The 144,179-nt window shown below is 38.8% G+C and overlaps 5 protein-coding genes across 12 annotated transcripts in view; 2 read left to right on the top strand and 3 right to left on the bottom strand.

Moving 5' to 3' along the window:
* The window catches only part of eys (EGF-like photoreceptor maintenance factor), a 196,468-nt gene extending 175,442 nt beyond the window's left edge, over nucleotides 1-21,026 (top strand). For both annotated transcript variants that reach the window (XM_086259752.1, XM_086259751.1), the window contains 8 exons: nucleotides 2,931-3,103; nucleotides 9,140-9,322; nucleotides 11,713-11,879; nucleotides 12,826-12,970; nucleotides 14,947-15,121; nucleotides 15,374-15,546; nucleotides 15,667-15,828; nucleotides 17,732-21,026. In XM_086259752.1, coding sequence (XP_086115878.1) covers nucleotides 2,931-3,103; nucleotides 9,140-9,322; nucleotides 11,713-11,879; nucleotides 12,826-12,970; nucleotides 14,947-15,121; nucleotides 15,374-15,546; nucleotides 15,667-15,828; nucleotides 17,732-18,924 — 2,371 coding nt within the window. In that variant the 3' untranslated portion in view covers nucleotides 18,925-21,026. The remainder of the gene's footprint in view (nucleotides 1-2,930; nucleotides 3,104-9,139; nucleotides 9,323-11,712; nucleotides 11,880-12,825; nucleotides 12,971-14,946; nucleotides 15,122-15,373; nucleotides 15,547-15,666; nucleotides 15,829-17,731) is intronic.
* On the bottom strand, nucleotides 20,484-32,585 carry phf3 (PHD finger protein 3). Of its 3 annotated transcripts, none has more exons than XM_086259754.1 (16): nucleotides 32,452-32,585; nucleotides 31,090-31,340; nucleotides 30,403-30,519; nucleotides 27,918-29,235; nucleotides 27,489-27,765; nucleotides 27,052-27,103; nucleotides 26,001-26,121; nucleotides 25,749-25,905; nucleotides 25,535-25,651; nucleotides 25,222-25,344; nucleotides 24,785-24,929; nucleotides 24,500-24,674; nucleotides 24,265-24,412; nucleotides 23,339-23,428; nucleotides 22,978-23,173; nucleotides 20,484-22,886 (listed from the first exon to the last, which is right to left on the bottom strand). In XM_086259754.1, the coding sequence occupies exons 2-16, from the start codon at nucleotides 31,322-31,324 to the stop codon at nucleotides 21,100-21,102; spliced, it is 5,058 nt and encodes a 1,685-aa protein (XP_086115880.1). In that variant the 5' UTR covers nucleotides 31,325-31,340; nucleotides 32,452-32,585; the 3' UTR covers nucleotides 20,484-21,099. The 3 variants fall into 3 exon arrangements, with proteins under 3 accessions (XP_086115880.1, XP_086115879.1, XP_086115881.1); XM_086259753.1 differs by lacking the exon at nucleotides 32,452-32,585 and adding an exon at nucleotides 31,672-32,398; XM_086259755.1 differs by lacking the exon at nucleotides 31,090-31,340 and having other exon boundaries at nucleotides 32,452-32,570.
* Nucleotides 32,586-34,075: 1,490 nt separating this feature from the next.
* LOC147316336 (isoaspartyl peptidase/L-asparaginase) lies at nucleotides 34,076-42,126 on the bottom strand. Of its 2 annotated transcripts, none has more exons than XM_086258126.1 (7): nucleotides 42,046-42,126; nucleotides 41,204-41,400; nucleotides 40,364-40,506; nucleotides 36,255-36,418; nucleotides 35,492-35,610; nucleotides 35,186-35,296; nucleotides 34,076-34,904 (listed from the first exon to the last, which is right to left on the bottom strand). In XM_086258126.1, the coding sequence occupies exons 2-7, from the start codon at nucleotides 41,388-41,390 to the stop codon at nucleotides 34,696-34,698; spliced, it is 933 nt and encodes a 310-aa protein (XP_086114252.1). In that variant the 5' UTR covers nucleotides 41,391-41,400; nucleotides 42,046-42,126; the 3' UTR covers nucleotides 34,076-34,695. The 2 variants fall into 2 exon arrangements, with proteins under 2 accessions (XP_086114252.1, XP_086114253.1); XM_086258127.1 differs by lacking the exon at nucleotides 42,046-42,126 and adding an exon at nucleotides 41,969-42,041.
* Nucleotides 42,127-46,568: 4,442 nt separating this feature from the next.
* On the top strand, nucleotides 46,569-126,073 carry khdrbs2 (KH domain containing, RNA binding, signal transduction associated 2). 3 transcript variants are annotated; one of them, XM_086259750.1, is made up of 11 exons: nucleotides 46,569-46,983; nucleotides 59,527-59,654; nucleotides 72,162-72,278; nucleotides 77,341-77,487; nucleotides 87,051-87,178; nucleotides 89,493-89,679; nucleotides 112,715-112,797; nucleotides 113,468-113,526; nucleotides 121,041-121,137; nucleotides 123,600-123,652; nucleotides 125,985-126,073. In XM_086259750.1, exons 1-9 carry the CDS (start codon nucleotides 46,893-46,895, stop codon nucleotides 121,133-121,135), a joined length of 1,035 nt encoding a protein of 344 aa, XP_086115876.1. In that variant the 5' UTR covers nucleotides 46,569-46,892; the 3' UTR covers nucleotides 121,136-121,137; nucleotides 123,600-123,652; nucleotides 125,985-126,073. The 3 variants fall into 3 exon arrangements, with proteins under 3 accessions (XP_086115876.1, XP_086115873.1, XP_086115874.1); XM_086259747.1 differs by having other exon boundaries at nucleotides 125,980-126,073; XM_086259748.1 differs by having other exon boundaries at nucleotides 121,041-123,207; nucleotides 125,980-126,073.
* A 17,717-nt stretch (nucleotides 126,074-143,790) lies between these two features.
* prim2 (DNA primase subunit 2) overlaps nucleotides 143,791-144,179 on the bottom strand; it is a 30,540-nt gene continuing 30,151 nt past the window's right edge. For both annotated transcript variants that reach the window (XM_086259743.1, XM_086259744.1), the window contains exon 14: nucleotides 143,791-144,179. This exon is cut by the window's right edge and continues 1,842 nt beyond it. The gene's annotated coding sequence lies outside the window, so the exon portion shown is untranslated.

Below are 144,179 nucleotides of genomic sequence, written 5' to 3'. Positions count from 1 at the left end.
AAATTTCTTGCTGGTTAAGGAGTTGGTAAGTTTGCAAAAATGCAGCGATGTCAAGAATAGCTAATTCATGAGACATCACGGCAGTGCGTTCGGTTTTATTAGAGGACAATGTTCCACAAAAATTCTAAGGCTAAAGAGTTTTGCAGTATAAAATAAGACTTGAATAGATATGCTGGCATATTTCAAAAGTGAGAAGTTTGAATGTGAACATACTTCCAAAAGTGTTACTGAAAAGCACAGTTTTCTGCAGAGTGCAATGTGTTCTAGGTTGGACCATACAAATATTGTCTGATCCCTTGAGAAAAGTTCCTTCATGCTTTATACTGCCTTTCTATATGGATTTATTTCAAGTCTCATCTTTGTATGCATTTCTATGGCAGTATGTTTCAAAAGGCTCTGTGATGGAGACTTAACAAACATCACCCTTCTCCACCGGCAAGGAAAAGTTTGCAAGGTTGCCTGGAAGAGGTCAGAAAAATATCGAACAGCCTCCCGCTCGCTCAGAAGTCTGAGAATGTCAGGTCAAAGCCGTGTGTAAATTCCACTTCATCACTTGGCGTATAATGGAATTCAAGTTACAGATTAATTGAGTGAGGGAACAGACACTTTCAGATAATTTTCCCACCCACCAACAAACAGAGCATGTGTAGTATACGTCCATCCAACTGGCTCTTTACATTCTGGAAAGCAAATGGTCTTTTAATCTATAAATGCTTTCATCCAGAGAGCTGAGGACTTCAGCCTTACTGTAGAAGTGTATTTGCATACAAACAAGCACTTAAAAACAAGCCCTCTGTAAATAACTTACTGAAATCTGAGAAATACATGTGGCTGCACATCTTATTGTTCTAGCTGACAGGAATATCATAAGCTAACCGGTCAATTATTCATCATTTTATCTGGTACTCATTAGATTAAAAATGTATGTCTTCTTTAATTATTTATCCAGCGTGTGTGCTGCAGCGGTAAGGATTCGATTGGCTGGAGATATGGCGTTATGCATTTGTGATTAACATATTCAAATTTATCTGCAAACATTACTACAATTTAGTAATCAGGGTGATTGCCTGTGGCAAATTAGAATAACCTTTTGTCACCCCACACATCAAGTTTTTGATTAGGCCAATTAAAACTCGAGTGTTGCTGCTCTATCTACACTTTACTTTTTTGGAGACAGAAATATCTGCAGCCTGTTTTTGCACAAGTCATTTAACCATTCAAGCTTAATGATGTATCTTCCCTCCATTTACATGGAGTTTGGTAGGTTAAGTCTTTTTTCCTTTACTGCTTTTGAGGATCAAAATTGATCGATAATGAAGGTAAACTTAGGTCAGGCAGAATTTCGCGCGCAACTGATCCTTCTGTTAATTGTAAGCCGCGTTCAGTGATGGAGAATCGCTGCTTGCCTACAGATGGCAGCTAATTGTTTTGTGGTCTGTGTTTTATGAGAAAAGAGAAAGTTAAATATTAAATGTATTCTCGGCTAAGCCGCAAAACCCATGTTTGGAAAAAAGGTTAAAATATATTTTGGCAGTAAATGAAGCAATTGTAATATTATTATATTTAATAGTATATTTTCTATGTGGTAAATCATACATTCTTTCAAAGAAAAATATGTTTAATATATGCATCAAATAGCTGTAGGCCAATATTTATCATTTGTGCAGATATGATTGACATGTAGAAGTACATTTAATAATGAATATTTCAATAATTATTTAAAAAAAAACAACATTTTTATAAGTCCAGCTCAAAAAAATAGTAGTTAACAGTTCTACGAGTATATGCATAGCCACCTGTGGTGTGGCCCCTGGCTCCGCCCCTATTGTTCAACTGTCCAATTATCCTTTTTCTGTCCTCACTTTTCCTGTGCAGAGGTCTGGATTGTTGAATCGGTGTCTTTCCCTGCGAAAGCATCACGACAAACATGTCCACATATAGTCTCACTTACGTGTAATTTAGTCTCAGATTTTCTGTGGGAGAAATCTGGCGCTTCTGGAGGAAAACCCACACAATTTGTCTGCCACCAACATTTAAACACTGACACTAAGTGACGATGCAAGGGACAAATTAGCAGGATTCAAAGCATTGAATCAAAACAGCTGCAGCAGGAGGTGCAGTAGCATTTAATATTTAATTTTTCCTCTTGCAGGTTGTCAAAGCCTATAAAAAATAACACCGCCTGTTCTGTTCACTACATGACATTTTTCCATCTTTCAGTATTGCTTTAAAACCATTTTTCACAGTTGTCAGTGACACTGGACAGCTGTGCATCACGATACCTTAAACTAGCTTGGAATCAAGCAGCCTGCTAATAACCATCAGTTCAAGCATGATCCGTTTGTGTTTCAATATAGTCATATCAAACAGTTCTCAACTTTGATGACAGAACGTAAATATTTCATTTCTAGAAGCCATTTTCTCAAGGAGCAAAATATATTCTGCAGCACTGCTCAAAACACATTATTAATTTATAGATTTGAAACCCCACCAATGCTTCCTCTGTCTGATTTTATACCTTTCAGTTGTGCACATCTTCGAGCATCCTATAAAGTCCCTGTCTGGATATCACTTTGCATGCTAGGTCACCCTCTGCTTCTTGCCAAGAGAGAAAGTACACAATTTAATGGTGGAAATTAGACAGAAAAATCTGGTTTTAGGTTTTTTGACATGCCAAAAAATTCTGTTTTGTTTTGTTTTTGGTTAGCGTACATGTGATGTTGTACGCTAATGATGCTGGCTTCCTGCAGCTACTTCTATGATTCACACATCCAAACCTTTGGGATTTATATTTTTCTCCACCACCGTCACTAAGTGTATAGCCGACATCTCATGGATTGCATGCTCTTTTGAAATTATGCATTTCAGTGTGCGTAGTTTCAGCTTCACTCCACTTCTTATATGTTGTACGTGCTTGTCTGTACATTTAGTGATGCTGAGGATTGGTTCTGCGAGTGCCCCCCATTATACACCGGACGGCTGTGCCAGCTCACCTCCTGTGAGCGCAACCCCTGCAGTCACGGAGCCACATGCATCCCGAAGTCACCATTAGAGGCCGTTTGTCTGTGTCCCTATGGAAGACAGGGTCTGCTGTGTGACCAAAGTAAGTGATTCACAGAGCAGCTACACACGGAACAATGCAGGGCAGATGTAGCAGCTTCATTAAGAGAGTGATCTGCAGACATGTAGTGAATTAGAGCCTTGAGCATTTGGTAGAATCAGCGTCTATAGTTAAATAAAACGATTAATGAAATCAAATTTTGCTGAAAAAGCAAAAAAATCTTCCTCCATCCATGGAGTCAGATAATCAGGACAAAAGTTGTGGCTACTTGTTTGAATATTTTAGCCTATTTCAAGTTTATAAGATCTTATTTCCCAACAGCTGTCGTTTCAGCACTGTCTCACATATATATTTTTTTCTTATGTCAGGCTGCTCCTCTGCATTAGTAGTGTTTTAAATGTAAGGGTTATAAGCAGTTTACTACAATAACTTTTGTGTTTGGTACTATTTGCAAATGTTGCTGACACTTAAATGAGAACTATCATGCAAATTTCTAACTTCCTATTTTTATTCTCAGACTATACTAGAGTAGCTTTGTATGATTCAGCGATCAAAACAATCCTTATAGCGACACAAATATATAAAATGTTTACTTAAATCTTTTAACAAGAGGTGCTGAAGGTTCTGCAGTGTCTTTTAAATTGACAAGGCAGGTTTATTAACTTCTCGTTAGTGATCATGATTGACTACAGGTCAGATTTGTTTGAGAGCACTCACTCAAATACTCAAAATAATGTGAAAATTCAAGAACTTACTGAAGATCTAAGGAGAATTGTAGATTTACAAAAGCTGGGAAGGTCTCTTGGAGCCATTTCTGGAATGCAAATTCAAATATCATCACTTCAAACAATTGTACAAGTTATTCAGATGTGTTGATGCTTTGCCAATGTTTGGAAGAAGAGCCAGATTGTCACCTTAAAATGAAAGAAATTTGATTAGGATGTTCAGGAACAACTCAGGAATCAACTGGAAACTCCTGGAACACCAGTGTCACTGTCCACAGTGAACTAAGTTTTACATCACCATTGACTCAAAGCAAGAAAGAAGCTGCTGCTCCAAAATCGAAAAGCCACATGCTTTCTGGACAAAGGTTTTATGATCTGATGAGACAAAGATTGTTTGGAGAAGTAAAGGTGATGCATTCAAACCTAAGAATACTGTACCGGCTGTCAAGCATGGTTGTGGTAGCATCATGCGCCGGGGCTATTTTGCTGCCTATGGTTCTGGGACATTGCACAAATTCTTCAACTTCACCTCAGATCAACAAATAGACAGTTGACAAAGTTGGATGTTCCAACAGAACAATGATCACAAACACACATCAAAACTGTTTTTTTGAATAGATAAATCAGGCTAACATTAACCTCACACAAGTGAAAATTTCTGGACAACCCTTAAAAAGCCAGGTCTGTGCCAGGAAACCAAACTATTTAAATGAACTCCACCAATTCTGCCAAGAAGAGTGGTTAAATATCCAGGCAGTCTTGTGCCAGAAGCTATCAAATGTTTCTGGTCAAGATGCAGCTTGCTGAGGAACATTGAACCACATATTAGTGGTGTTGTATGTATATATTTAAGTTTAATCTTGTATGTTTTAGAGAAAATCCTACATAAATTCAAACTTGTGCACCCAATTCTTTCTTTTTTACATTCATTAAAGATGTAAACTCTACCCACAATCCTAAATTGAAAGAGCAACGTCTCTGATTGGTGGCGGTCGCTGTTATGTTGGAGGTGTTTAAATCCACAAAGGTTACTTAGTGTAGGTCACGTAGCATTGTGCCATATCAATAACTAAGTTATTCTTTACTACAGATGTGCAACACAAACTACAAATTATATTCAGTTATCACTGGCTACCAAGTTGTGATTCACGAGTCTTTAGCCAATGAGCATGCAGTGACATACCACTAAATCCTTAATTTTGAAATATAGCATGATGGATTTACAAATGATACTTAACATATCCCAAAATGAATGACTAAACCTATAAACTGAGTAAACTGCATCCTTGTCTTTCACTGTCCATGACAGCTAACGTGGTTTAAAAATGTTTTTGATTTCAGTCAAATGTTTTAGAAAAATGAGATACCTAGAAAAGATTAAATAGATTTTTTTTTTCATACAATTATCTTTCTATTCTATGATGGTTTCTGTATTATTTTATGTGACTGTTTTCCAAAAAGTAATGCCATAAAGAAGAGGGCTTCACAGGTCATGGTTCTCAGAAACAAAAGGTTTTGCTTGACTAAACTGGCTGTGGTGGCAGCAGGGTGCTTGGCATATAAGTCGCTCAGCCATGCCACAGCCCCTGTCAGAATCTCAGCACCCACATGCCAAACACAGAAATTTAACCTTCCAGTTTCACACTGGAAGTTTGAATTTTAATCCTGATAACATCAGACAAGATCAGAGACAAACTGATCACTCCTAAGGTCTCCTGCCTTCCAGGACTACTTGCTACTTTGGAGCTTGTTTCCTAACGTGGTGCCCTTAGCAAAATACTAGCCGTGATAGCACGGCAGCAGGGCCGTCTTTTATTTATTTTTGTCCTTCTATTGTGACAGATGAAACAGTAACAATATGGTTTGTATTTGTTTTCTTAATGTCATATTTTCAGTTCTTTGGTTCAGTTCCCATCAGGTGGTCTGAACAACCAGGAAATGGAGGAAAGGCAAGACTAGGAAGCAAAGCTGAAATGCCTCCAGAATCAAGTTCATGAAACATTCATGCGTATTGAAGATGCCTTCACTCAGAAATATTAATGTTGTACCTTTGTACACAAGTTGGAATACCTCCTGTTAAAGATTCATGATTGGAATTGATAGAATTAAAACATGGAAAATGATGTACCGCATTTTCAGTATATGATACTGTCAGTATAGCACATGTTCTTACAGATACAGATTTATATATTTTACTCCACACTTAGCTATAGTGTGTGTCTTACACTAGTCTTGTCTGGTAATTATACAGCTAAATGCTGTTTCATCTTTATAATTTTATGTGTCAAATTGGTGAAATGACATATTTTGTTATGTTTGAACTGTGCCAAAAAAGGGGGAAAAAACGATTTCATGAAATTTTAGTGTTACTTTCGTCTTCTTGACTCTTTCTGGAAGTTCACTTCTAGTTCACGGACACTTCCTGGGGTTTTTTTTGCACACGCAGCTCTGACTACAGATGTTCAGGGCATGTGCAGGTCATGGACCTTTCAGATTTAGTCCGTGTTTCTTATTTCAGCTTGGATTATCAGCCTTTTGGGGGATCATTATCCTGTTGTCAGGTTTTTGGGGGGTTTTTTAAGTTGTTGTTTTTTTCTCTTTTTTTTTGCTTTCATGCAATACTTGAAATGATTTTTTTCTATCCATTTAAAATTTGGGTGCCACACAACCCTAAAGCAGTGCATTTCCAGTGCGACGTCTTATCAAATTGGGTTCAGTTTTCTTCAACCATACAATACTATTGGTATTATATGGTTTTAGGAGCCAGGTTTTAACTTTAGCTTTTGACAGTTTCCAGCAAACCTTAGTTGAATACTTTTTGGGATGGTGACACAGGTAAGGTTGTTCCATGCATACCCTGTTTATCAACACACTGCACGCCATCAGCTAACCCATCCCATGGATCTGCTTTGTCTTTCAGCATAGCAAATTGCACAACTTTATCAGAAAGTTTTCTTGCTCTTCCAAATCTTGTCTTGACTTCCACATCTTCCATCCTCTGCCACTTCTTAATGACATTTCATAGAGTAGAAATTGCAAGCTTGAAGCGCCGTGATATCTTTTTATAGCCTTTCCCTCCTTTGTAGGCATCAATTAGCTTCATTTTCAGATCTCAGTACTTGCTTAGAGGAGCTCATGGTTTTTGAGTGCTACCATCAGCTCTAGCAGTCATCAGCTGACAATTATAAATTCTTCACCTGCCATGCAAGTCTTAATGAATCAAATAAGGCCAAATAAATTCAAAAAGTTCTAAGACTTTACATGTTGCAGAGTTCAACAACTTTGTTTAACCTTCACGAGTTATTTTAATGTCTTTTTTGCATTTGCATATAATCAATCTTAAAGAGCTTCACTCTTTGAACAAAGTGCAACATTATTGTCGATTAGCAATTTAGTTTAGCAGTGGTGTAAGTTTTTCTAAGCCTTTCATTCTATAGAAACTGAGAAGGTGTTGTTTGCCCAGCATTTATTTATCAATATTTTTTTTTCAGCTGAGCTGCATACTGTATACATGCAGTTTTATGTCTGAATTCATTTCACGATCCAGAGCTGCACGTCACTCTGTTTTTCCTCTGCAGCTCCTGTGCACAGTATTACACAAACACACAGCAAAGTTGAAATGCTATGTAATATTATTCGACAGGATGTGGTGTTATAATCCACAGATGGATGCACTTCGTGAAGGCAGTCCATAAGCTTCTTTGTTAATAATATGTTCCATAACCACCAGTTCCACTCAACAGTAGGTACAAGAGTTAGCTAAAGGAAACTATAAATGGGAACTGTATGCCAATATACTATTAATGTAGTAGTAACTGCTTAGTGAAATTAATGAGTAACAGGAAAACATAAGATGTACAGTAATGTGCAAAGGTCTCTAACAACCAGCTCTTATTTCTTTATATTTTGCTATGAAAATGGGAAGTTATGTCCACTGTTCTTCTAACACAACCTGAGCTCTCTTAGAGAAGCTTTCTTGTCATTTTTTAAGTAGTCTTCAGGAATAATCCCCCAGGCTTCGTGAAGACCAATCAGAGCTCTTCTCTGGGTGTTGGATGCCTTTTTGTTTCATCTAATTTAAGGTGATTGCACACTGCTTTAATAATGCTGAGATCTAGGCTCTGGACCTTCATAACATATCAAATATGTGGCGTTCTTTAAATTAGCTCTGTTTTATGTCTCTTGGATGACACAAAATTAACAACATATGCAAAATAAAAGAAACTTTGGTGCATTAGATCTATACAGTAAGGAACTTTTAGTCTCGAAAGATAAGATGCTCAGTAATTAAAAAGGAGCTGTTTAATTAAAGATATACAACATCATGAAATATTCACCACTTACACAAAGAACAATTTTCATAAGCAATGGCACAAATGTTAAGTCAGTCAAAGTATGGAAATACATTTTCATGATAAATTTTGGTCAAATTATGTATTTACAGGGATAAACTATTTCACATAGAAACACAGCAGTTCATTTAAAACATATATATTTTAAGGGTGCCGATGTGGAAAGAAAAAGAGAGTTTAGTTGTTATTATAGGGGAAAAGCATCATGTTTAATATCAAATCAACAACAGCACAGTTTAAAAATAGGTGTTGGCTCTATAACATGGTGGCCACTACACTACAAGAAGCAATAGACAAACACAACCAGCTCTAGCAGACTGGAGATGATAACAGAAGCATTTGCGGGTTTATTAATAATTTAGCAGCCAAACAGAGCTGAGGGCAGTCGCGGAGGGGTGCTCTGAAGCCCTCTAAGCCATCTCCTGGGGCTGAAGAAGAATATGCAAGGTGTTTGAGTGAAGAAGAGCAGTTTTGTGTTTGAATCCACACTGCAACAACAACCACGTAGCGGCATGTAGTTTTCAATAAGCATGGGCAAATTCACATTGAATCCCCTGTGTAAAATCAAGTGGATGGGTATGCTGAAATGGAGTACAAGCAGGATCATTACTGAATCAACGATGCGTTCAGAATAAGTAAACTTGAGACTGTTATTGATTATCGTTGGGGTTATTGCAATACCCTTGTGAACAAAGGGTACGATGCTAAGCTTGCTTGGCAGAATCCTTCCTAAACAGAATAGGATGAGAAAAGGTGGTAGTATTTGAAAACAGGTCATCATGCTTGAGCAACGGATGAGGAAACGTTTCACCAACTCCTGGTCTGTATTGTGTGGCAATAGTGCCATCTTTTGGTAGGCTCTGAGGTGAATGATGAATCAGACTTCTTACTTTGAACAAAATGAACACACATGCACCGCAGAGCCTGCAGCAGCTAATCCATAAGCATGTACAGTACAAATGTGAGCTTTCGAGCGTGTTCTGAATGTGTTTGATTTGCAGCCGTCAATATCACTCGTCCCAGATTCAGTGGAAGTGATGAGTTTGGTTACACCTCCTTCGTGGCTTATTCCTCCATCCCGAGCCTCAGTTTCTTCTACGAATTCAAGCTGAAGTTTACGCTTGCAGACAGTTCCTCTGCCGTCAAAGACAACCTTATGCTGTTTGCTGGACGTAAAGGACAAGGTGAGCACAATCCTGACACTTGGATAGCAGTTTACATTATCTATGAGCTCCAGTGAAAAAACAATTTGAGAAGTTTGCTTTGTTGGTTTTAGTTTCCAAACTGATTTGAGGATTTTGAAAGAAACACTAGTGCAATTTAGTGTCACCTGCTGTGTATGATAATGGCTGTCTAATGGAGTTCCACAAGTCTTTGAGATCCTCCGTTCCCTAAGGATTTTTCTTTCTTATGAGATTTTCAGGAATTAATGAGTTCAACACTTTGTTGATTTCTAAACGCTTGTTGTTTTTTACTTTCAAAAGAAGCATTCCTCGGCTAAAATCAACACGTGAACCGAGCTTCTTAAAATAATTAAACAGCTAATTAAATTAGATGGACTATTAGGTGTAAATGTGCACTGTTTTGGGGTCAGCAGGGTCTCCTTTCTGTGGAGCCAGATTTGGAAGCTATGCCTTTGTTCTCAGCATATTTCATTAAAGTAATAATAAAAAAATAATGATGGTAATGAAATAGAAACACTAGATCATGGGTCTTGTGCACTTGTTTCTTTTAAGAGCCATCAAGGTGGAGGCACAAAAAATAAGAGTAATATGAATGATGAAAGACTCAAACAACTGAAGAGCATTCTTGAAATGTTACAAATTCAAAGGTGCAATATATTTTTGAGGCCAAGCAGTAAAACTGCGTAGCCATCAAACACCATCATCTTCTCCTGCCCTTCTTACTTCTTCTTCCAGAACCTTCGGCAGCAGGTTTCATGTCTGCAGCTTGAGCACTTCGTTTGTCACCAGGCAGTTAGAAGTAAATTTATATGCATACGTCTCCAAACATTTCCCCACTTGTCAAAAACTTGCTGCCATTTTGAGGAAGAACAAATCAACTGTGTCAATGAAGAATAGGGGTACTGCAATCATTAAAAATGTGTTTGCCTGTGTCCCTAAATTCTCTGAGAGATCATACCAAAGTTGAAGTCGACCTAAGCTGCGTTGATTAATTGACTTGGCATATGAAATTTTAACAAAATGTTAAACGAGAGTATTTGAAAAGCCAGGCCATCCTTTTTCATATCTTATGAATACACATCTGCATCTGTAACCACCAACAAATGGCCGTCTAGATCATTTTATATAAGGAGTAGTATTAAATAAGTTTGCTTTTTTTTTTGTAGAACTGCTTCCCTGAGCCATTAAACAGAATGAAAGATGAAAGCAATATTGGATATAACAAATGTATCATCCTTTGTCAGTCCACTATCTGATTAACAGCTTTGGCCGTGCTTCTTTCACACAGCCATTAAAGTCCATTAAAAATCTCAAAATCCAAGTTTTAACAAGCCCGGTTTATATTTTCAAACTTACTACTAAATATCATTAAACAAGATCTGGTTGGCTTGATTAAACTCATCTGTCTTTTATATCATTTCCAACATCAAAGTTTAAATTTTCCTGAAAATATAACGTTTGCAATGATCCCTATTACTGCACCGCTGGGCCTGTTGTTCATTATAGTCAACACTGGAGAAACTACTCCAGCTCTGCCGGACTTCATATTGAAAATACTCTTTTTAAAAATCATTCGACATATTTTATTCATAGATAAATCAGTTAAGACCCACAGCTACTTTAAATTTCTCACCATAAATATCATCCTCACTGCCTGGTGGAAAGCAGAAACGACACACTTGACCTCAGACTATCTCCGTCTTCTCGTGCAACTATCTGTCATAACCTTACGTTTAAAATCAATGACGAATTTCGCTGCATTGAGAGACGTAAAAAAGCCCGGAGCATCTTTTTATTTGCAGTTCTCTCATGAACCGAGACCCTCTTAGAAAAACTTTTAACTTACCCTATAAATCTAATCGCCAGGACAAACAGTGGAATGAGACCACTAAAAAAAAATTATTTTCAAGACTTCCACAACTTCATCCTTTTATGTTTACTGAAACTGTGTTCATTTTGACTCCAAGAATTACTTTCCAGACATCTGACTTGAATATAGATCAATCAGAGATAGATTGGCTAACTTTCTGCAACATCCTCCTTATCATACAACTCAAACGTTCAGCTAATCCATTATAGGTCTCACACAGACAACAGATCATCACTCACAAGTTGTACTGAAAGAGCTTCACAGACAACAAAGCCTTTACACATCGTCCCACCTCAATAGAAAACTACTTTATGACTCCACAGCAGCTGGACTCTTTTGTTTGGAGGTCATGGAATAGCTGTTCTTCAGTTCTCGCTCTATTAAGATAAAATTATCCATTTAGGAAAACCATTGTGTTTAGTCAAAGTATGTAAATGTATTAATGAAAGTGGAGCACTTTATTTTGCCTGTGTATTTTGAGTGTACTGTGTTGGAGGGTAACTTTCTTCATATTTTGTAGGCAATGATGGGGACGACTTCCTTGTTTTGGGATTAAAAAGCGGAAGACTTGTACACAGATTCAACCTCGGATCGGGGATAGCAACCATCGTTAGTGATCGACTGAACCATCAGATCAACATCCACACCGTCACGTTTGGAAGGTCTAAGAAAACAGGATGGCTGAAGGTGATTTGAAGATGACTGTGTCCCTTTTGGTAACTGTATATGTCTAGTGTGCTTACTGTATAGAGACATTCAAATTAAATCATGTAACCATTTCAATAAAATAGAGCGTCCCAGCCTAGAGGCACATGATCATTTAGTCCCAGGGTAAGTTTGAGGAGCTCACAAGATATTTAAAGAATCAAAACAACACCAAGATACACAAAGTTCTAAATATTTTTCTTTTGAAATACTGATTGCTTCATTCGGTCTTTTGGTCCTTCCAATTAAGAAATTAGAAAAATAAATCGCTTAATGGGACTCTGCTAAAGTCAATTCTATTTCATTCATTTTTAATTTTGTAGATCAGACTTATCTTTATCTGCCGTTTGTACACATTAGGTTTCTCGAACATCTGAATAGATAATGCAAAGAGTATTAAAAGTGGATGCAAAGATTAACTGAGGGATTGAATGTATAATAGATTTACTGGAAGAAGGGATTTACAGTAACTGTGATAAACCACTCAGTGAGCCCTGTTTTTACTGTGCACGTAAGTTTTTATCTTGCCTTGTTTTCATAGTGAGGGCTGATAAATGTTGCCATACAGACGTGAAAAACATCAGGTTTTTTTGTACCGACAGATAATTTTAGTCCAATGATCAGGGTAAGAGTGATTTTTATATATATTTTTGCACCTATCTGAATGCTTTGGGAAAATCCGCATGCTGCAGGATAGATACTATCGAGACAGCGAGGGCTGAGATCCCTGGCGACTTGCCTCAAAGGAGGCGGTTTCAGGGATGTATAGTAGCTGCTCCCTAATAAGTAGACATACGCTGAATCAGTCAGTTACGAATCCCAGGTCACAGATTTTTATTGCAGAGTTAGCAGATTATTATAGAAAGTGTGCTCCCTCACTGACAGTGAGCCATCTTGAATATTGACATTTCTACTACGTGTGTTTCAGGTTGACGGCCAACGTAACAGGACAGGATTGTCTCCAGGACCTCTGGTGGGCCTCAATGTTTTCAACCAGCTCTTTGTAGGTGGATATAATGAGTACACCCCTGAACTACTGCCACTTGGCTCCAGGTTCCGTCATGGCTTTCAGGGTAAGACTGCTACGGCTTTATTAGAACGCAGCGTTGCTATCTGGAATAAGAGCACTGTGGCTTGGAGTTTCTCCCAGGATCTCTGTCTTTTTGTAAGCAGAGGGGAAGGTGTGTAATGAAAAGGGAGTTACAGGCTCAGACTGTGTATGAGGCCGGAACAAAGCTTTGAGGTTGATTGTATCTGCGCCCTGTAATTGCTTTGCACCCAATACAGTGTGTTGTGTGTAAATCCATTCCTCTGCTGATAAGTCACTTGAACAAGGGTGCTATCCAAATAATCTTTGTCATCATCAACATCATTTATGCTTTCTCTCAGGTGACCTCATGTAGGAATGCTTTTTGCAGAGCATTCATATTGCCTGCTAATGTGCAGAGCTGTGACGCAAAATTGCCATGACCATAACGATGACAACAGCTATGAATATCATCACAACCATATTCAGCAGTCTCTGCACTACAGCAGTGAACCTTGTTATTATAAAATATCATAGCAGATCCATTTGGGGTGAACAAAAGCTTTTTATTTTTAAGGACTTGAGCGATTTTTTGTGTTTGCCTATTCATCATCATCTGATTCATTTTTCTACTCTGCAAATAAGCCTTCAAAAATCAAATCAGCTGCGATAAAGCATCAGTTTGCCCATGCGGTATTAGGCTATCACAGTTCCCTGTAATGGCAAGCACTACCGGAGACAGGCAACACTGGTGGAACCATAACCTTTCTACTCAGGATGTAATGAGAACTCATGAGAGCCTAATCAGATCTGTGTGACCTTCATCGAGCCCTAATCATGATGGCTGGCAGTGAACACACTGATAATGCACTTCACTCCCAGTTATCAAAAGATCCACACTCCCCTGTGGAAAGAAGGAAGAAGAGGCTGTGTGGGTAAAAAAATAAATAAAAAATCAGTCATTTTAAGCTGTTGATCAAATATACAGAAATGGGGATGTTTATCGAGCCTGGCGTTTGAAAACTCTGATTTCATACCGCTTTGATGCTGAAATGTTTTTTATTAGATTTCCTAAAAGATTTTGAGCTTAATTACCTTTCATTCTTGGACTTGCAAAGATCAGGGACATTAGAAAATGTTGTTTTAAAATCATTTTCCGGTTTTGTAAATCAAATGATTCCCGAAAAAAGAACTTTGCCGCACACACGGGAAGGCTCGCTCGACTTCAGACCTCAGCTTTCGAGGTTCTTTTACAAGAAGCGATGCGCGCACAGCTGAAACAAAAATAATTATCTCGCATAATCTTCCTTATGAATCTGCTTCGCTTTTTGATGGTCTGTGTTTGCGGCACCACAACCATCACTCGAGTCTGCCAAGCAGACAGCATCATGCCATGAATATTCATGAATGAGCATGACATTTCCCCTGCATCCTGTTTATGCCAGTGACTAATGCAGCAGAGAGAAGGGAGTCTGCATGTGCAGATGACTACGAGGGCTGTGTTCAGGCCTTATATTTATAGAAGGCCTTGTGCTTTGCAGGTGCAGGCCAAAACAAATATTGTCTTGATAAAACTGAATTATGAAACCAATAAGCAAATATGACGAGAGAGAGAGGCGTGATGGCGTGATTTCATGGTGGGAAAACATTGGACTCGAGTCCTTCCAACTCGGGCATCTTGGATGCGAACTAGACGAACTGCAATCTGAGAGTTAACATCTAATAAAGTTTTGTGGGTTTAAGTGTATGTCTCCCAGCGTGAAACCTTCACATGATGAAATAAACACCCATCAAAGAAACTCATTTCAAACCGTGCACACATTGTCAGACGTGTTTTCGTTTGTGTTGGGCAGATTTTAGTATGCATACCTTTTGATCTCCGTACAAAGACAGTAAAGCGTGTTGCGTTTCATCTTATAATTTCCTATTAGGGAAAGACCGGAGAAGGAAACTGAAGATGAAATGAAATGCACCTCTGACTTGTGCGCAGGTTATCTCACGATGCGTTTGTTCTTTTCAAAGGGTGCATTTTTGATGTGCACTTTCGCACAAGGAGAGACGGAAAGTTCCAAGCGCTGGGACAACCTGCGGGTCATCCAGCCTTTGGGCGCAGCGTGGGTCAGTGTGGCGTCACCCCTTGCGTTCACGTTAAGTGCAGGAACGGCGGGACGTGCGTGGATTCCGGCTCATCTGTGTAGTAAGTGCAAATTAAACTCTACGTGGGCTCATTTTCCAATTGTTTCTAATGAGTCTCCTCATGAATAACGCATGTAGGTGTTATTAATTAGCACAATACAGTAAACAACGCTGTGCTTTATGTATATTTCCATATGCATTGTGACTATGCTTTAGTAACAAACAGAAAACCGGTTTCGCTGTGTGAATGCTGCAGAAGGGGAAGACGGTGTTCACAAGCTTTAACACAGTGTTTGACTGTGCCCGTCTGCAGTTGCCAGTGCCCATTTGGATGGAAGGGAGCGCTCTGTTCCGAGACCGTGTCAGTGTGTGATGTCGAGCACAGCCCCCCTCCTTTGTGCGCCCACGGCTCCACCTGCATCCCTCTGCCGAATGGATATACCTGCCAGTGCCCCCTGGGAACAGCAGGAGTCTACTGTGAGAAAGGTTGCCTCACTGAAGCTGTGACCCTCACCTGCATCTGTTATATTTTTATTAAATTCATATTTTTAAATAAGGCCTTTGCTATTAAATTCTTTAACTGCTAAATTGTTTTTTTCTGTTCAGCTGTGACCATCAGTGATCCATTCTTCAGTGCTAACCTCTCCTCCTGGATGTCATTCCCACCTATGAGTATAAGACACAGGACTGATTTGCAAGTGCAGTTCCAGCCGTTATCACCTGATGGCATCCTCGTCTACATTGCGCAACATCTCAGTGCCAGAGCTGGTGAGGACAATTAATATTTAGGGAAGCTTTGCTTTTATTAACACTGTGTTAATTAATATGATTGCTGTAACATATTAGGCCATTTGCTCTTTTACCCCTCTATGCCCTGCCTCCACAGCACTCATTACACATACCAATTGCTATGTGTAGCTAGTAGTTCATGCCCAATAAAATTAGCATTCAAATTTAAATATGGTGAATATAATTTCAGTGTTAAGTATACTTATTACACATTCTTATTTGTTTTCCTTAAGCCTGACATTAAAAATGTAGAACACGGTGCTTTGGTCCTATTTCTTAAATTATAATGTCAAATCCTCTCGTTGTCGACTGTGTATATCAGTATTCTGCTGAGTGTCATATGATTGACAACAAAATTCAGGCCAACTTAGGTCAAAGTGAAACTTTTTATCTAAATATTGGAGTTATTAATCATGACATAAATGGTATTTTTAAATTCATCAATGAGTTTATTTATGGCAATCAATCCATGCTGCTCTGACAAGTTGGGAGAGAATAAAATAAATATGTCTTTAGTTCAACCACTTACAACCCACAGACATATTCACCTGTGAGAGGGCCTTGAAATATTGAGACACAAAGAGAATGCATCCTTTATTTTTTATATACAGTTAGGTCTATAGGTTTTTTCATCTAATTTCATCATTGTACAGCACCACAGGTGACTTTAAATCATTGACAATGTTATTGAAGTCTCTCTGCCTTCATTTTTGTCTGCAGTAACTGAAAAGCATGCTTTATTGGACTGAGATCAGGTGAAGAATATTCCATTTCTTTGGCTTCAGAAACTCTTTGGTTGCTTTTGCTGCGCGATTTGGCTCATTATCCATTTGTGAAGCAGATCAGTTTCCAGCATCTGACTGAATCTGAGCAGAGAGCGTAGCCTTGTGCACTCCAGAATTCATCCCGCTACTTCTATCAGCAGTCACGTCATTAATAAACACTAGTGACGCCCGCAGCCATACGTGCCCATGCCATCGTGTTTGACAGATAATGTGGTGTGCTTCAGATCATGAGGTGCGCCTTTTCCTCTCCATGGTTTTCTGTTGCCTATCATGTTGGTACAAGTTAATCTTGGTTTCATCTGCCCAAAGAATTTTTGGGGGGGCTGTGCAGGCTCTTGTAGATGTTTTCTGGCAAAGTCTTATCTGGCTTTCCAGTTCTGGCTTTCACTGGTTTGCACTTTGTTCTAAATTCTCTGCATTTCGATTCGTGAAGGCGTCTCTTGATTGCAGATCTTGATCATTTTAAGCCTGCTTTCTCAAGAGTGTTCTCGACTTGGTTCGATATTGTGAAGGTATTTTTCTCAACCATTCACTTTAGTGCATTTGCTCTTTTAGTAATATAGTAATAATACATCAAAATTTGATGAATTTGAGATTTGATTTGGCCACAAGCTTTTGCTGTTTCTCTGGTGGGTTTATTTCTCCTTCTCCTTCCATTAACATCTCTTGGGATCTTCTGTTCAGTTCCAAAGAAAAGCCACCAAATAAAGTTTCAAAATCTTGAATCAACTCCAGATCTTTTATGTATTTGTCACAGAACAATAATTTTGTCCAATTACTTTTCAAAATAAAACTGAAATTCTGAAAATAGAGGGCACCTTTGAATTAAAGCTGAACCTTTGTATTTCAATTTAGAATACACTGCGGTGTAGAGAAAAAAATACTACAAAAATAAAATTTTAAAAAGTCACTGGTCAAAAAATTGTGGGCCTAACTGCATCTGTGTCTAATTTTTAGTTTTGAAAAAATCAATAATAATGCCCTTAGTTAAAAGACAGTACTGTGCACATCTAATATTAATACTAATCTTTACCACGGTAAAAGTAGAAGAAATTACTTTTTTCAAACAAGTTACTCATAAATTGTTTTTTCCACAGGAGACTTCTTCTGCCTCTCACTGGCATCTGGGTTTGTCCAGCTGCGATACAATCTTGGGGACGGCACCCACATCCTGCAGTCCTCTGAACAAGTGGACTTAAGCGGCAGGACCTGGCTCACGGTTAAGGCTGGCCGAACTGGTAACCGAGGCTTCCTCAGTCTGGATAACAAGGAAGTTAGAGAAAATGTGACTGAAGGCATGGCCACACTCGATGTTGCTACTGACGTCTTCGTCGGAGGCGTGTCGACTCTGAGCTTTGTCTCCACGGATGCAACTGAAGGGGATCCTGTGAGCTTCACTGGTGGCCTGCGAGAGATAACACTCAATGATCGAGAGTTTGAGTTAACAGAGAGGGGAGCTTTAAGTGGGGCCAACATAGGTGACTGGGATGGGACAGCCTGCGGGTACAAGGTGTGCCAGAATGGAGGTCACTGCAGGGCAACAAGTAGTGACTCGTTCACTTGTGTATGTCCACCATTATGGACCGGTTCTGTGTGTAACCAGTCTGTGAGCTGTGTAAACAACGTCTGCAAACATGGTTCCTTATGCGTGGCATCTAGTGTCACCTCGTATCACTGCATTTGCCCCTTAGGGTGGACCGGGAGGTACTGTGACAAGGAAATGTCTACAGGCACTCTGAAGTTTGTTGGAAACTCTTTTGTTAAATACTGGGACTCTAAATACAACACAAGAAACTTAAAATACACACAGGTTTCTTTCAGCTTTCTCACAGTCTCCAATGACAGTCTGATCATGTGGATGGGAAAGGCTGAACACGAAGATGATGACCACCTTGCAGTTGGACTTGAAGGGGGCTATCTTAAAATAACAGTCAATCTTGGAGAAAGACTTTCCTTCCCATTGGTTTTCAGAAATCTCACTCTCTGCTGTAACAAATGGCACAATGTCTCTATATCTCTAAATAGCACTGTTATTCAAGTGTTACTGAACAGCCAGGAGATCCTCTCTGAAAATGTAGATCCATTTGAGCGATATGTAGCCTTAAACTACGGGGGGCAGTTTTACTTTGGAGGGTTTGAACTGTACAGAAACATATCAGTTGTGACCTTGGGAATGTTTTCAAATGGCTTTGCGGGGAATCTTAGAAATGTCTGTTTGTTTGGAGATACCAAGCAAGGGCTGTTTCTTAAAAAAAGTGAAGGTTTTAATATCTTTGATGGAAACGAGTAAGTGAAACTGCAAGTTCTGGTCTTTACAACAGTAGGAAATGTACCTTTTAAGGTAGTTGATATTGTGTTTTCTAGTATTTAGTCATGTGAAAATCCAAGTGCACTTTTACCGTCTTCATGTTCTTCATACAGACCAAGGTGGAGATTTTTGGCTGTAATGCACAGTAGCACATTTGCTGAAAACCAAACAGCATATCAACACAGATGACTCCAACCGTCAAGCACAGTGGTGGAGGGGTGACGACTGGGACTTGGACATCTAATCAGAGTCGTTCATGAACTCCTCTGTACACTTAACTAAAGATTGTCCAAAATTGTGTCATGCAACAGGACAATGATCCCAAGTGCAGCAGCAAATCTACAACAGAATCAATCACCTCAACCTGACTGAAATGTTGTGGTGGAAACTTAAGAGCTGTGCAAAAACAAATACCCTCAAAACTCAAAGAGATGAAGGAATGCTGTAAAGGATGGGCCATAATTCTTTCATACTGATGTGAGATACTGATAGTCATACAGAGTAGTTATTTAAAGTTACTTAAAGACTGCCGCTAACGGTAGTCCTCCAAGTACTGAATCGTGGAGTGCACTTAGTTTTTCACAGGACTGCATATAGTCCTGTTTTTTAAAGCAATTGAATTGTACTACTTGTTTCTTCAACACTTTACATACCAGTTCTGAGTTGCACTTAAAATTCAGTTTGATGAAACATATACATTTAAAGTGTTAAAGGACAAATTAAACTCTGATTCCTTGGCTGACTTTTCTGATTTACATCACTTTCCAAACAAAAGGTAAAACTTAACATGACACCCATCTACCCATCTTGTTAATCCATTTTCTTTTGCTTAAGAGCTAACAAAAAGAAACATCGATGCACTAACCCCGCAAACTGCATGTCTTTGGACTGTGGGAGGAAGCTGAAGTACTCAGAGAGAACCCACTCACACAATGGGAGAACATGCAAACTCTACATGGGGGTTCCCCGTCAAGATGATGGATTCAAACCAAGGACCTTCTTGCTGCAAGGTCGCAATGCTAACATCTAGTTCCATCACATACAGACCACTTTGATTTTGAAGGGACCAGATGAGTGAATCTCTCCTTTCTGTCAGAGTAAAGATGTTTACCTACACATTAAACCCCTGAGATATCTTAATATAAAAAGTACAATTTCAACAGCACGTCTCACTTTTTCTATATGTTAACATGAAAATATGGAAACCATTCTGGTAGCTCAATGTTTTTGTTAATTCACAGAAAATATTAGTTTACCAAAATTTCTATAGATTGGTGAAAAAGAGGCACATTCCTATCATTTGTTTCTTTATTACTTCGTTCCTTTAACAAGAATGGCCACGGGGGAGGTCTTTATCAATAGGAAAAGCTGTAAAACTTAGTTATAAAAATACACTTTACTCAAAAACACATGCCCTCCTTCACTTTTCCCAATCATCCAGTGGGCCAGATCGGAGTCTTTGCTGGGCCGATTCTCCCCCCCAGGCCTCATTTTTAACACCTCTGACCTAGTTGGTTTTAATACATTTTTTAGACAAAGAATTTCTTTAAATAATTAATAAAAAAAAGGTTCAGCTTTATTACGAACTGTACAATAACACAGTGCAAAGGCACACTTCATCTCTAATGTATATTACAAGCCAACATTGTACATGCTTTCTCAATAGAAAGCAGGTTTATAAAATATTTAAGCAATTTAAAAGAAATGTTAAAAAAAACAAACTCAAGCTGCTGTTTTCAGTTAAATACCTTCTATTACATTCAGGCCAAATGAACTCAGCATAAATTATCCAAGTAGTCCACTTGTTTGTTGTTATGTTGCCTTGAGACCGAAACCAATCAGTACAGCAGCTCAATATGAACAACATATTTACAGTAAAAAGTTTAAAAGTTAAAAATGTTCCAATATTGACTTTTTTTTTTTTCTCTTGGTCTTAACTGAACTGATCCATAATATCATAATTCCATTGAAATTATATTATTTTGGCTTGTACGCTGAGTAACATAAAACGTAACTTTAGTGAAAGACACGGCATACAGATGCAGACTGGTGCGTAAAACAACTCCACCAGCACCAACCAAAGTGGTTTGTACCAGCTGTGTGACCAACAACAACCGAACAGTCCTCCTGAGAGCCCCAAACGCTCTCTGAACAAAACTATGAGTAACTGTCTTTTGAACTTCTCCGTCCATTCTCGTAATCAGAGTCCCGTCTATGTCTGTGCCTGTCCTTGTGACGGCTGCTGTAGTCGTCGCTGTGATGCCTCTCTTTCCTCTTCTCAGCATAGCGGTCATCCGAATGTCCGTGGTGCCTGCCCCTCTCCTTGTACTTATCATCGTAGCTGCGATCGTGCTTTTTCTCCCGCTCGTGGTGCCTGCTCTTTTTACCGTGATAGGAGTCCCTGTGGTAGCTGTGCCTTCCGTGGTCTTTGTCTTCTGTGTGTCGCGGCCTCTCCCACGGGTCACTGTATCGCTCCTCTAAACGCTTGTAGTCTTTGTCCACGGATGAGGGTTGGCCAGATGGTTCAGAGCAACTCTCGGGGTACTGTGACTGAGGTCCAGGGGGAGCCTGTGAAGTGCTGTCTTGAGCCCACTGCATGCTATGGTTCTGGTTCTGGATGTGAGGGGTGGGTACAGTATTAGAAGTAGGGGCAGATGGAGAATCATAGCTGCCAGATTCCTGAGGCTGTTGCTGCTGCAACGGGGACGGTCTTGTGCTGTTGTTTACTGGGAGAGCTGGTGCCATTGCTGGGTTATACTGGGACTGAGAGGCTCCTGTTTGACACTCTGCTGGAGTTCCTTGGACCGTAGGAGGATTCACTGTCTGAGTCAATACAGCACCAGCCTGCGCTACACCAGGCTCATTCTTTTTACAAGGAAACGACTGAACGGCTGTTTGACTTTGTTCTTCAGCTTTGTGCTTGGCCTGAGAGAGCTGTAAATATCCTTGGTGAAATGGGACGATTAGATCATTCCTAGTGCTGCTCAACACAGGAACAGGTTTAGGGCTGGAAGGATCTGGGAGGCTGGCTTTATCCTTCTGTGGCACCATTGTTTTATCTTCATTCACAGTGGAATATGCTGAAGATTTTTTCAATATTCCACTTAAAGGAGGCTTTGAGCTACTTGCGTGATCTGCAGCAGACTGGGATTTTGGCTGCAACAAAGAATTCCCTTCAGTTGTTTCTTTTTCACTTTCAGACAAAAGGCCAGTGTCGCCTTTGTTTGCCGACGTAGCACTGCTAGTTTCAGTCCCGCTTGGAGCTGCTGACAGGCCTGCCAGGAAGTCTTCAGTCGATACATCTGGAGGCTTATCTTTGAGTGAGACAGATGTACCCTGGCTCCCTACTGCAGCTTTCTTTTCCAGCGAGTTGGTAGCAGCTGATGTATCAGATGGGCTTGATAGCTCCGGTTCAGTTTTAGCAGGTTTAGCTTCTTTCTTCTTGATGACAAAGCGCTCTCGTGGGGCAGCAGCTGTTGGACTTTTTGAGCTCCCAACTGATGTCTCTGGTTTTGGAGCAGGCTGAGTCTTCAAGGCATCCTGTGCTGTACTTGAGGGTTTAAACCCAACATCAGGCAGAGGTGGTAATTCTCCACCCCAGCCTACTAGCACACCTGGAAGAAAGCGAAGGGGTTTCTGAGGCTCCTGATTGTTGGTCTCCTCTGATGCAGATGTTTCTTCAAAAGACTGTGCAATAGGCTCATCGACATCTTCAGTAGTGTTAAGTGGTTTTTCCTTCTCCTTTTGAAGTGCACTAGTCAAGGAAGAGAGAAAAAATTTCTCATCCTCCTCTTTTGCCCTGGTTTCTTTTGTGGAAATGGCCACAGGTTTTATTTCAGGAATAATCCTTGCAGATTCGTTCACATCCACAGTAAGAAAATCCCTTTTCGGTCTCTGGCGAATAATAAGTCCAAGGAGGAGGTTTCCACGGTTGTTTTCTAAACCTGAGAAATTAAAAGATTAAGTTTGAACATTTAAAAAAAAAAGAAGATTTTTTTTAATTTAATGAGAGAAAAATAATTGTGTTCCGGTTACCTGGCCCATCAAAGGGAACAAGCTGATGTGGAACTTTTTCTGTGGCACCTAAAGGGATGAGGTACATGTCCTTCACTTGTTTCAAATTATTGGACACCACCCCAAAACGCCTACGACTGCTGAAGTAGGCATACAAAAGAGTATAAGAGATCTCATCTTCCTCTGTCTCAGGGGAGAAGCGAATCAGGCACACTTCCTTTAATAAAACAAAAAGCATGTGTCAGTAAAATCTGTAACTCTGTTAAAAATCAGAACTTTTAAAGAGTGGTATTCAGTTCGACTTACTCAATATCAGGAATAATTAAAGCCAATTTATTTCTGTCAAATCATAAGCAAATCTCGGAAAACAAGAGAAACTTACTTTTGTTCCAGTTGCCCGAATTTTCTCCAAGTAGTCCCACACCGTCTGAGGACTAATCCTCCCACCAACCTGTATGCTATCTGGAAGGTCCTATTGGAGAAAAAACATGTTTTTAAATGAATAAATAAAAAGAGCACACCTTATGGAGTGTTAGAGATACAAAGTAGTTGGCAGTATTTGATCACTTGTGTCCTAATAAACTGTTCTACAACAACAAGTGTCAGCACATTTCTGCAATGTTTTGTTTTAGTTTTTTAGTACATAAATACTCATGTCTGACTGCCATTTTCTCCCTGTATCTGTGCTAAAAGCAATCTTTATCCCACTGCCATTCATCAGAACTGGCTCTTGCCTGGCTGTTGCTTAAACAACTGTGTCAAAGAATACTAATATTCAGGGTTCATACGCATTTTTCAGGGTCAAATTCAAGCACTTTTTAAGCACTTTCAAGGTCAGTTTTCAAGCTTTTTCAGCACATTACCAAAAAAAAAAAAAGAATGCATGTTTCACTTAGCATCACCTCAGTAAGGCCATGTAAAAATTAAAACAAATTGAAACAGACTGACATGCAAAGATGCTCGGCAGCCCAGGCAGAGAAATTTTGCTTTTAGACTTTGCGACTCATTTTATTTTTCTATCTGATAAGAAAACTATTTGGTTAGATAGTTATTTGTGTTGAATGAAATACAGTTTCAAGCACTTTTAAACACCACATCTGAATATCGGGCACTTTTCAAACCTTGAAAAGACAATATTACAATTCAAGCATTCTCAAGGATTTCAAGCACCCATACGAACCGTGAATATTTGTATTTATTGTCTTTCATCTTCCTCAATTTGTCTCTTTTCTGAAACACTTTTCATTGTCAACCATAGTTTACAACAGCTGTTTAAAACCCAAGTACAGTCTGATGTGTCAACTTTACCTCTGTCAAGTTGTCCAAAACACCTGAGACGGGAAAAGCTTTTGTCACCAACTTTGCCACAGCGTGCATATGAATGAATCCTTGCCACAGACACTTCAGGTTGGAAAGGAAAGTAGCTTCTTCCTCTCTTCCAGCTGCATGATCAGACCTGTGACAATGAAGGAGAAATGAATTAAGCACTGAAAGAAAACATTATCCAGATCCAGACAAAATGTCTAAAACAACTGCTTCGTACCCTATCTGAGCATTTTGGAAGCTCTCCTCTAAGACAGTGAGGTGCAGGTCATCGTCGATTGCGGGCGGCGTGGTGCCCTTTGTCTCCTCTGTTTTGGTAGACTGCCTCCTAACCACTGTAGTTGCAACTTTAACCACTTTGGTTGGTGCCTCCTCAACAGGGGGTGCCATTCGACCTTCAGAAAATATAACACCAGAGATCAATGGTGACAATACTGAATGAAATGTTTTATTAAAGACACAGGTTAATCTCTAGTCTTTTTTTTGTTCTCATGTTATCATTTACCTGTGCAGATTTTACAGTGTAGGTCAAATAAGTGAGACTTGTGTTGGCTTGTAGTGTCTTTAGCTGTGTTAGCATTCTCTTCCTTCTTCTCTGGAGTTTTTGGAGGTTCTGCTGAGACTTCAGTCACTCTGGGAGGAGGTTCAAGCTGGAAAAAAATAGGAAATAAGTTTAAGCAAACACGTCACTAAGTCTGTTGCATGTAAACAGAAGCAATCTGTCGCTATATTCAGCTTAAATGGATTACATGGGAGGAGAATTGTAGGAGCTTTTTACATGAGGCACAAAGATATGAATGCAGCACATTTCACAAAGTAATCAGACAGATGAACAGAACTGATGATGGTATATGAAGCGATGTAACTAATGTAAGGATACACATCTCATCACATTTCACTTACTATGCATGTTAAGCATAAACAGCACAATGATACCCTCACCTCTACAGGCTCCGGTGCTTTTACTGGTTCTTGACTTTCAATTTCAATTTCCCCTTTGTGTGTGATCTTAGTAATCGGCCGTCTCTCTGCCTCCCTTTGCTCTTTTTCAATCATCTCAATAGTCTGTAAAGCAAAGAATTAATTTGGTTTTTTTTCTATTCTAAAATACAACCATCTTTAAAAATACACTGTTAAACTATTACCTTAATAATATTTACTCAGTTTAAATCGGACATCACAACTGTAAACTACTGTAATTTGTTTGGTAAATTTATGCAATACTACTGGGGGAAAAAAGACAAGCATTACTTACATGTCGGTTTTCTCTTTGTCGCCAAGCAGCCAGTTCTTTTGAGGCCAGTTCCTCGGGACTCATTCGAATTAAGTTAGCAGGAGAAATTTCACCTTTGAGAACCCTCTTACAAAGGATCTAAAAAGATCAATAAAGACAAAGCAAATGAAACTATTCTTATAGTAAAAGTGGAAACATTACATTTAGACCATGCCTGACATAAAATGATACTTACATTATTTTTAGTATCTTTAAGGTTAAACATTAAGCTTCTGTATTTGTTCTTGTACTTGTTGTCAGTGTCTTTATACAAGTGAAAAAGTTCTCGCTCTATCTTCTTTGCAAGTTCGGAAGCCCTTTCCACCGAGATGTTCAAATCAGAGTCCTTCAATCTGAAATGCAGAAAGTGCACATAGGCGATTATAAAGTGCCCTGATTTTAAAAAATGTAACATCCACACATCTTTCGAAAGTGTTGAAAAACTGACCTCTGTACGAGGATTTCTTTCAGAGAATCACGCACACTTCTCCTGATTGCCTCCAGAGACACGGGTTTCTTTGAAGCCAAGGATGGAGCCTTATGTTTTGACTCTTGTTTCACTGAGACACCTGTGAAGACAGAGTGACAAAATCCACTGAGTGAGTGGGGAAAAAATCTGTCGTCATAAAGAAACATTTATTCCACACAGACTTTGCTTACAAAAACTAATCCCAAAAAAGGACATCCTGAAATCCTAACATTAACAAAAACTACGTACAATATGACACAGACATGTTTATACTTTATAATACACAATATCATTTTGTTAAATGTTACAAAATGGACTTATTTCCAAGATGGCATGTAGAGTATTTTCTCATACGAACAATTAAAAATAAATACTTTTTAAAAGCCTGCTGTGAAAACTCAAACCAGAACGTGTAATTACATCTGACAACATCTGAGCAGATTACCATCCAAAGCACATTTCTAAAACACAAACAGAGTAAATTAAGAGCTGTCCAAAAACACTGCCTGACTGAAATCTGGCAGACTAACTTTGATCACATTTTAAAGAGAACGAGTAATACAACTCGTCCGCGTAAACGCAGCCGAGAACAAAATTATTAAATCACAGATTATAAACACAAATTTATGCAACTGTTATCTTCCATGCTGAGGGGGAGTGTGTCTGAAATTAAAAAAAAAAAAAAAAAAAAGACTGTTGTATTTTAGTATTAAAAGGCTCACTGACTTGTGCTGCATTATGTTCCTACTTTAGTAGCTGTATGTTTAATAGAGTAAACTGATAAGTAAATACCCTGATGTCAACTACAGAAGTAATGCTATTACTTAAGGTGATGCAATTTTAAGCTCTCTCATATATAAATGAGACCTCAAAGGACTGTACTAACTGTCATTAATATACTGCTCATGTGCTGTGAAGGTCCTAAGTTAATTTTGTTTACACACCCAGTGAATGCAGCCTGGCCTTGAACCCAATGTGATATTAAAACAGGACAAAGTTAATTATACATTCAAAGCTAATGAAAAATTACCTGTTTTATGAGTTGCTTCTCGGGCATCTGTGGACTGCCTTCTCTCTGCATCCTATTGTAAGAATTAAGTCCCCGTTACATTTATTTTATATATCATAAGGCTGAAAACATACATATGACAACAACAACAACACACTTTACATTATACCCCTTAGCTAAAGTAAAAAAAAAAGTGAGCTTTTGGTGTGTAAAATCATACTAAAATATGGTGAGTGCACTGTGTTGATTACACACCCATGTGCACACCTCTTGTGCTGGCAAAGTTAAATCAAAGAGACAAACCATTGCATAATGGTAACAGTGGCTATGATTAGTATCAGTGGATAAATTAGCTGGGGAAAGATATAAATATTTGCTGTGTGTGAATAGTTTAAATCTATTAGATATAAATAAATATTTCTATTATGAGTTAGAGTTAACTGAGAGATACTGCTTACCTTTTTTACTGGTCTGACTCCCCCTGATGTGAGGGGTTGAGAGGACCCAGGACGAGGTTTAGGAGGCAGCTTCTGGTCGGGTGTCTCGCTCTTTGCTGGAGCTTCTGGTTTGGGTGCACTCGCTGGCTCAGGCCCCACCTTCTTGGTTTCTTCCTCGCAGCACTTCAAGCACACGTACATCTGGTCCTCCTCCTCCATTTCTCGCACTTTCGCCAGGTCAAGACCAACACAGTCACCATGGAACCAGTCATCACAGCGACCGCAACCTACCATAAACCTAAAAAAAACAACCAAAAAAACCGAAGTACGATTATTAGAGGCGTGTTTGCAGCTTAGCACTGGGACAGAAACAGAATGCGGACAGAGGCAGAAATTCTTTTACAGCTGATTAAACTTGATTTTATATTTAGGTTAAGGAGCAACACTTACATGTTATTGTGGTGCTTTTTGCAGAGGCCACAACAGTTGTTTCCATCCCACACAGTCTCACTATTAGCGACTTGCTCGTCCACAGCGTCCTTCTTCACAACGGGCGCATTATCTGGAATAAACAGCTGCGGCTCGTCCACAGAGATGCTTCTTGCATTTTTACTCTTTTGTCTCTGAAGAATCTTCTCTAGCTTTTTCATTTTGGACTTTTCCTGCCCTCCTTCTTCAGGTGTTTTTAAAGAATTTCCTAGATGACTGTGCGGGGGAGGAGTCTCACTTTTTGAGCTGTTTTGGGGCGTACTACGTTTGGCTGGTCCCTGCTGATCACCAACGCGGTTGCCAGATGATGGAATTTTCTTTCCCACAGAAGTAGGAGAACTTGGTAATTTTGGCTTCACTTTAGCATCTACTGCACCCTGTAGCTTTTGTACTTTAGTAGCATGCTCACTTTGAATGTTTTCTGCAGGCCTTTTCAAAGGTACAACATCTTGCTTTTCCTTTCCAGATTTAGTTTTGTGCAGCTCTCCTCTTGGCGTGATTTTGGATGGCATATTTTGGGTAACTTTATGCTCCTTAATTGTATTGCTTGTTTTATGTAAAACGAATTCCTTATTCTTTACTGATGTCGGTCCTTGTTTAGGCTTTGGCAGCATTTTAGACACATTCAGTTGTTTTTCATTACCATCTGTCTTGTTACTAACAGTAGCTGTGTTGTTCTCTTTGCTCTGTGGCTGTTTAATAACATCATTTCCTTTACTGACTGGCTTTTGCTTCTCTGGAACACTCTGATTGTCAAGTTTTGCCTCTTTCGTGCCAGTATTTAACGTCCCGTTTGTCGTCTGTACATCATTTGGATTTACATATGGGCCCAGCCCATGACTTGCATCATCAGCTGAGCTCTTCTGACTTACATCCATCTCTTCCACACTCTCTGCTGCGGGATTCTGTACACTGGCTGCTTCATCTGGCAAAACTGTGAAACCAACTTCCCCACCGTAAGAAAAACCATCGTCCGAGCATGCAGACTGGTTTGCATCGACACCCTGTGTGTACGAGGGTCCTGGTAGCAATTCAATCTTGAAACCTCCAATTGTGACTGTCAGTCGTCTCAATACAACAGTTGGATTCAGCCAGACCCCACCATCAATCTCATTAATGTTGACACGTCCTCCGAGAGTTAATTCTCTCTTTAGATCAGGACCTGTGACTCCTTTCTCAATAAGAAATGACTTGCATAGCCTGTTGGCTGGTTTTCTTGCCGGCCGCCCTCGGGTCATGGTATTGGTGGGTGTGTTAGGCTCCTGGTCACCACTGTGTTCTGTTTAAATAAACAAAAGTAAAACTTAAAAGCTGCTGATGTTCTTGGTGACTATTGGTGACTTGGTGACTCAGGGGAACAACTAAGCTGTAGTGCCTCTTCACCTCACTGTACAATACCTTGTGCAATACTTTTTTGTAAATAGTCAATGGTGCAATAGACCTCAATACTTGAAATGTGCAATTCACTTGTATTTTTATTTTTTATTCCTATTTATTCTATTTATCCCCTTCGTATATTTTATTTATATTTGTCTCTGTATTTATATATGTGTGTGTGTGTGTGTGTGTGTGTGTGTGTGTGTGTGTGTGTGTGTGTGTGTATATATATATATATATATAATATACTGTAACTGTAACTTCTGTCGGTGCTGTGCTTTTTGGAAATTGAATTTCCCAGAGGAACCCACCCGAGGGATTAATAAAGTTCTATCTTATCTTATCTTATCTTATTATGCTATCTTGGCCAGGTCTCCCTTGAAAAAGAGGTTTTAATCTCAATGGGATTTTCCTGGTTAAATAAAGGTTAAACTAGTCGACTACTCTAAAAGACAGGGGGGAAAAAACATAGAAAACATTAACTGAGTGCACTTTAAATGGAAAAAGTTCTACATTAGCCAAATAAATACTTCCTGTGTATTTTAGAGGACCTTCCCCAGTGAAATGTGCAACATGTTCCAGTGTGAATAGTTTTGCAAACACACACAATATCAGATTATTTTGCAGAGCTAGGGTAACCTTAGCAGTACTAGCACCGGTATCCTTTATATATTTGGTTCTGTCTGTCCACATCTGGCTAAAGAATATGGTTACATCTGGCTTAGGTTGGTATTCTACTTTTTATTCTAAAAATAAATTGACACACTGCTGCTCTTTTATTCCTTTTCTTTTTTTTCCACATTAGTTAGTACGGCTGTCATCTATTTGCTTTGCCCCTTGCTTGTTTACAAAAAAAAAAACAGAGAGAGAAGAAGAGAAAAACAGTCTGTTGGGACTGGAGCCCTGTGGTGTCGTAACACCTTTGAACCAGTAACTGCAACTGTACATTAATAAAAATACTAAATGTAACCAAATCGCAAGGGCAGCAATGTTTAAACATCTAGTTGTGTACATCCCTAAAAGTCTCACAGGGTGGAAAGAGAAAGAAAATAAACTTGCATCGACTTACCGTTCTCTAAACTGCGTGAACGTTTCTTCTGCCTGACATCAAGTTGCTTAACTTGTGCACTCTCTGAAACAGCTGGTTCACCAGGGAGGCCTGTGGGTGCCGAACCACTATCGAGACCTGCAAAAGCAAAAATAAATAAATGTAATGTCCTTAATAAATATACAATTTGAAAAAAATGTAAAAACTGCAGTCCAAATTCAATGGCAGTCTAACACTGCTACATTTACAATAATACTGAATCCTTTTATATTGTTTCTTTAAAAAATTTTTGTATTTTTCTCCATCATTACTGAAACAACACTACTTTAATTTACCTTCAGTTACCCTAACGCTGATATTTACGTGCTGACAAGCAAAGAAGCACGGTGAAAATGTTCCCTGCATATCTCAGTACAAGACGACCCTCTACAGTGTTTGTTTTTTGAAGCACCTGAAGAGTTAAAGTCTAACTGAGCAAAAATCAGCACAGATAAAATAGTCTGTAGGTGAAGAATCAGAGTTATACATTGAGTTATACATTAACAACTTAATATTTAAAACTTTCACCATCAACTTTTCAAGTAAAGTGTGGATGACTTTTTTTTCCCAGGCAGCCACACATGCATTTGTTAGTTAACTTTCACTCAAAGTTTGAATCTACACTGATTTATCTACATTTTGGCCACTTTTTTGTGCCTTCAAACATACTTGTGGAGCCAGCAATCTGAAAAGCAGGGTCTTCATTATCCAGCAGACTGAACTGAGTGCTTGCACATCCAAACATGGGATCTTTGTCACTGAGCATGTTCTTCAGTGAATCTTCCAGCCTGAGTCCTGTCCCAAACTCATTACTGGCTTCACACTCCAAATTCTGACCTATTACCAGGGAGTCATCCAACTGGTCACTGGGTATTAAATGGTTAAAGGTGTCCACAATATCCATGAATGCTGCTGCCTTCCTGCACCAAAAACAACACAGAAAAGATGCAGGAATAGCAGACAACTGATAAACTGTTAATATATGTTTCTCTGTTTGTTTTTCAAAGACAGCAACGTCTTATGTTTCTCCCTGCACCACAGAATGCATCCAATTATGGGGACAAGTGTAGTACAAACTAAGCAAACCCAACAAAAACACAAAATATTCCCTGATTTCGAGGGACAGCAAAAACTTTGTGACTGATAACAAACAAAAAACAAAGTTACAGCGAGCGATCGGTGCACTTTCTGAAGACTTTGCCATCAGTTCAGTGTATACATGTTGTATCTGATGAGCAAAGTGGTATATACCTTAAATCTCCACATATGGGAAGCCTCATCCAGCTACTCTGCAGTCCTAATACGTTAACCCAACGCTCCTTAGCCACTGCTATTTTTGTTTCTGTGCATTTTCAAAGACTTTTATCGGGTGAGTAATGTAAATACAAGAAAAGCATGTCTAAAACCACCGACTTGCAATAGTAAATGCTACTATTTTCACATCAAGCAACACCACGACTTCACAGCCTGGAGAAGGCCACAATCAGTGTGCAAACCAATAACGCTACATGAATGTTAGCAAACTAAAGCGCATCTCTGGACGCTTTTATTTAAGTTCAGCCAAAAATATCTTTCTGTCCACGAGAAGCACGGCGTTCCTGACGCCAGGTTTTGCCAATGAGTTGTTAGCTAGTTAACATGCTAACGTTTATGTCAGCTTATGACAATCGCGTATGTTAGCAAGCTAACGGTAACTTACGGAGGAAGTTACCACCCAAGCTAACTCACTTTTTGAAACCCATTCAGCCTTACAGGCAGCACATTTGTATCAATAAACAGCCGCGCCCGAAAATTTCAAAAGCGCCAAACAAAATGTGCAAACATATGGTTAGACAGCTCGACGATAAATATGCACGACGGCGAGCTAGCTAGGCGGCTATAGCACAGGCCCTAGCTGCCAAGTTTGTTTGTAGCCTGAGTGCAGCTAGCGGACGTTACTTGATGACCCCCCACATGCATCTGTTCCAACGCTTGCAGCTCAAATATTTACAAGTAGTTATTTTTACATATACATATTTATAGCACTCCCACCTCTCTTGTCGCGATGCTGTTGCCAACTCATGTACGGTTACATACTAGCAAAGCAGCTCCCAGTAACTTCCTCCAACTCAGCCGTCATTCGCCCCGATGCTGCAAAGTCCCTGACAGGCAGCGCGGCGTTGTCACGTGGCTTGTGTTTACAGGTAGCTTAGCAGCCGATTGTACAGAGAGAGCACATCTGGATGGTTTGTTTTTGTTGTGTCTGCTTTGTCAGTGTCCGGATGGTTAATTTTCACTAAGAGCAAGCGGTTTGTTTTTATCAAACTGTCGACCATCGCACTTAGAGAACACGAGAAGCTGGACAGGCTCGAAGAAAACTTCGCTTTATAAAACTGGCAAAGTTACATATTTAACACAGCCTGGTATTGAAAACAGTCGGTTACTTAGTAAAGTAGATTTGCCATTCTTTTCTGAGTGCATGTCCTGTAATAGAAACATTTTTATATAAGAAAAAGGCAAGCAAAAGCTCCTTAAAGTTTAAGTTTAACTCTTTGAGGGCTCATACCATTCATGATGTTTGAGTTCATTTGAGTTAAAATATATAAAATCATGATCATCAAGGATTGTTATTTCTTAAGTCGTTTGCATATCTCTCATACTTCCATGTTTCAGATCATCAAATATATTTAAATGTTAGACAAAGAACGTAAGTAAACACAAGAAGAATTTTTAAATGGCAATTTCATATATTAAGGGGAAAAAAGCTATCCAAACCTACTTGACCCTATGTGAAAAAGTAATTGCACCTCTTTGGAAATCATGAATTAAACGTGAACCACATTTTTTGGAAAGCTGCGTTCAATGTTTTCTAGACACACCTGGGGTTGATTTCTGCCAGACCCGGGTATTAAGAAATCACTTTACTAGAACCTGCCTGACAAAGTAAAGTAGACTAAAAGATAAAACAAACAAAAAAACCCAAAAAAAACCAGCATATCATGCCAAGGTCTAAAGAAACACAAGAGCAGCTGAGAGACAAATGTCACTGATATCTATCAGTGCGAAAAGGGTTACAGAGTCATATCTAAGACTATGGGAATTCAGCGAACATGTCTTCATGAGTAAATGACAAGAAAGATACTTTGCAAAAATGACATCGATGCAGTTCCAAGGTGAAAACCACTGCTGACCAAAGAGAGTGCAAAGGCTTGTGTCTTATTTGCCAAAAACATCTTGATGATCCTTTGGTTAGAGAAAATAAATGAAGCTTTCTCCTTTGCTCAGCAGATTTGAATCTTGTAGTAAATAACTTCTTCAGATTGGCAGTTAATGTTGCATTTATTTCTTTGAACATAATGAATGACATTTTTGAGTCAACCTTATCGTGAAGTTTTACTAACTGAGATTTCAGAAAACAATTTGCTGGTGTAATCTCTTGAACCCATCTTGTGTGTTATCCAAATATCTCTTTTCTATAGTGTTGGGTTTGAAACTGATGTCATATAATTTACACCCCAGACCAGCACAATAACCGAGATATGAAGATTAAAAAAGAATACAAAAATGTAAGAGTCTTGCAGTCCAGTTGTTTCAAAATATTAAGTAAGGTCAACAATGTTGTTTAAATGATGAACGAGATGCTCATGAATGATACAGTCTGCTTTAATAGGGATGCTTAATTAAATTAATTAAATAAAAGGATGGATGTGTTTCAGTTATTTAAGATTCAAGAGATCAACAATAAAAGAAATAACACATTTGCACATACTATATATATCCTTTATTGCATTCATCCATTAGTCATCACTCAGTGCAACTCTACCTACCACAATAGGATCTAACATTACTTCAATATAGTCTTTCAAACAGTGTAACTTTGAAGTAATTTTTCATTACAAAATTTAGGAAAAACGTTTAAGAAGTCAGACATCCTTTACTTGGAAATGTGATCCAGGATTCAAAGATTAAAGAGCAAAGATTTTCTTATCAAAAAAAAAAAAACCAAATGAATGCACTGAGTCATGCATTTCTATGTTTAACACTTACTAAACTTCAATCTCTAAAAAATTTTTTTTTACCACATTTTCACAGTATATGTATATAATGCTTATTTTAATATTCAACCTTTAAAATAAAATAAATGCATTTTATTTATATTGAAGCAAATGTGTTTAATAAAAGTTAGAAAAAGTGAGTTAAAAATTATAAAATTTAATTATATAAGAAAAATTATAACGCAGTCTCACATTGCACAGTGATTAATAAGAAGAAATAAGTGTTATTTTTTTATTGCTTTTATTGGGGCAACTGCTCTTTTAATCTCTCATGCGGGTCTAATCCATACCACAGTACATCCTGTTCCACAGCAGCCCAAGCCATTCGCTCAGTGGTAAATGTGGCAGCCCAGTGGCCTGAAGGAGAAACAACAATTGCACCTCCGGCTCCTTTGACACGGTCTCCCATGTGCTGCAGAGACATCTGCGAAGCCTCTGTTACTGATTTACCTGTAAAGTGGAGAAGAAATAGGAACACAGGCGGCTAATGAAAAATGGAAAATTAACTTCAGCTTGTGTTATTTCACAGCACATTCTCCTTTAATAATTGCTTCTAAGATCTTCTTAATCTGCTCAGAAACACAATTTACTAAATAACTGTGAGAGGCAATATTGCAAAACTGGAATTACTCACATGAGTTGCATGAGTTGCACTGTTCAGGATAATGGACTAAAACATGAAGAACTGATAAATTCCCATAAACAAAGTGTTTGCGTTTGTGATACTTTACCTTGTTCAATTTTTGAAAGAATGAGTCTGGCCAGTGTGACTTTAAGAATAGATTCTCCATGGCCGGTACAGGATACTGCACCACTCAAGTTGTCTGCATATCCTCCACAGCCTTATTTACATGAGACAACGTGAACAACAGAAGCAAACATTAAAACACCTTTTTGCAGATTGCAGTGAATATGCTAAAGTAACCTGTAGTAAAGTGAAGAGTATGATTAAATGAAATGTTTGGACAATGTAAGGTCTTTGGTTTGACTTTATCATTTTACTGTCAGTGTTAAAACAGCAGTTTTAGAAGTCATACCAATGACTGGGGAGTCTCCTACTCTTCCAACCATTTTATTCCTAATCCCTCCCGTTGATGTTGCACATGCGACATTACCAGCAGAGTCGAGAGCTACCGCCCCAACGGTATCATGAGCCCTGGGATGAAGAAATGTTACATTATTCAAAAAAATCAGCTGCAAAAGAAAATGCAAATTAGATCTGAAATGTTTTCAGACATAGCATCACAAGGAGGAAGCTCATTTGATTCATTAAAACACACAGTGCTTAGACAACTGATCAATGTAAGGTTGATGCCAAAACTGGCCCAAATTTCAAAATGTGACCTTTATTTGCCTAATAAATATCAATATCATTTTTAGTTTTTGGAAATTCATAAACCTAGGTCTAGGCTGCTGGGGGTTTCCTATTGGTGTTTCTTCTTCATTCACCTTGTTTACTCTCTGTGTCTTTATGTGCCATTCTGCATTCAATTATTAATAACTAATAATAACCGATGATTAAATGCTCTTTTCTACAATATGTCTTCTGTTCTGTCTCTCTCCCCTCACCCACCGGCTGTCGCAGCAGATGGTTGCCTCTCATGTCTGGTTCTCCAGGAGGTTTCTTTCTTTTAAAAGGGAGTTTTTACTTCCCACTGTCACCAAATGCTTGCTTGGTTTTTTGATTATTTGGGTTTTCTCTACCTTACAATATAAAGCACCTAGAGGCAACTGCAGTTGTGATTTGGCGCTATATAAATCCAATACAACTGAATTGAAATTGATCCCGCAGATGCATACCATTGAGTGTTGAAATCTTCTATTACTCCAGTCATGTAATTCTTGTGCTTCTCCCATTCTCTCCTCTCATACTCAGTCACCAGTGTTTCAGTGGGGACTGTGCTTATACCAATGCTTTCTGCAAACAAGTTTGCACCTTGGCTTGTCAACATTACATGGGATGTCTGAGGAAGAAAATAGGTAAGACAAAGTTGAAACATTAAATAAATCTCACAGCACTGAACATAATGTAGCAAACATAACATTGCTATAAGGTACCACTAGAGACAAAAGCAGCTTCATGTATCAAACTGCGATTCCACAGAAATGCCCTAAAAATGACCTTAAAGTTATAATCATAAAAGCAACAGGCAGGATACTGGCCATGCACACAAGGAATATCTCCCTCTGCCCAGAAAGTTATCCAGATGCCAGCTTGAATTATAGTAAGACACCCTCAATAACCAAGTTTACCAATAAGACTGTGTTTTCTTTGCAAGACCTGAAAAGAACTTAGAAAATTACTTTGGGGGACTTCATAATTTGTTTTCAGAATGGACAATTCAGGGACAAAAGTGTTATTTCCAGAACTATATAATAGGCTTTCTATTACTCTGTCCTGAGCCTGAGGGATTGCCTCTCCACTCTTTGGAGAAATCACCTGTGCCTCTACCATACATCTATATATTCATATGTATACCAGCAGTGAAAACACTGCATTTGCTTTACTGAAGAAATGTCAAAATGGTACTAGAATGTGGTCAATATAAATTATTTAATCCTGTAATGTCCTAAACTAAATGTTTTTATGAGATTTACTGTAAGATGCAAATATTTATTTGCTTTTCATTTACTGTGTCATTAAAAACACATTTTCATATAACCTAAAGAAATCATGGCAGAGTTACTTTTGTACTTTTATATTTCTTGAGTCTTATGAGGTAGTGCAGACCAAGTGGCAAGGAAGGTGATAAGTAGATAGCATCAGCATACCGGTCAAGTTTCTTTTAAGTGTACTTTATTTCTGGCATCTCCGTTATACCATTTTAAAACTCTGGTAGGTAAAACTCTCACTTGCTTTAAACAGGAATTTAAACACACCTGAACCTCATTAGTCTCTACCATTGCAATATAGACCAAACAATACTATTCCAAACAAAAAAACAGGAATAAGATTATGAATCCGATTGAGAAACTCATTTTTCATTTTACACAGTTAAGTGGTTTGAAAAGTTAAACACTGCATACAATACAAATCAAAAGGTTACTTTAAAGAAAATAAACAATACTATGCAAAATGAAAAACCCTTAATTTGGTTTCACCCAGTGACGCGCTCAATGACATCATGACCCTATATAAACAGGAAGTACTGAGGCGGCCCCTCCCACACACCTGTTTTAGATATAGGACCTGAACCTAAACATGGTAAACAACATAAGCAAACACAATTTACTAGAAATTTACCTGTGAACAGAAGAACATTCAAATGACCTGATGGTTAGTAGTATTTGCTTTAGAAACATTTCCATGGATGTAATAGATGTAACTAATGCTACCACAAACAAACCCAGGATACTATGTAAAGCAAAGTTACACCAGCAATGTCTAAACTAAAGCATTATGTAAAATAAGGGATAAATTATCAATATGGTTAAAGGACAAGTGGTAAATGAGTTCATGGCTAACCACTTTGTCTAACAACAGAATTAGTGTTGCATAAGCTATTATTGAAATTGTGTCACTGTGGTTACCTAAATGTAGCACACTGTCTGAAGTACTCACTTACATATGAATTATAGAACTCAGTTCTTCTAATTCTTATTTTTTATAAAGTTTGCATAATGATTACTTCCTGTTTTTTAGTCATGATCAAAGAAAAATGTGGCTTCTGCTTAAGAGAAATCACCCTGTTATTAGGAAAATCTTGAAAAGTTAATCTCTTTAAACAAAGGATTTGGAAGTGTAGTCTAGAACTGCTTTAACCACACCCATTAAAACAGGACTGACAGAGCTGTCTTTTCTCTCCTGACCCCATCACTCTTTGCTGTTTTTACCAGTTTAAATTTAATTAGATTTTATATCAAGTAAAATTGTTGAAGAAATGAAAGTCAAATTTTGGAGTCTAAAGCCCATTGTAGTTAAGAGCAGAGTGTTGTTAAAATCGGTGACCTGGATATCTCCGTTTGACTGACAAGCCGTCTCAATGTGCCCAATCACTGGAAAGACTTCAGAGTGTCTTAAATAACTGTTGCAGTCTGAAGCCTTCAGACATCTCATGGACAAGGTGATATAACTGATTGCTCCCTCAGGGACTGCTCTCTATAGTGAACAACCTCTAAATTCAGAGAGGTGGTTCAGAATGATACAAGAAACCAACAGGCATAGAAACCTGCCTTCAGATCAAAGCTGACATTGTTGGTACTATGAAGACAGTCTGCTCTGACAATAGTTTGAATGATAAAAGCTTCAGTTAGTTTGAATCAGATTGCTATTCAAAGCTCATCGGCTCATCAGTCTTAACATCTTCATTGAATTAATTCCTGTCCCTGAGTTTTAAAAGAATATATATTCTATATACATATAATACAAAGGGTATTCTGCACTAAAGTAGTGATACTAAGTTAAAATAATTCCGTTTAGCCAAAGTACTTCTATGAGCAAATCCTGCCTTCAAAAGTTTGGTGACTAAAGTAAAGATGAAGTTTAAAAAGAGCTTTGAAACCTCTACAGCATGGATCAGTGCAACATGCCTGGCTAAAACGTTTCTTCTTCCTGCAGTTGATTGGTTCTTTGGGGACGGGGTAAGACAACCACCATCTTTGTTTCAACCTCACCGATTGTCTTTTCTGTATTCTACATTTTCATATATTTCTTTTTCATGATTATTGAACAGATGGACACAGTTATGTATAAAATTTGTCAAAAGGTTCAGGATCCCCAATGCCTCATACACTTAGGAATGCCAAAATAAGGGACTTAAAGGGATAAAGTGCAGAGTTCAGATGAAGCACGTATGATTGTGCTAATGGTATTTTTGTAAATGCAGTATTACAGTTACAGATGTAATAACATGGGGTAAAGTAATCATTCAGTGATGATTGTAAATGAGAGAAGCTCAACAACGTTATGAACTGGAAGTCAGAGGGTGAACATGCAGTAACGGTTAAAAATATGCAGCAAGTACGGCACAACAAGAGGCGTGTGCAAACGAGAGTGATCTCAGCAGGAGTGTGTGTGGTGGTGTGGGGGGAGTAGAGTTTGTAAGAGTAAGAAAAGTGATGTTTCAGTAATGACAGAAGGTTATTCCTCTGGAGCAGACAGATCATGTTGAAGAAAGGATTATACCTAAGGCACTCACAGGTGGATTATAAAATGAGGAGTATCAAAAGATTAACCAAGCCAAACAACTACATTCTGAAAATTGGATTTATAATAATTCACTGCTCTCTTTGCTGTGGTGAATTAAAGACTTCAGGGGTCTTAGGGGAATTTGGACAAAGTCACTACTTTTTCATCTGATCTACATCATTCATGGCTGGGGAAGGACTTCTGTTGTGGCCAGGCAACAATCCTCTCTTCTTTTTCTCACAAAGTCAGTAATAGATACACAGCCTGAGCTCTAATGACTAGTCTAAGTGATTTATAAAGTGATTTGTGCGAAGCTGCATGCTTTACCCCCGTCCAAAGTAAATATTCAACTTGCAGTTAAAAATTAAATTGTGGATGTTTAATGATTACATATTTTGATGTTTCTAACAAGGTGTTCTAGCACATAAAAGAAAACAGATCCTTGTTACCTATTTTCCTGGAAAACAATGTAGCAATTTGCCAAGTGCACAGATCCTTATGGGAAGAGATGCTATTAACAAGTATAATTGATGAATAGGGTTACTTAAGTGCATTATTAGAAAAAAAAAAAAGGTAGGCAGTTAGAGCTGGCCGTTTCTCCTGGCCAAGTTTCTGGCAATTCCTTTTAAAGCAAATGGAGAACTGTACCACACCACCTGTTCACAAGTAGCTGGGATCTAACACATTATAGTATTGATAAAAAAAATCAAAATCTTTAATCAGATTAGTACACCAGTAATCAAATATATTTTTAAAAAGATAGAAACTAAGAAATTTAGACCTTCTCCATCACTGCCCGTGCCAGTGAAACAGGGTTGGCAATGTTCTTTACTGAGGACACCGCACCAGTGGCAAGTGTCCTTCCATCCATGATAATGGCATCCAGCTCCACTTCTCCATCTTTATTTAGTACTGCTCCGTGCCCTACAGAGAAAAACAAGTTAGAGATGAGATAAAAACTATGTTTCCATGTGTTCACTTAAATTATGCCAGCTCCACCCTTACAAATATGCAGGGTAATGGCAAAGCAGTACAGACACTGCAGCACCATACTACTGACTGATGTCTAGTTTGTCTGACTTTCAATGGCACAAATGATTGTAAAAGTTCTTGGGATATTCATACTTTCTATCATACCCGTATCATTATGTTGACTTCCAACTCCATATTTTTACTCATAGATTTTTTTTTTTAATTGATTCAGTGTGCAACTGACTCTGGGCTGTGTAGTAAAAGACGGCACTTTATATGTTTGACAACTTGTCAGGGTAAAGAAAGCAACAGACGATGTTAATAGACAGATATTAAGGTTTAGCCAGAGATCATCTCTCATATTCTTAAAGGAGTCCTGGTGGATATTCTCATCATGACCAGTAGATGGAGACATTGTTCTGCAGTTGAAGCCAGCTTAAACAATAAAGGAAAATGGGCATTCTCATTTGGCTGCTCTATGGACATGTAAAAGGAACTGGGGTTTTAGGCTTTACTTATTTATTTGAGTAAAGGTGAGGGTGCTACAAATGCCGTATACAAAGATGAAGCCCCCATTTAATAACTTGCATATTTTCAAATGGAACTACTTGGCATAAATGTGTCCCAATCTAATAAAAACTGTCTGTACCTGCGTCAAACACAGTGTTATCTTCCAAAGCCCTCACAGCCACTTCAACAGCATCCACTGCACTTCCTCCTCGTTTCAGCACTGAAAATCCTTCGCGTGCTGCAGTTTTTACTCCATCAACAGAGGCCTTGGCCAGTTCATCCGGTATGGCCCATGCCCCACCATGCACAACCAAGACTGCTGACATCTTTGCTTTCCTGCATGGAATAGACAAAGTAGTTTATTAACAGGTTTCAGCCCAGAGAATAATTCACTTTTTCTTTGAACATTAGGAAAAGCACCAAGTGATCATTGGTATCTTCTTTTTGCCTTGATCCAGACATACTTCTCAAACTTTTACATACAAAGAAATGTTTTTCGTTTAATAAACGGAAACTGCTAAACTAATTATTTGCTCTGCACTCCACTGGTAATGTATTTGCACCACATGAATTTGCACCTTGGAACAACTGATACAACTTCTATCGAAGATCATATCATCAAGACTGAACTTTGAGATGTGGTCATTGTAGCCCGTGTTGCCAGTTTTTGGCTATTGCCTGGCTATTAGAAGACCAATTCAATTAGAACAGCTGTTAATAATAAGTTATCTTAAATGTATTATGGCTTTAGCAGCTTTGAATTACGAGCTACAATCAAGTACTAAACTATAATAATTGATCTTCTCATAATTTATTATGGTTCAATTTTTATGTGCACATAAACATTTTTCTCCTATTACCTGGATGCACTTGAACTGTGTTTAATGTATTGTAATCTACTCACAGTCGCTGACGTGATATTGATAGTTATTCATTTCATTCGGACCAACCACAATATTGAGACATTGCATTTTGTCCTACCTTTTCCGAGCCTCAGAATTTCCCGAAGGATAAACACTTCGCCATAGACACGTGACTTCAAGAGACTACCGTTCGCGGTTTAACCAGCGCGTGCTGCACACTGACGTCAAGTTTGACACTATGGCCACAACCGAGGAAAGACTTCCTACAAGTTTTCAAAATTAAATCCTCACGCCACTAAGCAAACTAAGAAGCACAATGTTAAAGGCTCATCTTGTATGGCGTTATTTTTGTGCCACTATTCTGAGCGCACGTAAAGTGGCACAAAAATAACGCCATATACGGACAGCTATGCTCCTTTTCGCTGATTCTGGACATTGTTTTCACTTCATCACTTAAATCACTTTAAGCATATTTGCACTGCACAAGACATAATGTGGATTGCACAACACTGGTCACTATATTCTTCATTTCCAGTTAATACTTGTACAGCTGCTGTTATTGTGTATATATTTATTTATTTATATTTCTTCATACATTCTTATATAGTTCTATACTGTGTATTGTGTATTTTGTTGTACAGTTATTTTATTTTCAACTTTAATTTATATATTTTATCTTATTCTTTCCCAGTTAAATTTACCCTTCATTCTAATTTGTATTGTACAGTTATTTCATTTTTAACCTTAATTTATATTTTATTCCTTCCTAGTTAAATTTACCCTTTTAAATTTTTCATATTTATTTCCTATCTTATTCATAGCCTTTTCCTTTTTTTTTTTTCTTTAGGTCACGAGCAGTTGTCTAAGCATTTCACTGCATAACGTACTGTGTATGACTGTGTACGTGACAAATAAAATTTGAATTTGAATTTGAATTTTGAAGTACTTGGGTATTGTAATGTAGTTTTATTGTGAAAACGTCTGAATTTTTGGAGTCGTGTTCTTGGCTCGATAAAGGCGGAGCTAAAAAAAGGGCAAAAAGAGGACAGAGTTTAACAAATGGTCAAGCAGTTGGACTATATAACGTGGACACATGGGCTAGTTTTCACCAGCTGCAGGTTATATCATAGGATATTGAATTCTTAAACGTATATATTATGTAGGGTGCATGCTTTAAAGTTCCTTAAAACATTTTTTAAAATGTAAGTACCCAGAAAAGGATCTGCAAACGACACAACTGCTGAAAAGAAAGCAGAAAAATTAGAATAAAGTTACTCTTATATTACTCATTTTTACAGAGAATCAGCAACAAACTTTAAAATACAAACTTTTATAAAAGGAAAATATAGCTCCGTGAAAATGTGAAAACAGATTAAAGCGAACAAAAGGAGATAAACAACTTCTTCTAAACTAATTTGATGTTACCCAGAGGTGTTCTGGTGTTAAATGCCTTACATTAAAGCGTTGCCATAATGTAAATTTTTAACGATAGTGTTACCAGTCCGTCAGTAAAATGTATAACGTTGCACTTTGACCAGTAGAGGGCTGCAAGAGTCCATCAAATGCATAGACCGCATATAAAGAAACATACATACTAGTTATGACCAAACCAAGAGGAAACGTTGATATTAAAATTGTAGTGTCAGTTATACTTTGATAAAAGTATTTTCTTAAAGAAGTTAAAAGAAGTTTAAATTTTACTCACACACAGAAAGCTAAACTTTCTAATTTTAAGTTCTGACCCTAGTAGTTCTGTTGATAGACTGTAAATAAAAGATGGATGTTGCCACCGTGACATCATAAACAGTATAAAACATGGACATGATTTAAGGGTCATAAATATGAACCCACTGGAGAAGTGTCTTGAACCTGCAATCTATCCGTAGGCCACCAGATGGTGATAGCTGTTGTTTGCAAAAAAGACTTTGGGTCATGTTGAGGTTTCTCATGTAAAGTCACGTGCACATTGCTCAATAATTGTTTGCCATATTGGGCATGATATAACCACCGGTTGGTAGAAAAAGGTGCAACTTTTACTTTGTAGCAAATGATCTACATTTCTGATTCGCTTCACACTTTTCACTGTTTCACTACAGCCTGGAGAGCAGCTGGGAAGTGTTCATAGAGAAAACCATCTCTTTCATTATTTTTAAAAATAAAAAGTTGAAGTGAGAAGAAATATAACAGTTTTTTTATGCAGTAAAATTTGGAATGTTAAGATGGGAGTTTTTGGAAATTGATTTGCTTTTGCCTCTCCACTAGTTTCAGTCTTGTGTTGTCTTAATTTTGGATTATTTTCCATCTCGTTGAGATGATGAAAGCAGACATTTTTCTATAAAAATATTTAGAAATGTATTAAAAACTATAGTTTTAATAAGCTGTCTATGTTTTTTTTTTGCTATTGTTTTCATCTGTTGGTGTGTGTGGTGTGTGTCTATTCCGATGTGCGTGCATTAGTTTATATCTACAAACATACTATAGACTTACAAGACTCAAACACATTAACCGTCATAACCCTCATTACCATTAATAGTCACAGCAACAGCAGCATGATTTGCATTAACGCTGTCATAAATCATTTTATTGAATGGAATTAAATCAGTGAAGGTCCAGCGAGCATGAAATGCAAAGACAGTACTGGCCAACGTGGGCATAGCTGCTTGTTTTAGGCTTTCAAAAAGAAAAATAAAGCTGTGTCTGATTTCATAGAGAGAACTTAATGAAAAATAAATGGAAAGAGGATGTAAGTGTGAAGTTTTAATCAATACTAACTCCTTTAAGGCTTGTTTGGCATTGCAGAAATAAGCAGATTAATGAAATAGTTCTGTCAGACAAACCCGCTTGGGTATTCTGGCCTCTAAAACAGTCTTTTAAATCACCTTAAAAAGCCATAAAAAAAAGTCATACTCTGTAATCTTCAATGCCAATACACAATTTAAATGAAAGAAACCATTGGCTCAGTTTTATGGGTATTTCCAGCCATTAATGTACCACAGAGCACCCCAAAACAACAGCACTAGATTTCCGAGACAAATGTTCTGGTTTCTCAGAAAATATTAAATTCTACCAAAACTGAGAAGAATCCTAAATACTATGAACATAATTGACTCATATTCACAAAGCATTGCTGTTTGCAGCCGCGAGGAGCCTTTATGATTCTGATCAGTGCGGGGAGAAACAACTCTAAAGGTCAAGTGGAGCCAGAATTGGTCGTTCACCAGCCTCATCTGCTCAAATCTAATTTGTGAGTTAGTAAAGCAGCCTGCATGCTGTGCCGAAGATGACTTTTGGATTCAAGTCAATATCATGGCTTGGGGACAAGAGAGCCATTTGAAGAGACATAAACATTCATGCTTACAGTGCAGACACCACTAACGCTGGCTCTTGATGAGTAAGTGAAGAATTCACTTTATTATTAAATATCTATTTATATTAAAGCTTCTTTAAGCCAAGTCTGCCACTAACTATGCAAGCAGCTAAAGCTCTACTAGAGTTGACCTTCTTCAGCCATAAGAGGGGATCCACCTCAAAGGATGTAAGGAAAAGATCTGACCAGCATTGCAAATTATGCATCTCTGGGGGGTTTTGTTGTTGTTGTTGTTTTTGCTGACATAAGTTCATTAAGTAACATGGAAAAACTAATGAATGGATTATTTAGCATGCATACCTTGAAATATATGTTTTCACTCTGTGACAATACAGCCAGACTTCCTTCACAGCATCAATGTAAAACTTATTTTGTATCATTTACCAGGTATCAAGGTTTAAATGTGCAAGTTTAATTGCACATTTAAACCTTGAGACATTTTGATATAAGAAAAATAATGTTCAGTTTCAAAAGTACATCTTGGTTTTTCTACATGGTAAAGAAATGCTGCTGGGAAATCTGTCAGTATGACTTAAAGATGTAAACAGAAAAAAATTAATCCATGTGCACAATGGATACTGTGGAATGGATACACAATAAATCAAACCCCCCTCCCCTCCGTGAAATTTCTGTGGTAGACAGTACAAAACACAAAAATAGCATCAATAGCCATGTGTCTATGCCTTTGTCGACAGTTTCCAAAGCTGTCCAGTGGGACAGGATTAGAGTCTTTGCCAGACTGATTTGGGTCCCTAAGCCTTATGTTTGACACCCCTGCTTTAGCATGTGGAATAGAGTTAATGAAGTTGATCATGTGATGTGGAGTCTGAAGAACAGTATGCTGTAAGCTAGTTTTTGGTTATCTAAGACAAATTCAATATGTACAAACAAATCAGACAGCAGCCAGTGTTTAGCACCATGAATAGTTGTGTTGTCCCTCATAGGTGAATGCCTGCGGGCTACTTTGTACTGACTTTGTAGTTACTTTGAAACTCACGAGCTGCATAAAAAAAACCCATTTAATTAAGCGACATTTATATGGTACAGTCTGTTAGCGCAACAAAACTTTACTAGCATGCTTTATTTGTTCTCCGCGGAGTACTATATCCAATATTATTAAAGTTTCCAGGTTCAGAGACCGTTGTCAACAGCAACCAAATGCAACCCCATCCTTTTTAAAGCAATTCCCTTAAAGAACACTCAGCATTTCCTTTACGCTCAGTGGGGACCTTTCTTGGTGTTTCAGCAGCGCCAGTCCCAGAATATGGCCAATAATGTTGCTGAGGGGCGGGGAGCAGCGCGGTCTGCAGACCCACTGAGTCTGGCGGGGTGCCGAGGAGAGGCAGCAGGCAGCGGTAGCAGAGATGGGCTCACACCTTTGAATCACAAATCAGCACCCCCACCCCTACCCCAGTCAAGCATCTCGGGAGACACTGGAAGACCAATTTTTGGAGGGGGTTTTGCTGGTGTTCCTCATTAAGACCGGTAGACTACAGCTACCAAGAAGCAGGAGCGGCAAGGGTTATAGTTGCATTGTGACGTTCAGCACTCCTGCCGTCTCACCTGCACTGCCGGTGAAGAGGTCCGCTGTGATAAAGATGCATCCAGATAAGTACCTACCTGAGCTGGTGTCCGAGAAAAACAGCCTGGACCCCTCCTTTGTGCATGCGGTGCGCCTGCTTGCAGAAGGTAAGTGAAGTATATATGTGTGTGTATATAGAATATATATCTTTTTTCAAGTCTAATGCACTCTGAATGTTGGACTTGGCGACAGTCACGATGTTCATTCTAACGTGAAAGCACAATTGCATTGAATTTTGGGGCAGTACAGTGAGCTGATGTGAGCTTGTTTTTAACACACTTTGAGTGCTTGCGTGGCGACAGTTGAATTCTCTGTGCTGTGCGTTTAATGTAGACACTGCTCTTCGGCTCCAGTGAGGAACTTTTGTTGGGTTTTTCCCAAAACTTCAAGTGAACAAATGCTGTGAGCAGAGACAATAAAGTATGTGTACAGTCAGAGGGGGTTATTGTAACCCCACTGTCCGCCAAGATCAATGCGCTGGCTCACATAAAATAAAGCCAATGTCTTCCTTGAGGATTTCTCATTGACTTCAGGGCAAGAATAATCAAAAAGGTGCCACATTCGTCAGTCCAACAATCATAGTACTGTATTAAGGTAAACGTGCTCTTAATCCTGTTATACTGTGTGCTGCCAGCCAGTATTTTTTCTGTTAAATATGTGAATTGTGTGGTCATTTATCAAGCCAAATATCACCTCTCTAATATTTTAATTATTCCACGTGAGCTAAACCTTGGAGGCTAAAATCAAAGTGTTTGTAATTATTGCATCATGAGTCATAGATTTCTGACTGAACGAAAATTGATAGATGCACACCTCCTCTTACAGGATAAATGCCATCAAGGTAATGGAGAACAGAAAATGTCAGTGAAACATGCTGTAAAGCCTTTCCTCCAGAATAATGTTACTGTATGTCAACAGAGTGCCGCAATCAGCCTGCAGCATTTAAAGTACTTTGTAGCCTTCATCTCATTCACATGCTGAGAATGTGTCACTTCTGATAGGAAGTGTGTCACCTCAAAGCAAACACAAAAACTCAGCTCAGCTCATTCAGCCCAGAGATGCAACTTTTGCATTTTCTCGTAGACTGCGTGGTCTCTCTTCCTGTAATTGCACAAGTCTGGTTGATGTGCAGTGCTATAAAAGCTTGGATAAAGGTTTGAGTGACGTGCTACTGGAGTGAAAGGCTGAATGATTATCATAAATGTGAATGGATTAACCTGTGTGGACTTACCAGGAACGTATTCCTGTACAAAACAATATATCAGCCATAAAATGACAAAATTAAACATAAAATGCTGTCATATGTTACATGACTGTAAAACACTCAGTGAAATGCTTTCTACTGGTTTTCCTGTGTGCTAAAAATGTTGGTGATTCTGAAGGCAGTTGATTTAACTAATTTATTAGATCATGCGTGTATGCTAATTTTGGGTTCTGACATGTTTGTTTAAAAATGTAAAGTCACACTTTGTGTTAATTAGCTGCTGGACGGGGTGTGTGCGCGATCTGCTGTTCGACCCCTTGAGCTTTCCTGTTGAAATGTGTTGATGAGACACCTGACACTCCCATTCTTGTCGCTAACTGGGATCCAGATGGGATCATCTGTCACACAGTACACTTTGCCATATGTACTCAAGCCTAACTCACACAGTCAGGATGCAATCAAAGAATGCCATCCACCACTATGAACTGCAATTAGCATGTTACACGAGGATACCTATGTTTTTGTTTTTTTTTACTGACTTTTTTCTCAGAGCAGTTTCAACAGTTCACAACAAATACACACACTACAATGCCCCATAATTAACAATACAGTACAGTCTTCAATATTAGAGTACAATACTGTAAAAAAAGTATATAATACATTGCAATGCATTTGTCTGAGAAGAATGCTGTTGGCAAAGTCAGTAAACAGAAACCTCTCTGTATTCATCAAACACAAAAGTGGCCAATCAGTATAATAAACTGTCAGTTCAGTCAGTCTTGCAATGTCCAAAACAATCAGCCGTGGGCAGCATGTGAAAAAATGTTCAGCACAGACTTGTTATCTTGTGTTGTCAGTCTATGGGTATCAGTGGACAGCAAGATAAACTGCGTTTACAGATTTACAGATTTGCAGCTATTTATCACTGAATATCAAAGCATGTAATCCTGTGTTATTAACATCATGCACAATCGACAGCATAACATGGATTAACCATGGTCACAGTTAGCATCTCCATATTTATGAAACGAATTATTTACTGTTTGTGTTTATGTTATGTTGCTTCTAAAACCGTTTGTCTCTCTTTGAGCTGATTTAAAACTCTTTGGAACAAAGCTCCAGTCCGCGGCTGTAAACTACGGGTGGGTGGGGATAATTCTCTTGTCGAGCTGAAACTAAGCTTCCTCTTATGAAGCAGCAAGGGTTGTTAGACAGAATGTATGAATATATTGGTATATTATACAATCAAAACTGTATGTAGAGTATTTTGAAACTGCTACAACTTTGCTCCACAATCTCAAATGAAGATTTTTTTTCTTGGACATTGCTGCATGAGGCTAATGATTCCTCAGACTGACAGATAAGAGTCACTTCTTTCAAGTTTTGCACTTTAAGTTTCCTCAGCCTAAAGAACTGTGTAGTTAGTCTGAACGTGGGCTCATGTCAGTGTAAAGAAAGGCAAGCCTTTAATAGATCCCAGTGGTTTTCTTTGTAAGGCTTGCCTACATGCCATGCAGCCTCGTCTTGCCATGAAAACCGGTGGGATTTCTAATAAGGCAGCAAGCAAAGCAGACAGGGAGTTAGACAAGAAAACTGTCTGTTAAGAAAAAAAACTAAATGTGTGCACTACTCTGTCATTCCATTTCTGAAAGAGGCATTTCTCCATGTCAAGATAGTTTACATTTTCACTAAGCATTGTAAAAGGGTATATATTATCTCAAATACAAGTGCTGCTAGCGAGAGTGACAATGCAAATAAAATCTGCATGAAATTTGAAGGATGTAGACTTCTCTGAATCAAATCGGAATATAGATATGGAGGAGGCCCAACACCATGCCAAGTGCAATTTTAGACATTAGCATAGTTTGGGCTCAAAATACACTTTAATCTGCATCTTGAAGAACTTTTCTTCTCAGTCTGTTCATTTTCTCCTTACATTTAGTTACTGCTATTAGTATATGAGCACTCAAGGTTTCCACTGATTCCTCTCCTGCACTTTCTGGACTTGTGTTTAAGTTTGATTATCAAGATAATGCTTCAAAAATCTTCTTCAATACATGAGCTTTCTTTTTGCATAGTTAAGAATACACTTAGAGTACATATTGCAGTGGTATAAGCACTCTTCAGAACGCACACAGACGCTTATAAATTTCTCGTTTCAATGAGTATGCTTTTTATAAAACTGTGATTAAATAGTATTAAGCAATAAAAAAATCAGCAGGAAATACAAAACTTTATTCATTCTTTTGGTGGAAAAAACAACCTGTGGTGATTGTACACAACCACAAACACACAGTTAAATTAATAATGTGGTAATATTCTTCCACTCTCCACACACGCATAAATCAAACAGAGTTATGGTTTCAGTCTCCCACAACATTCCCACATTTAAGTAAATTTGCAGTCTCTAGAGCTACATGACAACCACTTAGTTTCTTTGGTTTAATTAAGTTGCTGAATTTGTTTACAAGGTGGTAGTGAGACCTATGCTGTGATTTATGGTTCATAGACGGTGGGACTAAGAGAAAGACGGGAGGTGGAGCTGGAGATGGTACATGCTGAGATTTTGACTGCGAGAGTCCAGGACGGGCAGGATTAGAAATGAGTACATCAGAGGGACAGCTCAGGTTGAGCGTTTGGGGGAAAAAAGCATGAGAAGCAACAGTGAGATGGTTTGGACATGTGCGGAGGAGGGATAGAGGACATATGAGAAACGAGGGAAAAAATTATCCTTCAGTTTAACTTTTTTTGTGTTTCCTGCCTCTTTGGAGCTAAAAGGACCACTCAAAAACATGGGATATCATTGCAAAGGCCAGGATGTCCTCGATTGGGGACATCAGAACTTAGTAGGGTAGCTCAAATATGTCAAAAGATATAGACCAATGTACATTACAGAAGACATAAATGAGTGGACTGTGTCTCAGGAGGTTACTGGACCGTTGATGTTGAATATGGAACTGCCAGGCAGAAGAAGAGGAAGACCATAGAGGAGGTTCATGGATCTAATGAATGCAGAAGGTTGGTGTGACAGAAGAGGATGCAGGGGATAGTGTGATCTGCTGTGGCAGCAAAGGGAATAGCCGAAAGAGGAAGGAGATTAATTTGTTCCGATGCACTTTATGGCACTACACTATTCTAAATGATGGTGCATACTTTGGGTTTGCATTGTTTTGTCACTGATTTATAGAAGCTGCATTAATTACTTATTAATTACTATTGCCTTTGTGATTTACCTGCCTGCTTCCGCAGTCCTTCCTGGTTTGAGCTAAGGAAGAGGTTGAGGGTGTTGCTGGCCAACCAAATGGACTGAACCAACCAACCAATTTAGTTATTGTCTCGTTGCTTTCTCCCTTTGCATTTTAATGGTTTAGTCCACTAATGTATATCTTGAGTTGTTTGTTAAGATAAGGTTTTGTTAAGTTAAGCAGTGTTATGGAGTAAAGTTCTGCTTAGTTTACCTCTATTATGGGTCTATTTCAGTTTTTATTTATTTCTGTGATTACTTTTTCTTTGGATTAGAATAAAACCCACTCTTTAAAAATTACACCTGTGCCTGTATATCCTTTATTTGCTTTGTACCTTACACACCGATTTGTAAGGCATCAGTTCTGTTTGGTACACAGATGGCTTTTAGAATGTTCAAGACACTTTTGAAAACTTACCACAGTTTTTCTGCACATTTAGTCAATCTCAGCATCTCCTTGGGGAATACCACATCATGCTGTTCTTCCTGTTCCTCTTGTTGCTGAAGATAGTGTTTTTATGATTCAGGCGGGATGTTTGAGCTCATTGTCATGCTGCAGAATTTGGGACCAGTCGGAGTTCCTCCTTACAGAGAATGGATGAGAAGAAGCTAAACATCCGAGGTGCCTTAAACTTTTCACTGTATACCTCACATTCTGATGTTTGCCACAGAGAGCCATTATATCTGTGAACACTAAGAATTGATTTTCACTTATCTTTCTCTCTCGTTTATAAATGGTTGCTTACATTTTCAGCACATCCATTACAGCGTGCTCAGTATCCAGCAGTGACCCACCTCGCTGTGACACATAAGCAGCACCCCATGTGTTATGACCTATCAAAAGGACACAAAAATTACATTTCAGGGGCGGGTGAGACATTGAAATTACATTTTTCAGTATTTAGCCGACACCCTTATCAAGAGTGACTTACAATGAGTGCATGGGTCGAATAAGATTAAATTCCAAGGTCACTAGCATCTTGAGCAACAGAAATGAGCCAAAGCCGTAGCACTCAGACAATAGATATTAGATAACAGATTATATTACTGTGTGTCTTGAATGTTCACATATCACAGGGAACTTACAAATAAGGCAGTAGGAGACAGAGAAAAATGTAACCCCAAAAAAAGTCAGAGTGCCCACCCCTGCAAATGTGCAACAGTACCAGAAAAATCTTCCATCAAAACGATTGTTTCTATCTTGTCATTGTAATCATGTCATGAGATGAGTTTAAAATGCACATTTCCTTGCTTTTCATATGTAAATGGTATGATTAGTAATTGCTCATTCCACTTTCATCACACATTCTGAAAATATAATGCTTACACTAAAAATTTACAACTTAAACAGTCTGCCAAGTGCTACATTTGCCTAAGTGCAGCTCGGCTGAAAACACATAAACAGCATGTGGCCAAACAGAGGAGCACATTTCCAACATTTTAATATTCATCGGTCAAAACTGTGAAAAAGAGCCAAAGCTAATTGCATGTCTTGCTGTTCATTCCCCCTACTAGGTCCACTCTGGCCAGGCGAAGCACTACTGCTTCGTCTTTCTGTATTTGATGTGAACAAGCAATCACTTATTGGAGACTAATTGCACTGATTTATTTTTTCCATTGTGAAGTCATTATTCTAGATATACTATTCAGTGGCTAAAAGAAATCAGTGAATAATTTAGCTGTCTAACTAATGGGAGCACTCAACAATGCCCACAATGCACTAAAGCACATAAAGTAATAATCACTCAGTTCACCACTGTGTAAATCAAAGATTTTTGAGAATTTTAATATCAGTCAGCGAGTCTCTAATCTTACCTTAATTGACTTTTCCAACAGATTTTAGGGATTAAGGGAAACTTAAAACAAATCAGCAGATGAATTCTGCACATCTGTAAAGTACAGAAAGACCTTGAATCCTTGCAAAGTGAAAATACAACCGCAAACATACAAACCTTGTACAACTGAGGGAGTCTGAATATGTCGTCTAGCAATTTTTTGTCTGCAGTTTTTTTTTAATACTCATCAATCAGTCTGCAGATTATTCAAGGTCTGAAGTCTTTCAACCAGCTTTGCAAAATAAAAAAAGAGCAGAGTGAAAAGAGGAGGATGCTTACTGAGTGTATTGTTTGTCTATACAAAGCACATGTCAGATTCCAGGACATCCTGAGCTTGCTCTGCGTTGGATGTCTTGATATACATCATGTATTTAATCTGTGCTGAATTGAAGTTGATCAGACCTGCAGAAGTGGACGGATATAATTTTGATTGGATTCATTTTGTCTTGGTAGCTGGGGATCAGTCCACCAGGGCCTCTGTTCCTGGCCGCCGCCCAGCATGCAGTGCACCTGACCTCTACTGCGTCTCCTGCAGGTGGTGGGCCTGCAGGAGGATGGCCCCATGTCCCTTTTTTGCGCTGTGCCTGGCCGGCCCCATGGACTAAGGCCTGGCCTCTAGACGCTTTCACCCAGGCACCCAGGGTGGAGCCCTGGTAACCTGGGCAGGGTGAACTGTTCCCTTGATGTTCTACTCATAGGGGTCTTCTGAATCGCTCTTTGTCCGGTCCCTCACCCAGGACCAATTTGCCATGGAAGACCCTACCAGAGGGCAAAAGCCCCTGGATAACATAGCCCCCTGGATTCCTGGGACACACAAACCCTCCACTACAATAAGGTAGCAGGTTCTGGGTCCTGAGGCAGGACACGGGGGAGGCTGGCCTGAGAATGCCTTGGTGTTTGATAGAGTTGTATTGTTGATTGTCATTTATGCTTAGAAATATTTAACCATAGATGCTTAGAAGTGTATAATTAATTGTGTAGTGATAAGTTGTGTGATCTTTAACAGGCTACAGAGGCCTGGTGTGCATTCCACACTGGGAGCATGGGAAAGTTTGTACCTTGTTTAATTGTTATGGTAGGATTAACGTAGTTACATCTGTTCTAGTCTAAGTGCTTTTCTGTTTAGATGAACTGCTGGACTTCCTCACCGGGGGGGGGGGGGGTCTAGTCTACCCTCTTCCTAACCAAGGATGTTTGCTTGTGTGCTTTTATGACCCTTTGATCAGCAGTAACATACACACACACACACACACACACACACACACACACACACACACAGTATGTCATATGTTAATGAACCTATGCATATTCATGTAACCTCAATAAAAGGACAGTGTACGGGAGGACGGACGAGAGCTACTGGAGTCAAGCGAAGGAACGGCGTTTGTCTGGTTCTCTCCCGTGCACGAGTACCATGAAGAAGTTTGCCTACTTGCGTCTTGCTTGCAGTGTAATTATATTGTCTCAACGTTCCAGCGAATAGGTTTATGCTACAAACCTATCAGTGTTCCCCCAGACAAGCTGGAGGAGGTGGGTGGGGAGAGAGAGGTCTGGGCTTCTCTTCTTATGCTGCTGCCCCCGCAACCCGGCCCCGGATAAACCGAAGAAGATGGATGGATTCATTATGGTGACTTATTTTACCACCATGCATCTGCTTTCTCTGGATTTACGTTTTTCTTTATTCACATCAGATTCACACAACATCAACAGAAAATCAGAGAAATAAGCACAGTGTAATCTCACCAAAATCATCTTAGACCTGGATATAATTATATCTTAGACACACCTTTTTTTTAAAAAAAAAAACAATGGCTGCTAGTCAGCAGTAGAACAAACTGCATAATCAAAAAATAGCCTGTATGGCAACAACAATAACTGGAAACCAGTGAAACAGTCCAGGTATCTTGGTTACTTTAAAAAAAATAATTTTTCCATTACTTTTAAAACTCTAATAATCTATTTTACAGATATTTTTTTAATGTTTGCTATTTATGTCAAGTCTGCAGTCTATGAGAACTGCTTACACATCACTTGTAATTAGCTGTTTTCTGCTTAAACCTGTTCAGGCCCATTAAATTCTTAAATTCATTTGTAATTTCCCTTTTTTTAAATTAGTTGAGCTAATCTTTTTAATGTGCCCTCTGGGTTACGCTTTCCCCAGGTTGAGAATTAGTGCAGTAAAGCTACAATGTGAGGAAAAATAGTCGGGCATCAAATGATGCCTTCAATTCTCCTTCTTCTGCTGTCACTGAACTGCTAATGGGAAACGGGATATTTTTACTTTGCTTGGAAACAAGATTAAGTTAGGATTGTCTATCAAGTTTTCTTGTGGTGCAGATGGTTTACTTAGAGCAACAAGTTGCTGGGAGAAAAAAAACATACAGCTAAACCTGACATCCGAATTTCAAATACAAACTAGGTGATTTATTTGTGAAGACAGGTTTGCATGACATCTTTATAGTGTCCAAGATAAATAAACTTCAAGCTGTTTCTCAGTCTCTGTTGATGCTCTCTGTTGTCACATACAGCAGATGTATTTAACTTTAAGCTACGGCAGGCTGACTGGGCATATTTTCTTTTTTCTCAGCAAAACTCTGTCTCTCAACTTGTACAGTTGCACACATATATGTGCTAGCTGCCCAGTAAAACCAACATTTTTTTCAGCCGTGGCTGCTGAGAAGCTCTGCTGAAGCAGTTTGGGCAGTGCAACAAAGAAGATCAAGAGCACCACAATAGTCACTGAGAGGCTTTTACTCATTTAGCTCCCCAAATGAGATTTTTTTTCTGTCCAGTGTGCAGACTGTAACCAGTGACCTTCAAAGCACATTCTTGCTTCTCTGATCTTTAGTCTCCTTTTGCTTCCTGCTATTTTGACAAAGATGATATCAGTGCGAGTGTGTCTCGGGATTTATAGATTGCAAGCCTGTTTATTCTCTTTCCTTTTCCTTTATATGCAATTGCCTCTTTGGTTCACCTGCAGTTTGCAGACCAGAATAAGTGTCTATCCCATCAATCCTCATCCCAGCAGCAAAACACAAGTGCTACCAAACTACTGTAAGAAACAACCATCACAATAAAATGTTAACAGATTTCTTCTTAAAGCATCTGAAAAATAGCCTGATTGTTATCATTTTAGTGCAATCCACATTAGTCTTTAAATGATTTTTTTAATTATTCTCTGATTCAATAAATGTCATTTTATATAATTTCCAGAAAACAGTATTTTTGTTATGTTTGTATGGTGACACCAACTGGGGTCATTTTGATCCCAATATTTTTGTTTATCTCTCAAAATAAAATGAGTCGATTTGACCGTAACAACAAATAGCTCTCAAATGGATATTTTGCAGATGAACTATGAACAGATCGTGTTTCAGGCAGTTACAGGGCACAACTCGGCACAGAGTACAAGAGGAAATTTATGATGTTCTACATCTGCCTCCTTTAAAATGACTAACAGAGTGGCAAATAATGCTTGCCTACCCAGCAGAAAGTAAATGATACTTTTAAAAAAGTCCCTAAGGTAAAACACAAAGTCAACTTCCATCTGTTATCAAAAAAATGTTTTGTTCACCCATCCACTGACCCGAACCTCATCTCTGAGGTTGCTCCACTAAAAGGCTTTGTTAATCGAAGGAAACAAAACATTGTTTAAAATCTATTAGGCACAGAGGTATTTAAACTAAATGTCTGACTGGCTAAAACAGCAGGTTATTGTCATGTCTGTGTGTAGGCAGGCAGGAAGAGAGGACCCAAAACGCAGGACTCACGGAGGCGGAAGTAACTCAAAGCACACAGCTTTATTGCAGGTATGAAACTGAACAGGAAAAACACTAACTAAACTGGGTGAACAGAATAACTAGACAGGTTGGCAGGCTGGCAAACGGAACACACAGAGGAAGCGAGGGTGAACAGACGTTAACGACACAACACTGACACAAAGACACACTGGGCTTAAATACACTGAGGGAGTCATCAAGGAATTAGAGACAGAAGGGGAACACAGCTGGGAGAAATAAGACCTAACGAGACAGGGAGAGCAAAGCCGGAACACTGACATCAGACAGGAACAAGAACCTTCAAAGTAAAACAGGAAACAAAACACACTTTACTAAGACACGGACTAGACAGAGAGAGACAGACTTGACACTGACCAAAGCCTACTAAATAATAATCATAATCAAAACAGTATCACTGATTAATCAAATCATAAATCATAATCTAGAAAAACACCAAATCATGGAAAACAGAAAGCTGGGTCAACATGACCCAGAACCGTGACAGTTATATTTTAATTTTAACCACCAGCATGCTAACAATTGCTAGAAAGCCATGAATAAACAATGAACGTCAGTAGATATGGGTTTGGGTTTTTTTTTTTGTTTGTTTTTTGATAATGCCAATAGAGAAAAAGTTAAAGGATCACAAGTTTGTACATTTTACAATCAACTGATTGACTGTGACATCCCCATGGCTAGCGTAATTAAAAACAGACTAGCTTCCTCAGATAGCATGCTTCATTTTCATTTTTAGCGCTTTACTATTTGTTTTTCCACTGTATGAAAAGCCAAAGTAATTCAAAATATAAAAGTGTGTTGAGCTGCATTTGGTTTATCTCCTTTGGCAAAATGTTATTTTTACAAAGGCGTATTATGTTAGCTCCTCTTATCTGGGGACACTTGTCTGGTGTCAAGTGTCACATAAGGAGGGGTGAATCAGCTATGTTGAGGGAAATAAAAGGTTGGAGGGGTCTTGTTTACCTGTGCTCTCCACAAGCAGCATTAGGTGCAGTCTGCTTTCAGTGGCAGGTAATGAAGGTCTGGGTGAGTGTTGCTCAGTGTTTGCTTGGTTTACATAAAGCTGTCCTTTCTGTCACTGCCGCTCTGGGCTACATTGAAAAATATGGTTTTGCATATTTTTGATACAAGTGGAAGTGATCTGATAAAAATATAAGGTTTTGTGTAATATAAGAAAGTCTTTTAGAAGCGATGAACAAAACCTTATTTTTTTACTTTTTTGTAATTAAGCATATTTAATCATCTAAAAAGCTAAAAAGGCACCCTCTCATTTGCTTGCGCTCACTTTTCATGAACTCCATTTTTTTCCCAGACGGTTCTGCAGCTCTGGTGAGAGTCATCTCAGAGAAACTGCAAAAAAGAGACAACATGATCCAATTTAAACGATCTTCCTCGGACAATCAGGCACAATCAGAGATTGTGTCGAGTGGGAAGAAATTGGTTCATTTCAGGCTGTTGAATTTTCGTCTATGTGATTTCACAGACAGTAGTGAAGAAAATCAACTTCACTTCATAAAACTGCAAAAGCTAACTCTCTAAAAGACCCGGAACATTGAGCTAAAGCTTTGAATGTTCACATGGTCGAATTGAGACATTTAGTTTTTTTTTTAAGTCAATTTAGTCGATCAATTTAAATTTAAAATCGTACATATTTGTTTTGAACGGTTCAATACTCCCTTCTAAACAAACTCCTGAATTTCTATATATAAACTCAGGAGTAGTCACATCTATGAGTTTCTGTGATGCAACAACTTACAATGATTGATAATTAGTGACAAAGCAGGGTGTAGGCACAACAAACAGCTTCATTTCTAAATGCCTTTTTAGCCTTGCAGCTCAGGTGTTGTAAAAAATTGTCCAAAGATATCATTGTTCAGGGAGTCTTTCCACTCCTGTCAAGCTGATATAGTATGCTGAACTGGGCACCTAATATCCACCTTTCATCTTATTGCAATAAGGCTGGGGATGCACAAAATGACTTTTGGGTCAATTTGCACAAGATTTGCCTACCTTGCAAATTTATAAGGAGAAACAGTGCAGTTTGATTGAAACCAATGATCTGCAAATAGGATCCTAATATCTTACTTTACAGATCTAATCTTAACCGCCCCAAATGGCTTTTACCCGCTAATATCTAACGTTTTATATGTTTAAGCCAACATCTGCATAAGTGCTGTGCTGCGTTGGAGAGACTCCTGACAGCCCGCAAGAGCTCAGTTCGTAATGAAGTGAGGTAGTGCGAGCTGAGTGTGACTGGCTCTATTGTTATTTTGATTGGAATTACTGGATCATGAGATTGCAGGGCCTGATGTGAAAGGACATATCAGGAGTCAGCGGGATTATCTTTTGTTATTAAGTTTGCAACGTGAGCATATTTACAGCTGACATAAGAAATAGTCAGCAAAATATTCAGTGTGTGAGTTAAATTTCTGCTAATGGTTCCTGGTCTAAAATGACGCTGTTTTGTTGTGATTCTGCAGTTGCTTATTGGCTGATGCTTTTTCAGTTACATAACAAACTCATTATTATCTCATCTGTTGTTGTTTTTTACTTATTTTGTTTCTCCGCAGAGATTGAAAAGTACGAAGGTGATGAATTAAGAAAAGATGGTGACACCAAGAAATACCTAGACATTATCAGCAATAAAAACATCAAGCTCTCCGAAAGAGTTCTCATTCCTGTCCAACAGTATCCAAAGGTAAGAGACATAACAGCTCTACAGGTTCCTACATTTTATTTTTTATTTTTTTCGGAAATGTGCAAGTGATCCGAACAATTAAACTGTGATGGAAGTGCAAGAAGAACAGAGTATGTGTTATATTTTTTCAGTCATTTTAGCAGCATTTTAGTCTCCCCTCCAGGTCGGCTTCACCTGTTCACAACTCCTACTTCTACACTAAAATCCCCATGAGCCTCAAACTGGCTATTAGAAAGTCACCGGATGCTGTCTGTTTATTTTGATGTAGTCACCAAAAACCAAAGTTTTCAGCAGACTAAAGCACCCAAGGGTACAGTGAGGAACAGTAACCATAAATCACTCCATGACACTGCTCTGTGTCTGAGTTATGCAACGTCAGTACTGACAAAGTCTGAAACGTGGTCTAATGAGGCTGCTCCGTCAGGCAGCTAAGCAACACACAGCTGCTTGAGGAGCAGCAAAGGGCTGTACTGCCACTGCAGTCATGGAAAGCTCCACTGCCCTTGAGTTCAGACATTCATGAAAAAGCCTTTAATACACTTCATACTCACGCTGTACTTTCCTGTCTTTTTTTCCCTTGTCATAACATCTCTGTGTCTAGCTGACATTAAGATGTTGTATTATGTGTATAATAATATGTATTATTATATGTTTTATTTAATTTAGAGAAACGTGATTTTTGTTAAGCACACTTGTTTAACTTTTCTGTAACACATATCTAACTAGCCAATCGGATAGCAGCTGTTCAGTGCATTTAGATTTGTAGACACGGTCAAGACGACCTGCTCAAGTTCATTCTCAGCACCAGAATGTAGAAGAAAGGTGATTTAAGTGATTTTGGAGGTGGCATGGCTGTTTGTGCTAGACGGCTGGGGCCAGTATTTCATAAACTGCTGATCTGCTGGGATTTTCACCACACAACCGTCTCTAGGGTTTACGGAGAATGATCAGAAAAGTCAGAGGAAGTTTTCTGTGTGAAAATATAATGTTGAAGTCAGAGGAGAATGGCCAGACTGCTTTGAGATAGGAAAGCAGTAACAGTATCACGTGTAACCTTGAATCAGATGGGCTACAGCAGCAGAAGACCACACTGGGTGACACTCTTTTCAGCTAAAAACATGAAACCGAGGCTACTGTTCTCACAGACTGACCAAAATTGACAACAGAAGATTGGAAAAATGTTGCCTGGTCTGATGAGTCTTGATTTCTGCTACAGCATTTGGACAGTAGGGTCAGAATTTGGCATAAGCAAGATGAAAGCATGGCTCCATCCTGCCTTGCATCAATAGATCAGGCTGGTGGTGGCAGTGTAATTGTGTAGGGAATATTTTCTTGGCACACTTCGTTCCCCTCAGTACCAACTGAACATCATTTAAATTACCACAGCCTACCTGTGTATCCCTTTTTAGCCACAGTGTACCTATCCTCTGATGGTTCCTTCCACTTTTACCACTAAGCTACATTGATAAAGAAAAATGGATGTACAATTTATAGCCTAGTTTACCTCATCAAAATGAGATTTTAGAACACAGTCTTCCTCTTTCATTCCTCTAACCACCCTCTTGAAAAGGTCAGCACTACCATATTTTTACATATCAACATACCTGCTCACATCTTCCATAATGTTTAAAAGTAAGTTTGTTTCTCCTGACAGGAAATGTGTGCCTTTCTTTTGGTCTAGTTTGTGCACAGAAGGGAAAAGACTGCGTGTCACTACTTAACTGAGACACATATTGGAACACATCCTACTCCCAGTACCTGAAAAATACTAGTCCTACATTGAAAACCACCTCCTTCTGAATACCCAAATGGTTTTCACCACGTTCAGTATCTTGCCAAAAATAGTGGAAGATTAGTGCATTTTAACTTAGCCAATGAGACAAATTGTTAAGAAGTCTTTCTGTAAAAAATTCAGATACTTTCTTTGACGTATTTTTTCATTATCCCAGAGACAAAATCATATAGTTATTGCTTCTACTTTGATATATTTCAGTTTTTGTACATTCAAGACTTCATCGTACAGTGTTACACGACTAGAAAATAGATGGTGCTGGGAGGAGAGGGAAATCTGAAAACTGTCCTGAGCACAGGCAATGCTTTAGTCCAAGGAGCCCCACAGGACTCTACATACAAATCAATTTGCTGTTTCCTCCTCAGGTCAGCATTAAGCAACTAATTAAGCTTTGTTCAGGACCTCTTCACTTAAATTGATTTAAACACTATGAAAAATAGTGACTGAATTGGCTTCTTGGGGGGGGAAAAAAGACAAAGAAATGTGTTTTTGTGCTTCTTTTTACCCCACATCTGTTATCCAAATATAAGATGTCTTATTGGTCAAAATTGCATCCTCACTGTAAATGTTAAAATATCGTTTCACTTAGAGCACACAAACTGCTTTTAATATATTATATTTATATTTAGTGTATATTAAGCTTTTGGGTGGGTGTGAAGAGCACTGACACACACTACAGGCATCCATCAGTTCAGCTGGTGGGTTTTCTTATAACGCCAGACATATGGATTCTGCGGAAGCATCGATTTTCTTCTTGAAAACGTAAAAATTGGAGGTAAAATTAAATTTCTGTAGATAGCGCATGTTCTGCTTTATATCCTACCTGCTGATTAATTGCATTCACTTTGAGTCCCATGTGTGAGTCTGCTCCTGATTAGATGGTTAATGAAAATCAGTGGAGCTTGCAGTTAAGAAAACCCGAGAAGCACGGAGGTACATAACAAATACATTTAAAGTGTTTTCATCATTTTAAACATGAAATTCACAGGTGCAATAGAGAAGCTCAAGTTTGCCAATGCTGCACAGTAAGCAAAGCTGCAGTCCAGGGGGACAAAACAGTTGTCCAACAACAGCTTCTGTGACCTGATTGCACAGTCAGCACCCCGCAAGACTGCAGTCTCACTATCTTAAACATCTTGGTAACACTGCACTTTCATTTAATGATAATTTGGCATATTAAGCAACTCTCTGATCAAGTGCATGGCCTGCAAAGTGAATGAGCCAAACTAAAAAGAAAGCAGAGCAAAACTTGGAGCCATGAGGTAAATTGGGCACAATATCCAGAACTTTTAGGGGGGGGGGGGAACCTAGTTAAATGAATGTTTTTGCATCAGTGTCACACAGATCTGAATGTTGGTCCTCAGTTCACTGATCGATATTTGATTTTGTACTTTCACAACACCTGGCCCTGCCAAGATGCACAAACTAATTGGTTTAATTACACTGGAATTTTCTGTGTTTGTGACATCAACTCTTCAATAACGTCCAGTCAGATTTTCTGTCACCGGTGGCCGTGCAAAACACTGTTCTCTCTCATTTCAGTAGTCTGGCAGGGCTCATTCTTGGTTACAGCTTCCATCTTACTGAAGACTAATTAAATGCAAAGTAATTAAATTATTGCATGAGAGAATCCTTCTGAGTAGTTTTAGATTTGACAAGATCACGTGTAATTGTGAGTAAAACTACCAGCGCTAATGAAATCACTCCTAATGGCACATTGACAGACACGCTGCAGGTTTTCACTTTTAACATGTCACAGCAGGAAATGCACGGTATTGTTAATAAAAATGTGAGGATTCAAATATTCTTAGTTTATCATTTGTTCCTCTTGTTAACTGTCTATACTGCCTATGAAAAGTCCTGTTTAGTCTAATTCATGTATGTTTAATGTTTCTGTTTCTGTGCTATAGATGTGATAATGGTCGTGTTAAAGTCACGTTAAGACAATCCAGGGTCACACAAGTGTATAATAATGCTAGATAACGTCATTGACTCAAGTATAGACCACACAGTATACTTGCTTGTTAATACAGTATCACTTGACTGCATTTCAAATGTATGCAGATACAAAGAATGCTGCCAAATCAATACAGACACAGCATAGTACGGGGATATGGTTTTCATTTATAAGAGATGGTTTGCAATTTGCACATCAGTGCTGCACAAATTTATTAGACCACCTTTCATAAAAAAACAAGGAAAAAGAAACTATTTCAGCTGAATTCACTGGACTGAATCACATATTTATGCCCAAACATTGGCCTTCTCCGAGAAGTCAAAAATTAATAAATCATAACAGTGAACCAAGAAAACAAATTTTTCTGATCAGAAATGTAAGTAAATAACTGTAATTTGGCATTTTAATAAAAAAAAATGAGGTAATGTACAGTTTTTTACTGTTTTTCATCATTAAAATTAGCACCAAAAAAAAGGTCATTTAGAACCTCTGGACAGATCTTCCTCTGACACAAGCAGATCATTTTTTCACTGTTCTCTTTCTTTCTCCGCACAAAATGATCACTTGAGAACATACTTTAATCTGTGTTTCACTATCACACACTTAAACCACACTCATGAGCTAAAACATGACGAATATCCTGCATACTTAACCTGCGATAGCACAACATCATTAAAGTTGTGCACTGGAGCAGATCACTGTTTCACTTGCACGTCTCCGCCAACACTGGGGTGCTTGTCTATAGTTTGCCCCCCACGCCCCCAAACTATTTTATCCAGGTACCCACCGCTGTGACTAGGTGTTGCTCTCAAACCTTGCCATTTTGAATATTCTCTGCCCCATTTGTCTGACAATAACCATTACCATAAGCATTTCACCAGCATCAAACACAGTGACTCAAAGCCTGTTCATTTGAATCTCAGATCTTGAAATGCACTGTTTTTCTGAGATAATTTCACTTGTGATTGTTCATAATGTTTTGGCTCATCAGTACACTGTGGGGAAAAAAAGAAGAAAAAACAGAAAACAGAAAATGTTTTGGTAATTTTCTTCCAGCACATTACCCGTTTTTTAACAGCAAATTTCTGTAAATGGCAAAAAAAACAACGTGTGGTTTAAAAACATAAGTAAAAAAAATAATATGGAAAATTCCTTCATTTTAAAACAGCACATTTTACTGTATCTTTGCAGATTATTTTTACTGTGTATAAAGTTCAACATTTGTGGAATTACAATGGAAATGCTCAAATAATATAATATAGTAAGCCAACCTCATAATTGAGATCAAATACTTCAGCTACAGCAAACAGTGTGTTTGTAAAAGTGTCTTAATCTTGATAAAATTGTGCAGCAGCATGTGTGGAATACATGAATTCAGCTTGGTAAAACTGCAGCTTCTACACCACCTTTCTACTTTTATCTTATGTACTGTTGCAGACTGACGCATCAGATAATGAATTACCCGTGTGGGGTTTTTTTGCAACGTTTTCTGCAAAATCGACAGCAATTTTTTTGTTTGTTTGTTTGTTTTGTTATACAGCCTGTGAAAAAAAAGAAATTTGGCCTTGAGACATTGCTTCAGTGACCTTACCAACATTTCTATTTTTAATCTTCTCTAAAAACACCATGAGACCTTGAAACAGCGTTGAGTTCAGTTAGCAGGTGAAAGAAGTTCATCTGTATCTGTCCTTTCTTGGTATGTAAACAAATGAACCTTACACAGGGTTCTCGTCAAAGTCTTGAAGTTTTGCTCTAAGGTTACTATTTACTCAGCAAAAGAATATGATTAAGATAATCAGCAAAGACATTATCATTTAGATTCATCTAGAATTTATCCTCTGCTGTTTAATGAGACAGTTTGATTAGCATCTCTTAACCTTGGGGTATGAAGTGGTTTTTAATTGGCTGACCTTGTCAGCTACCTTGAGTGTAGAGCTAGGGATTTCTGCAAAACTGAATATACGAGAATATTATCTAAAAAATAGTTGTTCCCTTTTTATTAGAATAATGATTTTTCTTAAATAAAATGGACACATTTCAACCCGGTATTTTCAAACTATTATCTCAGCAGGTTAACTATCTCCTCTGCAGGTAAATGGAGAGCCCAAAACACATTAAACTGTATTTTGTCCTTGTGGATGCCACAATTTTGAGCTTATCTGTCTGTTATTGTGACCTTTAAATAGTGCTGTGGCTGCAGTGCTGCCCATACAGAAATCCCATTTTTGTCTGCCCAGAGATGTCAATGTCCTAAAGAAAGGCCTATCACGGGGAAAGGTGTTTTCCTTAGATAAGTACTGAATACAGTCAAGGGAGTACAGGGTGTGAATTAAAATTAAGCACTTATATGATACAATCACAATTCCAACTCGGGATCCTACCGAGTTAGTGTTTATGTGATGACTGTGTGATGTGATGTCTGCTCGTGAGACTTAAAAAATTGTAAGATTGTGCCTTCCCATATTAACAACAGTCCATTTCTGGTAGTACATAATGCCTTCGTTTTTAGAAATGTGACAGAATCAAGTGAAATATCTGGATATGGCAAAAAAAAAAAAAATCCACAGTATGCTGTTGATTGACACTATTATCTCAAAATGAAATGCACTATTGGAATCTCATGCAAATTGTAATGGATAGATATCTGCAAGAAGGCACAGCCTGTATAAAAGATAGATGCAGCCTTCAATATTAGCTTTAAAGCCAGCAGGGGAAATTCAGGGGGCTTCAAAAAGAAGCCAGTTTCTATCGATGTCTGTGAAAAAATGGCCCTCATCCTCGCTTGACTTGAGACCTCGGTAAACAATTTTCTAATAATACTCAGTCACCAGTCGCTTGAAATTATTTAGGATGACATTAATTTGTAAAGTATAGCCACATTTAAAGTAAAGTAGGTATTAAAAATAGGTGTGCTTTGGGCTGTGTGTGCCATTCCTCAGATCCATCCCTTGCAATATCACTTCTGGCTCCAAATCGAACAATAAAAATTAATAAATGTTTGGAAAACAACTCTGTTGCCTTTTCAATCAATGGTCTAATCAATAGAATAGAACAAATCATATCAATGAGCTCACAGAGAACTTCACACTGTTTCCCCCCTTCATCACTACAGAGCATTTTAGTATCTGTCAGCTCATTTTTGCTTTCAAAGCCCAGTTTTACTTTGCTGATTCACGCTCTCATCTTTCCTGTTTATTTCACCAGGCGGATATTTTAGTGACAAAACACAGATAAACCCATTCTTTGCTAGATGCCTGTTAGCACTCATCAGATAAAGTTAGAATGCAGCTGGTGAGCACAGCCAGGCAATTAGCAGCTAAAGAGCCTAAGTTATTCGATACCAAACTAAAGCAAAACTGACAGTGAATACTGCTTTTGGTTTCATTTGATAGACACAAGCATGGCTGCAAGTTGTCGCTAATGCTAATTAAAGTCTGCTGGATGCAACCAAATAGTGTTTTTAGTCCAAGAAGCTATTACTGATTAATTATCCCATTAGTTAGTTGTTGGCCTGGATTCACTAACTGCCATAATACGTTGCATTAATGTCATTAACACAAACCTTGTATGAAGATTTGTGTTAATGTGCAGTGAAACACAGTGAAAGTGTTCACCATGCGCTCTCGTTTTGTTTCATCTTGAGTGTGGTTTGTAAAGCTCTCAGTACGCTGAATAAGTAAAATGTCTGTGATGAACTGAAACATTCAAGTGTGACAAATATGCAAACAAAACTAAAGAAGAGGGAAATGCAACCCCATTTATTTCCAAATAAGTTGTGACACTGTGTAAAATATGAATAAAAACAGAATGCAGTGGTTTGCAAATTATTTCAGTTTAACTGATGATACTACAAAACTACAGTTTTAGTAACAGATCATTTATAAGGTAATTTTTATTTCAGCTGCAAAAGACCAGAAAAGCTTTGTAATGTTAAATAGTTAACATTTAATTAGTAGTAAAAACTTGTCTTTCTCTTGTTTTCACTTCAATAAACTGTGAATTTTAAATGAACTGGATGTTATTCTCATTTTAAGAAACCTCCACACTTTATTCTAAACTAAGCTTCAGAGAACAACTTGTATTTCTTATTTAAAAGCCATGGAGCTGTTATAGACTTGCGAGAAGGGAGCTGGGTTTGTGTGAACTTGTTAGTCTTTGTTCTTTCCCTCTTCCTTAGGTTTTTTGCATATTTGTCACACTTAAATGTTTCAGTTCATCACAGATATGTTATTATTAAACAAAATTAACCCGAGTAAATTTAAAATAAAGCCTCTAAATTAGCTTATCTTTTACTAAGGGAAAAACCTATCCAAATCTTTGTGACCCTATGTGAATAAGTAATTTCCCTCATTAAAATAATAACTCATTTTACCAACAAGAACTGTAACCAAGCTTTTACAGTGACTTAAGTCTCATATTGCTGTGGAGGCGTTTTGGACCACTTTTCTTTGGAGTATTGTCATAATTCAGTCATAATTCAATTTTTAGCCATTCAGAATAGACTTGCTGGTATGTTTTGTATCATTGTGCAGGGCACAAACTGATAGCTGGAAGTTGTCCTTCAGGATTTTGAGGTAGAGAGCAGAATTCATGGTTCCATCAATAACAGCAAGTCGTCCAGCCCCACACCATCATGCTACCACCACCATGTTTGACTGTCGTCAGTGCACTCTTGGATTAATTTTGGTAGGCCGGCAACTCCTGGGAAGCTTTACCACTGTTCCAGTTGTTTTCCATTTGTGGATAATGGCTCTCACTGTGGTTCTCTGGAGTCCTCAAAGCTTTAGAAATGACTTTGTAACCCTTTCCACACAGTTAGATGTCAATGACTTTGTTTCTCAGCTGTCTTTTAGATCGCAGCATGTTGTTTATTTCACATTCCAGAATTTATATATATGAATGGAAAATATTGCATTTCTATTGTGATGAACTATTCCAAGTATTTCACTGTAAATATTTAGAAAATCCAGCTTGAAGTATGACTTGTATCACATGTCTCATGTCACCTAAAGACGGTCTGTATCTATGTTTTTTCTTTTTTTATTCATTTTTTAGACAAAAGTTGTAGATACACGACAGAAATGACTGATTAGCATTAACATTTACAGACAACCTCTGTTCAACACGTCTGGCTTTTGACTGTGTTGCCCTTCTGAAAAGCTCACCAGGTGTCCTCCCCTTGCCACACTGCTCCCCAAACAACCACTCATCTGCTTCCTTTAATGTCCGTGGGGCTGATAGGACACACTCATCTGACACGCTCGCAGCCCAGTCATCCCAAGCTGTCATTAAAGCATAAACCTCTACCTAAAGCTTTAATCCTCCTATCAGAGAGGACCTGGACTTCTCCAGTACCACAGCTCACTAACCTGGCAGTGAGTGCCCTCAGGACATCTGCTGATCTTGACTGGCCCCAGTGCACTGCATAAAAGGGCAACAAATTTTCCAACCTGAAAGCTAAAAAGTTGTTTTGTTATTAGATATGCAATGCCACAGTGGTTCGACAAGGTGCAAAATGTCAGTATTCTTCCCTTGGAACTGACCTTATACTGAAGAATGGAAACAAGCTGCTTTAGCACTTAAAAATATATAAAATTAATAAATAAATATGAGGGGAAACATCAGGAGGGCGCTGAGTGCCTCCTTTGATGTTTGCCTTTTATTTAGCTTTTCTCATATAATCACATTTATTACTTTAAATTTAGGAGCATAAAAATGAACTTGTAATGTATTTTCAAAGTGTCATTATTTTTTGAATGTATGGAAAAAAGACCTTTGGTCTGCACTCACAAATGGGTCTGTTTTAAGTGTACAAAGATCTCAGCATTGTAGGAAACATAGGACGTCATAAAAAAAACATAAAAGGCAAAAGCCAGCAGGAGTGATTTCACCAAATCAGTCCAGCCCCTTATAGACAACAGTGGCAGTATTGTTATGAATAATGTACATATGTGGTATTCCCCATATAATCAGACCTTCTAATTCATTCATTCACTCATTCATTCATTTAAATGTGATGCTTTAAAATTACAAAACCTTTTCTACAGGATTTGGTAGTTGTCAAGCTGGAGACATTAAGTTGTGCAGCTCACCAGGATTAAACTAATACAGTGCATATAATTCCCCGTTGCTTCCAAGTTTTCCATGTTTGGGATCACTCTTGGTTCACACATTTTCATCCTTTGATTTACAAGTCTGCAAAGGTGACGAAGAATCCAATGTCAGGTCTCAGTCACTGATGAAGGCAGCTTTCACATTTGGTGTGAATGCAAACACAACAACCAAAAAGTGTGAACAGAAAATAACCCCTTTTTTTTAAATGAAAACTCACAGGCATTTCTTGTTGTGTCAACATTTTTTAAATCATTTAACACAGAAACATTTGTGTTTACTGACATCTTTAAAATAAAAGTTGGAGTTTAGGAACATACGGTACAGAAGCTGAAGCTGGGATGATCTTGTTTGTAAAACTGGGAAAGGAAGAACTGATGTGTATTACATATATTACTGTGGGGATTACCTGTGCCTGCAGGGTGTCCTAGCTTTGAGAGCGCAGCTTAAGACTTACCCACCAATGTAGCATCGCACCCGTGTAGCATTGATGGACAGCCTAAAAAACCGCGGGGACCTCTAGTGAGGTGCCTTATTAACTGTAGCACCTTGTGGAGCCACACAGAACTTTGTTGTTTGCTCACACACCTCTGTTGGATTAATTCTTGATGGAGTTCTCCTTTAGAAAAATGTATGCAAATAGGCAAAACACAAGACGGCTGAGACGTACATTCATCAGTTTGACAGCGCATTTGCAACACAATGAAACATGCTGCAAATACTGAGATGCCATTCTCAAAAGGCAAACCAGTTAAAAAACAATGCTACACACGTGTCTTCAGACTGTTTGTTTGCAGATGCAGGCCACTGAAGGAAGCACAACCACGAAACAGACACACTGAGGTGCTCTTGAAAAGTGCTTTATTCAGCTACATTTGTAAGCTGTGTCCAACTCAATCTTCACCTTTTTCGTTATACCCTGTGAACTTGTAAGGTTACACAGCGCAGAGCTTCGTATTTTAGAATCAGTATGGAGACCAAAACATTAAAATTTGGTTTTCAGAAGAAAAGAAAAAGAAGACCCAGAGTGTGCAATACAGCATACAGTACAAACAAGGGTTTCATTCCAGCCATTTTATCATCGAGTATTTGTTCAATGTTTGAAATGTCTTTGCGCTTAATTGTTGCATGCACAACACCCTTCCTTCTAATATCTGCACACTTATCAGTGTTAAGACTATAGGGGGTATATAGAATCATTTCAAACCTCATTTAACACTGAACCATACCCCTTTCCGAAGCTCAAATTGCTCACCATGGAGCAGCAGAATGGCTCCAGACATTCATTAGCTTAATGAAAACAGGCCACTCTTCTCCTACCACCCAGCGAGCGGCTTCCCGATGTAGCCACAACGACCATCTGCTCTCCAGCTCCCTGCCAGCTATAGGATAGTCCTGTCAAAGCAGCTGAAGAAAGGCATCCACAAAGGCGCCTTAATCATTCAGATCAGAGGACAGGCAAGGACAGCAGATTTTTTTTTTCTTCATATACACATCCCCTGGCGCCTCAAAATCCTGGTTGTGGCATTCACTTGTGGTGTTAATGATGTTCATTAAAATAAGTCAGCCCGGCACAAGATAGATGGAAAATTAGTGTCTGTTTCATAAATTGACGGGACACTTTAGGTTGAATAAGCTGAGCGAGCAGTTATTGGAGTTGCGTTGCAGCAGCCGCACACAGCTGGCAGTAAGGTTATGAGCTCTTCTCACGGTAGGAGAACCTGCTTTGTGAAAAGGTTAATGTCATTTTAGGGCTGGACAGAGTGTGTTGCAGTAGGCGGCTGACCACCTGTTCAACTCCGGAGGTGGTCTACTTTTAATCTCACCTAACAGGAAACATTTGAAAGTCGAAGCTGGGTTTTTTAACAATTAAAAATTGTGTGTTAAGTAGTGTTAATAGTCATCCCCACCCATGTTTTCAAAAACTGCCAGACTCACTGCAGTCGCGTTATGAGTTTTACCTTTTAATAACTGGTAATCTCAGCAGTGTTGTGGCTACCCAGAGTTACTTTTCTCAGTATGAACACTAGCTGGTGCACAGTAAGAGGGAAATGATAGCCCCAAGGCTTTAATCTAATAGTTTGTCATCAGGATAGTATTACTTAATTTCCCACTGGGAAGAAAGTCATTATTTCTGACTTTATCTCAGCACTGACCTCTGGAACAGTCTCAGGAAGATTATTGGTTTGAGTCCATGTTCCCATTCGTTTCCTTTCTCTTAGCATGACTTCGATGACCCTAAACGCCACTAAGACGCATGACTATCGAGGGCATGGAGCAAGCACAGGACAGACACATATGCTGGAATGAAGATGAGAGTTGCATTTACCTTTAATGTGCTACACACAGAGCACCATTATATTGATTTATTACAGGCTACATTTCAGCTTTTTCTCACATGATAAATGATCAGTGGAATGTGAGGTTATATCGATAATAGATAACTAATGGCCAGCGGTGATCTTTCATGGTTAACCTTTTCTCTGAAAAGATCAAATCCCTTTTACATGCAGCACGTAAAAAGAGAGGATGCTTAGAAAACAGTTATATGGAAATATAAATCAGCTTTTTAACTATTAATTCTCTTCTTAGGTATGCAGGACACTCTGATAAGGTCTCTCATTGCCATTATTCTCCTCTTGCATAGTTTAATTTTGTAGGGAAGCTGCTGGGACCACGGGGAAATTCTATGAAACGATTACAAGAGGAGACAGGAGTGAAGATGTCCATCCTTGGCAAAGGGTCCATGAGAGATAAAGACAAGGTAAGGCGTCTATCGATTGGTGCTGAGATATAGCTGTTTGGCTGATCAAAGAGAAATATTTACAAAGACAAAGCTCTTGAAATCCTACCAAAAGCACAGTGGAATTATTAACCAACACCATCTGAGCAGTAACTGAGATGAATAACACCCAGAATAAAATTAATAGCTTTCACTTGACAAACATATGTAGGCGAAAAATGGGAATGTTTTTCTGTGTTGTTTAATAGCATATTCTGTAATCGTCAATTATGAAGGCAAAGTAATGAATCTCTTTGCCAAAGTCATTTATTCTGCTGACATGTGGTCCCCTGGAGCCAAACTTATCCGAGCGTGTACACAGACAGCCTGCTGGATCTGGTATTCACGCTCATAACAGGTCGCACTGTGCTGCTCTAGAGTTACATTGCTATTATTACTGTAGCCTCTGATTCAGACATTCAGACATGACAAAAGACTTTCAGCCTTATCGCCTCTTTGGTGAAACTAGAGCTGCATTTCAATACATCGAGTACATATTGAGGGCAAAACAGTGCAAAGGCTGTTGGAGCAACTTTACAGAGGCTTTAACTGATTTCATTTTTTACACTTTTTTCCCTCTTTTTTTACAAGACATTTGTTATTCGAATTTACAGCTTTCTTCACGTTTATTGAACTCGTGTAGCTTATAGCATGCTGCATAAAGTTTGGCTGTCCAACACTGCTGTTTCCTTTCACTGTCAGCATTCCCATAGCTTTGTTTGCAGCTCGCAGTTATGTGCAAAAACAAGTTCTTAAGTGTCTTTGGAGAGCACTTCCTCAGGAACATATAGCAGACAGGCATAGTTAGAGAACAACCTGTGAACATGGAGGAGCACTTAGCAGCAGGGGTTTTCAGCACATACATCACTGTTTAGTTTGGATCACCCACAAAGCAGGACAAGAACACACTACAACGGACAGTCAGGACTGCAGAAAAAAATCACCAGTGTCACCTTGCCCTCCATTCAGGGCTTATAAAAAAAAATCCAGAATCAGGAAATGAGCACACCCTGAACACGGCCACCTCCAACTCTTCCCCTCTGATTGGTGCTGCAGAGCACTGAGCACCAAAACAACCAGACGTCTGTACAGTTTCTTTCCACAGGCTGTCACTCTGATCAACACTTAAATCGCTCACATGGTGTCTGTACTAAACAGCCACCATACCTGCTACAAAAGCACGCTGTATATACTGTATGTTGTATATTCTATATACTACATACATACTGTCAAGTCCTCAAAGAAGAACACGTATTGTTATTGTCTGTTTGTCTATTGTGTTAAGTCCATTGAGTGCAGCAAAGAAACGGGAGATCAATTTCTTTTGTGTGTACACAATAAAAGTGATTTGGATTCTGTTGATATTTAACAGAAAGATAAAAACATGAACTTCCAATAAATGCCACTGGAACAGTAAATGTAATTATGTTTAATTAATTACATATGATTATGTAATTATGTTATCATCAATAACGTAATCGCAGGACCAGAGAGACTTAAACCCCTCAAACAAATCTGTTCTAATGTTCATCTGTGTAAATTATATACAGTCCATTTAATAACTGTTCTGATTAAGGTTATGAATACGTGTATTACGCAGCCTTTAGATCATATACTTGCATCTACATACACACAGACTGATGCTTAAAATAATTTAAGCATGTCCAGCTGAAGTTATGCTGTGACCCTTAGATTTTCAGTATAGGAGTTTTAGGATGATCTTGATATGTACTTAGCCATGTATGCCCAAACTAAAGAAGCTTCTGTTTTTAGACATGAACAAGTTGGATTTTTTTTTTCACACTTTCTTTTAAGATAACACGCAGCAGAAAATAGCCTGTTTCACACAGAGTCCTACCATTTTAAAAAAACTCAGTAGTGTGATTTAGACAAGCTGTCAGGATAGAGCGTGCACACGTGATGGTCACCTGCTGGAGATGAATGCACCAGACAGTTAGCTGCTCTATTCGCACATCAGCACAGTCTAACATCACACAGTGTTTTTATTAGAGAGCTGAGAGGCTAACGTCCAGTCTGGCTGCATTAGACGTTATGATTCTCACATGCACCTCGAGTCAGGTAATGTCTAGATATGTTCAGCTCTGCAGTACATGTCTGGAAACAGCATTATTAATACAAGACACATGCAGTTATTAATATTTATTTTACCAAGATCAATATTAATGCTATACATGCAAACACATTTTTTTTTAAAAATGGACCAAATAGATTGAGATTATCTGCAGAATAGATGAAATCAGTCATTTTCTGTGTGATAATACCAAATATCAGTTACAGAAAATTTATATAACTGAATAACTGAGACTAAGTAATAAGTGTTTAAACTTTGTATTGTAAATAGAAATTAATACAATAAAAGTGACCTTTTATGGACCTAATGGTGAGATGGAAAGTCTTCCTTTTGAAGGCACTGAGATGAGGATATTTTTTTTGCACCATCTAATTCTTGGATGTACCTTGGCTGGTGCAGGAGTTCATTTACAATTTTGGCTTACTGCCACTAAGTCCATTGAGTTTGCTCATGTGCTACATTAACTTGTCTTTGGTGTGCTAAATTAAGTAAAGAGGCACTAAAATGTTAATAACAGTCAAACTGTCAGCAACATAACAGTTCATTTACCTGCATGCTTTGCTGAGATTGTTATACTGAGCAAGCGGCAATTTTAATGTTCACTATGTCCCCTGCTATGTCGCTGACATGGAAATTCATCTTGAGGAAGACACGTGTTGTTTTTCTAGTCCTTGTCCTTATAAAGTCCCCGGCTGTATTCACCCAGCACACAGGACAATAATAGACTCTTAACAGTTGACTCTTACCAACAATGGCTACATAATGATCTGATTTTGCTTGGTGTTATCTGAGGGGTATTGATTTTGTGTACGGTCTAGGCAAGTCTGAGGCATTCTGTGATGAGACTGGCTCCCAGAGGTCCTGAGTGAAAGGCTGGCAGCCTTTCAAGGCATCTGGCCACAAGGCAGTGTCGAGCAGACGCCGCCAAAGCCCTATTACATTCAAAAGCACATTGCCTACACACATTTCTGCCACCTTATCCAGTTCCACATTTAGAAGCATCAGCCCAGCAGTAGGGTAAGGAGGGTAGGCTGGGAACATTTTCACAAGAGCACCTCACAAGCTAATATTAAACCATGTGTTTATGTGGTGCTTAATCATAGAGTTGAAAAGTCCTTATTTCACCTCTCTGGTTCCAGACTATTTCCTGGTAGTCAAGGTTAACACCGCAGGCAGGACAGAATATTGTTTATATACACAACATATAATCCTTACAGCAGTGAACCACACAATAGCTTCAATTAAGCAGGCAGTCACGCTATCTAGCGTTTCAGGGACAAATTACTGTACCAGCTTGCAGACAGATTGGTCTGCCCACATGCATGTTTTGATCAGATACACAATAACCTAGGCTCGCTGACAGAGAAAGTGAAAAATGATGACATCTTGGGAGAAATTTTTAATTAAAGCCGGCTTCTCCCAGAGGGAAGGCATCGGCCCTGTGATGCAAGGACAAAAGTTTGAAGCCCCAGATTGGCTGATAAAGTAAAGTGCATGAGTGGCACTCTCACTTCTCTTAACAGCCACCATCAAGGTGTCCTTGAGAAAAGCACTCAATACCCAACTGTTGCAGCGAAGGATGAATGAAAACAGGTTTAAAAAAAAATCCTTAGTCAGTCTTTATTCTGACATGACTGAATATTCTGTACATTGTTCAGAATGCAGCCGCTGCGTTTGTAACTAGTACAAGTAGAAAAAAGGCCTCACATCACTTCTGATTATTTGTTAAATGTGGAATTGATTTAACGCTCCTTTTAAAACACAGTTACCATTTGCCCCGAGCTATACTGCAGATCTTTTAAGCTGTTAATGTCAGTGTGAAGCCTAAGGCAGGTCTCTGCAGGGCCCGGGTGAAGAATTAAAGGTGCTCCTGTGAACAGAGTCTGGAGGAGTTTTGTGTGGGAGTCTGTATTGAAAACATGTTTACTTCGGTGCACAATGTAAGATTGAGATCAGCGCAGTGTGCCCTATCCAAACTGAACTTTCTCTCCTGAAATTCTTTCTTTTTGCCCTGCATCTTTGGTAAATGTGCAGTGCTGCGTTGCTTTAAAGCAGTGGTTGTTATTATTTCCCTGGCATGACTTTCTCCATAAGCTGACAAAAACTCACTTCCATATCCCACAGCTTTTACCAAATATTAACAATGATAGGGGAAATGACTACTAGAAAAGCATCCAGCTGGAATTCTAGCAAGAATGGAAATCAGTGTGATAGCTTCAGCAAGCATTTGTTCATTTTCCCATTTAACTTAATTTTGATGGATATTTTCCTCTGGCAATCCATTACCTTTCTCTTCCATCTCAGAATATTTATTGAAAGGTTAATGCCTCACCTGTCCACCAGGAGACCTCACTCTGTCTGCCTGCTTAGTACACCTGCTCCTCAACCACCCTGAAATCTGCAATAAACACATAACAAAAAACTGATATCAAAATTAATAATTAATCAAACAGCTCTTTGATAATCCAGCAATTTATGCAGTAGTGCAATTACTATGTGTTAACCCGAAGCTTGTATTGTGCTCTTTCAGTCAAGACCACTACAATAAAAAGACCATTCTTCAACATGAAGTAAATGATATCTGGCGGCATGACTCTGTTCAGGGACCCCCTTCGCGCCTGGCATGTGCAGACGTGGAAAGCATAATGCGGGGAGAGCACACCTCCCCGCCCTTTTCCATCTGCATACACGAGGAGCTTGAGGCAGGGAGAATGATGGGAAGCCCCCGGCACAGAACTGATCAGTGACAATAGATAAGACATAAAAAGCATGAAAAGGAGGAGCTGGGGTGGAGGTGGCGTTCCAAAGCAGTTTACAGATGTGCAGCATCTGTAGGGAGGATAAATGGCGCCTTGATTTATTCAAATTAAACATTTATATTAAAGATATTAATTTGGTGAATTTCTAAAAAAAACACACAAAAAACTTCCCTTCCTCTTCTATTTTTTACAGGAAGAAGAATTAAGGAAAAGCGGGGAGGCCAAATACGCCCATCTGAGTAACGATCTGCACGTTTTAATTGAGGTCTTTGCTCCACCTGGAGAGGCCTATTCCCGCATGAGTCACGCCTTGGAGGAGATAAAGAAATTCCTAGTACCAGTAAGTTTAATACTTTACACGATTTTTCTTTGTAATTTTTATTCCTACACCGTCCTGTACAGTACAAACAAGCGCATTTACTGCTGACTTGACCATTTCTTCATCACCCTTATTAGCATGCAGCAGTACTGAGTTTACAGTATCGGGGGTTTGTTTAAATAAGAGGAAGATACGAGCGTGAAGCTTTTCTCTGCATTACAACTACCGTTCGACACTACATGCCCTTAGTTACAAATGAAAAATAATGTATTCAGCAATTAAAGTGCAGTATGGAACAACTTCCAAGACTCCAGCAACCTAGCCTGGAGAACTTAGCAATAATTAATGTGCATGTTGTGTACTCTCGCTGAGTTTAAGCTGTAAATATTAATCAAGCTTTGCAAATGTGACAAGTCTAATAGAGGAGCTGTGCTGCATGAGTCTGCTTTATGAAGTTCATGCTTCTTGCTATACTGAACCAATATTCATGCAAGAATTTTGTCTCGGTGGGCCAGGAGGATGATGATACCGCACTGAACAAAAGCAGCTACTAATGACTTCACAAAGTCTGCCAAAAAACAGTAGGGAAGTACCTGATTATAGATCCGCTCCTGATGTTTCTGTGTGCACGCTTTTAGGGAGAATGCTCGAAAACAGTGGTTAAACACTCCATCAGAAGTTAAGCTAAAAGCCAAGAGAATCTATTTATGTGTTTGTTGGCTGGTGAAAGGGAAAACTGATGGGAACAATTTTACCACTTTCAGTTCCTTGGTGCATTCTTGCTGCTCCTAACACAAACTTGTGAACATGTGACTCATTACCAAGTGGTGCAAAACAACCACGAGAACTTACCCGTGCTGTAAAGTGTTGCATGCAAAGCAATTAGTTGAACCTTTAGCAGCTTATGTTTAAACCTGCTTTTCTAAGCCTTTTCCCCCTTAGTTTCCTATTTTTGCACCTGTGAGAAACTCAGTAATCTCTTCTAAAAAAGGACCCCTCTTACTTTTTTTTAGTAAACTGCATTATTTGATGCTAATCAGTGTGTACACAGGACCAGCCGTGATATAGGACTAGTTGTTTTTTAATATATCCACTCATTCAGAGATTTTAGGTTAGTTATTTTAGATCTTTTGTAAAGATTTGTCTGCAAAATGACCTGGGAAAGAAGCAATTAGCTTTTAATTGCAGTAATCCGAAAATGATTACCGTGGAAGTACATTTTGGGCAGGTGGATGTTAACAAAAATGCTCCTTTAATCCAAAATGAATGCAAGATTAAGAAAACTGTTAAATGTTGCTAGTTAATCAGACATTTCCAACACTAATTTCACGCTGAGTTAGAAAAATAAACCCCGTATTTACTGAAATTTGAAAAAAACACAACGCAGTAAGGTAGGCAACATCAAAATTCAGCTTACACCTTCTCCACATGACAATAAAATCACATTAAAAAAACTTTAGTACCAATTTCAGAGCACATGTCCGCTGCCTCGGGCATATTATTAGGATTTTGCAAATAAACTGCACATAATGCAACACAGCAGGCATCTGTCAGTAGTAGTAGTGACAGATGTTTCACGCCTCAGGTGAGGAGTGGCATATACATGTCCTGCTATTTTTTTTTTAATTGCTGCATAATGCATTAGGAGCTGCATTGTAAAACATGTTGTCAGAGACGTGCTCTGATAAATCGTGAAAAGCAACATATGGTTACAGGTGTATTTGCGGTGTACTCATGCATATGTGAAAGAAAAGTTGGATGAAGCCTTTGTGGACCCAGAGTGAGCTGAGCAGTGTCTAGTAGCCGAAACCAAGTAAAGAAACCAAGCTTAGCAATGCTGTCTTTAAAGACACAACTATAGTAGAACAGGATGCACAGTGCCAGAGCACTACAAAATGAACTCTAGCAGGCCACTGGTATGAATGCCTCTAACCAAACAAACACAAGCAACTTTCATGAGGGAGGCCAGAGGCCCAGACGTCGTCTAATGAGCTCTGTGCTCACTGCTCAATACTATGGGAGCAGATTGGCCTTTGCCATAAAATACCAGAATTGGCAGGTCCACCACTGGTGCCCTGTGCTTTTCACAGATGAGATCAGATTCACCTTGTGCACATGTGAGAGTCATGAAAGGGCCTGGAGAAGCAATGGAAAACTTTATGTTGTCATTGTTCAGCATGCCCAGTTTTTTGTGGATCAGTGAGTGGTCTGGGGAGGCACATCCATGGAGAGATCCACAGACCGCTACAGGCTAGGCAACGGCACCCTGACTGTTGTCAGGGACCTATTGTCAGACCATATGCTGGTGCTATAGTTGCTGGGTTCCTCCTAATGCCAGAGTATCCAGGCAGTTCCTGGAGAATGAAGGAATTATACCATTGATTGTGCCTGCCTAACATGAATCCAATAGTACAAATCTGGAACATTATGTTTCCGTCCAACCAACATTGCCAGGTTGTGCATCAGACTATCTGGAAGCTCAGTGATGCTGTGGTCCAGATCTGGTAGAAGATCAAAGGACCACATCATCAGGAACATGCCCACGCTTTGTCAGGCATCTATACAAGCACGTGGGGGGGGGGGGGGGGGGGGGGGGGGCACACAAACTACTGAGTATTATTTTGAGTTGCTGCAATGAAATTTCCTTCTATAGGTTAATACATCATATTTCTATCAAATGATGCAGCATCCTTCTGTTTCTAACACATCCCACCCCATATCATTATAGCACCCAGCATGTTTTTTCCCATTGAGATCTGATGTGTTTTCAAAATGTTCCTTTAATTTTTTTTCCTTTTTTTAAAAAAAGCCCTAAAATATCCATCTCCTAAGAAACTTGGCAGCTGAAAAATGGGAAAAAAAAAGAAAAACCCCAAAGCCACAACAGTCTCTCAAGAGCACACTCCCAGCAGTATAGCAGAAGTTTACTCGGTCCTTCTCATCTTCACTTGTCTCTTTGGTCTCTCTTTGCCGAGTCTCCTGCTATTGCCAGAGCTCACTCCTTCTCTGTGCCAGGCATTCATCCCAAGAAAACAACTCCATGGCCTCCCAGCCCTGGGTGCCTTTGCCCATCTTTTTTTCCTTGCTTTGTTGTGGCGCTCTCTTGTCTCCATTTTTAAACATGGTTGACAGGGCAAGTGTGCCTCATTGCATTCATTTGGTAGATGCTGGAAGGACGTTAGACAACCCCCCAAAAAGTTTCAGAAAACATACAAATATCATACCAAAATAAAAACATGAAAACTATAAAATAATCAAATCTATTAGCAGTAAAATATGACGATGTGGCACCAGGTGACACATTAACCAAAACTTGCATCACAGGTTTCTTGGATTGGTTGTTAGTATAATTAACTACATAGGGACCCATGCTGAATGTCAAATTACTGTAAAGAAAGATCAAACTTGTTTTTCGCACCCTTCTTCTTTCTGCTCTGATTGACTCTCTGTTGGAGCTGGCCTCAAGTGGCCATTTGAGGAACTGCAGTTTATTGCAGGGGTCAGGTTCCATACTGTTTTATACTTGACACTGACTATTTTGTAAGAGCCTAATTATATTCAGCTACTCTTTTAATATGTTCAAAACAGAGGTTTCTTTTCAGCTCAATAGGAAATGTAGAGTGTAGCTCATACAGAAGTTGATCATCCTGCCACAAACATGCTCAATTTGAATCAGAGCTCCCCCGTGGAAACCTACCACTGACTCCCGCTGGCATTTTGCTGGATTATGCTTCATAAACCAACATGATGCAGCAGGCAGAGTCACAGAGATGCGTAGCTGTCTACCACAATGCCACATGCGTGCTATGGTCACTTTTAATTAGACATTAGCATCAGTTGATCATTTGTTGGCCATCAGAAACAGAGCACATACAACTAGATCTGAATTTTGTCAGAAGCTGATACAGAAAGCTTACCAGGACTTACAATGAAGCAGAATTGCAAATCAGAAATCAGTCCTGTTAGCTCACAATTTATGCATCTAAAAAGAAAAGAAAAGCCTAATCAGTGCGTTACTGTAAAGACAGACGCTTGTGAGGCCTTCATCTTGGGCCAAACTGCAATGGAAGCATTTTGGCAGATAGCCGGTGACACAGATACTTTAATGAGATATACACTGCTTATTTGTTTTTCCATAAAGTCAAACAAAATTAAAACTGCTGTAAAAACTGACCCAGGTGTGCTTGGGTTTACTCATACTGCACTATCCTAATTATTTGGCCCAGACGTCCTGGGTGAGGAAGCTTAGAGACCACCTAAAAAATTGGTCAGGGATGCAGAGTTAAATATTCTGCATTATTATCTCCATAATAGAGCCAGACTGTGCACAGCTAATTGCTGTTTGTGTTGAGCTAACTTTGAAAGAACTTGTAATGTGAAAGAACTTAAAAAAAAAAGATGCATTAGTTAGAATTTGATTCTTTAATAGAGCTTATCATTGTATTATATACAACTGGTGTGCAAAAAATATGAAGTCTTTTATCTAGTACAGAGGACAAGATATGTCTGAGCACTTTTCCTGAGGCAGTCTATTCCCCACTCTTTGTTAGATACACCTTTCAGCCGCTTGGTAATGCAAGTGTCTAACCAGCCAGTAACATGGGAACAAGTCAAAGCATTTAGTCATGTGAACATTGGCAAGACAAGCTGCCGACTTTCAAACTGAGCATCGGAATGTCACCTTTCTTCCCCATTCCGGTGACAGTCAAAATATTGCCTGGTTTAATGAGTCTCAATTTCTGCTGCACCATTTGGATGGTGAGGTCAGAATTTTGTGCAAACAACATGATCCATCCTGCCCTGTATCAACAGTTCAGATTATACTCGAGGATATATGGGAGGGATAATTCACTGGCGCACTTTGGGCTCCTCAGTACCACCTGAATATAATTCAAATGCCACACCATACCTGACTATGTCCATGCCCTTATGACCACAGTGCACCCATCTTCTGAGTCTTAGTATAACTAAGTGTTAATAGGAAAATTGTACTTAGTAGTCAGTATAATCTTTTAATGATATAAGTTTGCATATGGTAGAATACTGCATGTAATCATTTGTGTGTAGAAGTATATAGTTGGTGGCATATTGAAAGAATGTCTCATCCTAGGAGGTCTGTAACATTCCAGGGTGTTCACCCCCACATCCTAGGAGCATGGGAGAGGTCGTACCTTGTCTTATTGTTTTACGGTAGGATTAACGTAGCTATGTCAGTTTTAGTCTAAGTGCCTTCTTTACATATAGATGAACTGTTGGATTTTCCAGACCAGCAGGTTAAGGGAAGTCGTTTATGGGGTCACACACACACACACGTACACCTCCACATTCCAATGTAAGGAACAAACGCTCACTGAAGTATAAATAAAGACCGGGGCAGTTTCTCAGCGCGAGTCTCAGTTCTGGAGACTGCCCTTGCTAGCAAGAAGTTCTGTGTGTTTCTCTTCTCTGAGTCTTTACTGAAGAAGTGTTTTAGAATATATTTCTTAACACTAAGTCAAGTTGCTTCCAGCAGGTTAACACACCATGTCACAAAGCTTAAATAATCTCAAACTGGTTTCTTAAACATCTCAGGGAGTTCACTGTACTCAAATGGCTTCCACAGTCACCAGATCTCAGTTCAACAAAGCACGTTTGGGATGTGGTGGAACAGAAGATTCACATCATGAATGTGGAGCTGATAAATCTGCATGTTTTTATCACGTCAAGATGAACCAACATCAGAGGAACGTTTCTAGCACCGTTTTGAATCTATACCACAAAGAATGAAGGCAGTTCTGAGGGTCCAGCCTGGTACTGGCATAGTTTACCTGATGCATAGCACCCACATTTAAACATAGATTTTGTTAACACCTTCAAATTCAAATACATACATTCACACTGCCAGACATTTCTACGAATCCAGTGAGTCTCTGAGTACACAGCTTTTTGATTCTTCAAACACAATAATAGCACTAATAGCACGACTCTACCCCTTAAATGCATTATGTTGGGAAACAAAACAATCTTATATAATCACTGTAATCCAACAAATGTCACACGATTTATTCAAAAGCTAAGACTGATCCATTTTCTTTGGTTTGTTCATGTCTTTTAATATGATGTTTTTGTTGGATAAATGTATTTACCTTGTTCAATACTGCCGCAGGTGTCAAAGGTGATCTGACATGACAGCGTCACTTATAATAAAGCTGATGATTGAAGAATGCCAAATTAATTTGACTTGTTATTTTCTGGCCACAGAGACAAATAGCTGGCAGACGCAAACATCACAATGATTGGTAACACTGCACTTCATGTGTTGACCTCTTTAAGTCTAACTTAAGCTCTGTGAAGGGCATTGCATGTGTACAAGGTCATGCATGGTCAGAATTAATCACAGTGTGCAAACAATCTGGCTCGAGAAGCCTCAGCTTGGGCTTTATCTCTGTATACTCATGTTAACACCTTTGTCAACAGTCTACTTTCACAAGCTCTGGCAGGTTTGTTGAGCTTTGAATGAGCTGCCAGATTTCTTATTAAGAGCTCTGCCAGTCTCCTTGAATTAAACAGAATGCTGTAGGCCTTATTTGTTCATTATAAGAACGTGCACAGTCTGTCACATGTCCACCACCATGGTTTCATTTTCTTCTTTCACGGTATGTTGGTGTCAGTGTTTTCAGTCTTTATAATCTGTTCATCATATGGCCTGTGCATGACACACAGCCTGTTACTGTAAATGAAGACATGTCTGACATGCTGCAGTTTAATGAATGCTCAGTTTTGCTGCAACAGTATCGAATGTGTTCACATTCACCGAATCAAGGTTGCTCACTATAACAATGATAAAAATTTCTCTTTTTTTCCACCTCAAAATCATGCTCCATTAACTTCTTAAGAAACAGTGAAGGTCAGACATGTAAAGAAGGAGAAGACAATTTAAGTAGAGAGACACTAACCTCTTGTTTTTAGATATTCTTTCTATGGTTTGAAAAATGAACAGTGTGTGCTGCAAATCCTTCGACAATATGTGGCTGAAAAATTTGATCCTGAGGAAAATTATGAATAAATTAAAGAAGAGCGTGATTGCAGATTTGTCTGCTAAAACTGACGACTGATAACAAGTCTGCAAAAAGGGTTACATTTCACACATTTAGACAGTTAATGAGTTCAGATTTTTTTGTGTTCACACAGAATTAGTTTAATCTAATAATAAGCTTTTGTTGAAGATCTGATTACATTCAGTCCTAACTATGCAAATCACAGAGTGGGTAAAGGATGTCTTGTAATATCCTCATGACTAAATGTGATGTGATCCATAAGCCTGGCCTGTAGGTAGGAAAGGACTAAACTCCACGTCAGGGGTATTGAACCTGTGCCTCTGGCTCCTTTGTCCACCCGCCCATGACAAAAAAAACAGATGACTTTGAAAATAGAAATAAAAAATTGCATTTTTAAACCATTTTTATATTTATTTAACATTGTTGTAAATGATAACTTGCATTGATTGTCCCCTAAACATAATAACTGCTGATGCCACCCTTGGCAGCAAAAACTGTAATCAAGCATGTGATAACTGGCAATGAGTCACATTATTGTGGAGGAATTTTGGCCCACTCTTCTTTGCCAAATTGCTTTAATTCAGCCACATTTAGGGCTTTCCAACATTAGGAGCCTGTTTACGGTCATACCAGAGCATCTCAATGTGATTTGAGTCTGAAATTTGTCTAGGCCACTCAAAAAAACTTAATTCTGGTTTTGTTTTTGAAATTTTTTGGTTCATTGTCCAGCTGCATAACCCAAGTGAGCTTGAGCTTCAGGTACAAACTGGTAGACGGACATTCTCCTTCAGGAGTAGAGAGCAGAATTCATGGTTCCATCACCAAGCAGCAAAGCAGCCCCAGACACTACCATCACACTACCACAGAGTTTTTTATGAAAAACTCTGTTAGTTTTGCAGCAGATGTAACGGGTCTAAAACCTCCCAAAGAAATTCAGCTTTTATCTCATCAGTACACAGAACATTTTCACCAAAGTCTTGGGGAACATCAAGATGTTTTTTGGCAAATGTGAGCCTTTGTGTTCTTTTTGGTCAGCAGTGGTTTTCTCCTTAGAACTCTCCCATAGATGCCATTTATGCCCAGTCAGTTTCTTATTGTTGAGGAAAAGAGGCCTGCAGCTCTTTAGATGCTTTTCCCTGCTCTTTTGTGACCTCCTGGATGAGTCATTGAAGCGCTCTTGGAGTATTTTTGGCAGACCCACCAATCCTAGGAAGGTTCACCACTGTTTTCTCCATCTGTGGATAATTGTTCTCACCATTGTTCACTTGAGTCCCAAACCCTTAGAAAAGGATTGTAACCTTTTACGGACTGATAGATGTCAATGCATTTGTTTCTAAGCCTGTTCTTAAGGGTTTTTTAAATCATGACATGATGTGTTGCTTTTTGAGGACTTTAAGCCTACTTCACTTTGTCAGACAAATTGCATCCCTTCCCTTCTCTTTATCAAGGAGAAGGGAAGGGATGCAATTTCCTTTTTACACAGGGCCACATAAATTTGAACATCTGTTTCCCCCCTTAATAAATAAAATCATGATTTAAAACGTAGATTTTGTTTTTATTCGGGTTATCAGTGTCTAATATTAAAATTTGTTGGAATGTGAAGTGTGACAAATGTGCACATACAATGGACACCACAAATTGGCTCTTTCATGAGTAAAAGTTGAAATTGCTGCTCATAGTAACATATATTGGGTTTTTATGTTTGTTCGAGAGGACGTATTTTTCTTGGGGCTCTCCTTTTAGTCTGTGACACCAGATCATGCGGTCGTAATGTGCTGTCATAAGCAGTGACAGCCAAAGAAATCTGTTGCTGCCTTGGTGTCATTATAGAAACATTTCGCCCATGGTATTGAATCCCGTGGACTCGGTTTAAGTGTTTCGTAAAAAAAAAAAAAAAAACCACACTTGTTTATCTGTCACCAGTGACAAGATAATGAAGGCTGTTTTGTCCACTCCCTTATCTGCTGTGTCGCGATCCATATCATGTTGATAGCGGGCTGAGAAAAATGGTTCAGAATCGCAAGATAGCGATATTCCACGCAAAGTTGTTGAAAGTGTCAATTACAGTCTGTGTGCAGACAAATCAAGGGCTATTTTTGTATTGCATTAAAGTGAGAAAAATATTTGTCTGATTTAATTTCCCGTTTCTGTTCTCCTCATCCAACATCAAGATAAATTTTGCCCTAAATTTTTTGGTTAGACACCTTTTCTTTTTAAAGGCCATCTGGGAAGTTAACACTAGTCTTCGAAACCTAAACAGGAAAATAGTTTTTCTTCTTTCCCCAACAAACCCGCGGCTCATTTGAGAAATATTTATTGCCTTTTTCTCCACCACTAATCTTTCCTCTGCGTTTTGAGTCAAACCATAACCAAAAGATTCTTCACTGGCTAGTCACCGCTCAGCAAAGCCACAAGCTCCCCTTGGGTGTCGAGATAATTTTAATTTGATGACATTTGCTGCTGTTGCAAGCATCTGTTGCAGTCAGAAGACAAATGACCTTCTCTGTTTTGTTTTCTTACGAGACGTGCTGCATTTTGTTTCCACAGGATTACAATGACGAGATCAGGCAGGAACAACTCCGGGAGTTATCCCTGTTGAACGGCTCTGACGAATCAAGCAGAGGGAGGAGTGTTCAAGGGAGGTGTCTACGACCAACAACCGCAATAACCACAAGGTAAAGTTTTAATTACACTCACAAGCACACATAAATACATAATATTTATACAGACACTTCTCATCCTAATTATTAGTTTATTTAAATTATTTTTTATTTTTGGTGTTTTATCATTTTTACTGGTGTGTTTCTTGTGTGATATTTAAAACCATTTCATTTTATTTCTACTCTTTTATGAATTCACTTGCTTACATCTGTGCAAAAGCCAAACTCACATTTCATTTCTTTATATTCTGAACTGCATTTTTTTAAGTCTTCTTAAACTATACTTTTATGTTTGAAGGTCTTTCCGAGTTTTTCCTTTGGACACTGGCTGGTTTATTACCAGTTTTTAAGCGCAGACTTTGTACTTGACCACTTGTTTGTTAGGCCACTTAATACTGACCTATGGAGCATTCAAGCATAAAAAAATCACCCAAACCAGTCTCATGTTTACACAAGAAACAATTCTAAATTGCTTCAGGCACTTTTTACTTTATAACTTCTTGGCTGCTGCTAAAACTTCTTTAGCTGAAGTATCCGAAAATACTTGAATTTACCATGAATGGCATAAAATAGTATTTTTGCACCAACAAAGTGATTCCTAAAGAGCTTGTTGCTGAAAACTTGGTATATCTACAGCAACAGTATCTCAAAGTCATGTCTTTAAGAAATAGCAAAAAATCCAGCAAAGATGGAATACAGGACCTGAAATATGCGTCTACTGTTCGCCCAACCTCATTAGAAATCATCACCATGGAAGCACAGCTGTCAAAAAGCCATTCTTAAACAAGGGAAACAGGAAGAAAAGGCTGAGGTATGAAAAATTACACAACAACTGATTTTAAAATCAGCAGCAAAAAGGTCTTTTGGTACTCCATATTCCATATCTATAGTCTATATTCTTCTGTAAAACATGACAGGGGCTATGTCATGGTTTAAGGCTGGTTTAAGAAAAACAAGATCTCTCATGTCTAATAGTCAATGCAATAAAAATGTGTAATTTTATGCATTTGCAGGTAATACAGAGCCTAGCACCTAACCTGCTCTGAATGACAAAATAAATGTGTTAAAAAATAACAATGAGGCACCCACCTTCATGGTGAATTTTGACATTAATTGGTTCACCTGTACATGTTTCTGTATTTTATGCAAACCAGTTGTGAGTATTCCTAATCATATTGTATTTAATATTTTTTAATGGTTTCTTTTCATTTTTTTTTAATTTAAAATGTGAATTGTTTTCCGCGTAGCTCCTGTAGGCCAGCCTATGCAGAAACAATAAATGCTACAGAGCATTTCATTGGATCAGACGTTCACGCATCCCTCTATAAGTCTCCTTTTGAATTATTTATTTATCTAATTGTTGAGCAAACTGACCTTAATCTATGTGAGCTATGAAAGTCCCTCTGGAATAACCAGGTAGAGTGTGCCATGAAAGCCTGGCCTATTTCTGGCAGCACATCCATATGAGCAAAATCCACCAGCAACATTGGGACGCTCCCAATTCACCACCAGTACCACCACTTTCTTTTCCAGATTTTCCCCTTATGCTGCAATGATAAGCGATTTTTGTAAATCTCCATTAAAAATATGCACCAATAATTCCCATTTGAGTGTCTGTATTTTTGGATCACAATAGGTTGCCAGCTAGTGAAGAATAAGCTGGAGGAAGACAAATTGCCATACCCTAGCTGTATCATGCTGTAAAAATGTAAGTTAGCAGAAAATAGGCATCTTTGCAATGTTAAATCCTCCCTGCAGTCCCTACACCGAGCATGAAGTCGAGCTGCTGGATAGTCAGACTTTTATATAAAGAAACAACCTACCTTAAATTCCTCATGTCTGCCCCAGCCCTTTGGCCCTTGCTCTCCACCGGTGCATGTCAAGTAACAACTTGCTGTATTTGAAAACTATACCTGTCCGCCTGCAGCCTGACATTAATCAGCGGTTTCAGGCAGATGTGTTATCGTGCAAACGGAGACATGACATCGCTCTGTCACATTTTTGAAATAACCATGTTGCATCCCACAGGCATGTTTGCAGAGCAGACAAAACACAAAGTGACACTTGTCACCCTTCTGATCATAACAAGATCTACCCCAGTGCTGTGTTTATCTTATGTTTCACCTGAGCACAGTGTAAGGCAACCACCAGCTGTGGCAGCGTGGACGTATGCAGCACTAAAAAGGATTTAAATATAGTTTGAGGGGTTTTTTTTCTTCTTAATTCCACTTTCCCACTTAATTTACTGTGGCTTATTTATGAGTGTTGCACAGCAAGGTTCTTAGGGCAATGTTGAGGCCATGTTTGTTTGCTTTTTTTGCTTTACCAGGGGCCACAGAGGCGCGGGAAGGAGCGCGGCAACACCTCGGGGGACAGCGACGGCAGCACACAGCAAACTTCCCACGACAGTTTTGACGAGGGAGGTACAAGTCCCGAGAGCCAGAGGGGCAGCAGCAGCAAGTGTCGGATACAGGCCCCCGCTGTTAGCAGTCACACATGAATCATATGACGACTATGTAAGTCCAATCCTCTTTGCACACACTGAAAAGTATAGCTGATAGTAATTTTACTTGAAGTGTGTGTAAATCAGACTTGATTTACTTCCCTTTCATGTAATCTGGATGATTCGTGCTTTACATGGAAAGGTAGGGCATTCTGGGACATCTTTAAAAAGTAGGACAAGCAAGTATTACATTGTATATTTGCCTATTTTAAATGTTAAAAACTTGCAGAAGCGTATAATGATGGTTTTGGATCATTGAGTTCGACATAGTTGCAGGCAGTGATCGGTTTCCCTTTATCTCGTCCCTTTAAAAGCACAACATATTTTCCAAACTTATGATAACTAATGATCATTTGTCACACTAACTTAATAAAATGTTTGTTTGTTTTTTGTGTGCAAAGTAAGATTAACCTGTAATCAAAGTTTTCAAAGAAAAGGAGGCAAGAACCTGAAGACATATTGCTTGTTTTTCACCGTTGCCTCAGTTCTGCCACACAGGCAAGTCATGCTTTGACCTGACCCAAAAAAAAGCCTTAAATCGAGTATCTTTAACTGTGTAGCCTGATTTATTTTTGGCTGGCTCGGGTTAAGCCATCATAGACTGTGCTGAGGTTTGATATGTCTCAGCTTTAAGCTCTGTTTATAGTGACAAACCTTCATCCTCGTACCCAGACACTATTTTTGACTGCTGTGCACAGCTTTTTAATATGGTAATTTGTGTGTTTATTCCTTACCCTGTTTTTAATTTGATGTATTTATTTATTTATTTGTTATGAGATATTTTTCAAAAAAAGAATTCTGAAAGCGTTATCGGCCCTCTTTGAGAGCCACTGTATTAGATAAGTATTTTTGCACCACTTGCACATACATTTATGCTAACTACAGACTGTTTGAGGAACAGCCCAGTTTAGGTAGTGTAGTATCCCAAGTTTCCATGTACATCCATGCAGGTGAGGAATCTGACCTGGAATCTGAGAAATGATTAGCAAACAGACCAGCTTACATACTGTTTAAAACACAGGCTATTTGAAAATAATTACTGGTGTTATTGGTTTGGAGTTTAATTAAAAAAACATTCATGTGAGCTATGGGAACTCTCTTTGTCTCCTTAACCCTGTGTCATATTAGACACGTGAGTTTTTGTGCATCAGCAGTGTGATATTTGGCTGTTTTTGCCCCGAAAAACCCTGAACAAGCAAAACCAGCACATTTAATGCAATAATTATAGCAAACATGATACAAATAAAACACTAAATTATTTTTTTTTATTTGCCCTAAGGTCCAATAAACACTCCACTTTTTAAAAAATTCTAATTTTCTGACAATTATTTAACGGTTCAGGCTTTGCACACCGTAAAAAAAAAAAAATCCTAAAAAAACAGTAATATTCCGGCAGCTGGGATGACAAAATAATACCAGAAAATAACTTTCCCATGAAAATACGGTTATTTTCAGTAATGGCAATATAGTTTGTTGCCCTAATTTTACATGGGATTTTGCCTTTTTCAAGTGCTTTTAAACATTAAATTGGGAACTATTTAATGTGATTAAACAATGAAACTACCTATAAAAAAGGTCAATGAATGTGGCAATATGAATAATAATATTTAAATGTACAGAAATATACAGTTAACAGTTGGTTTAAATAACAATGGATTGCATTCATATAGCACTTTATAAAACCCTCAAAGCGCTTTACAATTCCACTTTATAATTCCCCTCAGGGTATCACCATTAGGTGGTAGGTGAAGTGTCTTGCCCAAGGACACAACGACCGAGAGTGTCCGAGCCGGGACCCAAACCGGCAACCTTCTGATTACAAGGCGAACTGCCAACTCTTGAGCCACGATCACCCTAACTAACAATAATGATAATCATTGTAAAAAAAGTTTATACGAATCATTTTATATATTTTTCCATAGCATTACATTTGGATTTAACAGTTCAATCTTTCAAATAACGGACAAATATTTGTGAAATTATGATGCATTTGTGAATGTATTTTAACAATCAAAATATGCATATGTATAGACAGTAGGGCTGCCACAAACGATTATTTTGATAGTTGACTAGTCACCGATTACTTTTGCATTAGTCAACTAATCAGATCATGCATCCATTAGACATACAGCATACATCTGCTCTTATATAACTATCATTAGCTTACAGCTTTAAGTGTTTAAGGTAAGTGCTAACTAAAAATAAAGACAAGATGATAGTTTATTAAATTTTAATGAAATTTGCAGATTGTTTAGGTGAAGTTTAATAAACTCAGCCATCTGCTCCTTGCTATCTAAAAGAAAAACAGCACACCGGAGTATATTCTCGAGCATCTCACACTTCTGATGATCAGTTGCCTGGTGACGTTTATTCAGCTGTGTAAAAACTATAACTTTAATCTCAGACAAACTGACTTACTCAGGAACAAATAAAATACTAAAAAAAGGCCAAACAATAACATTGTTAAGTTATCTAAGTGACTCATATGTGTTTAACCTGTGTAGCGAAAGACGGCGGTGGGTGTTCTCACGGGCTCTAGTGACCTAGCCCCCGGCTAGCTATCGAGCTAGTGGGTAACAGACGTCTCGGAAAACGTCGGAGCGCTTTTGAAAATATGTGGTGTCTTGATAAACTGAGAAGATATTTGAGGTTTACACAGCTACGTTCTCGCCTGAAAATATGTTAAACGTTTATTTTGTGACCCAGAAAGAATAATAAGTGTAATATTAAAACTAACTAGCTGCCGCCATTGTTGGAAACTGAGCTGGGCTGCGCTATGAATTCTGGGACACAGCTACTTCTTCTTCTTCGGGGTTTAACGGCAGCTGGCATCCTTGTACATGCAGTGCTGCCATCTTCTGTTTCAGTCCGTTATTACACTCTTAAATCCTGCTATTATTCCTGCGTCTTTTGGGATCTTACAAAGCTTCAAACGACGCGTCGACGATTTTGATAGTCGACGTAATCGTGATTAGTCGACTAATCGTGGCAGGCCTAATAGACAGATACATTTAAAAAACAAGAAAATTATGTTTTATTACTTTACAGTGATTTTACGTTCATTTACATTTGACATGTAAAATCACAGTCTATTTATGTGAATTTAATGATATTCTAGAAGAACAGTACAAACCTGTAAAATATACAGTAAAATACTTTTATATCACAATTTTTTTTTACAGTGCAGGGTTAAGTAAATTGTGCTGTAAATGTAAGAGAACATTGTACAGTGGGTTATCAGAAACCCGTGAAGCTCTGCATTGGGGATACAGTCGCCGCACTATCAGCTTGTGAAGAGAAAATGCTGCATTTCAAGGCATAATCAGTGCCTTGACCGGCGTTCTGTAAAATCTTTTATATCACTTCATATAATGCCATGTTCTGTATCCAAAAAAGAAATAAATCTTCAAGGCTTCAGTTTAAAAGTATGTTGTCTTCAGATATCACAAATTTCTCAAGGTCATTTTTCAAAAGACTACACAAGGTGAGCTGTAAGTTTCATCCAAATGAAAAAAGGCAACACTTTTACCAGCCTATTTCCTCAGAGCCTTCCTGCTAAGAAAAGCCCCCATGTGTGCAGGCAATTGAAGATTGGGCTGTCTGCATGGGGAAATGCACAAGCGCAGTCTCATTACCAAACCAAATTGAGTTCTGATGTAGAGCCTGTGTATTTCTGTGGAGTGAAGAAGCGGGGCATTTCTTCTCTTTGTAATTGGAGGTTGGAAAGGAGGGTGGGAGCACAGAGACTAGGGGATTATGGAAAGATGAGTTTGTCCTGAACATTCTCTTCACTCATATCTCGCTTTGCTATTTTTTTCTACTACATTACGCAATTTTCCTTAAGCATGTTTCCAGATTGCAGCAAGGACTTTTTATGCAGGTCCTGGCTTTTTTTATTATTATCATTTTCTTCCTTCAATGAGTGTACATGATGCTGTATGACTTCTTGTTATTTCGCTACAAGAAGCCTGCAAAGAACAATCTATTGAAACACGACAATATATCAGCAGCAGTTGCTGTGATTTTGTTGCTACACCCTGTATTTGTCTTTAGGAAAATATAGCGTGTATCAGTATTGTGTAATTTCTCCGGAGACTGTTGATTGATGGACTCTGTCAAACTGTCAGTCTGTCTCATAAATGCAATACTGTGAGAAAGTCTATAATTGTACCTAATCGAGGGTGGTATTGATTTATAACTTCAAAGGAAAGCACAAGGAAGCTGGCGGTTATCGTGTATCATTGTTTGCTTTATAATTTATGAACAAAGTGCTTTCTCTCTATCTTTCTCCCACAAATCTCACCTTGCTGTATCCTTTACACCAGCGCTCTTTCCTCCTTCCTGCCAGACCGAAGCTCTTTGTGAACCGATTCCAGTTAGTGATGCTACAATTTTCACATCAAAGCCAGAGATACGTGCTCCTTCATTAAATAACCATGCTGAATGGCTTTTTTTAAAAGTCATATAGGCAGCACACAGTGGGGGATCTGCTTCAGATGTGTTATCATTATTCGAAATACCCTTTTAGGAGCATCGGGATGATCACTGTGAAGTCTCTGGACTATTACCTGCACCTATTCTTACTTTGGCGCCTCCGGAAATCATGGACGTTGCATTAGGGAGCTCGGAGGATGCCGAGTTCTTACGTGCAGCTCTATCAAGTATATACTTATACTCACAAACACTATATTAGTAGACAGCGGTAGGTAATCCCAGTCAAAAAAAGGACTTTTTTCCACTTTAATTTATGGCTAAGCACCCAAAAAGTTACCGTGGATATTTTTGAGACACCTTTCTAAAATATTTGATTTGGCAGGATTACAAGTACTAAACCAACTACTCTGTTGCTGTCTTCTCCACGTGTACACTAGGAGCCAGGGATCTCCGAGGCTTGCACACCTACTCTGTTGTTATCTCCTGAGAAGGAGTTAGAAATTAATTGGTCATTTTTTAAAATCTCTCCTTTAAAAGAATATGAAAACTCTGCCAGCACAGTGGTGCAGTGGTTAGCAGCATTGCCTCCCAGCAAGAAGGTCTTGGTTTGGAATCTGGGTAGTCCAGACATGCAATTAGTGGGGTTAAGTTTAAATCTAAATTGGTCATAGATGTGAGTGCAAATGGTTGTCTCTTGTGTTAGCCCTGGGACAGCATGGAGACCTTTCCTCATTTTGCCCTATAAGGTAGACAGATCTACATATGCTCCAGCCCCCCTCACAACCCTGTATTGGATAACTAGAAAAACATGGACCAATGGATGAAATCAAGCCTTCATACAGTAAACAAAGGTTTATCCGCCAAAAAAGTTACCTAACTCTTTGATGATAACTCAATCTTTTTTTTCCTGCAGCAGTGAAATTTACAATTTTTATTTTAGCTTCTGCTTTTACACACAGTCACGACAAGTTATTAATATCACTGCGCTTCTGGTAGAAACCAATTTGCATAGCAGTGCTTATTAATAACCAGCACATGTTAAATATTCAAAAAGTAAAAAGTGACTGAAAACCCGAAATATGAATGAGAGCATTGTTAACCATACACAGTCGGCTTTTCCATGAAAGCAAAACTGAAAGTACTGTTTCAGTAAGTGAAGCACAGGTGACTGCTAAGACTGTGCACACCCACAAAGCTAGCTGTCATTAAAGCACGAGTCTAATTATAGTGTTCAAATTAAACCCGTGCTCAAAAGTCAGTGTATCAGAGGCTCTTAGTGGGTTCATTTACCCTCTGAGGTCCAGTCAGAATATGTAATTTCGTTTTTTAATAAAGTGCTTTCCCACGTCTTGGCAAACAGCCGTTCTTTGATTTGACGAAGCACACCATAGAAAATGCAGAGAGAGAAAAATCTCCTCCAGCATCACTCTCAGAAGCCTGAGGGAAGAAACTAGAAGAGATGCTGTTTTGAGAAACAAGCACGACTCTGTTATCCTTGTTCTGCTGCTCTCTATGCACGAAACAGCAACAGGTTGAAATCAGCTTTTTGGGGAATTACAAAATACAAATGTTTGTTTTCTTTTGTTCATAAAATAAATATATTTCATTTTGGGGAACATTGATTTGCCAGGAAGTGCTAGATTGGCCAGCTAGACCCAGAAGGGTTCATAAAGAAAAGACGATTAACCATACTACATACCACATGATTAACCCCGACCAGTCCTTACTGACTGCGCCCTGTTTGGCAAATAATCTTCACTTTCAGGTCCTCGTGAGGAGAGCGGTGGAAGAAGACTGTAAACCCTAAGAAGACTGAGGAATCAATCCCAGTCACTGACACATCTAATCTCTGTCTTATCTCATGTGAAGAGTGTCAGTGCTGCTGCTTAAGGCTAAAGCTAGCACAAAGAGAGCAGACGGGTTTTTGTCAGAGCAATGAGACTCAGCATTAAGTAGTGGAAAAGCACCGGGTGCCATTCAGTGCCAATAACAACAAATTACTAACACAGCAGTTAGAGGACTTTGCTGGATTTCACACTGGAGAACAGCACAGATGATTCACTATTCATTTCTTAAACTCATAGTAGCAAAAGGGAATGTCCTCCTAATATTTCAACCGAGTCTCTTCTTATTTCAGCATTAATGAGAAGTGCACAACTATGAAAACCAGGTTTGGACACATTGCTTCATCGAACCAGTAAACGTAAAATGTTGCTTTTCTTTAAGTAACTTTAATAAACAGCTGCAGGGTATCTGAGCGCGGTTTTATGTCTTCACAGGTTTCAGTGAGATCATACATAGGCTCCCTCTCTCAGCTGATTGGTGGAGGTTTGCGCCCTTCTTGTTTTTAATCATTGACGCGTGCTCAAAGTGAACCCACGGAGTTTTTCTCTTACCAGAATCATCATATTTTTTTTCTTAACTGCTTATACAGTTTAAACTGTGGGGCAACTGGAGGCTTTCCCAGCTGTCACAGGGCAAAAAAGAAAGAAAAAAAAAAAAAAAGATAACCAGCACATACACATGTCTATATGTACTGTATGCATTGTGTAGTTTAGAGTCAGTGTGTTGTGTGCCGAATGAATGACAGAGTGTTGTTTTCTCCTTCATTTGAGGTGAAACTCCCGTAAACCTTTCTGCTGTTTTGCGGGTCATCATGTAACGGGGGCTCCTCTGGAGACTATTGTGATGAATGGACTCTGTCACGCTGTCAGTGTCGTAAAACTAATACAGTGACAGTGACCATTATTGTCCCTTTTAAATGATGGCAACAATTCACAAGTGAAGTGGATTACAGTGCTCTGCCATGGAGCAAGTTTAGGGGGTGTCAGTCTAGACATTGAGTCCACGGAACACGTTTAAACGGTGTTTCTAACAGATTCTTCACGTGCTGACATTTGAAACGCTCCTAATCCAGAGATGATGACAGCCAGGCTTTCACTTTTGAGACAATGTATTAACATATTGCAGATGAAGTGCACCCAGAACATCTGCTGTGTGTCTGGTGCAGATCTCCGTGTACTACAGTGAAGCGCCGCTGGGCTTTTTGCATCATTTCAGATAAACCGATAAGCCCTTTAGTAAAACTTTAATCTGTTTGCAATCACTAGGCCATCATTTTGGTCCTTTAAGGTTTGGTGTTCCTTATATTTTTAGTAAGATTATAAAAAAAACACCCATAATACACTCAACCTAAGTAGGCTTCGCTTTCAGTTTTTCATCTATACCTTGATACATTTTAATAAACAGAGGAAAATAATTTGAAATATAAACAGTTAATGCTGGGTTAACCTTTTCTCAGTTTGTCTGATAGATATTTGTCATGTTTATTAATAATGTATCTAAGCAATCAGCAGCCGGTCTGCATGAAGCTGCTGCAAAATGAATCTCCCTTCTACCATATTTTAATGTGAAAGTGCTCAAAATCCAGATCTGTTATCCAGGGAAAGAAGCCTGTTTTTCAGTGATAAGGTATCTACAATTCCAGCGAGCAGCGACTGTCTTCAGTGTCAGTTTGTATTTTTGATTGTTTTACAATTGTTCCAGACAAAATGTCTTTTCCCCATCGAGGTTTTGGAGTACTGTGGGATGTGGCTTTTTTTTTTGTTTTCCCAACCATGTAGGCTGCTTTTGATGATTTTGTTTTAAGGCTGGTTTTTTTTTTTCATGTTTTCCACAAAGCACAGTTGGAATTGCTCTTATTATTAAATGTATTGTAGTCACACCACAGGAGCTTCTTCTCCCTACTGGGCTCTTACAGTATCTGATCTGATGTGCCAACACTTTTCTGGCTACGTGTTTTTGCCATTGTGGGATTTAAAGCTTTGAATCCTGGAAGATCGTCTAGATTTCCCATCTTTTGAGATATTAATAAGAAAATTACTCGTCTCAGAAATGTCATTGTAGGTGTTGCACTGAGGTTTGTAATTTAAGTCGCTGCTGAAGTGCTAAAGTTACCATTAATAGCCATTACCTACTGGCATTGGTGGAAGTATTAAGGAATGAATTTTACTGATCCCCTAGAAAGAGCAGCAGAGAAACATTACACTGTAATATGTATAAGTTACTCCATGTGAAAAGTGCAGATGGAGAGCAGAGGAAGATTAAAGATGTGATGAATGGAATTTTGTATAGACTGGGACCATGGCCTTAGTTAAAGATCAGATCCCATCTAGATCAAATCTTATCTTTTAATGTCAGGGCTGATGACAGAAGAGAGGAGTCTGAGAGTGATACAGTGTTTCGTCCCTGACAGCAGACCATGAATTGTACAAATTGCTGGTAAAAATTGAAACGCATTGCTCGGTTTTTTTAAACCTGAGCCCTGCAACCATACTGAGGCAGCGCGGGAAATGCCATAATGTGATTAAACACAGAGCTTTGGGAGGCTTTGAAGAAAAAAACTCTAATCTATCAACTGTGGAAAAAAAGCAAAAGGACACCCTTTTGAAAAGGGGGGAAAAATTCTCGCCGTATCATCTGGTGCATGAACATAAAAAATGTCTAAGATTTGTAAGGTTCTGTGTATTGCTTAAAGGAGGGCAGTTTTCTAAGGGCACCATTGTGGGTGGGATGCACATCTGCTATAATTGCTTCATAACAATAGGTTCAGATACAGTGCTGAGTTCACATTTGTTATATTAATTATGGAAATTCTTCATGCAGAACTCTCCTGTTCATTAAAACAGATGTATGACACATTTCCTCTGGATTATTGAGTAGAGGTAAAGACTCAGGTAGAATGCATTATAGCCTCAGTTGTATCATCAGGGACTTAAGCTACCTGTGAGGGTATACGCAGACAAACATTTTCAAAGTGGAAAATGTCTTCTTGAGCATCCCTAAACCTAGAGCGATTGCTTAATGTCCCTAAAGTAATCAAGGTTTGAGCTCATCATAATTATTCAATGTAGTAAATATTATCATCCTATCAAATTTCCCATGGCACAATTGTATCGTATTGTATTGTATTGTATTGTATCTTTATTTGTTTCAGACATATAAAACAACAATTTCAAGAGTAGCGTTCGGAAGTAAACTTGTATTTTATGTGCGTTCGGAACAACAAAAGGTGCATGCTGATTGAATTTGCACAGGTAGAAAGCAGCGAACAGCAACATCTATTCAGTGAGACAAAAGGCTGCAAATCTCATTTCCCCCCACATTCCTGCCACGTGGAGAGGCATTCACAGGCTGCTCCCTATGAAGATCAGTCACTGTCAGGGGACATACAGGTTGTCAATTGATAATGAAGCACAGTGCTAAGGGCCTTTAGGTTCTCGCTGTCCTAATTACACTGAGTGAGAACTCTCCAGCCTTGTGTTAACATTTGATTTATGTCCTCTGCCTTGTTGAAAAGGAGCAGTGTTAATTGTTTTTACAGATGAACGTCAAACGAGAGGAATCAAGCCTCATTAATTAGAGGGAGCAGTATTTACACATAGCACCTCTTCAGATCTGCATGTTTTGTTCATGAAACTAATGCTAAGGTCAGGAGTACTCGAAGAAAGGAAAGGGTAAACGTTTTTATATTTTTTCCTTTGAGTTTTGAATCACTGAATGCTGCATATCCCCTGTGATGCTTTTATTGCAAACTCTGTCATTTGAAACATACAGATATAGTTTAGCTTTAACCCTTGTATGGTGTTCGGGTCTGTGAGACCCGTGTTCAGTTTTTTTCAAAAGAAAAATTAAACAATTATTTTTTCACGTGTAAATGTGTTGTGTCTTTCCACTCACTCCACTTGATTATAACTGATTTATTTATAACATTTTATATAAAAGAAAAACGAGAAGCACATTAATTCATAAATGTGATCTAACAAAGGTAAAGGGAAAAAATTAACCATGTTTGCTGTTCATATGTCTTGTAATTGGGATGAAGTAAACATCTGTTGAGTAATTTAACATAAAATTGTTTGATAGTGTTAATTTGGAAAGCCAAAACTCTAGCGGGTCCACCAGACCCATGAACACTGGCTGAGTAACAAAAATACGAACACCACACAAGGGTTAAAAAGAAATGTCTTACGACAAGGGTAACCTACCTTTTTTTGCAGCTTTGCAACTGTATCTCATTGTGTTCCTCAGTGGATAGACTTTTCTGGGTTGTCATCACACAGTGCAATTGTAAGCGCTAGTATAATCCATCATAAACACAACTTCAGATGCCAAAACAAAACTGCTCCTTCATGACTCATGAACAGTCATAACATTGCTGTTTGCACATAAACGATGGAGGTGGCTACAATAATCTCACCATCGGTTTGTGAACTACCGTTTTAAAAGCTGAAGTTGAGCTTTTTAGTCTTTGCCATTTTGCTCATGAGTAAGCGATGGATCATACTTAGAAATGGAGGAAGCTGCATGCTTGTAGAGTAGAAACCTGTCAATCTCAAGGTAGCCACAGGATAAAGATATATCTGCTACTTTCCCTTTTTAAATAAAAGTCTTATTTGTAAAATAAAGGTCCTGCTGTATTAAATAAGACTTCAAACTAACATCAGAAACCATTAACTCAAAGGTCATTTTCTCAATTCATTCTGTACAACTCTTTTTTGTAACCCCTGTTGTTATTAGAAAAATGTGGCTGACTTAATATGTCACCTTGGACACAATATCCATTTTTTTTTATATCTGCTTATAAAAAGTTAGCAAATTGTATGCTGACGTGAAATTAAGTTCTTCATTGCTACATTACTACTGTTAATATAAGACATTTTAACGAAATCAGCTGGTTAACAGAGCATGGTAATGTTTAGTGGTGGCATCCATTGATTAATTCAATATAAATTTCACTGTATTATTTTTGTTTTTGATGTGAACAGATTAAAAGAAACTGCTCTTAAATCAAGTGCTTCTTCTAGAGGTTTTAGAGGATCCACAGCAACAAACACAAAGACTTAGATTTTGTAAATTATAGTAAGATACAAAGTGTTGAGTTAACCTTCACTTATTTGCATTTTGCTAGAAAAATGGGAAATAGGTGGAGCAGGTTACTGAAATGTGCAAACACACATTGAAACACACTATATAAGGCGAGAATAGAGTTTGTACAACTCTAATGAGCTTGAAAGTCAATATTTGTTATCACCACCTTTGTTCTTCAACGCAGCCTGAATGAAGGCTTTCTGGTCATTTCTTTAAGTGGTCTTCAGGAATAAGTTCTTTAGGCTTTAGGTCTTGAAGGACGTTCAAAGCTCATCTTTGGATGTTAGATGCCTTATGTTCCATTATCTGTCAAGATGATCCCACACCGCTTCAGTAATGTTGAGGTCCGGGCTCTGGGGAGGCCAGTCCATGACTGATAGTTTCATTGTGTTTTTCTGCAGGTATACTTTTTTGCATTTGCTTTGTATGCAAGGAAAATGAGACAAATGCAGGCTAGAATAAACTAAAAAAAACACCTTTATTTGGTGGTTTACTGACGTCCATGAGCATAATTGAAAATCAGCAAAATTCAAAGTCAGAAGACAGAAGGGAACAAACACGAGGGAACAAATACTGAGATGACAAACAGGAAAGATAAACAGCCACTCTGACAACAACTGAATGAGAGACTGAAGCTATACATACACATGAGGTAATTAGGGAGAATGGAAACGTCAACAACAACAACAAGACTAAGCTAAAACTAATTATGAAAACGCTAAAGTAAAACTAGACACTATAGAAAAGACCAACAACTAACAAAATAAAACAGGAAGTAAGACACAACTAAACAGGGGTAACAGATGAACTTGAACAAGGCAAAAGACAAACACATAAACAACACTGACAGAGGGACAGAAAGGGAACAGAGGGAAACTAACCGAAAACAAACGCCACAAAATCATCAGTAACTTAAACTAACAAGAACTAAGGACTCAACATATAAAGGAATCCCATTAGAATCCCAACTTAAAGCAGGAAAACAAAGATGAAAAGAACTCCCAAAGAAGCCAAAAATAAATCCTACTCAAAACACAACAGTGAACTCACAAAAACTCAAACCCCATGACAATGAATACTCGCCTTCTGGTGAGCTGAGCACGCACACATCTATCTCGTAAACAAGTAGCCTCAACAGTAAATTGGGCTGTGGGATGTTAGGATGAATTCTCCCTCTGTATCATTTATTGGTTTTAGATTTCTCTTTTTTTGTATCTGTAACAGTGACACAAGTCTTTTTATCCTTAAAATAAATATACTGCAAGTTTTCCATGACTTTACATTGCAGCAATGATGGAAGTCTTTTTAAATGATTATTTCACAGCTGACTGAAAATAATCCCCTCTTATATTTGTGGTCCAGTGTGAAGATTTTTTTTTTTTCGTGTGGGATTGCTAACAAAACGGTTAATTACTTAGATATGCACGTTTCTGACTCGCTGCCTTTGTGAGGAAAGACTCATGCAAGAAAAAAGAGAAGTATAGGATCCCCAGAACAACTTAATCCCTGACATAATCCCTAACTTTAATTTAGTCAAATTCGTGTTCACACAAATAAAGCCACACAGGAACCAGAGGACTTTGAATCAGCATTTCCCGACAGGAGATGGAGAGTGTGTACTAGTGCTTTGAATGTAATTTCTTTTGTATAGCTGTACTTGATGTCCTTCACGCTGATAGCTATGCTTTTGTGACAGAGAGCATTACCAGAGGCAGCCACACCTAATACAAGATGCAATTACTCCATTACATAGACTGTATATGTTCTTTTATTACAGGCAGACTTGGAGGAATATTGAGCTATGAAGCTCCCGTCCGCCATCAACCAGTTTCACTGAAGCTTTCAACACATTTTATTCTGCTGATTTAAAATCCATTCAGCCTTTAAAAGGAACTGAACACTTGCATGTATCATAGTAAAGCTTGATTCGAAATAGCAAGCTTGGAAAGGATTAGAAGAGATTAGATCATGATGAAAAAGAAGCGTAAGCACTTTAAACTCCACTAAACCTCTTTAAATGAGCATGATCCAACAATTACAAAAAGAGACAATACCTTAGTCTACTGTTCTCCACACCCTTTGGCCTTACTCCAGTTTCAGGTTATGCTGTTTACATGAACCTTTGGTCTGCTGGGTCTGATTATCCCTGCCGTCATGAATAAACCATACAGCAGAATATTGTGCTCTCTTCAGGCAGATCGTTCAACATAAAGGTGTTAGTTTGGTTTCAGAAGTGGGAAGTGATCCCCAAAAGGTGAACGCTATTTCAGATTTCACTTTAACAAATAAAATATGACATCGCTTCTTTTTATAAATCATAATCAACTCGAAAGCATAATTTTCTATCGACCAGACTGACGCGATTAACAATAAACAGTCGATGCAGGTCCCTCGTGAATATGGACTGACATTATGCTCTTCCGGGGATTAGAGTGGGTGTTAGAAATAAAATAATTGTGTGAGGCTGATATCTGCAGCAGCTATTACAGTTCCTGGAATTAAAGAAAGTGAAGATATTCTCTGTTGTGGACCAGTCAGTATACCGTGACTCATTGCTTTTGTTTTGTTCCTCATGCTTTAATTCAGCCATACAAACAAGTACATAGCGGTCAAAATCACACAGATGCCAACATCATATGATTGCCAAGTGGTTGAGGGGGCACTGGGGAGCAGAAAGGCATGGGTTCCATACTCAGGAGCACCGTGTGCTTCATGTCATTCTTTTATGACTTTCTTTAGTGGTGTCTCGATGCAAGAAAAGCAATAAATAAATCAAATCTAGTAAAACACAGAATGATAAATAGTGTGTTTATGTTTTTTTTTAGTATCTTAGGTGCAGACTGACTTTTTTTTACCAGAGAGAAACACTGAAAAGTTGTTCCAATAGCTTGGTGTTATGCTCCATGGGCACCTGGAAAGTGTTCGATAAAGGGATTTTTCTGAAAATCTATTAAAAATCCTTGCAGTAATGTATTAGAAGACATAAATCCTTACATTTCTCCACAATTCGGTTTTTAAGAAATAAAATGATTATTATTTTGTTCGCTGATGTGATTACATGACATGAAATCAGGATGCTTGTGGTTGCTGTCTGGTAAGGACAAGCCAGATTTTGCAGAATCTGCCACCTGATGCACTCTGGCATCTCCTGCAATTCAAGGCTCTGTTGCCCACACCAAATCAGCTCCAGTTCTCTTCTGTGTTTTTCAGCTTTTGGGAACAAACTTGTGAAGCAGCACCAGATGTTTAGCAGTTTTATAATAGTTTAATAATAAAACAAAGAATTAATAGTCAAGATAGTCAAGAAATAGTCTTATGTACTTCATTTAGCTCCCTTCTCCAAAACATTTGTAAGCATCAGAGGATTTCTGCACTGACATGCACATTTTTCCATCAAATTTTATATATTTTATGCAGGAGGTGACATATGCAATGCTTCTAAACCACGCTCCTCATGCTTCACAATAAATAATGTCCCGTCTTTAAGGGCACAGCACCTTATCTTTCAGTGATGTTCACTTCCAGCTTATAACTATAAATAAAAAATAATAATTTTTGAAAGTCAGTGGAGGTTGAATCTATTTCTGACCTTTGTTGGTTCCTGCAATATTCTGATCTAAAAATCTCCTCCAGAAAGTTTCTCAAGGAGCAAAACCCTTGGAAAAGGTCCACTATGCCATCATATAGGTTCATATCATTTCATTCCCCAGAGTGCACAGTAGCAATTAAAACCCATCCTAATGAGTGTTTTTTTGGTCAAGTTCTCTCTTTTCAGAGCTGTGTTTTGGCACCTTGATAACTGTGTTCTGTTTAAAGAGATTTGAGTCATAAGTCAAAAGAAACTAAAAGTGATTTATTAGAAAGTGACAGCCTTCACAGTGGGAAAGAACAGATGATACTAATATGACAAAACACTTAAGGAATATGTTCACATGTCACTGTAATGGATGAAATATTAGAGGATTTAATGACTGAGACCTGTTAACCAGGCTTTCTGAGCTTCCCTCTTCTGAATGTTAATTCTTATTTGAACTGATCCAAAAACAGGGTCCCTGCATAAATAAGCTGAGAAGAATCCTCTGTAGAAGTAAACAGGCACAAACTGGATTAACACACCATCTGAGGCAACTAGGGGATCTGTAATAAGAATCATTTTCTACGTGCAGACTCTGACAAGTAATAAATGATTGATATATATATATATATATATATATATATATATATATATATATATATATATATATATATAGATATAGATATATATATATCTTTCTACGTAGCACTCATAATTCTTATTCTCATGTATATATCTCATGTATATCTCATGCACATATCTTTCTTTCTACATAGCACTTTAATTCTTATTGTCTGCACTGAAGCACCGCAGCAATTTCCTAATGTTGTAAACCTCAACATCTGGCAATAAACCCATTCTGATTCTGATTCTGATTCTGATATATATATATTAGGGGTGCAACGATACACAAAATTCACGGTTCGGTTCGGTTCGATACTTTGGTGTCACGGTTCAATATTTTTTCGATACAAAAAAATGTTCATGCCTTTTTAATTTGTCATTTATTAAAATTATAAATATATATTTTAACTCAAAAGTACAGTTTTTAAATTTAACCCTAACCCTTGTGCGTGTTTTTTATTTTGACAGCGAATGCGCACCTGCGGACCACTTATGTGCACCCCTGGTTATTTAGCTCGTCATATTGCAGCCACAGAAATTCTTTTGTCCATGAAACCATAAAGCTGCACTTTCTTTTTGCCTTATACTCTGATTTGTCATAACTTCTCCGTTTTGTGGTGAGCTTTTCTTTGGCTGTCACTTCTTCACCCTGACCTGTCTTATTTGGCTCAGCAGAACTAAAATATATATCGTGCTGCTTTTACACACGCACTCACATAAGCTCAGCGATTCTCTGCGCGATCAACCTCTCACATGTTTAAGCTTGCTGCGGGAGATTTCACTTGTCATGTTTGCATAGTAAGCTAACGATTAATAAGACGATGTCAGAGGAATTGGTGCACAAATTATCATCACTCACAGATGCTCTCTATACACAGTTCGCACGATTGCAAAGTGAAAGCAAAAAAACGAGCGCAAATTCAAACGCGATTACAATATGTCACATATTGACAGTGGCTCACCCAATGACATAATTACCCAGCTACATTTCTGAAAGAATGCAAAAGCATTGACATATATTTTTCCTTCCTACAATAGCCCGACGGGCAGGGAAGAGATAGATTTTGGTAGCCCGACTGAAAAAAATCGCTAGCCCCAGGACGTCGGGCTAGCGATATTGCAAGCCCTGTATCTGATTGAGGAATCACTCATCTTTGGAAAAGAGTTTATTACAGAGAAATGTCTCTTTCCAAAATAAAAGCTATACTATCCGCTTCTTCTGGGCTATATTCTCAGCAGCATAAGGAGAATCATGTGCTAACAGCTGTCTAAATGACTCGGCTAAAGTTAGTAGCATGCTTGTTGTTTTTGTCTTTGCACTAGGATGATGTCGGCGTAAATGTGCAGTCATATTCGTTGTGTTCCCACTAGTGCTTTCAGGTTAATCTCGTTGAAATGACCTTAACGCCACAACACGGCAAATCTCCGTTAACGAGCTACCGCCGATCGCCCCGTGCATGGGGCTAGACGGCCAGCACGTTAACGAGCTAACTGCGCTAACACACTAGTTCCCACCCATGTAATTGAGCATTGCATGGCACATCCAACATACTGTTTTACTTTAGTCCATGACTCGCTTACCTTCAGGGTCATACGTCACATGAAAACCAAAATAATTCCAAACGCCAGATCTGAATGTTGCAAGGAGAGCTTAACTTCTGTCTTGCTAGCTTGCCCTGCGCTCTTCCTTCTGACGATGCTGTCTGTGTTGAGCGCTCAGTGGATCTGCGCTGGACAGTGCAGCCTAGGCGGAGTAGTCGAACGCAGATTCACTGAGCGCTCAACACAGACAGCATCGTCAGAAGGAAAGTTGATAAAATAAATTACAAATGTTGTATTGTTCGATACATATGCGTACCGAACCGAAAGCACTGTATCGAACGGTTCAATATCGATACGAATATCGTTGCACCCCTAATATATATATATACATACATATATACTAGGGGTGCAACGATACACAAAATTCACGGTTCGGTTCGATACTTTGGTGTCACGGTTCGATATTTTTTCGATACAAAAAAAATGTTCATGCCTTTTTAATTTGTCATTTATTAAAATTATAAATATATATTTTAACTCAAAAGTACAGTTTTTAAATTTAATGTTGCTGAAACAAAAGTAATTAAAAAAATAAATATATCTCAGGGCTCTCAAAATTTCAAAATCCCTGGTAGCCCTTCGGGCAGGGACTCTTCAGTTTTTGGTAGCCCAAAATAAATGTAAGTAGCCCGACTAAAAAAAGAGAGTAATTTTTTGATTGATGTTTTGTTTCCTTTACAATATTATACATTAAAGTATAATATTGTAAAGGAAACAAAACATCAATCAAAAAATTGTTGAAACACAAATTACAACATTGTATAAAAATTACAATCATCAACTCAAATACTTGGTTCTAATTGAACAGAAATTTCTATGAACTTGTAAGAACTGTGTAGGACATGAATCAGTCTGTGTCAGATCCTGAATTTGAAATTTCCACCGAAGTCACGGGTAAGAGACAAGTGGAACCAAGATCTAGGCCATTTGCTTTTTGAAGTTTGCAAAGACTGCTAAATTTTGCCAGTGGTAGTTCACTCTTTGCAACATAGTACGCTGTTCTAAACAGATTTTTCAGGTTTATTTTTAGTATGTTATTTGCAATTGGTGTTTGTTCTGGGAAAGATATTGCAGACTGAGCAATAATGCATTTCTTGCATTTCTCATGGGTTCTAATGGGGGCTTTTCTTAAAATGACTGGTCCCAGTAACAAAGGCGCTTGTCGACTCAGAAATCGAGAGAAAACCAACAACACACCCGGCAGAACATTATGTTATTTACACGGGTGCACATAAGTGGTCCGCATGTGCGCATTCGCTGTCAAAATAAAAGACGCGCACCAGATAAGAAGTTGCAACGCGCGTTTGCGTCCATATAAAAAGCACTGTTTTTGTCCGCTAGAGTGGGATTTTCACGGCACATTCCGCACCACATCTCTGTGCGTTCATCATTTGTCTGAAGCCAGCTCACCTCCTGCAACCACTTTTCCGAGAATACGTGCTTCTTTTGTGATTCGGACTCCTTCTGACATTTCTTTGGAGGTGGAGGAACACCAAAGTAATTGCTTAAAGGAGCTTGCTTCTTCGACATCTTTAAGAGTTCTAAACAAATGTCTGTCCTCCTCCAGAAAATCTTATGTATGCAAACACGCGTTGCAACTTCATATCTTGTGCGCGTTTTTGGTTTTTTTTGACAGCGAATGCGCACCTGCGGACCACTTATGTGCAGCCCCGGTTATATAGCTCGTCATATTGCAGCCACAGAAATTTTGTCCATGAAACCATAAAGCTGCACTTTCTTTTTGCCTTATAGTCTGATTTGTCATAACTTTTCCGTTTTGTGGTAAGCTTTTCTTTGGCTGTCACTTCTTCACCCTGACCTGTCTTATTTGGCTCAGCAGAACTAAAATATATATCGTGCTGCTTTTACACACACACATAACGGTCAGCGATTCTCTGCGCGATCAACCTCTTACATGTTTAAGCTTGCTGCGGGAGATTTCACTTGTCATGTTTGCATAGTAAGCTAACGATTGATAAGACTATGTCAGAGGAATTGGTGCGCAAATTATCATCACTCACCAATCAGTACTGTCGCTCTCTATACACAATTCGCGCGATTGCAAAGTGAAAGCAAAAAACAAGCGCAAATTCAAACGCGATTTCAATATGTCACATATTGACAGTGGCTCACCGATGCCAATGACATAATTACCCAGCTACATTTCCGAAAGAATGCAAAAGCATTGACATATATTTTTCCTTCCTACAATAGCCCGACGGCCAGGGCAGAGATAGATTTTGGTAGCCAGACTGGAAAAATCGCTAGCCCCGGGACGTCGGGTTAGCGATTTTGCAAGCCCTGTATCTGATTGAGGAATCACTCATCTTTGGAAAGGAGAGTTTATTACAGAGAAATGGCTCTTTCCAAAATAAAAGCAATACTATACGCATCTTCTGGGCTATATTCTCAGCAGCATATTGTAGCGCGTCAGGGCTGTTCGGGGTTCTGTTTGTACCGTTATGTTTTGTTTATGTTGCCATAGTGACGGGTGACGCCCTCTCGCTGCGATGTGTCCTTCCGGGGTCAGAGGGCGCCCTGTGTGTTGTTGTTGTTGTTGTTGCTGTGCGGTTTCCGCGCTGAGCAGTTAGCTAGCGGCAGTGTTCTTCTGCAGATGTCAATAAACGGCTGTGCTCCCTGGCTAGCTCACGGGAAGCAAGACCAAACGACACCTCCGTCTTCTCCTTGTCTGAGCTCGCCACAATATTAAACATATCAGCTAACGGCTGTCTAAATGACTCGGGTAAAGTTTGTAGCATGCATGCTTGTTGTTTTTGTATGCTTCCACTTGTCTTTGCACTAGGATGATGTCGGCGTAAATGTGCAGTCATATTCGTTGTGTTCCCACTAGTGCTGTCAGCGTTAATCTCGTTGAAATGACGTTAACGCCACAACACGGCAAATCTCCGTTAACGAGCTACCCCTGATCGCCCGTGCGTGGGGCTAGACGGCCAACATGTTAACGAGCTAACTGCGCTAACACACTAGTTCCCACCCATGTAATTGAGCATTGCGTGGCACATCCAACATACTGTTTTACTTTAGTCCATGACGCGCTTACCTTCAGGGTCATATGTCACATGAAAACCAAAATAATTCCAAACGCCAGATCTGAATGAGGGTGGGGGAGGTTCAATTTGCCATGTTGCAAGGAGAGCTTAACTTCTGTCTCGCTAGCTTGCCCTGCGCTCTTCCTTCTTACAATGCTGTCTGTGTTGAACGCTCAGTAGATCTGCGCTCGACAGTGCAGCCTAGGCGGAGTAGTCGAACGCAGATTCACTGAGCGCTCAACACAGACAGCATCGTCAGAAGGAAAGTTGATAAAATAAATTACAAATGTTGTATTGTTCGATACATATGCGTACCGAACCGAAAGCACTGTATCGAATGGTTCAATATCGATACGAGTATCGTTGCACCCCTAATATATATATACATATATACATTAAGTGTAGGGCTGCTCAATTAATCGAATTTTAATCACGATTCCGATCTGGGCTTTCAACGATCATTAAAAATGACTAAGCCGATTATTAGCCCCTCCCTCATTTATCCGCGACACCTTAAAGGCCGGTCCGTGAAAATATTGTCGGGCATAAACCGGTCCGTGGCGCAAGACCGCTGATTAAGAGGACCCGGGGGAAGCTCGGAAAGCTAAACAGAAGTTATTTGGAGAGGAGAGAGTGACTGCCGTTGGTTGAAAAGAGAGGTAAAAAAAAAAAAAAAAACTTCAGTGGTGTTGCACACTATTTTATATTATTTTTTTAAAGTCATTGTTAACCCTTTAAAGCTGGTCAGAGCAGCACGCTCCGTTTTGTGTAACTATTTTTAAATCCCTGTAGAACCTGAACCGTGTAAGCTAGTGTTACAATCCAATGTTGTCAGTGTTTTGTGTGACATAACGTAACATAAACGTAACATAAATGTCTTCGCTGGAGGGTCTGAGGTTTATGTTACGTTCTAGGTCTAGGCGTGTCCTGAACGCAACAAAACATTGGCCCACCACACTCCACCCAAAACAAGAACCCAAACAATAGTATCTTTTAAAATGCTAAGCAGCCATTTATTTGCTTCAGCAGTGAGCAGTGCCAAAAATAACAAACAAAACTCCCTAATGGTCCCTACGCTTTCCTACCCAAAATGAAAAACCAAACAAAAGACAATTCACTTACCTAACTTCCTAAACAAAAACAGGAGAAAACGTAATCAACAAAAATGGCTTCTCATGCCTACTAGGCTTCTGCAGTGAACAATATATACAAGGTGAACAAATTACTCAATTGCTACTTTACAAATCTATTTACAGCTATTTACAAAACTACGATACCAACACCACAATGATCACGACCCATGACAAACTGAAACACAGGGCTTAAATACATAGAGGGAGCAATCAGGGAATGGACAACAGGAGGGAAACACAGCTGGGGCAAATCAGAACTGACGAGACAAGGAAGCGGAAACTGAACACACTGAGATAAGACAGACCTTCAAAGTAAAACAGGAAACACATAACAGTCACGCCTAACACAAAACACTGGCAACATTGGATCGTAACACTAGCGCAATAATTTGTTTTGCATATGAAACAGGAGGAGTTGTACTTACATCTTATGCCATCAGCTTCTCCTCGGTCACGGTTTCCTTCCACATACTGTAAAGCTTTGCAAAAATTGCATAAAAAGCGCTTGCAGCAATAAAAACATAATATTCCAGAAACACGCTTTGCCGATCCGATCAGCTGTTCGTAACACTTCCCACAGTGAAACAGACGTCACCGCTAACTATCGCATGTCCGCCATTTCCTGGCCAAAACCGGAAGTGACGTCATTTTCGCGGAAATGTAGTTTTTTTACTTGTAGGCCTTAAAAGCCTATACTGGTCATGTTTGACTTTTCTAAATAGTTTCTGGGATGCTTAGAACTCGAATTGCACTGCTGGAAATAGTTTATTTTGATGCACATGCTGTTTTCTTTACTAATTTGCATCATAGGATTGTTTTTTCGTTTTTCCTGCAGTATATAAAAATTGGTGTCTCTCCAAAATAAAACTATGAAGACACTCAAAATAAATTTCCTGTAGTTGTAAACTATTTTTTGCAACTTTTTTGTATTTAAAGTTTTGAGGGATAAACCTCTTAAATTTCTCCATAGAAATATATGTAAAAAAACCAAAAACAATTTTCAATTTTTTTGTAGTTTATTGCACTTTTTTGCAATTAATGTAGTTACTATGGACTTAATGTATACATATTATTAAAATATGGGCTATAACAGTTGCATAGCAAATTGAAATGCTCCCACAAATGGCACTACAACATGTAAAAAAATAATATAAGCTCTGGCGGACATGGTTCTATAGTAGGTCTTAAAGGGTTAAATAAATATCGTCAAATAATCGAGATCTCAATTCCAGTGAAGATAATCGTGATTATCATTTTTGCCATAATCGAGCAGCCCTAATTAAGTGGTTTCTAATACTTACAGGTTGTTGGCAAAATATCTAACTTTAGGGCTTGTCTGTGGGCTGCGTGCTGTTTAGCCACTTGTATTGTTATCGAACACGAGTGTAAAGCTCCTGGCTGCATTTTGTGCTTATTTTCTGAATAGCTACTTATCAATAGTGCAGATCTATATTGCAGCTTGAGACTCAGAAGGTGTCCAATAAGCTTTACCAGTGAGACATGCTCCCTGCGAACCTTAATCAATAATCCCTGTTGGACATTAATTTTTCTGTTTCCTCTCCCATTACCGTCTCACTGTAATATAGTTAGCCCATGGAACTAACTATTGATTATTTTTATATTATTTATCTCCAACCAATTAGACTGGATAGAGATGTGGAGACAAGTCAATGTTAATGTTTACCGCGTGTTCCCTCGCAGGCCTACGACGACGGATACGGTGGAGAGTATGATGATGAGAGTTATGAAGCCTATGAAGATAACTACAGCAATCAGTCAAAGAGGTAACGTTAACACACACACAGCAGGAAAGGCTTTTTCAACTTTTCTCAGTTACCATCCATCTGTTGTTACAATACAGAATGTTTAAGGTCCACTGTGACCAGCTGGGCCATCACAGGTGTACATTAGAGCAAGAAATCCCCAAACCAACAATGACTTGATCCTAACAGCAAAGCTACAGTATGTGTGTATACTAAAGCCTGATGAAAGTGTGCCAGAGACGTCTGTTGTCTGTTAAAAACACATCAGTGAGCAACTTGAGCAACATGGGCACAGTAGTTAATCCCACATACACCATCATGCTGCTGTAAATATTTAGTGATGCACTAAATCCGCAGCTGAGTCCCCAACAAATGGAGTAAAATTTGTTCAAATTTGCCCAGCTTTTCTAGGAATAACTTAGCCCTTCTGTGGTTGAAGATATGTTTATGACCACTTTTTAAAGATCTGTCTCTTCATTAAGAACTAATAGATAAGGGCTGAGTGACACAGACAGTGGAGAGGACTACTGAGAGATTTTGTAAAAAAGTGTTTGGTCTTGTTGATAATAGAACTGCAGTCCTTTCCCCCCCCAAAGAAATCACATTTATTCCTTATTTGACAAAAAAGAAAAGTCGTCTGCAGCTTATTATTTTTTTCTTTGACCCGTGTTTTCGCTTCATCTGCTTTCAGCATTTCAGACTATTATGAATATGGGCAGGGAACCAGTGATGAATCCTACAACAACTATGGTAAGTAGAGCTTATTTTATACCGACAAGAACAGAAATGAGTCACTGTCTTTTTCATGTATCCTCACTTTTCAGTACTGATACTCACTATAAATTGTTGAATCCAGCTAAAATGCAACACAACCCCATTATTAAAAATGAGAAAATGGGTTGATTATTTGATTAGTCGATTCATAAAAATGATTTGGCAGCTGGATGGCTGATTAAATGGTGAAGTCCTTTTTCACCTTGCACTGTGCTCTGCAGTTCCAGGTTCTCAGCTGTAAGAATGTGTTGATTTTCTTTGATCCTGATTTTCTTTAGTTTGTACATCGACCGTTTTTTGGCATCCAGGTCTGAAATCTCGAGTTTTTACAGCTTATAGAAGCCAAATATTTCTCCAATCATCATGGGTTAAGGTAATAAAATACACCATTTAATATGTAATGCTTCATGGTCATAGGTCAAAAATCAGGGTCATTCGGGAAATTAGGAAAAAGCTTTCGTTTCCCCTGGAACATCTCAAAAATTTATTTGGGGGACAATAATATATCTTTTTCTGAGCTCTTTAAAACATTATTTTTAAGTAAAGACATTTTATGAATACACAATGACACAAAAGAATTAATATTCTACACCAGGGTTTTAATAGTTTTGCAATTTTCATTAGTTTTTATTTTTATTTAGTTTTGACTTCAGATTTTCAATTTTATATCAGTTTTAATTAGTTTTTACCAATTGTTTGCTAGTTTAGTTTTTATTTTTTTGAAAATCCTTAGTTTCAGTTTAGTTTTGATTAGTTTCAGTTATAGTTTTAGTTGTGTTTGCAATAATTAAGTGTAACAAAATCCCAGTTTCATCATATCAGTCATTCTCTTCTGCTTATCCTTGGGTATGTTGCTATTCCAGCTACCATACCCTGCATCCTGGACAGGTCGCCTGTCTGTCGCAGGGCTAACACGCAGAGACAGACAACTCACATTCCCACCTATGGGTTCTTTAAATAAATAAATAAAGGCAGATGAACAACCATTGATACCAGGCAACTATAAAATGTATAACTTGGCCCCAATGAGACTATTAACTCTTGCAGCACCGGGTGTTCATAATTTTGGTTCAAGTGAATTGATAAACTTTTTGAAGGCAATTGACTCACACAGTTATGTAGATATCCCAGTCCTGTTGTCTCGGGATGCATCACGCTGCCTTGCCTGGGGTTAGCGTCTGTTTCTGGGGATGAGGGTTACCTTCTCAAGGTAAGCTAGGTTAGCCTTCTTGTGTGAGCTTTTCAAGTGCACTTTAAAGTTTGTGGGATTTTCTTCCCTTTAGAAATGTCCCTCATAATTTGTCTCTTTCCACTACAAGACACTTGCTTTATCCAAAACACAGTCATATTCAAAGTAATCCCAAATTGGACTCTGGCGCTTTCTCCCGACCAGAGATGGGCAGTAACGCGTTACTGTAATCCGATTACTTTTTTCATGTAACGAGTAAAGTAAGGGATTACTATTGCAAAAACAGTTATTAGATTACCGTTACTTTCCCGTAGGAACGCTGCGTTACTGCGTTACTAAAACCTTGATTTCTTTTGCGAGAATGTCTCATGACAGTGACGTAAGTGAGTGCGATGTTCGTGACAACAGCTGTATGCAGATCAACAATGGATAATATATCGAGTGCGGGAGAGAGTATGAGCGTGCAGCATTTAAAGTGTGGAAGTACTGACCTTATTTTGAGTTTGATTCCATAAAAAGTGACAAAAACATTAGTGTCCGTTGTGCGTGGGAAGAAAACTTCTTTTTACAGCGAAAAAAACCCCTAAACTTCCAAGCAAGCACCGAGTGTGCTACAACGTGATGGGAAATTCACAGAGAAACTCTTGGATTCTTCCACTGACTGCTGCGGCACATCTGCACCAGGGTATACCTCCGCCTACCCCACTCCTGCTTTACAGGTGAAAATAGAGCAACAGGACCGCAACAGGACTCTTTGATTTTATTTATTTTCTGCTGTGTTTTACTTGCATCTATTTGAAAGAGTGAGTGTAAACACACACACACAAAAAAAAAAATTATGTGCTGGAATGTGCAGAAAATAGGTTTAAATATTAAACAAATTTCTTCCAGTCAGAGAATGTTGCATATAATAAATTTTTGCTTGATGCATAAAGTTAAAAGATTAAAACTAATAAAACAAGTTTTAAAAAGGGGCCTTTCCATTTGATTACATTTTGTATGATTGATTATGTAGAAAAAGTAGAATTGGGCTGAAAGATCTATCGCTTTATCACCTATTCAGGTTGTAAAACGTGTTTTTAAAAAGTAACTAAGTAACTAAGTAATTAATTACTTTAAAAAAATAAGTAATCAGTAAAGTAACAGGATTACTTTTTGGGGGAAGTAATCAGTAATTAGTTACTGATTACTTTTTTCAAGTAACTTGACCAACACTGCTCCCGACTTTTCCTGACATGATTCTGCGCGTGGACGGAGCAACAACACAGACGACTCGACTAACGTGCTGCCACCTGCTGGCATAATTAGACAGCAAGAAATAAATCTGGAAACTAAACTTCATTTTCACCCTTGACTATTGTATGACACGCACACATCAATGAAAACTAAACACATTTTTGCTATAAATTCATTTAATTTTAGTTAGTTTTGTGAACACTCATTACTGTTTTAGTTAGTTTTCCTTTTTTTGTTTTTATTTTTATTTCCGTTAACGAAAATGTTTTTTCACTTCTAGTTTTCGTTATTTCGTTAGTTTTCGTTAACGATAATAACCTTGTTCTACACTACATTTCTATATTAGCAATGCTGACATCAGCACAAGTAATCTGTGAAAATAACTCTGTCATTATTCAGGATTTCAATATTACCAATACTGACATTAGCATAAAACATAAATGTTTTAGTATAGCCCTTGCCCTTTGGGGGGAGTTGTGCTGTCTGATTGCACTTGTTTAATAAGACATGATGCATATTTCTGTTAATTACACTCTCTTTTAGACTCAAATAGATGATAAACCAGAGTATGCTTCAGGGCTTGGCTAACTTTTCACTGAAAAGTTGCCACTATAAATGGATTCAGTGTTCATTGTTTTTCAGCCAGCTCTCATGTCTGTTATCAAAAAACTATGATGGCGACATCAGAATACAAAACCACAGATAACCACAACCATAATCTACAGATGTGATCAGAAGGGCTGAATGACACAGACAGTGTTGGGCATTTGTTTCATGGTAATTTGGGCTCTTTGTGACTTCTTCAAACTTTTCTTTTTCCAGGGTGGAATGATTATACAGCATACATATTTAATGAGTTTAAAAAGAAAGAATTGGGTCCACAGGTTTGAATTTATTTTGGATTTTCTGTGATCCACACAGGATCAAAAGAGTACATACAGGCTTAAATGTATACCATATCCCCACTGATATTTGGCTAACTGTCCATTAATAAGTTATACCTCAAACAGACACTTTTGGTAGCCATCAGCACTATTTAGGCATAATTGTGGCTGGATAGTTTACCGCTCTTCTTAACAGAATTGATAATGGTCTTTTAAATTGGCTGGTGTCCTGGCATTGAGCCGGCTTTTAAGCACAGGCGAAGGTTGGAGCTTTGGGAAGTCCATTAAGTAAGCTTTATGTTGGCCTAATTTATCCATTTCAGAATCAATTTGTTCTGTTTTTGGGATCATTCGACTGTTTCCACAATTCAGCTGCCTGCCTAGTTGTTGATCAAAGATATTAATTTGTAGATAGAGAAGGTAGTTCCAATACTTCTTTGCATCCTCCTTCTCATGTACCAGTACCAGTGGCAGCAAAACAGCCAGACTATGATGCTACCACCAACATGCTTGAAAGTTCCTCCTGTCATTTTGACTAAATAACTCAATCTTTGTCTTGTCTAAAGACAAAACTTCTCCAGACAGCATTTGACTTTTCGATGTGCTCTCTCTTCCCATGGCAATGTCAAACTCACAATACAGTGATGCTGGTGTTTCAGCAGTTTGCAGTTTATGGAGGTTGGTAGATTTATTGATCCTGAACCTTTTCTTTTCATTTAAAGTTGGGTTGGTAAAGTAGTGACACACCCTAATTGTAAACACTTACACATCAAAATTACGTACAATTGTTTCAATTGATAATCTTGGCCCTGAGAGATTTTTCCAACTTGTGTAAATTGTAGAACCTTGAGCACCACTTATTAAAAGATTTAAGTAAGTGTATGTATATATTTGAGCCTGTAATTTTGACTCTGTGTGGATAAGAGAAAATCTACACAGTCAAAAATAAATTCAAACTTGTGAACACAAGTCTTTCTTTTGTAAAGTTATTAAAGATCTATGCTGTTCAATTATTACACCTCGGATAAAGAGAAGTTCAAAGAATTCAGTAAAATCCCAAAATTACCATGACATTCATGCCCATGATGAGTGTATACAAGCTGCTGACCACTACTGTAGTATTTTGCTATCGATATAAAGTGAACACTTTTGTATTTTTCACTGTTGTTCACATAAAAACAAATATATTTTGGTTCTTCTGATTTTTTTTGTTTGTTTTTTTATTGTTTAAATAATTGAAGCATTACGTAAAAATGAAGATATTGGTTAGATGCAGCCCTAAAGACTCTTTAGAAGAGTTTAATATTGTGGCGACCCACTAGAGGGCACCACTCACACCCAAGCTGGGAGGAAGGGTTCTGCTGCTGTGTTATATCCCCACAGTCGGACCCCGGTATTCGCCCGCGCATGTCGCCTCAACCCCATGAAACTGTCCGTCGCTCGGGAGGAGTTCGCGGCTATGGAGCACCTGGGCATTGTGCAACGCTTGAACAGCGCCTGGGCCTCTCCACTTCACATGGTGCCCAAGCCAGATGGGCGGTGGCAACCTTGTGGGGATTTAAAATACGGGGATTTAAATAACCTTACAGAGAACAACCGTTACCCGATTCCCCACATCCAGGATTTTTCCGCCCATCTTGCCGGGACCTCGATTTTTTTCCAAAATCGATTTGGTGCAGGGATATCACCAAGTGCCAGTGCGCGCTGAGGATGTTCTGAAAACCACTGTCATCACCCCCTTTGGTTTGTTCGAGTTTTTGCGCATGCCGTTTGGGTTGAAAGGTGCCGCCCAGACCTTTCAGCGACTTATGGACTCTGTTTTGCGTGGGCTACCTTTCGTTTTCGTCTGTCTGGATGACATATTGGTGGCCAGCACGAATCCTGATCATGAACCCTTCGAAGTGCCAGTTTGGTTTACCGGTCCTGGATTTCCTGGGGCACCGCATCTCCGATGGTAGCGTGGTCCCGTTGCCAGACAAGGTGCAAGCCGTCCCGCCTCGGTTAAAACATTGAAGGAGTACCCGCTGACTGGTCCCCTGACTGCCTCCGTGTGTTTTCCGCGGCGAAGTCGGCGAAGTCCGGCATCTGGCAGCCCCTCACCTTTTTCAGTCGTTTACTACAGACATTCAGCACGTGGCTAGTAAGCGTTTTGGTCCCCCCGCTGACATTACCTCGGACAGAGGCCCTCGGTTTGTGTCGGAACTTTGGTCTGCGATGGAAGGTCCACCGCACCACGGCATACCACCCGCAGGCTAACGGGATGTGCGAGCGGTTTCACTAGTCACTCAAGGCCGCGCTCCGTGCTTCTTTAACGAGTGGTAACTGGGTCGACCGTCTGAGGCCCCTTTTCTGTCACTGGCCCGGTGCACCACTGCATGCCAGATGTTTTTGTTCAGCAGTCGTTGGAATCTTCTCCTTTCATTTTGGTTTGGCGTGACGCCCATCAACCCCCCTTGCGTCCGCTTTACGACAGCCCGTTTCGGGTTATTGCATCAGGTCCCAAGCATTTTGTTTTGGATTTGGGGGACGGTAGGAGGTAGTTTCAGTGAACCGCCTTAAGCCTGCACACGTTCTGCAGAATGCTCCTGTGGTGCTGGCCCATGCCCCCTGCCGCGACCGCCCACCTGCTGCCGGGACGTTGGACTCTGACCCTCCCTCTGAGATCGCTCCGTGCCCGCCGGTGCTCGTCCGGCCAGCAGAGGGTTCGGCATGTCTTTCCTGGCCTGGTGGACCCACAGCCAGTTCTCGGACTCCCCGTTTCAGCCGTTCTGGACGTTTGATTAAGCCCCGGGTCCTGGATTGTTTGGGTGTTCAGGGGGGACATGTGTGGCGACCCATTAGAGGGCTCCACTCACACCCAAGCTGGGAGGAAGGGTTCTGCTGTGTTTGGGCGCAATATGCTCAGTTTATGTTTGGAGGTGAATCAAGTTGGAGTGTAAAACTAGAGCTCCTGTGTCGTGTGTCACATGCCTCCATAGTGTCATATTTTTATATGATATCTAGCACCAGTGATTTTTTGGTCAGCACTATCCATCATTCTGTATTTTGAGAAGTTTTCACTAAAGACAGTTCCCACTAAAGTATTAGCATTACTAAAGGTAATACCCTACATTCATGGGCAAATAGTAGAATAGAAAGAAAACATTCTCAAAAATCCTTTGATTTGATTTAAAGTAAATCCTGACAAGAAAAAAATGTTGTGTTGACCACACTTTCCTGGCTGACACTGCTGCACTGCTATACAAAAAAAAATTCACAGCCGAGAAAGAAAAAGAAAACTGTGGTTTCAGCCCACTTGCAATCATCTTCACCCAGGGAGCCACTTCTGTGTGCATCAAATTCCTCCTACCTTCCTGGCTCCTCGCTGCATTTGGCCAGAGGAGTAAATGTGCCAGTGGAAGCTCATGGGGCTAACCAGTGCCTATTGCAGAGGTGGACTGTTTTGCCTTTTGGGCATGTGCCTTTAAAGGCTTATTCCAGAAAGCTGTTACTATCGGCTGACTAACCTTTGCTGTGCCCAAAAACAAACTCGCAAAAAAAGAAGAAAAAAACGCCAGTTTGCAATTTCCAAATCAGCACCTGCTCCAAATTTTATAAAGGAGTCTCTGGATTTCAACTAAAAACATTAAGAAACATCTAAAACTGCTATTTAAATAAAATTGCATAAATCACCAGAAGTCGAGTTACAACCTTGTCACATGACAACGGCGATAAGCCGGATGCCACAGCAGGTCTGCGGGCTCATTCATTTTCAGCACAATGAGTTGTGCACTGGGGTGTTGAGGTCAGACCAAACCTAAACCAACGGGGCAATGATTTGATTTTCTGCTTCATAAACACTTTCTTATTTGGGAGCGGTGCGTTGTGCCTCGCAGCAAAGGTGGGCATCTTTATGTAATTTGGCTCTAAGGAAGGAGCTGCTGACAGTCGAATCTCAGTGTTGGTCCGTCAGAGGGCAAAGAGCTCATGAAATTAATTTTGTGTGAAGAGAAGCCCCCATAGTACCTGGGATATAATTTGCTTGCTTAAATTTTCTTGTCTTTGGTAAAATAGATTTAGGAGAGGCTAGAGAAGAGAGACAGTTTGTCTTTGTGACATGACGTTTCCGTTGTGAATGCAGCAGCTTTCTGCAATGCGTTTTTAACTCTTTTTTTCCACCGTTTGTTTGCTTTAATCTGCAGAGGAGGAGTGGGGAACTACCCGAGCCAGTCTCAAAGCCCCTGTTTTACGGCTGACGCGAGGAGGCTACAGAAAACATCCTTATGGCAGATACTAAAGGTGGTCCAGACCTCCAATTCTCAGCTATTTATATCTATTTTTTAAATCCATTATAAATGTTGTAACAGTTATTTTATTTTTGGCCCATCTTCTTCAGAAAGTAAAAAGAAAATCCCCACCCCCACCCCCATAAAGCGCATAAAGCAACAATTATTGCAGTATACTGATGTTTGAGCCTTTTTTTAACAAAAGAGACACTTAACAGTTCTCATCCATATGCAGGAAGGTTGTTCTTGGCTGTTTAAATGCCCTTCATTCCAGCTCCCTCTGCCCTAAAACATTAATCTGCAGATTTATTCTTGTGGGATTTGCGTGACTAGTTGGTTTCCATTTAGTGTCTTTAATGTAGTGATTACTAAGGTTTAATAGCCAACCCCTGTTCACTGTGTTAAAGCAGGCAATCATAGAGACATAATTTGACTTAGAGAGCCTATCAAAACTCTGCTGCGTCTCTCTACTTGCTTTAATTGCTAAGGAGACTTCGGTGCCCCACATAATAGAGGCATTTTCGTGGTGTTGCGAAACATCCAGTGATGCCATGTCCGTTTTTATCCACCGTGACACGCTACTAGATGTGGAAAACAAGCAAAACTTTTTCTCATTTTAGTTGTGCCTGTTCTTCAAATACGAGTTTGTCTAGGGGGAAATTAGTTTTGCCCTCTTATGCGAGTATTTTTTTTTAAGTTATTCAAACCCTATTGGCACTTTTTTCCTAATTTGGAAAACGGCCCACAAAATCCAGCTTAGCTCTTTGTCAGTGACTTTACAGGCACGATGAGTCTTTAACCAGCCACAGCTACGGAGAAAATGTGTTCACTTTAAATTTGAAAAAGTTTTTTTTTTTAAAACTTCAACCTTTCTCCAGAGTTCACTGATTGGTGGCTGCTGTCTGGTTTAAATTACTTCATGGAGAAATTCAAACTGATTTCTTCAAGGCAATTTTTTTCCACTTTTTTGATGATTTGGTTTAGTAAAAATAAAAACTGTTGCTTTTCTCTCACTTTATCTGAACAGAACTAATCTGCAACTTTGATTTGATTTGCAAAAACTATAACTAACCAACGGCAAGTCTAAACACTCCCCACAACACAAATAACATTAAATGCAACAAATGGAAACCTATCCTGAAGAAGAGTTGAAGACCTGAGTGCAGAGTGTCTAAATGACCTAAAATTTTCTTCTAAAAAAATGTTTAATGTTGAAATATCAGGCAAAATTACCCTAGGCCATGTTGTGACTTTAAATGATACAAAATGATGTGAGATCATGATCGTGCAAAACACAGTTTTGGTTGAAAGCAATGTACAGTGTGTAATTTCTAATGCGTGCTTTGTTCTGTGTGTAATCTGTATTTGTACATAAGGCATTTAATAAAAACAGCATAAACCTCCAACACAGTGTGTAAGACTTTCTAAATAGCAGCCTGTGAAGCATTAAATTGCTATTGTTCTGCAGTTTGTTAACGCGATACGTGACGCAATTCAAGCTTCTTGTTTCTAAAACCTAACATCTGCTTGCAGGTAACGGCTAACTCGTTTCATAAAGAAAACCCACCAACCTGTCCCAAATGAATCATTTGTAAAACACCGTATGTTATCCTTGAATATCTGATCACTTTCTTAAGAAACTAATACATTTCTGTTCTTAATTCATTCTCTGAAGTTTTACATCATTAAACAGACACTGATTGACTCTGATATGGCGTTTAAAGAGGTAAGAAGTCCTCATATATTATCATAATAATGCCTTAAAAATTCTCAGCATTTGGAGCTTAAAGAAAAGCATGTGGGCAATACGGGATCTAGATGCTGGTATTTACCTTCTGATTGAATGTCATTGCTGAGGGGGGAAAACAACGGCCTCAGCAACTCATCAATGTCTCTGCTAACGCCTTTCTGCATTTCTGTCATTTAACCTGAGAAACCTGCTCTGTAACTTTCCGTTCTTTAAATATCGAAGCTGAGATCTATTTAGCAATTTGAATTCTCTTTTGTGATTAGTACACCTGAAGCCTGACTCTCATTAAGAGTGTAGATCACGGGACTCAAAGGAAGACTAAACACTAAGCAGGTAACCCTAATGATAATCCTAATCTAACCTCCACTTAAAAAAAAGTAAACCTGCCCGTTTTAACCCCAAATAAATGCACTGTTGAATTAAAATCCCTTCCCATCTCTAACTAGATCCACAAGGAATTCAGCTGTTATAAAAGAGAGAATAAATTTTAATAAAAAGACACTAAAATATTGTTCGGCAAACTAAACACCACATCGGTGGTATAAAAGTAATTCTAATAAAATGTCACTTTTATAATACCTTGAATTGGTTTACTTTTTTCACAGTGATGGAATGTAACAAGGCTTGTGTGTAAATATTGCATGCATGCATTCTATACTTGTGGACTAGCGATGATGCATAGGACCGATTCATTCTTTATAACGCTGATTTGTTCTTCTCCGTAGATAAGGAAACACACCGCGGTGTGTTTTGGTCAAAGAGGAGAGGAATGTAATAGGTGAGTGGAGACACTGTCACGACCTCAGTTGCAGAAATAATCAGTGATTCACACTTTTAACATGTAAATGGGGCATAATTGGGAGAGGATTAGAAAGTTTCTTCACTGGATTCCTTTCGCACATTCAGCAAACACTCTAAATGCTAACTTGAAATCATAGGTGACACATTAAAACCACCTGAAAACTCATATATGTTGATGTCTGAATGTTCATTTTAACGTTAGCTCACTATCCACAGTATTATAAACCACATTATGTTTGTTTATATTTCTATGATTAAGAGCAATATTTTCTTGCGGCTGGCTGTGTCACACTTGAGGGATTGAAATATAATTTCCATCTCGTGGAATATTCTGATAGATTCTCTATTAATGCTCGTTTACATTAGCTGTAAGTGTGAGAGCTTTCACAGGTCTGACAGCTCATTAAGAACACAATAAAGCACAGACATGCAATTAAAATAATGGAAACAAAAGATGTATAGGAAGCAGAATCTAACTAAAACTGCAATATAATTAGAAATAATTAATCATCTGATTAGAAGAATGGTAGAGTACTGACTGTATGAGATTGGCTCAGAGTGAAGTATTTGCGCTGCGCAAGGCGAGATGTTAAGGTCAATTGTATGTGCAGAAATGAGGGGGGAGGTTTTGGAGTTGCAGAAAGCAACGTGTGTGTTATTGCCAAGATTATATGCTGTCAGTCTTGCGTGCTTTTGTCTCAGCTGGACCCGTTATTGCACATTTCCTTTCTGCTGTTCAGTAATGCTCTTATTGTATCTCTGTGTGCATTTTTCACTTCAGTTTTTGTTTTATTACTCTGCAAATACAGTTCCGCTTAATCCCTATGGTCAGATACCTGCTGACTTATTCATAACTCGTCCACTTCTATTGACTTTTTTCAATAGAAGGGTGCGTTTTGTAACACCCGTGCATGTCATGCATAACAAGATATATGCACCTTGTGAGATGTAGCATCAGTAGTTGTTTATATTAGTGCTGAATCGTTGAGAATAGAATCGAGAGTTTTCACCTCTCACACTACAATCATTTTTGATTATGCATTTCCACAATAATACACACACAGCTTATTACAGCTGTAGCATTTACTAATTATTAACATTGCTTTATCTAAGACCTTCATCGCAACAGTTGCACATACCGTTATGAATGTCATTCATTCATCCATCCGTCCAAGGGCAAAAGTCCCCACTGGGAAAAAATACTGCTTTTAATCAAGGACAAAAACTGTTTCTATTAGTCTCTAATTCTTTTTACTATTATTATTATTATTATCATCATTATTATTATTATTATTATTATTATTATTATTATTATTATTATTATTATTATTATTATTATACCCAACCAGTTTATTACGTACACCTTTTCAACTGCTCATTAACACAAATATCTAATCACAGCCAAATGGCAGATACCCAGTGCATTTAGGTGTTTAAGCACGGTCAAGAACCTGCTGAACACAAGCATGTTGAGGGTTTAAATGGTCCGGTAAATAGAAAATATCCAATGAGCAGCACATCTCTGGGCGAAAATGCTCAGAGCCGATAGAAAGACTAGACTAACTTAAATAACCAAGTAACCGAATAACCAAGGTTTGCAGAAGAGCATCTCTTATTTTACATGTCAAACTTCAAAGCAGATGTGCTACAACAGCAGAAGACCACACTGGGTTCCTCGCCTGTCAGCAAAAAACAGGAAACTGAGGCTACAGTTCACTCAAAACTGGACAGTAAACAATGGTGAGACAAGTCTCGATTTGTGCTGTAACTTCCAGATGGTAGGGTCAGAATTTGGTGTAAACATGAATGGATCCGGTTACCTTGTATCATAGGTAATGGTATGGAGAATAGTTTCTTGGCACTCTTTGGGGACTTTAGTGCCAACTGGGCATTATTTAAACACCACAGACTACCGGAGTATTGTTGCTGATCCCTTTATGACCACAGTGTACCCATCATCTGATGTGTCATGTCACAGAGCTCGAACTGGTTTCTTGAACAAGTCAATCAGTTCATTGTACCCACAATGCCCCCACATTTACTACATGTCAAAACAATAGAGCACCTTTGGGATGAGGTGGAATATGAGATTCACATTGTGGATGTGCATCTTTCCATTATGGACATATATATAACCTATAGACGGGGGTAAGAACTGCTTTTGAGCAAGCCTCTTCAAGAAGCCATTCAAACATACCTCACACTACCACACTGACATTGTCCTACATTTCTGACAAAAGTCATGTACTGTAAAATTAAGACACAATCATAATTGTTGCATTGTCATTGTTTACTCTTCTCCAGAGCAGAAGAAATTGAAAACGGCTCCTACAGACCTGAAGATTACACTTTGCCATCAAGCAAGTTCAGGTCCTTCACTGGCCGGGGAAGTATCTAGGTAGGTACGCAGTGTCGTCCTCCATAAATCACCTGACAAAACAGCTATATAATGCCTCCCTAAGCAATAAGGTGAAAATGTTTACTTGGGGAACATATATAAAGAATGTTTGTGTCAACATAATGCAATATTCACAAGATGTCGTCAATTTGTACGTCACCAGTAGCATTGTCACACAGGATATTTTCCAAGGTTATTTTCACAGTGTAATATTGTAGGCTAGCAGTGAGCCGCAGCACTGTGCGTCTTATTAAATGAACCCACAGAAAACAGCATTTTCATTGAAAACATTTCAGCGATACTGCAGTTAATTAAAAGGATTACATGTGATTGTTCAGTTTTTCTTTGAACAAGTGCAGGGGTTACATGACTGCTATGAATAAATTATAGATTTAAATAGCTGAAGTTTGATTTTTATACTTGCAGTATGAATCGAAAATAGTTTCAGTAGTACTTTTCCTCTTAAAACTAGCTCTCCTGTTTATCTGCACCTATGAGTTGGAAGTAATCATTGCTGCTGGAAACTCTGTGCATCTCAGTGATGTTCATGCCCCCTTTGCCAGAAGCGCTCTCGGATCCATTTTCATAACAAGCCTGCCGCCAGCTCAAGACCAGCCAAGAGATGAAATCCCAAAGCCTGCTATGGATGTTGATGTATTTCTTAAAATGAATGCCGCTAATAAAACTGCTCCCACACTGAGATTACAAAAGGGATCTTTTTAAATGAGTCATTATTCATTGTGACTTTTTTTTTCTTTGCACAAAGAATTAAACTCATGAAGACTTTGCAGTTGTCTTTGCATCTCCTCAGATGCCATTAGTCCACGCACGTATCCATGGTGATTCTTGTACATTGCGCAGACCTTTGCTGCAGCCTCAGGCACTATAAAAACCAGCAGCTGGTTTTTTCTCTCTTTTTTTTTTATAGCAAAAATGTTTATGCAGCCTCAATACTCCTAATAGAATACACAAAAGCCGAATCAGTAAAGATTCTCTTGGATTTTCATCTTTGCTGATGAAAAAGTAAAGATCATTTCTTTCCTCTGTTTGTTGTACACAGAAATAAGTTTGGACTTGGAGAGAAGGGATGATGCAACATGATGGAAAGAGATTACAGATCACAAATAGGTAAGGAGATACTGGTAACTATGATCATTTACTTTGCTCTTTTTTTAACCTTTTCGTTCATATTTATTCATCAAGAGGTGATCTGATTTATATTTAAAAGGAAATTCTCACACTCTGGTAAATCTTTCTCCAGTTTTGCAGGTATAGCAGGAAACTTTTATTAACACAAACTTTTATGGCTAACCTGCTTTAACTGTGTTAAAGCAGGTTAGCCATAATTTCTGTGAGGAATCATCAAGTGATTGTTTTGATATTACTTCTTCATTATAGTTCCCGTTGGCCTGTGTAGTTGTTTATAACAGATGAGGTAGCGCTGTTAAAATCTGGCATCAATAACAATGGCCAAAACACTCTAAAAGTAAAACACTCACTGCAATGAAGCTTTTTTAACACAAGTTAGCTGAAAGCAGGTCTGTGAGAAAATGGAGTTATAAAGCACTTTTTTTAGCTTACCTAAGCACAAAAAGAAGAATTTTGTCCAGCCAAGAAATGATATTGATACATAAAACCTACTAAATACTATAAAACCATTATGGATTTGTATGTTTTTTGTGCAGATTAAGCAAATTAACTGATGAACTGCAGACAAAACCAGACTGGCTGTTCTGTCCTGTGTCCCATCTTTATTGTTTGAATTGTATGATATTGTATTTATTTCTTATACAGACCTAAATAAATAGATATAGTAGACAGAATACAGCTAGAAGGTAAGTTTGTTTTCTATCATTCCCAAGCGGTGTACAAAGTCACACTCTGGAAATGTCATCACTGACTTGGTAATCAGACAGGAAAATAAGTATAAATATAAATGATAGAAAATAGTCCTTGCACAGCTTGAAGTTATATCAACACATTCTGCAGTCGTGTAATGATACCATCTGCTTATGGGTTCAGACTGGCTGTGAGAGAGACGGAGACATTCACAGACATGCAACATGCTGCAGGCTAGTCGCTAATTCTGTAAAGCAGCTGTGCAAGCAAACGATGGCTTCACACTCTTTATTGACAGCTCTCGTGCTCACTTTCTTATTTTCTCAAGTAATTGCACCTATTTGTTTTTAACAAGACAATAAAAAGCTCATTTGAAAAGGTCTAGGTGAGAGAGAAGAGGTCTACCTCTTTCCATATCCATCTCAAGGACGAGCTGATTGTCTCCGGCTAAAAGCTGCGTCTCTATACAAAACATCACCCAGGATGTCAGACGCGTGTTGACAGATTATAACTGGGGGATTCATAAAGAGACAGCCAGTGGATGGAGGCGAATTACCGCACTGCATTTGATGCACATCCAGCCAAAATGTCAGACTCGGGGCTCAAAGGCTCTCCGCATAAACAAACAAACAGCTACACACCAAGGACACAAGTGTCATCTGTCATACAAATCAGAATCCATTCACACGACACGACTACATGTTTGTCACATGAATAGCTCCATTCATTGATGTATAGAAAGAAAAGAATCATTTGACATTTTGGGAAACATTCATTCATATTTCAGAGTCTGATAAAGAGGGTCCATGCCACACAGGCAGAAAATGGTTAATTTAGTCTATTTCTTCATTAATTCTGCAAGCTATCTATATCTCTATCTATGTAACTCAATCTACTAGTGAGCTTCAGAAGACCTTCCTCCCTGATTTTCAGGTTGATTGACTAGGATTGACTGGGAAAATCCAGTTTTTATTCTAGGCTTTATAATTAGAGTAGCAGCACAACCATAGTGTCAATCTTCTCATCCAATTCTTGCCAAGAAAGTAGAATATTACAAAAAAGCAAACCTGTAAAATGCTTTTCAACTATTTACTTTTATCAGTTTTTTTTTTCCAGCAGTACACAAGTCCATTTACCTCTGCTCTATTTGTGTTACAGGTTGCTGTGCACTAAGAAGACAGCAGGTCACACTCCTGGTGGACAATATTTTTTTTTAATGTTTTTATGTGTGCTTACGCCCTTAGACTACATGTGTATTATATATACAGACTTTTATTTATTTATTTAGTTTTGACCTGTAAAAATCTCCCAAGGTTAGAAAACTAGGATTCCTGTTTTCTGTTCAGTATTCTTTTATTTTGCTGTGGCCTAAAGTGAAAATATATATATATATATATATATTTTTTTTTTTTTTTTTTTAAGTCTCAACACGACTGCACCTTATTTTATTTAAAGGTGCTGTCATTTGGTGGCTGTTGTCATTACCAACCTGAGTGCACCCTGTGTCTGTTCCCAGCTCTCTAATAAATGCTTCAGTTAGGGCTGCCAACACGAACATGTTAGTTCATTAAATAAGTCGAGCCCACTGCTGGCATTCTGGCCAAGTGTCAAAGCTACTTTACGGGCCCGACCCGTCACTGCCTCCACAATACACTCCAGCAGCCAGTCACAGCTCACCTCTTGTCATTTTCAAAGTGGTAGTCATAATGAACGGTGCTGTCTCCAGCTCTACATATGGTTCACGGTGATTAACGCTTGAGATTGATAGAAGCAATACAAGCTCCCTACAATTCAAATAAATGTTCACGACTGTCTTCTTTCTGGATTTGTGTGTTCGTATTTGATTTACAAAACAATAAATCGATTGCCTCATAAACCAGTCGCACCAAACCTTCTCGCGATGTGTTCAAGTCAAACAGCTCGCAGGTTTAACGACTCAAATTTGATGCGGGTGTTCGTCTTTGTGTTATCTTTTCGGGTGGAAAGGGGTGTTGTGAATCCGCTCAGATGAACAGCAGACTTGTTTCGTCAAAATATCCACCACCACCCCCCCTCATTCTGACATTTGTTTAATTCATTCGCTCGATGACATAGACTCCACAGAGTCAGTCAGACAGCATGGCATTTATCTTCCTGAAAAAAATCACTTGATCTAAATATCGGAAACACAAAGACACCAAAGTGGGTCAGGATCTAGGCGAGTACCCAGAAATGTTCAATGATGCAAAACAGAGCATGGTGATAATTCTCACACGCACAGCATTTCCTCTATCCAAGAACGGCTACCTGAGCAAACTCCGCTTTGTTTAGACAGCTGGTTTGATGAGCCAGAATAGAAAACGAGGGCTTATAATCACCAGAGTCTAAAAGAGCCTCCTCACCAGTGTAGTGCTTGTGATGAAATGGTGTGCAGAGTTAGAGCCCTGGATGTGTTTTGATCATTTTCATGTTGTTTCTCTGGCCTTGCGACAGCAGGCTGGGATCCAGGTGACAGTAGGTGTGTGCTACTGTAAGACGACTACCATAGCTGATCTTAGCTTCCTTCTAGCACCAAAGCCCGCCCCCTTAACTCATTAGAGCTGCAGTAACTTTAGAAAGATGATGAGCTTTGACATATTATGTTGCACTATGCACATGGATCAACTAAGGAGGAACTGAACTGAACTGCTCTTCCACACCTTCATAAATACAGTATAGTGCCGGCTGAATTCACCGCAGTGTATATTAAATAATAAAGGCTTCCATTATAAAAGGAATAAAGCAACACAAGAAGTGCCTCTAAAAAAAATTAATTTTCTAAGTAAATTTTGGATCCCATCGGAATTTGCTCGAGTCTCTTTCTATTAAAAATAAAACCAGTTCTCACTGAATAATGTCTTAAAGCAAACACTGATGTCTGCATCTGTTCCCAGTGAGTGTTTTTAATGCATAATGTAGACAGCTGTAAGCTTCTGCATACATCTCCTGTTTAAGATCACAAATATTTATGTAAAAATATCTAATATTTCCTTGGCAACTGAGCTGCTGCAGACCACAAACACATATAGTGGATAAACGGGATAAATTGTGCCTGAATATGGCGCGTGGTCTAATGATGGCAGGTGATTCATATCTCGTGTCTTTTACTAGAAACAGATATGCTTTGTGTTTAACATCCAGTCTGAATTAGTGCAGTTTTACTAATACAGATGGATATTTCCTGTCATCCTGTATTAAAAAGTCAGTGCTTTGATTCTGCCCTGCGAGCTTGTGTAAATATGTGATATTTCGCCTTTTCACTTATCTGAAAGGGAGCTTCAGGTTAACCCTCAGCTGTTGCTTATTATCCCGATCTGCTGTATTCTTTCCAATCTCATTCACTGCTGCTTGTTACAGCATGAATATATAACCATTAGATATTCTTTTATACATGGTGTAGATTTTATTGGAGTTTTTCTCATTTAAGGTGGGCTATTCTAGTCTTAAAAACCCAAAAGTCCAATTAGCTGACAGACTACTCAAGATTGTAAAAAATGAAGCCACAGCAGGTATCTTTTTTTTTTCTCCCAGCTCTTTAATATTGCGCATACACCCATGGGTAACACTGTTGGATAAATGCTTCCAACAGGCAACACTGTAATGTAGCTGTCAGGATTCAGAGTCACAGATGTCCCCAATGAAACCCTTTTGTTTTGCCTTCATTGTGTTTTCTTTCGCAGCTTTGGAAATAACACACAGTTGTTCATTTTGATCTGGATGGCAAAAGTAAACAACAACTATTGCTCGGAGGGCAAGGTGATTCATGAGGCCCACATAAAAACAGCCAACAATTGATTCAGCCGTTGATGCAGTCAAAGTCATGTTTGAGTCTTTTTGTCCCTGGGTGTTTTAATGGAGAGCACATGACAAGTCTGCACTTCCTACAGGGAATTCTTTACAGCCACACAAGGAAAATTAGATGTGCCACATCTCAGGAAAGGGCGTTCAGTGATGGCTTCAGCTAATGCTAAAAGTTTATTTGTCTCAACACTGAGCTGACAATTAGTGTGTGCAGTACGAGCATGCTCATAATCACTCCGAACTAAATGTTGTTTTTGTAGGTCCATGCATATTAAATCCCCTGCATAACCTAAACATAACATATATACACACATATTCTGTTAGCACGTGTCCAACGTGGAGAAAATGTGGTAAAAGATGATCAATTATGTAACTTATTGAATCAAAAAATAATAATGCTGCTAGTTAAAATGCGGGGTACAAAAGCCAGCCAGTTGGTAAAATAAATTACAATTTCTGTGCTAATAGAATTTATTCATACGTTTCTCTTTCCCTTGCCTCGTTTTGCTTTTTAGTGAGCTCGCTTAATTTGCTCTTGGCAAGAAGTTGATTCTAATTTCCTATAGGAAATTAGAATAAGCACATATGCATGTATAGAGCAAAGCCTGCAAACTCGGGAGGCAAAGAGCAGTACTGATTCATAGATATGTGGCCTCACATCATATATCAAACGCACTCTCTCCATGTTATTGTCTGCATAAGCTGCAAAATGTCATGTTAAATTTACTGCCCTCCACCCCTCCAGTAAACATCCACCTGTAGGAGCCATACGTACTCACCACTCCCCAGCTACTGTAGGTTAATGCATCTCAAAGCAATAAAATGCTGTGGAAAAATTCATTCTTTTCATAACCTTACCATTAAATGACTGAAGACCATGCTATCACTGTGCTTAATTGGCCAAACAAAACCCAATGATACATTATGGGGGTTCAGGTCACACTGGGTTATTGCTATAGAAGGTTCAGACAAGCTGAAGGCCATTATCAAAGGAAGGCTAAAGTAACACCTTCATGCCACACCATGGTGATGCAGTAAGTTGTGGCACAGGAGCCCTGATCAAGTTCTGAGTGTATAAATGAACTTACATTTCAGAATTTAGAAATTTCTGTATCGTGTAGCATTTATTTTTCATTGATCTCTCTGAGTTTCATGAGCTATAAGCCAGAATCTGCATTTATGCAGGCAGACACGTTCACAATGACCTGATGAAGTGGCACAGTTGTTGTTAGCAGATGGACTGGTCTGAGTATTTTAGAAAGTTCTGATCTACTGGGATTTTTCCACATAACCATCTCTAGGGTTCAGAGAGAATGGTCTGAAAAAGAGAAAATATCCACTGGGCAGCAGTTCTATGCGTGAAAATGCCTTGCCAATGCTAAAGATCAGAGGATAACGGTCAGACTGATTCAAGCTGATAGGAAGGCAACATTAAATCAAATAACCACTTTTACAACCAGGGTATGCAGATGAGCATCTCTGAACACACCAAACCATGAAAGCACATGAGCTACAGCAGCAGCAGGCAACTGTGGGTGATACTCGTGTCAGCCAAGAACAGGAAACCGAGGCTACAATTTGCAAAACTGGACAACAGAAGATTGGAAAAACATTGACTATTAAGCCTATTGACTACTGAATCTCGATTTCTGCTATGACATTCAGATTGCAGGGTCAGAATTTGGCGTAAACAACGTGAAAGCTTTTACTATCAGCGTCTTTTAAAAGCCACAACCTACCTGAGAATTGTTGCTGACCATGTTCATCCCTTTATCACCACAGCGTACCCATCATCTGATGGCTCCAGCGGGATAACTCACCATGTCACAAAGCTCAGGTATTCTCAAAGCGGTTCCTTCAGCAAATGCCCTCCACAGTCATCAGATCTTAATCCAACAGGGCACCTTTGGAGTTCATTTAATGAATGTGCCTCTGACATATTTGCAGCACTTATGTGATGCTTTCATGTCAGCATGGACCAACGTCTCTCATGAATGTTTCCAGCACCTTGTTGAAAGAATTAATGCAGCTCTGACAGCAAATATAGTACATACACCCACCAGTCACTAACAATGTGATATTTTTTAATTGTCTGTTAACTATATAGGCTTACTTAGGCCTCTATGTAACCAAAGGTTAATTTTAATATAATCACAGACAGAAACAACATTCCCAAGTCACAGTTAAGGCATTACTGAATTATCCCTTCACTGCTGCATTTCTTTACTAAAATGCTCTGAGGGTTGCTGCAGCAAGCTGATGAAATCGATTACAAGCTTACATTGACTTCACCTTATCAGCGAGGGAACCCTCGGGGAAGTATTAGCACTTTGTCTCAGTGAATGTTTTTCACATCATTTTCAGGATCGAAGAAAAGCCAACTATACGGGAACTGCACACAGAGCCTCTCTGGCATTTTGAATTAACATTTCTCTTAGTTTTTCTCCGCAGACTTACTTTTCAACCATGATGTGTGAATGGCAAGGAAATGTTAACAGGCCTTTAACAGAAAATTCTTCTTAGCCTGAATGCAGGCACTTGACGGATTACTTTAAACGCTCAATTCTGTAGGTTTTGAGCCTGATTTGATTGTGATGTACACATTTTCATGTATAAAGCTAAGTATGACATAGATTCAATTGCGGGTGAAAAATATGAGTCATTAGTCAGTGTGTGTTTGGTGTTGGAATTATGCTGTAGGGTCACACTGATGTAATTCAGGAGAAGAAAAAAAGGTATCTTTTTGTAGCTCTCTCTGAAGTTGCTGGCACACATGTGAGGTCTTGACCAGCTAAGACATCAAACTACAGACAATTATGGGGCCTGGGAAAACTGCAGTTCTCTATAGCGAGTGCTGCTTCAGACCCTGTGAAGATGAAACATGCATGTGAGTAGTGCAAAAAAAAATCCCACCTCCCCGAGGGGTGCCGAGGCTATGAACTACAAGGAGGAGATTAACCAATGCAGCTGTGGGAGAGAGAGAGAGAGGTGAGCTCCTGCACCCCACCCCCGCTCTGGCTGAGATTATTTCAAAACAGATTTATTTTTTAATAAATGTTCAACGGCAGGTGTGATTTAATGGAGCGAATAATTTGTGTCAACTTCCACGGCCCAAAGGATGGTTTGTTCTCTGAGTGATGAATGCAGTGCTTTTGAGAGAATAAAAACAAACTTACCAATTTTAGAATATACTGATGTTTCACTTTATGGCATTCATTTTCTTTTTATAACTAACCATGTTTGAGAAGACAGCAAAGACCATTCCTCTGTTATCTCATTTCCCAAAATGTGCCTGACAACAGTTTACAGAGATGAGCAAAGCGGTTAAACCAGCCTGCCTTCAGGAACTTACAAAGGGATACATCGTGTAAGGTCTTCATCTTAAAGCAGGCTTTAGATTTGAATTGAACGGCTAAGAAACAATACATTTTGACAGTGTTTTCATCTTACTGTAACACCCCCTTAAGGAGGTTATCTGCAGTAAAAATAAAGGGGCAAAAAAAATTCTTTTGTATCATTCAATCTCAAGGGGGCAATCTGGTGGATTGGCGAGATCTGGCTGCTCAATTTATCAACGTCAAAGAGACAATCCAGGAGATTGCTCCCAACTCTTTCTTCCCCCCCTCACACTGCCCATCTTTCAGTTTCTTATCTGCTGTCTGTTCAGACTGCTAACTCAGTGTCAGCTCACGAAGCATCAACAAGCTCCAGCTCTCCCTCTCCACCAACATCCCCCTGCAGGGAAAAGGGATGGGCACAGAGCTGGTTGATTGTCAGTGCCATTATGTCGCCCCAACATCTCACAGTCTCCACTTCCACAATTCCCTCCATTAACAAGGGGGTTCGCTTCCCATTTCCCCTTTGATGTGTCACACTCTGCTGCAGATTTGGTTTTAATATGTGTGACAGAATCCACTTAACTGGTAGTAGGAAGACGTGAGGGAGCTTCTTCTCCTTCTTTTTTTCCTGTGGAGAAACAGCAGCCATTCAATACAGACATCACATTTAAATTCAAGTGGGAGTTTCTGAGAATTAATTTAAACCAAAATCAATTATAGATGAGTTATCATCAGATATTTGCAGTAGGCCGCAAACGCATTTTTAAAAAAAAGTTTGTGTTTTTACTTAAAGGAATAGTTTGATTTTTAGAAACACTCTAATTAGCTTTCTATTAGATAAGAAGCCATTTATTTTTACAAAAAATTTTTTTACTCCCTCTTGTGATGATAACATATTTTACTTATCAAGTCACTGATGCGGTCTGAGAGAAAGCAAAGCGAGTTTGAAAATTTAAAGGTGCTCAAACTTATACTGTGATTATTTCTACAGTCGTGTGTTTATAATAATCCAAGCAGAACATGCACCCAAGCAAAACGAAGGAAAGCATTGTAAACAAAGATCTAAGTCATTTTCAAGTCAAATATGGATGCACAATATGATCTCATTAAATCCAACCTTCAAAGCTCAAATAACTCAGGGGAAAAATAACTAGAGAAAGAAAGAGGGAGAGAGAAGAAAAATGTAAATGTACGTTCAGTTAAGCAAACTTTGTAGTGTTTGGGGGCGGAAATAGATGGTCACTGTTTACCAAGCCGTTTGATCCAGAACAATACGAAGAAGCGTAAAGCCAAGTCGCATGCGTGCTGCTGCTGATTAAAACATTCCTGCAGGAGCGAAGGGGATGTTTAGAGCAACTAACGCACCACTTTCACGGGTTTTGTCCAACACGAAGCGACAACGTGGCTGCAGGTAAGGCTTAGAAGGAGCGCGGAGTTTGCGAGCGAAGTTAATCGCATGAGAAGAGACTCACACATCTGTCAGGTTAATGAGACAGCACCCGCAGGAATAGTGATGCATTTACATACAGCTGCAGGTGGTTTTGTGTCCAGTTTTGCAATCAAGAGTTTTGTCACGTCTCGAGGCTAATTTAGTGTTTGGGAACAATCTCGATGGCAAATATATTGTTTCTTAAATGATCATTTAGAGCCCAACATCACACTCTACAGCACTGCAAGAATTGCCAGGATTCACAAGAATGAGAGAAAATGCTGATGGGAGTGTAACTGATGCTTCCATCTGGTGTTACAATCAATACCACGCAGTGACACCGAGAGACGGTAACGGACACTCTCGGTTCTCTACATTTAGATCAGTGGAACGATGCCAACAGGTGCACGGACAAAGACATGTGGTGTGTAACACCTACAAATGTGACAAAAAAATCAAAACAAAGTAAAATGCATTTTTTAACTAGTCGTTGTGGGATAATTGAAAGAATCTCACTGTAAACACTGGTTTAGGATTATTTTCCAGTTCAATAATTGTATTTTGTGTTTGTGTGTGAAATATAAGCCACACCCATGTGGGAGTGGGGATTCCACTCTAGTCCAGCTGAGTACTGAGAGTAGTTGATTGGTGTGGATTTGGGCCCTTCTCTATAAATAGGACAGAAAGGCAGCAACAGGAAGGAAGTATGTTGTAGGACACGTTTAAAGCTGGTGAGAGAAAAAGGCATTTTAAAGGACAATAGTTTTAACCTGGCCTGGATGGTTTAGCTGCTAAAATAATTAAATTTTACTGGAAGGAGGATTTGTTTTAATTTGGGTTTATATGGATTTGTTGTGATAAAAGACCGGATTGGAAACTGCTGGTTTGTTGGACCTGTGTATTAGGAAGTTTAAGCCTACTCTGTAATTAGGGGGTGGCCAACCAGAAGAAATCGCTCACGACCTGGAGGAGAAGAGCTTTAGAGTTGTATTCCCAGGACCTGCTGTGAAAACGTACTCCCTACAAATGCAAAGCCTATCAAGGTGGGTAAAAAGCCTTTGTCGGGAAGATGCAGACCTTTTCCTGTTTGTAACCGTGGTGGCTTCAGCTCTTGAATTCCAGGCCAGAACTAAGCCTTCACTCCTCTACTCTGCTTAGAAAGAAAAATAAACCTTGTGTACTCTATTTTAAGTGAGTTTGGTGGTTTTCTACTCGTCACTATTAGAACTTTTTCTTTCTTCTACTGAGGCCTTTTTGTTGCCCACTTCTTAACATTGTGCTGTGCGTTGGTATCCGTAGCATCAGTATTCGGATCGATCCGCTCTCCTCTAATTTAAAGCCACCAAAAGAAAGTACAATCTTTCACTTCTAAGGTTTTACATATCAGGACATAATAAAAATTATAAGATAAGATAATAAGATAAGATAACCTTTATTAGTCCCACACGTGGGAAATTTGTTTTGTCACAGCAGGAAGTGGACAGTGCAAAAGTTATGAGGCAAAAATTAGGATACAATAAGAATAAATACAGTACACAACTGTACAGAATAGAATAAAATACTATATACAGTAGAATAAAATAAAATAAATATACAATAAGATAAAAATAGAATACGAATGCTATATACAACTGAGTAAAAATACAACGATGACAGAAAAGATTATTGCACTTAGTGTTATTGCACATGTGTGGATGTGTGTGTTTGATCAGTTAAAGTCTTTATTATGGAGTCTGACAGCAGTGGGGAGGAAAGACCTGCGAAATCTCTCCGTCCCACACCGTGGGTGCCGCAGTCTCCCACTGAAGGAGCTGCTCAGTGCTGTCACAGTCTGCTGCATGGGGTGGGAGATGTTGTCCAACAGTGATGACAGCTTAGCCACCATTCTCCTGTCACTCACCACCTCCACTGGGTCCAGAGGACATCCTAGAACAGAGCTGGCCCTTCGGATCACCCTGTTCAGTCTCTTCCTGTCTTCCTGTCCTTATCTAGTCATTACCATACATATTACACAGTGTCATTATTTATTTAACTAAAACTAAGCTAAAATGAAGAAGCAGCAAGTACACTTCATGATTCAGTAGCTTGTAGAACCACCTTTAGCAGCAATAACTTGAAGTAATGGTTTTCTGTGGGTTTATCAGCCTCTTACATCATTGTGGTGGAATACTGGCACACTCTTCTTTACAACATTGTTTCAGTTCATTGAGGTTTATGGGCATTTGTTTATGCACAGCTCTCTCCACGGCATTTCAATCAGGTTGAGGTCTGGACTTTGACTGGGCCATTGCACCTTGAGGTTTTTTTTCCCCTTTTTCAGCTACTGATGGAGATTTGCTGCTGTACTTGGGATTGGCAATTTAAAGAGGGTGTACTTTCTTTTTACCATGACTCAGTCTGTGCACACACAAAAAAATCATTTCTATTCTAGTGGTTTTCTAGGGCAATAATTCCCCATACACAGGACACAAGACATCACTAAATGATTTGAGAAGTATAAAATAATGAGTGCCGTATGCTACAGCCTTCGCAATCACCATCATCCACCCAGAAAGGCCTATGAGAGATTTTGGGGCACCCTGTTGCCATTCTCCACCATCATGATCAAAACACCAAATGAGGACATGTTTTAGTAGAATGTAGAATTCCAGAAGACTTCCAGAGGCCTGGAGAATCATTTCCAAACAGCTACCATAAAAAACAAGCAGGTAAATGAGGATACTGAAAGAATTTAAATCTGGTTGAATTAAACATTGACTCATAAACTGAGTCCTGTGAACTTTACTGCATGCTCCGGATGATTAAAATACTCTGAACAATGAAAATCAAACAGAAATGTAATCAAAGCTCTAAATGTTGAAAACGGTGCTTAGTAATAAAAAACACTTTAAATAGAAATTTCCATTATCGGTCTTGCAACAAACTGCAACACAATTGTACAGCCACTGCCTTCAACTTTGCAAACTAATCTAGCAGGGCAATTTCTTTAATAAGTGTCTCCATTATTAGGGAGTCATATGAGCGCTCACGGGGAAGTGAATTTGTTGAAAATTAAAAAATATTTTCCCGATTGGTTGTGTGGCACATCAGTCGTTTTAGCTGCTGTTAGTGGATGGAAGCAATTTTGTTTTTTACAGAAATAGTTTGTCTGCCAGAAAAGTAAACACCCAAACAATGTTGGTTTTATATGTTTCAGAAGGGCTTTGAGATGGAGGACAGACTCTGAATATTCTTTTTTTTTTTTCCTTCAATATTTGGATTATACCACTTAGGTTTATTGGGAAACCACAGGAATCAGATGCTTAAATAAAACTACATTCATATTTACACACAGATACACTTAACAGCAAACCTAAAGAAGCTTAAAGAGCTTTTATTAGACCTTTTTATTGGTCTTTGTCTGCCATATACTGCTACAGTGATGGATGCTCCTGTTAAAACATGACCAGAGTTTCAAATTTTAGATCAGCAAATTTACAGACAGCTCAGAACATGGTTTCTCACAGTTTACAGTCCAATAGTTTACTCACTTGGATGTGTGATGTCAAAGAGATGTGATATCCTTACCTTTCTTTGACGGGTAAAGTACAGCCAGGCACACAGCTGTGGCTGTACTGTTTTAAACTGTGAACTGTGCAAAGCAATTCTAGTATATCAGCAATAGTGACCTAGAAAGAAAGTGTAATAGATCCACTTTTAATAAAACCAACTACCTTGATCAGTTTGAACACTGTGGTCAGGTTACGTCTTGTTTTTCATTATCTTGACATTTTAGAAATGTATTAAATAGGCTGTACAGTAGCCACATGGCTAGATATACAGTTAGGTCCAGAAATATTTGGACAGAGCTAACGTTTTGTACATTAATACAATGGCTTTTAAATAAAACAACTCTGATGCAGTTCAAGTCCAGACTTTCAGCTTTAATTCAGTGGGCTGAACAAACATTGCATACAAATGTGAGGAACTGAAGCATTTTTTTAACACAATGCCTGAATTTCAGGGCTTCAGACGTAATTGGAAAAATGAAATAAGTGAAAATAAAAATTTCCATTCATTTCTAATACTTGGTTGAAAACCCTTGAAGTCTTGAATTCATGGACATCACCAGCTTCTGGGTTTCCTCCTTTGTAATGCTCTGCCAGGCCTTTACTGCAGCAGCCTTCAGTTGCTGTTTGTTTGTGGGTCTTGCTGTTCGAAGTTTAGTCTTCGACAAGTGAAATGCTCAGCTGGGTTAAGATCAGGTGACTACTTTGCCATTCAAGAATATTCCACTTCTTTTGTTTAATAAACTCCTGGGTTTCTGTAGCTGTATGTTTTGGGTCCATCTGTATTACAAAACACTGCCCAATCGATTTGACTGCATATAGCTGGATTTGAGCAGACAGTAAAGTAATTCTGTATGTATGCCCGAGTTCATTCGGCTGCTTCTGTTCTGTGTCACATCATCAATAAACAGCCAGTGTCACTGGCAGCCGTGCACGCCCAAGCCATCACATGGCCTCCGCCGCCGTGTTTTACAGATGATGTGGTATGCTTTGGATCATGAGCTGTTCCATGCCTTCTTCATACTATTTCCAGAACTGAACTTTACTGAGACTTGGATCGATACGCTTATCTCCTGGAGAGTGTTGTGAAGGGGTTTCTCTTCACCATGGAAATTATTCTGTGATCATCCACCACTGTTGTCTCCACTGGACGTCCAGTTCTTTTTGCCGAGTTTACCAGTGCTTTCTTTCTTTCTCAGGATGTATCTGTAGATTTTGCCACTCACAATATTTTAGCAATTTCTCAATGTTTTTTTTTTTTTTTCTTCTGTTTTCACTTAATGGTGGCTTGTTTCACCTGCATGGAGAGTTGTTGTCTGTTCACAGCAAAATCTTCCAAATGCAAGCAACCCACCTCAAATCAGCTCCAGGCCTTTTATCTGCTTAACTGATAATGACATAGCAAAGAAATTGCCCACACCTGCCCATGAAATAGTCTGAGTCAATTGTCCAGTTACTTTTGGTCCCATTAAATAGAGGGTGGCACATGTTAAGAACGTTTCAGTAAACAGGTAAAAAAAAAAAAAAAAACAACCTAAACTTGTGTCAATGTGTAAAAAATATTTGCGCCTAACTGTACCTAGTCAACTGCTCGTTGACACATATCTAATCAGCCAACCACATGGTTGAAACTTAATGCAAACATACACATAAGTTCATATCTATCATGTTTCATCCAAGTCGGGAACCTCGGCATCAATCATTTTGGACATTGATCTAAGTTTTGATAATCACATCAATAAGGTCACCATAACTGCTTTCTATCACTTAAAAAATATATCCAAGGTTAATTACTGTTTCGAAGTGACTCTGAGAATTGGTCCATGTAGACCAAGTGGTAAAATTATTGTAACGCTCTGTTTGCAGGAATCCCCAAATCAGCTGTAGGCATCTTCAGGAACTTGATTGGCTCCTAGAGCAATTTAGACTTACCTTTAAAATGTTTTATATTAGTTCACAAAGCTCTCAATCTCTGACTTGCTCACTGGCTGCAACCCAGTCAGACCTCTCAGGTCATCAGATTCAGATCTTATAATTGTTCCCAGAATCAGATTTCCGTCTGCTGAAAGTGCTTTCAGTTATTGTGGTCCTGTTCTTTGCAAAAGGCTGCCTGCTGATCTGAGATCAATTATATCTGTGTGTACATTCAAAAACAGACAATTTCAATTGCACATGTCTACAGTTAGCAGGTGTTGTTCCCCTTTGCTGTTTTCACTGCTCTGTGGCATTTTTAAATGTCTTCTTGTTCCATATTAAGTACATCAAGTTCTCATATGATGAAATGTGCTATATAAATAAAATTGCCAATTGAGGTATTTAGACATGTTCAAATGACCAGATGAAGTGGAATGGTTGTTGGTGGCAAATGGGCTTTGAGAAACTGCTTATCTGCTGGGATTCCCACTCTATGCTTTATGGAGATTGTTCAGAAAAATGGAAAAATATTCACTGAGTGAAAGTTCTCTGGGTGAAAATGTCTTGCTGATGCAAGAGTATAATAACCAGACTGCTTCAAGTTAATAGGAAGGCAACAGCAACTCAAATAACCACTCATTACCGCCAAGGTATGCACAAGAGCATCTCACAACACATCAAACCGTGAAGTACATGTAATACAGTAGCAGAAGACCACACCAGGTGCCACTCCCACCAGCTAAAATCAGGAAACTGTGCAGCGTCAGTCTCATTATAAATGGACAATAGAATATTGCATCATTTGGTCAGTGAAGCCTTAATTTCTGCTGAAACTTTTAGACGTTAAGAGCAAAATTTGACGTAAACAGCTTGAAAACATGAATCAACAGTTTGGGCTGCTTTCGTGGTGTTGTTGTCACACAAGACCTGAACAATTTTCCAGCACTTTTCTTAATCTATGCTACAAAGCTCTGAGGCAAAAGGGAATCCAACCCAGCAAGTGCACCCAACAAAGTGGCAGGCGAGTAAGCTTATTAACAAATATAGTATTGGTCAGTTCAGCATTCAAAACTAAAATGCGCCCTGAAGTAAAACTAAGTAATACCAACATTACATCTCAGCAAACATCTTACACACCACTGCATGCAGAACGGCTCACTGACTCAGTTTTACATAATGAACGACAACTTTGACAAAACAATCTTTAGTTCTTTTAAATTGAGTTTAAAGAGTTCACTCAGTAGCTGTTTTTCTTTCGTAGCGCTAACTCACATTTCATGGTCTTGTGGAAATGGTTTCGCAGTCAAAGCAGCGAGTGAGTGCATGATGAACCTTCCGATTCCCTTTTTTTAAAGACAGATTTTTATATTTTTTCCACTATAAAGAAAGAGGGGGAAAAAAGCAGCATCAAGTACATGACTTTAAACTCACCAAACTAAAAATACATCCATCAATCACCTGCTTAACTGGGAGTGAGGGGACCTCCAGCTTATCCAGCTGTCACTGGAGCTAGGCAGAGTAAACCCTGGAGAGGTTTCCAGACTATCACAGGCCTTCACCTCAAGATTTCACTAACTTAACCTGCAACAGGCTTTTTCTAGAAAAGCTCAAACTTTTTAGATTGAAGGAAAAAAAACAAGGATGCTGGCTCATTTAAAAAGAACTAAACATTGCCAAATCCTCCCACTGAAAAGCTAACACTCCGTAATGACTGCAAATCATTTATTCGATCTGAAATAAGGACTGAGACAGTTATCAAATACATTTTGCTAATTTTAATACAGCTCAAGGGTGAGATGTACAAGTATGCATTATTAGATGCTATCTAATCCTTAAAAAGAAATAAACTACGTGCACGCAAATCTCCAAATTAACCAGAGCTGCCTCTGGTGAGGCGTACTGAATAACAAATGACACTGCTGCAAATTTAGTCCCCTGGGTAAATTTATGCTGCATTAGGACAAAAAGATACATCATGCGCTGAGCAGAAACGAACAATAGAGTCAGAGAAGTAATCATTACCACTGATGAATAACCTTTTGATTCGCTGTGGTGCTCTTTCACATCCCAACAAATAACAATTGAGTATTTTTTTTATGTTTTCTGTAACTGGCTCATAGTTTAAGCTCAAGGTGCCTCTTTAAATTTTTTAAGTGTTAGTCAATATTATTTGCCTGTGCATGGAAAACAGATGAACTTGGGGATTTTCCAGATTGTAG

Source organism: Aulonocara sp. 'chitande type north' Nkhata Bay, linkage group LG13 (assembly GCF_057382095.1).
Source record: "Aulonocara sp. 'chitande type north' Nkhata Bay isolate Kocher_YH1m ecotype deep benthic linkage group LG13, A_spYH_male_GT1.1, whole genome shotgun sequence".
Classification (NCBI taxonomy): domain Eukaryota; kingdom Metazoa; phylum Chordata; class Actinopteri; order Cichliformes; family Cichlidae; genus Aulonocara; species Aulonocara sp. 'chitande type north' Nkhata Bay.
Note: the sequence above shows the minus strand (reverse complement) of the source record. Positions and strands in the feature narration are given on the sequence as shown.

Coding starts and splice junctions, on each gene's coding strand:
- phf3 (XM_086259753.1), bottom strand. CDS start 31,700: ATGAGGCTTCCCATATGTGGAGATTTAAG. Junction 30,520..31,089: donor TCAGATTGCTGGCTCCACAA/GTATGTTTGAAG, acceptor TTGCTTTTGCAG/GTCTCGATAGTGGTTCGGCA. Junction 27,766..27,917: donor AAAAAGCACCACAATAACAT/GTAAGTGTTGCT, acceptor TGTTTTTTTTAG/GTTTATGGTAGGTTGCGGTC.
- LOC147316336 (XM_086258126.1), bottom strand. CDS start 41,390: ATGTCAGCAGTCTTGGTTGTGCATGGTGGGGCATGGGCCATACCGGAT. Junction 36,419..40,363: donor CACGGGCAGTGATGGAGAAG/GTCTAAATTTCT, acceptor TTTCTTCCTCAG/ACATCCCATGTAATGTTGAC. Junction 35,611..36,254: donor GAAGATTTCAACACTCAATG/GTATGCATCTGC, acceptor TCTTCATCCCAG/GGCTCATGATACCGTTGGGG.
- khdrbs2 (XM_086259750.1), top strand. CDS start 46,893: ATGCATCCAGATAAGTACCTACCTGAGCTGGTGTCCGAGAAAAACAGC. Junction 89,680..112,714: donor ATGAATCATATGACGACTAT/GTAAGTCCAATC, acceptor GTTCCCTCGCAG/GCCTACGACGACGGATACGG. Junction 113,527..121,040: donor TGAATCCTACAACAACTATG/GTAAGTAGAGCT, acceptor TTTAATCTGCAG/AGGAGGAGTGGGGAACTACC.